The 132,970-nt window shown below is 42.6% G+C and overlaps 2 protein-coding genes across 2 annotated transcripts; both read left to right on the forward strand.

The window, feature by feature from the left end:
- Positions 1-11,149: 11,149 nt before the first annotated feature.
- On the forward strand, positions 11,150-62,204 carry LOC129851441 (V-type proton ATPase subunit B, brain isoform-like). Its single transcript, XM_055917985.1, has 14 exons — positions 11,150-11,439; positions 45,330-45,385; positions 45,954-46,052; positions 46,124-46,217; positions 46,787-46,864; positions 47,516-47,655; positions 50,078-50,179; positions 51,016-51,113; positions 51,284-51,407; positions 56,912-57,062; positions 57,722-57,804; positions 58,022-58,126; positions 59,594-59,723; positions 61,295-62,204. The coding sequence occupies exons 1-14, from the start codon at positions 11,334-11,336 to the stop codon at positions 61,435-61,437; spliced, it is 1,509 nt and encodes a 502-aa protein (XP_055773960.1). The 5' UTR covers positions 11,150-11,333; the 3' UTR covers positions 61,438-62,204.
- A 552-nt stretch (positions 62,205-62,756) lies between these two features.
- Positions 62,757-108,348, forward strand: LOC129855951 (shootin-1-like). Its single transcript, XM_055924097.1, has 3 exons — positions 62,757-62,766; positions 75,048-75,142; positions 108,158-108,348. Exons 1-3 carry the CDS (start codon positions 62,757-62,759, stop codon positions 108,308-108,310), a joined length of 258 nt encoding a protein of 85 aa, XP_055780072.1. The 3' UTR covers positions 108,311-108,348.
- The last annotated feature ends 24,622 nt before the right edge of the window (positions 108,349-132,970 follow it).

A 132,970-nucleotide genomic window follows, 5' to 3' on the forward strand; every position in this document is an offset into this window, starting at 1 on the left:
TCATTAAAAAAATGGATTTGTTGAAAACTGTTAAACTATTGTCTTTCTCTCTCTTTGAGTGAACTACTCACCACATTTATGCACAGCTTATGCTTTAAGTAAATTCATTCTCTGATTCTTTGATTGGGTGGACAACATGGACGTCCTCCAGAAATTGTCATAATTACTGTTTAAGTCTATGGAAGGGGGTGAGAACCAAGAGCCTCCTAGGTTTTGTATTGAAGTCAATGTACCAAGAGGAGGACAGAAGCTACCTGTCTTCTGGCTACATCATGGTGCTACCCTACAGAGTGCTTTGGAGGCTACTGTAGACCTTCATTGCAAAACAGTGTGTTTTAATCAATTATTTGGTGGCGTGAATATATTTAGTATAGTTTTATCTAAAAAGGATATATTTTTCCAATGTTTCACAATTGACATTTTTATGAAATTCACTGAGGAGGATGGTCCTCCCCTTCGTCCTCTGAGGTGCCTCCACCGCCTTGGGGATAGTGTATACCCCAAAAAGTAGACTTCTAAATATTGTGATGTTGGTGAAATCAAGCAAATAACAGACGTTATGGTTACATGACATTTACATTTTTGGGGAGACTGAACATATTAGAAAATGTCTGTGAGTTTGTAAGTCTTAGGTCAAAACATGGATAACCATTACGAAGGAAAGGCTCAGCAGAACAATTTGTTGACATCTGGAACATTTGTAAGTGTCAGCAGAAGCCATAATACCTTAGAACTAAATAAAGGTAGCTTGAACTGCATACTGCATAGGCTAAAGCCAGGCACCACATCTGAATAGAGCATATTCACTTTTTCCATATTTTGTTACATTACAGCCTTATTCTAAAACGGATTAAACTTCTCTAGGATATGTGGGACGCTACCGTCCCACTTGGCCAATAGCCAGGGAAAATGTAGAGCGCCAAATTCAAAAAGATGACAAAATCAAACTTTCATTAAATCACACATGTAAGATACCAAATTAAAGCTACACTCGTTGTGAATCCAGCCACCATGTCAGATTTCAAAAGGGCTTTTCGGCGAAAGCATAAGATGCTATTATCTGATATGCAACAAAGAGAGAGTAGCATATTTCAACCCTGCCGGCGCTACTCAAAACGCAGATATAAAATATAAAACATGCATTACCTTTGACGAGATTCTTTTGTTGGCACTCCAATATGTCCCATAAACATCACAAATGGTCCTTTTGTTCGATTAATGTTGTCCATATATATCCAAATTGTCCATTTATTTGGCGCGGTTGATCCAGAAAAAAACAGCTTCCAATTTGCGCAAAGTCACTACAAAATATCTAAAAAATTACCTCTAAACTTTGCCAAAACATTTCAAAGTACTTTTGTAATACAACTTAAGGTATTTGTAAACGTTAATAATCGATCAAATTGAAGACGGGTCTATCTGTTTTCAATACAGGAGATCAACAAACTAACGCTACTTTTTTTAGTCTTGCAACTCTCAAACAGTACACATGACGTTACACTGCTTCCTGATGGCCTTCTTCTTCATTGCACAAATGAATAACCTCAACCTATTTCCTAAGACTGGTGACATCCAGTGGGAGCAGTAGGAACTGAGAACAGAGTGATTAGAAATCTGGCTTCCCAATGAAAACTCATTGAACAGACAGTGACTTAAAAAAAAGAAAAAAATGTATGGTTAGTTCTCGGGGTTTTGCCTGCTACATAAGTTCTGTTATACTTACAGATATGATTCAAACAGTTTTAGAAACTTCAGAGTATTTTCTATCAAAATCTACTAATAATATGCATATCTTATATTCTGGGGATGAGTAGAAGGAAGTTGAAATTGGGCATTTATCCAATAGTGAATTTGCTGCCCCCTATCCTATTGAAGTTGTTAAATAGTATTTTCCCCTCATCAGTCTACAAACAATATCACATAATGACAAAGCAAAAACAGGTTTTAGACATTTTTGCAAATGTATTAAAATAATGAACTGAAATATTACATTTACATAATTACTCAGACCCTTTACGCGATACTTTGTTGAAGCACCTTTGGCAGCTATTACACAGCCTTGCTTCTTCTTGGGTATGACGCTACAAGCTTGGCACACCTGTATTTAGGGAGTTTCTCCCATTCTTCTCTGCAGATCCCTTCAAGCTCTGTCAGGTTGGATGGGGAGCGTTGCTGCACAGCTATTTTCAGGTGTCCCCAGAGATGTTCGATCAAGTTCAAGTCTGGGCTCTGGCTGGCCCACTCAAGAACATTTGGAGACTTGTCCCGAAGCCATTCCTCCATTGTCTTGGCTGTATGCTTAGGGTCATTGTTCTGTTGGAAGGTGAATCTTCTGAGGTTTTGAGCACTCTGGAGCAAGTTTTCATCAAGGATCTCTCTATACTTTGCTCTGTTCATATTTCCCTCAATCCTGACTAGTCTCCCTTTCCTTGCCGCTGAAAAACAACCCCACAGCATGATGCTGTCACCACCATACTTCACCGTAGGAGCAGGTTTCATCAGACTAGAGAATATTGTTTCTCATGGTCTGAGAGTCTTTAGGTGTCTTTTGGTGAACTCCAAGCGGGCTGTCATGTTTCTTTTACTGAGGAATGACTTCCATCTGGCCACTCTACCAGAAAGGCCTGATGGTTGTCTTTTGCTGGTTCCAAACTTCTTCCACTTAAGAATGATGGAGGCCACTGTGTTCTTGGGGACCTTCAATGCTGCAGACATTTCTTGGTACCCTTCTCAAGATCTGTTCCTCGACACAACCCTGTCCCGGAGTTCTACAACAATTCCTTCAACCTCATGGCTTGGTTTTTGTTCTGACATGCACTGTCAACTGTGGGACCTTATAGAGACAGTTGTGTGCATTTCCAAATCATTTATAATCAATTGAATTAACCACAGGTGGACACCAATCAAGTTGTAGAAACATTTCAAGGATTATCAATGGAAACAGGATGCACCTGAGCTCAATTTTGAGTCTCATAGCAAAGGGTCTGAATACTTATGTAAATAAGGTATTTCTGTTTTTATTTGTAATACATTTGCAAAAATGTCTAAAAACCTGTTTTCACCTTGTCATTGTGGGTTATTGTTCCTTGAGGATAATTAGGAAAGTGGTTTCATTTTGATGAATCCCCAAAAAATCTCAGATTGACATTCCGCTGGAATTGCCCTAATACCTACATAGTTTGTTTAAAATGTTCTCAAATGTGGGCAATTTGGACCAAAAGGTGACCACTGCATATATTCTTACATGGTGTCCCCCACACATCACACTTTGTAAGAAAGTTATAACCACTGGGGTTGGCTATAAACAACGTTCGCTCTAAGCTGCGCAAGGGGAGAACACAGAAGAAATATCAGCCCGCACAGAGAAAAACGATTACTGACCTTCACTCAACTTATACCTTCCCTATATATGTCATTCCCTGTGGTTCCTTCCCCAGGCGTCATAGTTTCTGTTTCAGTTTCATGTGTGTGCGTTGTTCATGTTTCGTTTATTGATTAAAATCACTCACTCACTAGGTCACCAGGCTACGGCTATGGCGCACACCTGTCACCATCATTATGCGCACCTGCACATCGTCAGACTCACCTGGACTCCATCACTTCCCTGATTACCTTCCCTATATATGTCACTCCCTTTGGTTCCTTCCTCAGGCATCATTGTTTCTGTTTCAGTTTCATGTCTGTGCATTAGTCGCACATCGTTACAGCTTTAAACATTTTCAAGGAATTCTGTGTATGTCAATTGGCCTTGAGGTACAAGATTATAGATATCTTTGTGTAGTCATGTCAATACATATTAGTCAAATGAACTAATACAAGTGTGGTCACTAACAGCCATTATGCCTTGTTTTATCCATTGCACATTTTTCATTCAGACTCATGGCAAAATGTGTAGAATATCAGGAAATAAGCTAAATTAAATAAAAAACATTTAGAGTTAGATTTAACATCAACTAACTCTAAAAGTTGTGATCTTATATATCAATTACCACAAAGTGTTGGTTTATCTAACACCAAATGTGCAGTGGTCTCGTCTTTAATGTAACACAATAAGCCAGACAAAATATAACAGCACTATAATTGCATCTACAGTATTAAGATTCCAGGTAGCTTAGGTAGGTAATAAAGGTGTTTGCGTGAAATCCTATCTGATAAATGAGGGCAGTGCTCCTGTGGGCGGGAGCCCTTCAGTAGTATAAATGTGCTATTTTTTGCATGCAGTCTAAAACTTTTGGATAGGCTCTCCAGGGATTACGGGAATGGGTTGTGTTGTCAGATTCCCCTCTGTAAAGCTTACCCACTTCAATTTGTAGTGCTTTTTCTGCCATCAGAGAGCTGGAGTGAGTGTGTGTGGGGGGAGGTGGGCAGTTAAGAGCGCTGGGCCTGTAACCGAAAGATTGCTGGTTTGAATCCCTGACTCGACTAGGTGAAAAATCTGTTGATGTGCCCTTGAGCAAGGCACTTAACCCTAATTGCTCCTGTAAATCGCTCTGGATAAGAGTGTCTGCTAAAATGTAAGTGTGTGTCGGTTGGGTAGGAAGCAGAGGTTCAAAACCAACTTCAAACATTCACTTTTTAACCAATTGTGCTGGATGTGCTGCTTTAAGTGAAACAGGATCAGTGATGTTTTTACCTGGCACTCAAAATAAGTGATAACGCACTCACCAGGACAACGTGTCAGTGTGAGACACATGTGGTTTCAGAAATCTGGAGCAAATACTCAAGCTAAGGTCACAATGCACTAGCAGGTCACCGATTTTGATAGATCACTAACTCGTGTACGGTAGCAATAGGTTATGTGGAATATACAGACAAAGCCTCTCACTTTTGCCATACATTATATCAAACTAAATTACAAGGTGAGAAGTCATGATTTTCATTCATGACTCATGAGATTCTAGTGGGCATTGCATTTTGCTGTTCTCTCATAATTTTCTAATATAGTACCTGAAAAAACAAAACATCATAGTGAAAAGCAAAAAAGTTAAAATAAAATAATTTTCACATGCCTAAGATATTAGATATTGAACGTTCAGTGAGGCTTTACTGCCACACTGGCGGTGAGAAGTCATCCAATTAGGGTATTTTGTAGCACTGTTTTAAAATGTAACCTTTTTTTTATTTATCCAAGCAAGTCAATTAAGAACAAATTTTTATTTACAATGATGGCCTGGCCAGTGACGACTTGGAAGTGCGGTTCAATAAAGGTGTTCAGGTATTCAAACTGAAATAGCCTACTTTCAAGGGCCTTTTAAACTATATGCACTCAATATACAAGTACCCTTGCCCGATCCTGGCCGTTCTACTGCTGTAGGCTAGGCAAAAAAAACGCTACTCTCCTATACCCTGCAAATCTACAATGGTCCCAGTAAGCAAAATGTCATTGAAAAGATGTCTAAAATATGTATTTTCCAGATGTTGAAGTTAGGTTCATTTTAGGGTCTGAATGAAAGGTGAATAGACGTATTTTACAGACGTTTAAGACACAGTAACAGTCAAACGTTTGAACACACCTACTCAGGGTTTTTCTTTATTTTTACTATTTTCTACATTGTAGAATTATAGTGAATACATAAAAACTATGAAATAACACATATGGAATCATGTAGTAACCAAAAAAGTGTTAAACAAATACATTTTATATTTGAGATTCTTCAAAGTAGCCACCCTTTACCTTGATGACAGCTTTGGACGCTCTTGGCATTCTCTTAAACAGCTTCATGAGGTGGTCACCTGGAATGCATTTCAATTTACAGGTGTACCTTGCTAGAAGTTAATTTGTTAAACGTAATTTAATGCATTTGTGCCAATCAGTTGTGTTGTGTCAAGGTAGGGGTGGTATACAGAAGATATGTCACGCTCATCATAAAGATTGGACCAAGGCGCAGCATGGTATGTTTCCATCCTTTTATTTGGAATGGAAAACTCAAAGGGAAAAAAAACTAACAAACGAAACATGAAGCTCAAAATAGTGCTCACAGGCAACTATACCTAGACAAGATCCCACAAAACAAAATGGGGAAATGGCTATCTAAATATGATCCCCAATCAGAGACAACGATAAACAGCTGCCTCTGATTGGGAATCACATCAGGCCAACATAGACATACAATTCCCCTAGATAACCCACCCTTAATCACACCCCGACCTAACCAACATAGAGAATAAACAGCTCTCTATGGTCAGAGCGTGACAAGACAGCCCTATTAGGTAAAAGACCAAGTCCATATCATGGCGTGAACAACTCAAGTAAGCAAAGAGAAACGACAGTCCATCATTACTTTAAGACATGCAGGTCAGTCAATCCGGAATATGTCAAACTTTTAAAGTTTCTTCAAGTGCAGTTGCAAAAACCATCAAGTGCTATGATGGAACTGGCTCTCATGAGGACCGCCACAGGAAAGGAAGACCTATTGCTGCAAAGAAACCACTACTAAATGACACCAATAATAAGAAGAGACTTGCTTGGGCCAAGAAACATGAGCAAAGGACATTAGACCGGTGGAAATGTGGAGAATTTGGTTCCAACTGCCGTGTCTTTGTGAGACGCAGAGTATTTGAACGGATGATCTCCACATATGTGGTTCTCACCGTCACGCACAGAAGAGGAGGTATGTTGGTGTGGGGGTGTTTTACTGGTGACACTGTCTGTGATTTATTTAGAATTCAAGGCACACCTAACCAGCATGGCCACCACAGGATTCTGCAGCGATACACCATCCTATCTGGTTTACGCTTAGTGGGAGAATCATTTATTTTTCGACAGGACAATGACCCAACACACCTCCATGCTCCATGTAAGGCAGGGGTGTCAAACTCATTCCACGGAGGGCCTAGTGTCTGCAGGTTTTTGGTTTTTCCTTTCAATAAAGCCCTAGACAACCAGGTGTGGGGAGTTCCTAACTAATTAGTGATGTTAATTCATCAATCAAGTACAAGGGAGGAGCGAAAACCCGCAGACACTCGGCCCCCCGTGGAATGAGTTTGACACCTGTGATGTAAGGGCTCCATAATCACCCGATCTCAACCCAATTGAGATGGTTTGGGATGAGTTTGACTGCAGAGTGAAGGAAAATCAGCCAACAAGTGCCCAGCATATGTGGGAACTCCTTCAAGACTATTAGAAAAGCTTTCCTCATGAAGCTGGTTGAGATAATGCCAAGAGTGTGCAAAGCTGCCATCAAGGCAAAGGTTGGCTACTTTAAAGAATCTCAAATATAAAATATATTTTGATTTATTTAACACTTTTTTGCTTACTACATGATTCCATACGTGTTATTTCATAGTTTTGACGTCTTCACTATTATTCTACAATGTAGAAAATAGTTTAAAAAAACTTGAATGAGTAGGTGTGTCCAAACGTTTGATTGGTACTGTATGTATTTTTCGGACACTGAAATCAGATACATTTTAGATTCTGAATGAAAGAAGAAAACAATTATTGAAAATATGTATTTTCCCGGCGTTGAAATCAGGTTCAATTTCAGTTCTGAATTAAAGTAAGAAATAGGTAATTTGCAGATATACATTTTTGGACAAACTTAAAGCTGGTCCAGACCGGACCAAATCTGAACCAAACATTGACGTCTATGTTTGTGCCAATTCAAGGCTGATCCAGACAGGACCAAATCTGAACCAAACATAGACTTCTAAAATTGGATCAAGGCCGGTACAGACCGCACCAAAAAAAAGACAGCCGTTCTGGTCCGTGCTTACTGGGGTGTCGTCTACACTGTTGGCCACAATGGAATTTTATGAATGTTTATCCATGTGGTAGGGCAATGTTTGTAAAACACCAAAAAAGTAATCCGGACAGGACCGAAAAAAGATGTCCAAAAGACGTTAGCGTCAGTCCGTGCTTACTGGGGCGCAGCATTGAGTGTCAGCCCACAATGGAATTGTATAAATGCCCATCCATTTGGGAGGCCTACTGTTTGTAAAACAGGCAGTTGCATTGACTTTATTAGTCATTATTTCTGTGACTAATCAATTTGTCTGTTTAAGCTTTGAATATCAGCTACCCAACTTAACAGGAATTATCCTGAGTCTATTTGCAATGTGTTTACGCAGTGGGAAATGCAGAAGTATTTTCTTTTTCGCTATGATCAGCCTGATACAAACTTTAAACCACGGATAATTCCTCTCACGGGGTAAAATTCCTGGACAGCCGTGAGTAGCCTGATTGTCCATTCCATATTGTCCATTTTACTCTGACCTGTTTTCATGAAATGGTGTTTGTTAACATGTCAGCACATTTTTTATGTGATCAGGCGCCATTTAGGTTACAGGCTGACTACACTGTTTGCGTCACGTGCGCGAGCATTGCAATTATTTTTGTTGAAATCTATATTATTCAATTATTGCGCCCACACTATTTGTGCGCTCCAACGAGCTTCTGCGTTGCCAAGGGTAAAAATAGATGTCAGTTCTATTTCTGACGCAGATTGCGCTGCAAGTCCTGCCTCTCCAATCTCCTCATTGGTTATACCCACGTGGGTGACTGAAAGACGGATGAGGTCAGTGGCGGTAATGCACCTAATTTATGAAAGTTGCCAATCGCAATATAAAGTCAAGAGAAGAAAAAGCCTAGAAGGAGGAGAGATGACTAGAAACAATTAGGGTTGACCGTTTTATGTGTGGATTAATATTGTGTGGATTAATAGGGACAGGTCGAAAAGCATGAAACATTTATGGCAATTTAGCTAGCTAGCTTGCACTTGCTAGCTAATTTGTCCCATTTAGCTAGCTTGCTGTTGCTAGCTAATTTGTCCTGGGATTTAAACATTGAGTTGTTATTTTGCCTGAAATGCACAAGGTCCTCTACTCCGACAATTAATCGACACATAAAACGGTCAACCGAATCGTTTCTAGTCATCTCTCCTCCTTCCAGGCTTATTCTTCTCTGGACTTTATATTGTGATTGGCAACTTTCATAAATTAGGTGCTACCGCCACCGACCTTGTTCGTCTTTCAGTCACCCACGTGGGTATAACCAATGAGGAGATGGCACATGGGTACCTTCTTCTATAAACCAATGAGGAGATGGGAGAGGCAGGACTTGCAACGCAATCTGCGTCAGAAATAGTACTGACTTCTATTTTAGCCCATGGCAACGCAGACTCTCATTGGCGCGCGAGAGCAGTGTGGGTGCAATAATTGAACAACATAGATTTCAAAATTTATTTTGCAATAAATTAGTCAGCCTGTTAGGCTATTTAATCAGAGAAACGTGCATGATGTAAAAATGTCTTTATTACATTGTCATACACTTTATCTACAGCCTGTAGAACACAGAAAGAACACAAATTATTTATACCTTAGGCTACAGTATATTTTGTACATGATTTATGTTAGATAATTTTTTGATGGAATGTTGCTGGCGCGTCTCTCCAACCTGGAGAGGCGCGCTGGGAATGGACAAGCGTTATTTTTCGCACCTGCTTAGAGGGCACTGCTTATCACAGGGCGGCTCAGCACTCACCTAAAAAGCCCAAATGCCACTGGTTGAAAGAAATGTTCATTATTTTTGAGCAGAATTATGTGATGTTTTATGTGTTGTTGGAGGTGAGTATTGGTCAGTTTAGCTTGGAAAATGCCCCCCTCATCATAGGCGGCAGCCAAATCTTGTCTAATGTGCAGGTTGGCCCTGCAAGTACCAGTGGACTCCTTTTGTGAAGAAAATGATAACAACAATATAATTAAAATAATAATAATTTCAGGGGTGTACTGCAGCACCCTGCGCATCCCTATTTCCCACGGCTATGGGCATGCTGGGTGTCACGCCCTGACCTTAGTTCCTTGTTTATGTCTCTATTTTGGTTTGGTCAGGGCGTGAGTTGGGGTGGGCATTCTATGTTTTGTTATATGTTTTGTATTTCTATGTGTTTGGCCTGGTATGGTTCCCAATCAGAGGCAGCTGTCAATCGTTGTCTCTGATTGAGAACCATACTTAGGTAGCCTGTTCCCACATGTGTTTGTGGGTAGTTGTTTTCTGTTTTGTCTGCACCAGACAGAATTGTTTTGTTCACTCTCTTTGTTGTTTTTTGTTGTTTCAGTGTTCAGTTTATTTATTAAATTAAAATGAACACTTACCACGCTGCGTTTTGGTCTCCTCCCTTAGACGATCGTTACACTGGGAGAATGTCAATGTCTTGATACCATACCAAAATGTAATCCCCATAGGTGCTGGGAAAAACAACCTACACTGAACAAAAATATAAACGCAACATGTAAAGTGTTGATCCCATGTTTCATGAGATAAAAAAATCCATATGCACAAAAATCATATTTTTCTCAAATTTTGTGCACAAATTTGTTTACATCCCTCTTAGTGATAATTTCTCCTTTGCCAAGATAATCCATCCAACTGACAGGTGTGGCATATCAAGAAGCTGATTAAACAGTATGATCATTACACAGGTGCACCTCGCACTGGGGACAATAAAAGGCTACTTTAAAATGTGCCGTTTTTCACACAACACAATGCATAGATGTCTCAAGTTCTGGGGGAGCTTGCAATTGGCATGCTGACTGCAGGAATGTCCACCAGAGCTGTTGCCAGAGAATGTAATGTTCAGTTCCTTGACAAAAGCTGCCTCCAACATCATTTTTGAGAATTTGGCAGTAGGTCCAACCGTCAAAACCACATGGGGGGGGGGGTATTTCTGTCTGTAATAAAGTGTTTTTGTGGGGAAAAAAGTGGCCACTGCTTATCACAGGGTGGCTCAGCACTCACCTAAAAAGCCCATAGTGTTTTTGTGGGGAAGAACTCATTCTGATTGGTTGGGCCTGGCCTATGCCAGCCAAGGCCCACACATGGCTGCACCCCTGCCCAGTCGTGTGAAATCCATAGGTTAGGGACTAATTAATTAATTTCAGTTGACTGATTTCCTTATATGAGCTGTAACTCAGTAACATCTTTGAAATTGTTTCATGTTGCGTTTATATTTTGGTTCAGTACAGATCATCACATTTTAATTTGGAATTATAAAATCTATCAAGTGTGTGTGTGTGTAAAAATGTTAACTTTCCTCCAATTCTTCGGTTGAGAGTCGTGTTAATATCATTATTTAGTATAGGATCGGTCTGTATCCCATATTCACTATGTAGCGTATATTCAAAAAAATGTGCCTGTGATACAGAGGCGCGCGCAGGCAACCGCAACGATCATGTGAACGCGCCCTCTGTCGTGGCTTCCAATGTCATATGACTAGCCGCCGCAGTGTCATTTAATACCATACAGAAATAGCTAGCTTGTTACCAGTATCTTTGAGTTAATACCCTTAGCTACTAGCACACCAGCTATACTGTAGCTCAGGTAGAGGATTTCGTTTATGGCAACCTTGGTGGGAAACAGAACAATGGACATCAACGGTCCTGCTGCGGCAAGGACACACACACAAGCTGTGACCAGAAACTACATCTCTCAACCAAGGCTGAGTACGTAGCTAGCTACCTAGCCAGATGCTTGATTCTCCATAGCTTGCTAACTACTGGATTGTTTGCGCGAAAACAAATCTTAGTGTATGTGAAATATTCGATATAAAATGCATTACCATTGAACCGACTGTCACTGCAGCGACATAAGTAAAACTGCTTAAAGGTGTGTAATGGCTAGCTTGCAAACTAATATTAGCAAGCTAGCTAACCTGTGTGCGGAGCTGTCTTGCAACAGTCCATTTATAATATTGCTTGTATGTTATGTAAAAGTATACTCTACCAGTTTAATATTAGAGTACACTTATAAATATAGCTATGCATGTAACTATTTACTATATTTGTTAATCATCAAGCGTTGTGCGAACATTAGCTAGCTAGTTTAAGGTAAAGACAAAGTAAGCTAACTAGCTAGCATAGCCAAATCAGCTGACTGCGCCTGACAGCAAAATTAAGCGTGTCACGCAATCAACGCCTTTACTCTAATGTACAGAAGATTGATGCATGTCATGGAAATTGAAACTATGTAGCTAACTAATCGTATTGGTTTGTGGTGTGGAAGTTATTGCTAGGAAGATATAGTTATAGACTGACAAATGGGTTGATTATCCCACTAAGACGTAATCACGTGAGGCTGAAGGCACAGAGAACAATGAGACCGATGTTTCACTGGATGTACAAATGTGACGCATCCGGTTGGCTTTAACTCACTACCAAATATGGTAGTGAGAGGAAGCCAACTGGCGTGCAGTGGGAGAAGATGGATTTTGGCCGATATTCAGCAAATCTACTCCTCAATTAAACATTTTAATCTCAATACAGCTTTCTGTTCCCCAAACTAGAATCTGTTATAAACAGAACGGACTAAGTTTTGTAGACTTCACCCGTTGCAAAATAAAAAGTGCGCTGTTTAGGAGTGTGAAGGTGAACTGAGTTATTGCGCACGGTCACCTCAGAGTAGGCGTTCCCTTACAGAATATGCAGATGTATACTAGAACGCGCCAATAGGATATAGTTATTGCTTGTTCTGCCCACTGACTCATTTGTTCCTATTGGAAATGACAAGCTGTGGTCTCTTGGTCTAGTTATCACTGTACATAGATTTTTTCCTATTGTGTTATTGACTGTACGTTTATGTTTAACTCTGTTTTTGTCGCACTGCTTTGCTTTAACTTGGGCAGTTGTAAATGAGAACTTGTTCTCAACTGGCCTACCTAGTTAAATAAAGGTGAAATAAAAAAAACATAATAAACAATCTTTGTAATAGGCCTGCTGCTGGTAGTCATTAGATATCACGTTTTTGGTTTTTGCCCTAGCAGTACACAACTGACTCCAATAACCAACTCATAATCAAGCTTTGATTATTTGAAATTACTTGTCATGCTAGGGCAAAAAACAAAAAGTGCACCCCAGGGTGGGTGGGGGCAAGACAGAGTTTGGGAAACCCTGATGTAGACCACCATGGCCAGTGAAATGCTACTTACGGCCTTTCCCAACAATGCATCGAATTTTAAATCACTTAATAAAAGATACAGTGAGTAATGATAACTTGGCTATATACAAGGAGTGCCAGTAACGAATCGATGTGCAGGGGTACGAGGTAATGGAGGTAGATAAAGTGCATTTGGAAATTCATACCCCTTGACTTCTACATTTTCCTACATTACAGCCTTATTCAAATTGATTAAATAGTTTCCCCTGATAAATCTACACACAATACCCCATAATGACAAAGCAGAAACAGGTTTTAGAAATTTGAAAATGTATTAAAAATCACATTTACATAAGTATTCAGACCATTTACTCAGTACTTTGTTGAAGCACCTTTGCAGCAATTACAATCAAGGCTTCTTGGGTATGATGCTATAAGCTTGGCACACCTGTATTTGGGGAGTTTATCCCATTCTCTGCAGATCTTCTCAAGCTCTTTCGGTTTGGATGTGGAGTGTCACTGCACTGCTGTTTTCAGGTCTCTCCAGAGATGTTAGATCGGGTTCAAGTCCGTGCTCTGGCTGGGCCACTCAAGGAGATTCAGAGACTTGTCCCGAAGCCACTCCTGCGTTGTCTTGGCTGTGTGCTCAGGCTCATTGTTCTGTTGGAAGGTGAACCTTCGCACCCCCAGTCTGAGATCCTGAGTGCTCTGGAGCAGGTTTTCATGAAGGATCTCTACTTTGCTCTGTTAATCTTTCCCTCAATCCTGACTAGTCTTCTAGTCCCTGCCGTTGAAAAACATCCCCACAGCATGATGCTGCTACCACCATGCTTCACCGTGGGGATGGTGCCAGGTTTCTTCCAGATGTGACACTTGGCATTCAGGCCAAAGAGTCCAATCTTGGTTTCATCAGACAATCTTGTTTCTCATGGTCTGAGAGTCCTTTAGATGCCTTTTGGCAAACTCCAAGCGGGCTGTCATGTGCCTTACTGAGGAGTGGCTTTCGTCTGGCCACTCTACCATAAAGGCATGATTGGTGGAGTGCTGCAGAGATGGTTGTCCTTCTGGAAGGTTCTCCCATCTCCATAGAGGAACTCTGGCGCTCAATCAGTGACCATTGCATTCTTGGTCACCTCCCTGACCAAGGTCCTTCTCCCCTGATTGCTCAGTTTGGCCGGGTGGCCAGCTCTAGAAAGAGTCTTGGTGTGTTCTTGGGGACCTTCAATGCTGCAAACATTTTTGGTACCCTTCACCAGATCTGTGCCTCGACGCAATCCGGTCTCGGAACTCTACTGACAATTCCTTCGACCTCATTACTTGGTTTTTGTTTTGACATGAACTGTGGGACCTTATATAGACAGGTGTGTGACTTTCCAAATCATGACCAATCAATTGAATTTACCACAGGTGGACTCCAATCAAGTTGTAGAAACATCTCAAGGATGATTAATGGAAACAGGATGCGCCTGAGCTCAATTTTGAGTCTCATAGCAAAGGGTCTGATTATTTATCTAAATTCATGTTTCTGTTTCTTGTTTAAAAAAGAAAACAAACATTTTGTTAAAAATAAAACAATGTTTTTTGCTTTGTCATTAAGGGGTAATGTGTGCAGGTTGAACATTTCTATGTATTTAATCAATTTTGGAATAAGGCTGTAACGTAACAAAATGTGGAAAAAGTCAGGGGCTCTGAACTTTCCCAATGCACTGTATGTACATATTTCTAGGAATAAAGTTAGATTGTTAACAGCAGCAGCAGCAGCATATGATGAGTTAAAGTTTATACAAAAAGGGTCAATGAAGTTAGCAGACTTATGGCATGGGGGTATAAACTGTCCAGGGTCCTGTTGGTTGCAGACTTGCATCGGTTCTGCTTGCCATGCTTAAGCAGCGAGAACAGTCTCTAACTTGGATGGCTGGAGTCTTTGACAATATTTAGGGCCTTCCTCTGACACTGCCTGGGCTGTCCACAGCGCTTTATAGTTGGATGCCAAGCAGTTGCAATACCAAGCGGTGATGCAGCAAGTCAAGATGCTCTCAATAGCACAACTGTATAACTTTTTTAGGATCTGAGGGCTCACTTCAAATAATTTCAGCCTCCTGAGGGGGAAGAGGCGTTGTCGTGCCCTCTTCACGACTGTTGGTGTCTTTGGACCATAATAGATCCTTAGTGATGTAGACACAGAGGAACTTGAAGCTCTCGACCCGCTCAACTACAGCCCATCGACGGAGGGCCGAGCACGCCCCCATTCACGTTTCCTGTTGTCCACGATCAGCTGCTTTGTCTTGCTGACGGTGAGGGAGATGTTGTAGTCCTGCCACACCACACTGCCAGGTCTCTGATCTCCTTATACGCAGTCTCATTGTCGTCGGTGATCAGGCCTACCACGTCGTGTTGTTGGCAAACTTAATGTTGGAGTCATGCGTGGCCACACAATCGTGGGTGAACAGGGAGTACAGAAGGGTATTAAGCTCGCACCCCTGAGAGGGGGCCCAGTGTTAGGGTCAGTGTGGTGGATGTGTTGCCTACATTCACCACCTGTGGGCATCCCGTCATGAAGTCCAGAATCCAGTTGCAGAGGGAGGTGTTCAGTCTCAGGGTCTTTAGGTTAATGATGAGCTTTGTGGGCACTATGGTGTTGAACAGCATTCTCATTTTGGTGTTCTTTTTGTCCAAGTGGGAAAGTGCAATAGAGATTGCATCATCTGTTGGGGTGGTATGCTTATTGGAGTGGGTCCAGGATGATGGTGTTGATGTGAGCCATGGCCAGCCTTTCAAAGCATTTCATGGCTAAAGATGTGAGTGCTACGGGGCAGATAGTCATTTAGACAGATTACCTTGGCGTTCTTGGGCACAGGGACTATGGTGGGACTATGGTGGTCTGCTTAACGTAGGTATTCAGGTGTCGCGTTTTCGTAAAAAAAAAAACAACTCGTAAGAAATATCTTGCTTCATTTTGCAAATGCAGATCTAAAATGCTTGTTATTGTAATTTCAGCTCGACATCACTCATGTTGTACTTCAGTTGCACTTCTCCACTCGGAGGATAATTCACCTATGGCAGCGCTCTGACAGATGTGTAGCTACTTTTCTCGGCATAGCCTACTTTTCTCTGGTGAATTGTAAGATTCACTTCAAACATAACATTAGGAAATGTAGCTGGCTTCATTCTTTCTATGATAAACATTTCGTTTTTTTTTTTTAAATTGCTCATTGTAAGCTCATTTACTTGTGGCTGCTAGCCAAATAGCATTACAATTCTGTCATCTGATGAAAAGGAAGCTATATTCAGCTGAATGTGTTACAGTAATATATTTTCTGTGAAGGAAAACTTTAGTTGCACGCCACTGATCACTATTGAAGCAAAAAAAAAACACTGACTTTTAATATAAAACACAGGTGAAATGGATTAAAACACATATGTTTGAAAATTCGTAACTCTAACGCGACCCCTGAGTATTAGACTGGGTCGGGGAGGTTGAAAAAGTCAGTGAGGACACTCGCCAGTTAGACAGCGCATGCTCTGAGTACGCGTCCTGGAAACCCGTCTGGCCCTTTACCTTTGTAATCCGTGATAGTTTGCAAGCACTACTACACCCAACAAGCATCAGAACCGGTGTAGTAGGATTCCATCTTAGTCTTGTGTTGACGCTTTGCATGTTTGATAGTTCGTCGGAGAGCAAAGCAGGATTTCTTATAAGTGTCCGGGTTAGTGTTCCGCTCCTTGAAAGGGGAAGCTCTAGCCTTTAAAAAAAAGAAAACTGTAATCCTTGGCTTCTGGTTGAGATATGTACGTACGGTCACTGTCGGGATTATGTCGTCGACGCACTATTTAATGAAGCTGGTGACTGATGTGTTAACCTCTTCAATGCCATCAGATGAATCACAGAACATATTCCAGTCTGCTAGCAAAACAGTCCTATATCTTAGAATCCACTTCATCAGACCGTGTCCGTATTGAGCACGTCACTGGTACTTCCGGTTAGATTTTTTGCTTGTAAGCAGGAATCAGGAAGACCGTTATGGTCAGATTTGCCAAATGGAGGGCAAGGGAGAGCTTTTTGTGCGCGTTTGTGTGTGGAGTAAATGTGATCTACAGTTTTTATTTTTTGTCTCTAGTTGCACAGGTAACATGCTGCTAGAAATAGGTAAGACGAATTGCCGTTTTCCTGTATTAAAATCACTGGCAGCATCGGTTTGTGGTGGTAAATATACGGCTACGAAAAATATATATCTAATTTCTTGGTAAATAGTATGGTCCACAGCTTATCATGATTCAAGCATTAAAAAGCAAATTCCTTCCCAAACCATACATTTCAACAAAACGTGATACTACATTCACTAAAACTGTCAAGTGCAATTTTAGGCATTCTCTGGTCATTAGTTCTATTCGTATTAACTGCCATGTAAAGCAAAACTACCCAAGCTCTGGTTGATAGTTCCAGAACTTTGCAGGTTCTTATGGCAAACAAAAATGGTTGCTGTAGAGTTTCCCCCCCCCCCCCCCCCCCTGCTAGCTAGCTAGCCAACTACACAGCCAACACAATCACTCCAGACTGAAGTTGGGAAGACGGCAAACTACCGTAATTTCCGGACTATAAGCCGCTACTTTTTCCCACGCTTTGAACCTCGCGGCTTATACAATGACGCGGATAATTTAAGGATTTTTCCCGCTTTCACAAGATTCATGCCGCCAAAAAACTGAGCACCGTCACATAATGTGACGTAAATCGAGCGCGCTCTAACTACCCATCATTCTGATTACGGTAGTCATTTTGTCACCATCATGGCAAAGACATGGAGAAATGCATATGATGCAGCTTTCAATTTGAAGGCGATCGATCTGGCTGTTGGAAAAGGAATTAGAGCTGCTGCACGGGAGCTTGGCCTTAATGAGTCGATGATAAGATGTTGGAAACAGCAGCGTGAGGAACTGACTCAGTGCAAAAAGACAACAAAAGCTTTCAGAGGGAAGAAAAGCAGATGGCCCGAACTAGAAAATGAGGCTTGGATGACAAGTGGGGAGAAATCCTTCACTAAAACGGGCCGCATGCGAAGAGCAACTTATGGTCAAGTCTGCCAGTGGGTCCTGACAGCGTGGAGCATTGTCAAAAAATCCACTATAATCAACGGGTTTCGAAAGGCTGGACTGCTGCGTGTTGAAGAGGGCAGCATGAGCTCAGCGGGGAATTTGCCTCCGGATGAAAGTGACGAGAGCGACAATGAAAACGATCCAACATCGGATGAAGCAATTCTGAGGCTATTCAACTCCGACACCGAAGGAGATGACTTCAGTGGTTTCAGTGCACAGGAAGATGGTGACCAATGACTTTCTTGGTAGGCTACTGTTTACTGCTATTTTTTTTATTTTTGTTACAAGCCGTGTTTTCGTTAAAAATAAATAGGCTTTTAGTTACAAGCCGTGTTTCGTTTAAAGGCTGTGTAAAGTTCATTTGTTTCAATGTACCGGTAGGCACCTGCGGCTTAGACATGTGCGGCTTATTTATGTACAAAATACATATATATTTTTTTTAATTCAGTGGGTGCGGCTTATATTCAGGTGCGCTTAATAGTCCAGAAATTACGGTATCTACGTTTCGTGTTACCTGTTTCTATTGGCATTGCTTTTTATATATCAATTCAACTTATGCTGATTCAGTCTCATCCTGACACTTTAATTATTATGGGACACATTGTAGATCAAATATCAATATTGCAACAGTGTTGCAAATGTCGGTGATGGTGTCTAGATGCTTTTTTTCAGTGGATATCAAGTTTATAAATTGCCTGGCTGGGTAGATGAGACAGTGGCTCTGTAGAAGTAACAGTTGCTAGGTAACATTGTCAACAATGGCGCTTTTTAGGAATGTACTGGCCATGTGTATATGTTGTCTAGTATATCATGTGCAGGATAGACTCTAACAATGGGAATTCCAAATCAGCCGTTGTTTAAATCAAGATGGTTTACCCAGAGGCGCAACCTCGCTAGACTTTCGGGAACACTTGTGAAACAGACCAAGCAGATCAGGCTTTGAGAAGTCAGAGGGAAGTGAACAATTCTTACTTAGATCATTTTCTCAATCTAAAGGCACAAGCTAGATTCGAGCCAATATCTTAAGTACTTCAACATGTTATTACTCCAGCCCTGTGAAAGTGACAAACTGACATGTTCTTCAAAAACAAATAATATCGAAGTAGTGCCTTTGATTTGACGGCCTGCGCAGTTAGGCTCAAGATGACAGTTAGACCCGATGACGTGTTCCTGCGCATAAGCTTAGCTAGCCATCGTTGCCATGACATCGCCCACAAGTGAGGTCTGGGATTTCTATTGGAGAAGCATTTTCTGTCCATCTTCATACGGTCTTTGGTTTACCATTGATTGAAAATAAAATTTGCCAGTTCCGGTCTACTGTACCAGGTTGGGTCTCCCATAAACATCAATGCAATAGCAGCTTGGTCTGGTCTACTTAGTTCATTTACTTGAATTGAACCAGAAAAAACTGCGGGTGGGGCATCTAGCTTCCTTTAAATCTCTGAATGTGTCATGCATTCATTTTTTCATTGATTCATTCCCTCTTGTATTGCCATCCTGTGTGTGTGTGTGTATATATATATATATATATATATATATATATATATATATATATATATATATATATATAAACATGTTTGACAATGACTTTGTCTATGACACTGCAAATATTAAAACTAATCATCTAGCTGATGCCCCGTTCTAAAATATCCATTCAATGGTTGAAAAAGGCCCAAGATATAGCCTAGCCGACTGCAATTTAGGTGAATTGACTCATGTTAGCAGTAGGGCAATTCCATGGTAATGAAATTACGCTGACTCAGATTTTTCACTTTACAATGTATACCAGACGAACAATTGATTTAAAAGTTGAACAAACCATAGAAATCTATGCACTATGACTACTTTTAACAATTTCCACAGAAAATTGTACATCACATTTACAGGAAGAACTGTGCAGATACAAAGTTTGGTTTCTGTTACCTAACCTTTCGTGCTCAGGGGTTCCGCTAGCGGAACACCCACAACATTCCGCTGAAAAGGCAGCGCGCGAAATTCAAAGATATTTTTTCTAAATATGTAACTTTCACACATTAACAAGTCCAATACAGCAAATGAAAGATAAACATCTTGTTAATCTACCCATCATGTCCGATTTTTAAAATGTTTTACAGCGAAAACACAACATATTTATGTTAGATGAAAAGCAGAAATAGAGAGAATTAATCACTAACCGTTGATGATCTTCATCAGATGACACTCATAGGACATCATGTTACACAATACATTTATGTTTTGTTCGATAATGTGCATATTTATATCCACAAATCTCGGTTTACATTGGCGCCATGTTCAGAAATGCCTCCAAAATATCCGGAGTAATTACAGAGAGCCACATCAAATAACAGAAATACTCATCATAAACTTTGATGAAAGATACATGTTTTACATATAATTAAAGATACACTGGTTCTTAATGCAACCGCTGTGTCAGATTTTTTTTTTAAACTTTATGAAAAAGCATACCATGCAATAATCTGAGACGGCGCTCAGAAATACACAACATTTCTCAGCCATGTTGGAGTCAACAGAAATACGAAATTACATCATAAATATTCCCTTACCTTTGATCTTTCATCAGAATGCAGTGCCAGGAATCCTAGTTCCACAATAAATAGTTTTTTTGTTCGATAATGTCCATTACTAGTGTCCAATTAGCTACTTTTGCTAGCACTTTTAGTTCACATGTCCAAACACTGGCGCTGGTCCAGGCGAACTCGGACAAATACTTCAAGTTATATTCCAGGTCGAATAAACTGGTCAAATTAAGTAGAGAATCAATCTTCAGGATGTTGTTATCATATATATATCCAATAACGTTCCAACCGGAGCATTTCTTCATGTCTGTATAAGTAATGGCACACATTGCCATTTCATGACTAGCGCGCGTGACCAGGAACTAGCATTCTGCCAGACCACTGACTCATTCCCCTCCCATCCGGTCCCACAACACAGCATAAGCTTCATTCCACATTCTACTGACTGTTGACATCAAGTGGAAGGCGTATGAAGTGCAAACAGATCCATATATTACAGAGAATTGAATAGGCGATGACTTTTACATCGACCCTTCTCAGAATTCTCACTTCCTGTTTGGAAGTTTGCCTGCCATATGAGTTCTGTTATACTCACAGACATAATTCAAACAGTTTTAGAAACTTCAGAGTGTTTTCTATCCAATAGTACTAATAATATGCATATATTATCATCTGGGACAGAGTAGGGGGCAGTTCAATTGGCACCAATTCATCCAAAAGTGAAAATGCTGGAATTGCCCATTATCAAATTATGACTAGCTTTATCAATTGAACTGGAGCTTGCAAATCTTTGTTCTTGTCTGTACAAAAATAGCTGTCTGCATTGTGTTGCTAAATAATAAATTTGTGCAGCTCAGCTTTTACTTACATTTTTATGAATCTTTTTGCCTAAAAATGGATAACATGTGGTATTTGATGTGTTCTTAAGTAGTGGCCAAAATTTAATACAGGATTATATGAAAGAGAACAGAGAGAAATCACATCCCCATGTTATTATTTCATGGTACAGTTAATGGGGTCACCATCCATCTGTGATATGCCTCCATCTCGCAGGCCTTTTAGCAGTGGTGTATTGGGAAAGGCTGCCTTTCAGAGATCTATTCTTCACCACAGTGTGAAAATAGGCCTGGCCATCATCCTGCTGTCTCTGATTCCGGCTAAAGGCAGTACACAAACAACCGTAGAACCATATTAGGAACACAAGCATTTCTCTACACCTGCGATAACATCTGCTAAATATGTGTATGTGACCAATAAAATAATTTTATTTGATATTGTAGTCTGAATTCAGCCTTCTGCTCTTGGTGACCATATGCGACCCGTTTCAAGAAACTTAATAAACTTGTATGCCATCTGTTAATACGAATGAAATGGGTAAATAACGAGCATAGTTGGTTTACCCACGGAAAAATACAGGAACCTTCCTGCCAGCCATGATTGGCTGGAGATAATGGATGGGCTGGAGATGTCGAGAGGTGAGTTCAGATTGGTCTGCCATGTAGCATGCTTCTGTCTATAACATTAGCTGCTAAGTATGTGTGGATAATTCGGTCTAACCCAGCTTATCATGAAGAACTGAACGGTTTGCTACTGCTCTCAACACTGCTGCCCTGAAGTTAATAGCGCTATCGACAAAGCTCAGTGGGAAAAACGTTGGAGTACTTTCTAGAGGATGATCGTGCCATGCTTACTCTCACTGACTCTGAAAATGAATCAGCCAATGAGGAAACCCCTGATTTAACATTTTTATTGAACCAGACATTATAGTGTCTTCTGATGACAATGGTGGGGAAGGCTGGCTCGCTAGCTAACGATAGCTGGCTGGCTCGCTAGCTAACGATAGCTGGCTGGCTCGCTAGCTAACGATAGCTGGCTGGCTCGCTAGCTAACGATAGCTGGCTGGCTCGCTAGCTAACGATAGCTGGCTGGCTCGCTAGCTAACGATAGCTGGCTGGCTCGCTAGCTAACGACAGCTGGCTGGCTCGCTAGCTAACGACAGCTGGCTGGCTCGCTAGCTAACGACAGCTGGCTGGCTCGCTAGCTAACGACAGCTGGCTGGCTCGCTAGCTAACGACAGCTGGCTGGCTCGCTAGCTAACGATAGCTGGCTGGCTCGCTAGCTAACGATAGCTGGCTGGCTCGCTAGCTAACGATAGCTGGCTGGCTCGCTAGCTAACGATAGCTGGCTGGCTCGCTAGCTAACGACAGCTGGCTGGCTCGCTAGCTAACGACAGCTGGCTGGCTCGCTAGCTAACGACTGCTGGCTGGCTCGCTAGCTAACGACTGCTGGCTGGCTCGCTAGCTAACGACTGCTGGCTGGCTCGCTAGCTAACGACTGCTGGCTGGCTCGCTAGCTAACGACTGCTGGCTGGCTCGCTAGCTAACGACTGCTGGCTGGCTCGCTAGCTAACGACTGCTGGCTGGCTCGCTAGCTAACGACTGCTGGCTGGCTCGCTAGCTAACGACTGCTGGCTGGCTCGCTAGCTAACGACTGCTGGCTGGCTCGCTAGCTAACGACTGCTGGCTGGCTCGCTAGCTAACGACTGCTGGCTGGCTCGCTAGCTAACGTTTACGATCTGTGTAGGACCCCCCCAGTTGGATGACTGTTCAAATTGTATTTTGTTTTTCATTTTTTCCCCCCAGTCATTTCTCTCTCTCTCTCTCTCGTTCGTTCGTTCGTTCGTTCCCAGTTATTTTCAGCGCGGTATTAGAGTTGGGATTATGGTTCATTGTTTAGCTAGCTAGCTAGCTACATGTCTTAATATGGCTACAAGCCCTAAATCGGGATCAATATGACAACAGCCAGTCCAAGTGCAGGGCGCCAAATTCAAAAACCATAAATCTCATAATTAAAATTCCTCAAACATACATGTGTCTTATATCATTTTAAAGGTAATCTTGTTGTTAATCCCACCAAACTGTCCGATTTCAAATAGGCTTCTCAGCGAAAGCACTACAAACGATTATGTTAGGTCACCACAAAACTAAAAATAATCATAGCATTTTTCCCAGCTAATGATAGCATCACAAAACCAGAATAGAGATAAAATGATTCACTAACCTTCGATTATTTTCATCAGATGACACTCATAGGACTTCATGTTACAATACATGCGTGTTTTGTTTGATTCAATTCATATTTATATCAAAAAATCTGAGTTTACATTGAGGCTACAAGAATCACTAAATGCAAAAACATCAAGTGACTTTGCATAGCCCGTTGTTTCAACATGAATACTCATCATAAATATAGATGATAATACAAGTTATACACATTGAGTTATAGATATACCTCTCCTTAATGCAACCGCAATATCAGATTTAAAAAAAACTTTAAGGAAAAATAACTGCACGCTATAATCTGAGACGGCGCTCAAATTAGCATATCACAGCTGCAAAGATAGCGTCACTATAAACAACAAAATATATTATAAATATTTCATTACCTTTGTTGGTTTCGATCAGAAGGCTTAGCAGAAACTCCAGGTCCACAATAAATGTTTGTTTTGTTCGGAAAAATCCGTTATTTATGTCCAATTGTTAGCGCGTTTGGTAAACATATCCAAACGCTAATTCTGGTCAGCTGCATATCGGACAAAAACTTCAAAATGTGATATTACCGGTCGAAGAAACATTTCAAACTAAGTACTGAATCAATCATTAGGATGTTTTTAACATATAGCTTCAATAAAGTTCCAACCGGAATATTCCTTCTGTCTGCGTGAGCCATGGAACGGCAGTGGCTTGCATGCGGAAGAGGGATGTTACACGAGTGGCCGCTTGATGGACACCTGACTGATTCTGCTCTCATTCTCTCCCAGAACACCATAGAAGTCTCACTGGAATTTCTATTTATTGCTGACATCTAGTGGAACCCCTAGGCAGTGCAGCCCCTGCCATACGTCATTTGGAATTCTTTTGGGACTCTGTCTGTATTCAACAATCTCAGATTTCTGACTTCAGATTTGATTTCAACTCAGGATTTTGCCTGCCAATATGAGTTCTGTTAATCTCAGAGAAATAATTCAAACAGTTTTAGAAACTTTGGAGTGTTTTCTATCCCATATTAATAACAATATGCAAATATTAGGAACTATGACTAAGGAGCAGGCCGTTTGAAATGGGCACCTTTCATCCAAGCTACTCAATACTGCCCCTGCAGCCATAAGAAAAGACTCCACTATGGAAGTAACAATTTCACTGTACTGTTTACACTTACTGTATCCTGTGCATGTGCGTTTAGGGATCCTGAGTGGCGCAGCAGTCTAAGGCACTTCATCACAGTGCTCTAGGCTTCACTACAGACCTGGGTTCGATCCCGGGCTGTATCACAACCGGCCGTGATCGGCAGTCCCATTGGGCGGCGCATAATTGGCCCAGCGTTGTCCGGGTAAGGGGAGGGTTTGGCCAGGATAGGCTGTCATTGTAAATAAGAATCTTTTCATAACTAACTTGCCTGTTTGAATAAATAAAAACTTGACAAACAGATTTGATTTTATATAGTATATGTTTACCAGAGACTGTAATGTGAAGAACAGCATTTTGTTGTTACATCCTGAATTTAAAATTGATTAAATATTTTTTTCCTCACTCCTCTACACACAATACCCCATAATGACAATGAAGACATGTTTTAGCACATTTTTTGAAAAATAAAATTAAGAAACCTAATTTGTACTGTACAAAAATATAAACGTAACATGCAACAATTTCAAAGAGTTTACTGAGTTACAGTTCATATAAGGAATCAGTTAATTGAAATGATTAAATTGAAGACCTAATCTATGGATTTCACATGACTGGGAAACCAGATATGCATCTGTTGGTAAGATACCTTAAAAAAAAGTAGGAGCGTGGACCACCACTTGCCTCATGCAGCGTGACACATCTCCATCGCATAGAGTTGATCAGGCTGTTGATTGTGGCCTGTGGAATGTTGTCTCACTCCTCTTCAATGACTGTGTGAAGTTGCTGGATATTGGTGGGAACTGGAACACTGGTGGAATATTCAATTCAAGTGAGAGAGACTTTGTCATGTCTTCAAACAATCATCTTTATTTAATATCGATACATTTTTGCAATGATGAAACAGGTCAACTCCACAGTCTTCACTGTTTGGATGAGCAGCCTAACTGAAAAGGAACAAACAGATATTATATAGGACCTAAAAATGCTTAGTCAGACTGGTTCCAACCTTCCCATAAGCCACCTTGGTCCATCTCCTGGTTATCTGCACGGGATGTTGTTTGACTTCAAACCCTGCTTAGTTTCCCAGATGCCAGGAAGATGAGACGATGAGGCATTGTTCTAAACTCTCCCAGGCTATCTCGGGTCACACACACCACAGGTTTATATCACCAAGTCATTGTCAGCTCAAGCTATCTCTAGCAAAACCTATTTGTCTTGACCATACGCCCAGCATAACTGCAGGAAGCTAGAGTGGAAACCACCTCTTTATAGAAACGCAGTTTTAAACAGAGCAGGATAGGCCTACTATTTAAGTATTGATTGCTTAAGAATAGTCTCAACATAGTACACAACTTCTTTACCCATGTCATCATTAGCATAACAACAATCGATCCATAATACATTCATTGTGTCACAATTCCAGTGGTGGAAACAAGAGTCAGGTGCAGAGAGCAGGAATCTCTTTCAAAAAGTGGAATTTTATTTCCTTAACGTAATCACCTAACAACCGGTGACGCCACACTAAACACTGGGCGCGTAAAGAGAAATGTCCAAAGTCAATTGAATAACAAAATCCACAAAATCCACACCACAAACACGAAACAGAAAAACAAGCCCGCACAAAAGGGAGCGGGCAAACTGGGTTTAAATAACCCCTAATCTAAACACACAACAGGTGAAACAAATTAGACAAACTAAAAGGAAAACAGAAAAGGGGATCGGTGGCAGCTAGTAGACCGGAGACGACGACCGCCGAGCGCCGCCCGAACGGGAAGAGGCACCATCCTCGGCGGGACTCGTAACACATTGCTCCACTCACAAAGTTATCATACAAAACGTACTCAAATGAGTCATTAAAAAAAAATCATTCTGTTTCCAATTCATAATTAAAACACCAATTTAATTATCCAACCCAAATTTAGAAGGACATTCCTCATTGGTTCTATCACTCAAAATGTAAAACCCTCAATGTAAAACCCTCAACTTAACACACATCAACACTGGCAGAATGGACATTTATATTAACATACAATACATTCACCTTATTAACCCAATAAACTTTCTCATCAGGGTTATAATTACAGATCAGTAGCAGTGTATAGACCTCAATCAACCTGATATTATAAATCAATTACGGGCACAGTTGACCAACCCCCTCCCTTTCCCAGCACTCAATCTTCTGGCATTTCTTCATTTTTCTTCTTCAGATACCTTAAAAGTGGATGGGCCATGACAATGCCCCAATTTCAATGTCTCACCTGAACCCCACCAAAATGATTATGTCTTGTCAACCAGTATACCAGCAATGTGAGAACTTTTGGAACGGATCTCTCTTCATGCTCACTCCACGTGGACTTCTTTTGCACTCCTGATAGAAAAGGCAGTTGATAGCTTCAACTGGATGCTGTACACCGGTTGCTGGCTTGGACTCAGATCTCTCGATAGAAGTGGTGTAGGACAAGGCTGTATTGAATGCCATTTCTTCAGCTGGTTAGAGGGGGTTTTGAGGTCCACACCCTGTTTGGTCAAATGATCCCTTCCATGCATCTACAGTGGTTCCTCCTTTTAAAAGTTGCAATCTTACACCGCAGGACTTAGAGGTAATTTGTGGTTTAGTACGGTACCCTGCGTCACCACTTCATTGCTCCAGACCGGCGCAAGGGGGAGTTAGAACACTGATTATCCTTTTGGGTCCTACTGTGTCTCTAACTGACAATGAATGGGTGACATAAACCTAAATAGAAACTGATAATTGTGCACAACTTCAGTATTACTTACTAAAGCTGTTAGACTAAGATTTGTATTTTATTTTGTTAGCATTATTTTGGTTTTACTGTAATACTGTAGGCCACTCCCGACCAGTCACGTTGTACATGGCACAACGGTCTAAGACGCTGCATAGCATACTGTGTTGCTGCAGATGCTGTTTCAATACCTGTGCCGGCCTCAACTGGGAGACCCATGAGATGACTAGGTTTTTGTTTTTTCTCCCTCTTAAAAACAGAAATAAATAATTCTAAATAACAAACTGGCTTTATTTACAAATTAGTAACAATGTCTCACCTATTCAACAATGGCCTTTTTTATTATTGATTTAGAATTATATAAAAGCCCGTTGGATATTCTCACAAATATACTATTAACCCTGTTAGTAGCAGGACAATATATTTTGGTCATGGCTCCCGAGTGGCGCACAATGGGACTGCCGTGCAATTCTCCAGCTGTACCCACTGAAAGCGTGCGACGTTCAAGGCACGAGGGCAGGGGGCACGGGATGGGCCGCAGAGCCGCGCACAGAAGACCGACCTAGCCCATGGGGAAGGGAGGGGGAGGACCTCCACACTGGCAACACTTTAATTAAAGGGCATTACACTAATAATGGCGCTGACTTGGGAAACGTTCCGTGTTAGGGCCAGTCTGCACGTTCAAACTAAAACCATGTAACTAATAATGGCATCTTTATGCTTTCGTTAATAAAATAATCATAAAAATACTTTCAAAATGTGGATGTTTATTTAGTTATGTATCCATAACAAATTACTATGGGAATATATATCACTGAATTACAGAAATATCTTTCTTCTATGTAATTATTGGCAGAGTCACATATTTTTCAATATACTGTAGGCCTACCGTAGACAACATGAGTCTCAATAGTGTTGTGTAATGTGCTGTTAAAAGTGGTGTGGGTCTTATTTATTTAAAGAGCATATTGAAGGTAGAAGCAATATGATTTAAGGCGATAGCCTACAACTATTTTAGCCCTGTTTCGCGCTGCTCTGAGACAAGCATGGAAACTGGTCTTGATAAATCAATGAGATTTTTATTTTACATTTACATTTACATTTAAGTCATTTAGCAGACGCTCTTATCCAGAGCGACTTACAAATTGGTGCATTCACCTAATGACATCCAGTGGAACAGCCACTTTACAATAGTGCATCTACATCTTTTAAGGGGGGGGGGGGGGGGCAGAAGGATTGCTTTATCCTATCCTAGGTATTCCTTGAAGAGGTGGGGTTTCAGGTGTCTCCGGAAGGTGGTGATTGACTCCGCTGTCCTGGCGTCGTGAGGGAGTTTGTTCCACCATTGGGGTGCCAGAGCAGCGAACAGTTTTGATTGGGCTGAGCGGGAACTGTACTTCCTCAGTGGTAGGGAGGCGAGCAGGCCAGAGGTGGATGAACGCAGTGCCCTTGTTTGGGTGTAGGGCCTGATCAGAGCCTGAAGGTACTGAGGTGCCGTTCCCCTCACAGCTCCGTAGGCAAGCACCATGGTCTTGTAGCGGATGCGAGCTTCAACTGGAAGCCAGTGGAGAGAGCGGAGGAGCGGGGTGACGTGAGAGAACTTGGGAAGGTTGAACACCAGACGGGCTGCGGCGTTCTGGATGAGTTGTAGGGGTTTGATGGCACAGGCAGGGAGCCCAGCCAACAGCGAGTTGCAGTAATCCAGACGGGAGATGACAAGTGCCTGGATTAGGACCTGCGCCGCTTCCTGTGTGAGGCAGGGTCGTACTCTGCGGATGTTGTAGAGCATGAACCTACAGGAACGGGCCACCGCCTTGATGTTAGTTGAGAACGACAGGGTGTTGTCCAGGATCACGCCAAGGTTCTTAGCGCTCTGGGAGGAGGACACAATGGAGTTGTCAACCGTGATGGCGAGATCATGGAACGGGCAGTCCTTCCCCGGGAGGAAGAGCAGCTCCGTCTTGCCGAGGTTCAGCTTGAGGTGGTGATCCGTCATCCACACTGATATGTCTGCCAGACATGCAGAGATGCGATTCGCCACCTGGTCATCAGAAGGGGGAAAGGAGAAGATTAGTTGTGTGTCGTCTGCATAGCAATGATAGGAGAGACCATGTGAGGTTATGACAGAGCCAAGTGACTTGGTGTATAGCGAGAATAGGAGAGGGCCTAGAACAGAGCCCTGGGGGACACCAGTGGTGAGAGCGCGTGGTGAGGAGACAGATTCTCGCCACGCCACCTGGTAGGAGCGACCTGTCAGGTAGGACGCAATCCAAGCGTGGGCCGCGCCGGAGATGCCCAACTCGGAGAGGGTGGAGAGGAGGATCTGATGGTTCACAGTATCGAAGGCAGCCGATAGGTCTAGAAGGATGAGAGCAGAGGAAAGAGAGTTAGCTTTAGCAGTGCGGAGCGCCTCCGTGATACAGAGAAGAGCAGTCTCAGTTGAGTGACTAGTCTTGAAACCTGACTGATTTGGATCAAGAAGGTCATTCTGAGAGAGATAGCAGGAGAGCTGGCCAAGGACGGCACGTTCAAGAGTTTTGGAGAGAAAAGAAAGAAGGGATACTGGTCTGTAGTTGTTGACATCGGAGGGATCGAGTGTAGGTTTTTTCAGAAGGGGTGCAACTCTCGCTCTCTTGAAGACGGAAGGGACGTAGCCAGCGGTCAGGGATGAGTTGATGAGCGAGGTGAGGTAAGGGAGAAGGTCTCCGGAAATGGTCTGGAGAAGAGAGGAGGGGATAGGGTCAAGCGGGCAGGTTGTTGGGCGGCCGGCCGTCACAAGACGCGAGATTTCATCTGGAGAGAGGGGAGAGAAAGAGGTCAAAGCACAGGGTAGGGCAGTGTGAGCAGAACCAGCGGTGTCGTTTGACTTAGCAAACGAGGATCGGATGTCGTCGACCTTCTTTTCAAAATGGTTGACGAAGTCGTCTGCAGAGAGGGAGGAGGGGGGGGGGAGGGGGAGGAGGATTCAGGAGGGAGGAGAAGGTGGCAAAGAGCTTCCTAGGGTTAGAGGCAGATGCTTGGAATTTAGAGTGGTAGAAAGTGGCTTTAGCAGCAGAGACAGAAGAGGAAAATGTAGAGAGGAGGGAGTGAAAGGATGCCAGGTCCGCAGGGAGGCGAGTTTTCCTCCATTTCCGCTCGGCTGCCCGGAGCCCTGTTCTGTGAGCTCGCAATGAGTCGTCGAGCCACGGAGCGGGAGGGGAGGACCGAGCCGGCCTGGAGGATAGGGGACATAGAGAGTCAAAGGATGCAGAAAGGGAGGAGAGGAGGGTTGAGGAGGCAGAATCAGGAGATAGGTTGGAGAAGGTTTGGGCAGAGGGAAGAGATGATAGGATGGAAGAGGAGAGAGTAGCGGGGGAGAGAGAGCGAAGGTTGGGACGGCGCGATACCATCCGAGTAGGGGCAGTGTGGGAAGTGTTGGACGAGAGCGAGAGGGAAAAGGATACAAGGTAGTGGTCGGAGACTTGGAGGGGAGTTGCAATGAGGTTAGTGGAAGAACAGCATCTAGTAAAGATGAGGTCAAGCGTATTGCCTGCCTTGTGAGTAGGGGGGGAAGGTGAGAGGGTGAGGTCAAAAGAGGAGAGGAGTGGAAAGAAGGAGGCAGAGAGGAATGAGTCAAAGGTAGACATGGGGAGGTTAAAGTCACCCAGAACTGTGAGAGGTGAGCCGTCCTCAGGAAAGGAGCTTATCAAGGCATCAAGCTCATTGATGAACTCTCCAAGGGAACCTGGAGGGCGATAAATGATAAGGATGTTAAGCTTGAAAGGGCTGGTAACTGTGACAGCATGGAATTCAAAGGAGGCGATAGACAGATGGGTAAGGGGAGAAAGAGAGAATGACCACTTGGGAGAGATGAGGATCCCGGTGCCACCACCCCGCTGACCAGAAGCTCTCGGGGTGTGCGAGAACACGTGGGCAGACGAAGAGAGAGCAGTAGGAGTAGCAGTGTTATCTGTGGTGAGCCATGTTTCCGTCAGTGCCAAGAAGTCGAGGGACTGGAGGGAGGCATAGGCTGAGATGAGCTCTGCCTTGTTGGCCGCGGATCGGCAGTTCCAGAGGCTACCGGAGACCTGGAACTCCACGTGGGTCGTGCGGGCTGGGACCACCAGGTTAGGGTGGGCGCGGCCACGCGGTGTGAGGCGTTTGTATGGTCTGTGCAGAGAGGAGAGAACAGGGATAGACAGACACATATTTGGCAGGCTACAGAAGAGGCTACGCTAAAGCAAAGGAGATTAGAATGACAAGTGGGCTACACGTCTCGAATGTTCAGAAAGTTAAGCTTACGTAGCAAAAAATCAATAAAATTACAAATCTTATTGACTAAAATGATATAGTACTGCTGGCTGGTGAAGTAGCCTGGCTAGCAGTAGCTGCGTTGTTGAAAGTGAAGCTGGCTAGGTGACCTCGACAGTTTCTCTAAATTTCTCTAAACTACACAATTATCATGGATACAAGGACAGCAAAGACAACTAGCTAACACTACGCTAATCAAGTCGTTCCGTTGTAATGTAAGTTTCTACAGTGCTGCTATTCGGTAGAAGTTGGCTAGCTAGCAGTGTTAGCTAGCAGTGTTGGCTAGGTAGGAGGACAGCAGCGCGGCAGGCGAAACTAGCTGGCTAGCTAACCGATAATTACTCAAAGTTACACAATTATCTTAGATACAAAGCTAGCAAAGAAAACTATGTAGCTAGCTAACACTACACAAAACAAGTCGTTCCGTTGTATTGTAATCGTTTCTACAATGCTCTTCGGTGGCAAGCTGGCTAGCTAGCAGTGATGGCTACGTTGCGTTAATTTCGAACGAAAATAGCTCGCTAGCGAACCTCAATAACGACGCAATTATGTTTGATAAAAGACGGCTATGTAGCTAGCTAAGATCAAACAAATCAAACCGTTGTACTGTAATGAAAATGAAAATCAGACCGTTGTACTATAATGAAATGTAATGAAAAGTTATACTACTATTCGGTAGACGGTGGACGTTTGCTAGCTGCTGGGCAGATAGCAGTGGACAACGAGACGACGAAATACGATAATTACGCAGTTATCTTTGATACACAGACGGCTATGTAGCTAGTTAAGAAGAAATTGCTAAGGTTGGACAAATTAAATCGTTGTACTATAATGAAATGTAATGAAAAGTTATAAAAGTTATACTACCTGCAGAGCGAATGCAAATGCAAATTTTCACTGAATCTCCGTTTGGTTATTGGTTAGACTAGAATTAGAAAATTAGGGTATAGAAATGTTATGCTCTTAGTGTAACCTTTATTTAACTAGGCAAGTAAATAAGAATTTTTTCTTAACTGACAAGGACAGCCTACTCCTTCCTCGCCGTCGGGGAATTGAACCCTGGTGTCCCGCTTGCTTGCAGGACATGGGGATTCTTTAGCTAAATAGCCCAGTACTGTACTCTCGACCGTCACGTTGTACAGAGCCATATTTTCAGTTCCGTCCTAACGGAAACCCAGAGGGTTTTTCTTGGAATCGAAACACTATAATATTAATTTAATTAAGAAATTAACAGTCAAAAGTTTGGACACCTACTCATTCCAGGGGTTTTCTATATTTTTACTATTTTCTACATTGTAGAATAATAGTGAAGACATCACAACTATGAAATAACTCATATGGAATCAGTTAAGAACAAATTCTTATTTACAAGGATAGCCTACTCCTTCCTCTCCTTCGGGGAATTGAACCCCGGTCTCCCACGTGCCCGCATTCTCTAGTACAGCCATTATTGAAGGCTATCAAATGCTTCTCAAAGATGTCCTCTGGTGGTAAAACTAGCACTAACTAGCATTACTGGTACCAGTGGTTCACACTTAAATAACGTGCCATCGAATTCTGCCGCACCATGCAAGCTGCGCCGCAGTACGCTGCAACTTTTAAAGGAGAAACCACTGTAGGCAGGTTACCAAGAGTGATGAAATGCTCCTCGCTCCAGCAAATGGCTCTAAACTGTTACTATGGTGTCATTGTTCTTTCGATTTATAGTAACTGCACCACTCTGCCACCTTTTGCAGAGGCTGTGGGTTTAACCAGCTGTCTCTTTGAATAGGTGTCTCCATCAGTATGCGCCCTGCCAGCAAAAATTATCCCACAGTTTAGTGTTGCCAGCCAATTCTACCCCGTTTTCAAGCCTGATTACACATGTCCCAATCAATGCAGTCAGGTGGGGAGTCCTCTTTACATATTGGGTCCATCTACTTGCAGGGTTAAAAGCCTGCCCATTTGATTGGGTTGTCATCACTATAAGGAGCATTGTTAGAAGAGCCCAGCGTTAGAAACTTGAAAGAGCAAGGTAATGGCAAATTCGGCAGCATCCACATTTTTGGTGAATGCCCTCAGACCTAGGCTATTCATTAATTAAACCTATTCATACTATTTGATTAATGTCTTAATCATTTGCACGCTTACATTTTTGTATGATGACTGTTGGAATATTTCAAGATACTTAAAATTAAACCTCCTTTTCCTTTTTCCTCTCCATCTGTAACAGTATAACTTTACGTTGTCCCCTCGCCCCGACACGGGCGCGAAGTAGGGACCCTCTGCGCACATCAACAACGGTCGCCCACGAAGCATCGTTACCCATCGCTCCACAAAGGCCGCGGCCCTTGCAGAGCAAGGGGCAACACTACTTAAGTCTCAGAGCAAGTGACGTAACTGATTGAAATGCTACTAGCGCGTACCCGCTAACTAGCTAGCCATTTCACATCCGTTACACTCACCCCCCTTTCAACCTCCTCCTTTTCCGCAGCAACCAGTGATCCGGGTCACGGCACCAATGTAACAGTATAACTTTAAACCGTCCCCTCGCCCCGACACGGGCGCAAACCAGGGACCCTCTGCACACATCAACGACGGTCGCCCACGAAGCATCGTTACCCATCGCTCCACAAAGGCCACGGCCCTTGCAGAGCAAGGGGCAACACTACTTAAGTCTCAGAGCAAGTGACGTAACTGATTGAAATGCTACTAGCGCGTACCCGCTAACTAGCTAGCCATTTCACATCCGTTACACATCCATCATACAAGGGTGGATGTTCTATTTGGCTTCTCAGAAACGTGATACTTTCTAGTTTGAGGTTTCAAGAAATTTCCATTTCAAGAAATTAGTCAACGTACCAATGCCTGTATGCAGGCTTTTATAGCCTTGAATGATTTTATGAAGCAGGCTGATTTAGGCTATTCAATGTCATATTCATTTAAATAATACTGTTATACTGTCCTTGTACCATATAATATATTTTTATTAATTGGTTTTTGTTTGTGATCTCTCTTACACTGATTTTAACAGCCATTGAGATTTTACTGACGGTTGCTTTAATTCAGTTTTGCAAGGTCTGTCTTGACTTTTGTCCAATGTTCCCTCTAAGCTGCCACTCATCTCCCCCAGGACTGCTGTTCAGAAATATAAGTCCACAAAGAGAAGCACGAGATTGAACTTCACTCAACTTTCTACAGCAGTGATCACCAACCTGGACTGGTTGATCTCCAAAGCAATTCCTAGTCGGCAAACATTTCTGTAAAAAACCCAACGATTGGCCTCCCGGGTGGGGCAGTGGTCTAAGACACTGCATCGCAGTGCTAGCTGTGCCACCAGAGTCTCTGGGTTCGAGCCCAGGCTCTGTCGCAGCCGGAAGCGACCGGGAGGTCCATGGGGCGACGCACAATTGGCCTAGCATCGTCCGGGTTAGGGAGGGTTTGGCCGGTAGGGATATCCTTGTCTCATCGTGCACTAGCGACTCCTGTGGCGGGCCGGGCGCAGTGCGCGCTGACCAAGTCGCTAGGTGTACGGTGTTTCCTCCGACACATTGGTGCGGCTGGCTTCCGGGTTGGATTCGCGCTGTGTTAAGAAGCAGTGCGGCTTGGTTGGGTTGTGTTTCGGAGGACGCATGGCTCTCGACCTTCGTCTCTCCCGAGCTCGTACGGGAGTTGTAGCGATGAGACAAGACAGTAACTACTAACAATTGGATACCATGAAATTTAATAATACATAATTTTTTTTAAATTAAAAACCCAACGATAAAGCCTTGTTCCTATTTTTTGGTGTTCTTCTCGGGCTGTTAGCGCACGATTCAGCTGACCAGCATGTCGGGTAGGCGGACTGTTTCCATTTTGAGACATTTCATGTCTCTGAAGGTACAAACTCCCTCTTCCCGGTGGGCCCAGAGAGCAAATCAAGTGCACCATACGCCTACCGCTGGCCAAACGGATGGCTCAGATGAACGCGTCTGCAGTAACGTAGCAGGCATAAAAGAAAGCGACAGCAAAGTTGATACTGTGAGATTTGAAAAAGTTATCTTTAAACCATTACTAGAGAGAGACTCAACGAGTTCGTTTAAGTTCTAACTCAGCACTGTCAACTTTTATAAGCCATAAAATGTACGTTCTTCCTATTTCCACTCAGCTACAACAAGCACTGCAGAATTAATGAATTAGTAGGAAAGTGTATCTATAGGCTTGTGTTGTTGTTGTTATTATTAGTAGAGGAAGAGAGGAAGGTTTCACTTTCTCTGTTCATAGGAGTAACAACATGAATTTGTGCATGAGGGAGAAAATGCGGTGCGACTCGAGTTTGGCATCTGGAAGATGTCCCTTTTTGGTCAGTGTCAGTGGAGCAAAGGGAGAGCGAGGGATGTTGAGAGGCAGACCCTCAGTCTGCTACTCTCTCTGTCAGCTGATACTGACCATCAGATGCAGGCACCATCAGTAAAATACCACCACCAGTAAAATAAAAAGCATTTTAATAATAACATAATCACTCAGCTGTGCTTCACAAGTAATGTAACAAGTCTATTACCGGTGTGATCATATCGCCTGTCTCAAATGTTTAAATATATATTTTTTAAAGGCCTGACAACAGTACATTAGCAGGGTAATTGAAGCAAAGCCCATATGTGGTCTTAATGTATTGGGCCTATAGCTTACTGCAAAAATTGGTTAATGTTGCATAGGCTTAATGTTTATAGAGTCATACCCCCCCCCCCCCAACAAAAAATACATGAAAAATATATAAAATATAACACTTAACCTGCACTTTACCCCCCTTCCAGCTCTGACTCTACTGATAGCTACTTTATTTAGGAAACATTTACTTTCTATGCCTGTTAAGATGAATGCACTAACTGCAAGTCACTCTGGATAAGAGCGACCAGCTAAATGACTAAAATGTGTTTTTGTTTTTAAATACAAATAATAATCTGAGCGGTAGATCTTGGCTTGCATTTTGACTCAATCTTGACTCAGAAAATGTTGGAGACCACCATTCTAGTGTTTTCCCTGTTAGGACTATCAACGTTCCCTTTACTGTGGAAATTGTGATCAAATCAAACAATATTAGCCACTTTCAATGCAACATACCGAAACAAAACAAACTATGCAAGAGATCTTTTTGTAGGCAGAGTGCATCAGCGTAGGATTCTATTGCATTGACACACACTAATCAGCCCGGACTCTACACAGACCAGTGCAGCATAAGCAATCAGAGCTTATCAAAGCGAAAGCTGTATGTAGCCACACGTGCACATTTTGTTTATATCCTTTGCTAGTTAGTGTTATTAGCCGAATTCATAGATCATTTGTAGTCAACGATAAGGGAGTGATTGTTAAGAGCACAAAACGTGTACATTTCTAGACATCTTTGACGTTACATCTTTTTTTTGTCTTCTTGACATTTAGTCCTAGTAAAAATTCCCTGTCTTAGGTCAGTTAGAATGACCACTTTATTTTAAGAATGTGAAATGTCAGAATAATAGTAGAGTGTATGATTTATTTCAGCTTTTATTTCAGAAGTTTACATAAATTAATTTAGTGTAACTTTGGTCAAACTTTTCAGGTAGCCTTCCACAAGCTTCCCACAATAAGTTGGGTGAGTTTTGGCCCATTCTTCCTGACAGAGCTGGTGTAACAGTCAGGTTTGTAGGCCTCCTTGCTCGCACACACTTTTTCAGTTCTGCCCACAAATTTTCTATGGGATTGAGGTCAGGGCTTTGTGATGGCCACTCCAATACCTTGACTTTACCGTGTCCGATGTCCAATACCGTGTCCGATTTCAAAAAGGCTTTATGACAAAAGCAAACCAAACGATTATGTTAGGTCAGAGCCAAGTCACAGAAAAACACAGCCATTTTTCCAGCCAAAGAGAGAATTCACTAAAAGCAGAAATATAAATAAAATGAATCACTAACCTTTGATCTTCATCAGATGACACTCATAGGACTTCATGTTGCACAATACATGTATGTTTTGTTCGGTAAAGTTCATATTTATATCCAAAAATCTCAGTTTACATTGCCGCGTTATGTACAGTAATGTTTTGATTCCAAAACTTCCGGTGATCTTGCAGATAGCCACAGATATCCCAGAAATACTCAAGTGTTTTTCACAGAATTAAAGATAAAATACTCCTTAACTTAACCGCTGTGTCGGATTTTTTTTTAAATGTACGGAAAAGGCATAATCTGAGTACGGCACTGAGCCCAATCAAATCCATCCAAAGAAATTTCCGCCATGTTGGAGTCAACAGAAGTTAGAAATAACATGATAAATATTCACTTACCTTTGATCTTCATCAGAATGCACTCCCAGGAATCCCAGTTCGACAATAAATGACTGATTTGTTCCATAAAGTCCATAATTTATGTCCAAATAGCCACTAGTTGTTAGCCTGTTCAGCCCAGTAATCCATCTTCGTGAGCACTAGGTCCAGACAAAAACTCAAAGTTCCTTTACAGGTCGTAGAAACATATCAAACGATGTATGGAATCAATCTTTAGGATGTTTTTAACATAAATCATCAATAATGTTCCAACCAGAGAATTCCATCGTCTGTAGCAAAGCACTGGAACGAGAGGTAACTCTGTCGGGAGCGCGCGTCACGAGCTTGAGACACTCTGCCAGACCACAGACTCAAACAGGTCTCACGAGACCCTCCTTTATAGCAGAAGCCTGAAACAAGTTTCTAAAGACGGTTGACATTTAGTGGAAGCCTTAGGAAGTGCAACTTAACCCCATAGACACTGTGTATTCGGTAGGCCAAGCTTTGAAAAACTACAAACCTCTTCCTGGGAAATCTGAATCACCTGCCATATGAGTTCTGTTATACTCACAGACATCATTCAAACAGTTTTAGACACTTCCAAGTGTTTTTATCCAATACTACTAATAATATGCATATATTAGCATCTGGGACAGAGTAGCAGGCAGTTTACTCTGGGCATGCATTTCATGCAAAAGTGAAAATGCTGCCCCCTATCCCAAACAGGTTAAGTGCCTTGTTCAGGGGCAGAACGACAGGTTTTTACCTTGTCAGCACGGGGATTAGATTTTGCAACCTTTCGGTGACTAGTCCAACGCTCTAACCACTAGGCTACCTGCCGCCCAGGCACATGGCCAGGAATCAGATTTGTATCAGACTTTTGTATTAGGACCACTGTTACCACACCTATGTAGGGGATTTGAATGTGGCTTGAAATATCAGATTACATGTGGTTTTTGGCTGTTCAGAATGCAGGAAAAATAACCAATTGGATTTTGATTCACTTCAAACTGCCAACGTGAACACTGCTTAAGAACCCTGTCTTGGTGAATTACTTTCAAGTTTCAAGTGCTTTTAGATTCTTTGCTTGTTGCTTCATGATTATTGCACAATTTAACAATTTGTTGCATGCTCCGTGATTTGTAGTTGCACAAACATGAAAGGCTCTGAGTTTGAACATTTCTGGGAGTGTGCTTCCTTGAATCCTTTTGTCCTGTAAATTATCATTGAAAGTCTAGGAATATACACTTTCATTTACCATCAAGGACATCAAAATTGAGTTGAAATTGCCTCCCTATTACAAATTGATTGATGCTCTTGGTCCATTTGTCTCCTTTGCCTTGGATTTTGCTCCATTGAAGATTCACCAAAGATCCAACACATCCATCTCAGAGTAGCATATCTGTCCAACTTGAGTTAGCCAGAGCGTTGTTTGGCAATGGGCAAGCCTTTAATTTGCCTAAAGATAGTAGGGATGCTTTCATTCCAACATCCAATAAGCCTATTCTGATACTATACAGGATTTGTACTGTTTGTTTTAAATGCTGCCATATTTATTCTGATGAGTGGCAACAATGAGCTTGTTAGGTTTAGGCTGATCTAAGCTCATTTTTTTGGTTGAGTGTGTTTGTTGGCTAAGAGTTGCATGTTTGAGTTAAGGAGGTTCCCTGGTTTCAGGCTTGGGCCAATTAGCATTCCCATCTCCTGGTGGCCTGTGAGAAGCCTCCTGCTTGTGGTCGGGTAGACCTTGATTGTGAGCCGCATGTCACTGTTACCACTGCTTTGTACCATGTATTCAGCGTTCGAATGATGCTGCGCCCCATCCCAGCACCCACAGAGCCCCCTCTTTTTAGCTGAGAAATTCAATTGTGTTGGAATGCTCTGTGCCTCTTTTCTCTGGTACTTGAATGGGCCCTTTAGTATTTCACACCAAGGTGTCCTTCAGGGTGTGAGGTCAGGCTACCAAAACAGTTTCTAGTGGTGGATTAGGACCAATTAACATCTTTGTACACAAAGGGCTCTGGCAGCTGAACAGGCCGGAGGGTGACCCACACTGCCGTTGCATGCCAAGCCAGGGGGCTGCTGCACTTGAGCTCAAGTAGCAAAAGAGGGGTGGGGAAAGTTTTTCAAACCTAATGAGAAATGTTGCTACTTCACATCATATGAATGTGTAGCGCATTGATTAATCATGATCTTGTGTAATGAGTGGGTACTATATTTCTTTTAGCTGTGTGCAACTGTCTCAGAGGACATCTCTGAGTTGTTTTTTTTTCATTATTAGGGAAGTTCTGGTGGGCCTAGTCTAAACCAGCATTTCAACAATGTGTCAGTGCAATGCACCACAACATTTTATTTGCTTTGTAGGAAGTACTTATTGTGTTCTGAAAGGGTACTATCCACCAGAGGCAACTATAGTCATTTTTTCACACAATGAATATGAAGATGGTCTCTGCAAATAGGGCTATCTTGAAATTGGGCTTATGTTCCCATTTTCTGTTTTCAAATATTTTCCATTAGAGCTTTGTGGACTTGTGGAAAGATCTTAAGAGGTTGATGTACAATTGTACAGCCACAATTTTCTTGCATCAAAATTATTATAACCCTTCAGTAAGTAGCCATATGTATCTCCTTTGAGCCATATATGGATAATTTGTAGGGTAAGTGTAGCTATTAAGTCCATAACAGGTCTAACACGACCAACCAACGTACATTCTGCAATTTGTCTGAGGAGAAAGGGGCAAACAAAAAAAACTGTACAACACATACATTAACCCGCTTTTTTAAAAGGGGGTATTTGGATGCAAGATTTGTCAGAGGCGAAAGTATAATCATGTCAATCATGAGGCTATTCTTTTATTTAATTGACTGTTGAGCTTGTGGGCCAATAGGAGATAAGGGTGTGCTGATGACTAGGAGTATATCACACATTTTTGATGGCCTGCCCTACTCGTTATTTGGGATATTGACGGTGCTTCTGCATATTTCTGCAGTTACGTTTTTGTATTTTTAGTTTTGGGAACAAATTCAAGTGGGAACTCGAGCTTTAGGCTATGGAGTAGAAGTCCATCTGAGATGAGGTCGAATTTTTCCAGATTTTAGATGCAAGGTTTGAATGCAACGTTTTCAGTCTGAGAAAAACTAGTCAATTGGCACCTAACCATAAATAAATAAAAATGATAAAGATTTGCCTATATTTTTATCAACTGGGTAGTTATAACCAAAACTCAAATGCTAGGCTGTATTATGGTGTGGCATAGTTAATAATTCAATATGTCAAGATATCATCTAGGCTAGCCTACATCATGATTATCACCACTGCATTCTTATATTTAATTCATATAGGCCTACTTGCAGATTTTTTTGTTGTGCCAAGTTATGAAATAGAGCTAATAGAGCAGTAAATAGAGCAGTATTCATAGCTCATTAGGAGATCATTTCAAATAAAACAGTTTTGAGGCGGGGATCGTGGTCTCGCACTGAGACTTAGCAATGTTCATTAATCCTAGACTACTCATTAGCCTACGTTCAAGGCCTGTGCCGGAGGGTAGAGCGAGGCCAAACGGAATTAATCAATGGCTTTACTTTCTTTTTCACTGGTAGGCCCTATGTTTCTATCAGGATGACATGCTGCATAATTGTATTGTCGATTTTGGAATCTTTAAGTCTCTTTACGCCTCTACAAATGTCTTTACTCCCAGTGCAGGGAGTTGATAGAGTAGTCCGAGCAGAGGCAGTTTATTTGGAGAAGGAAGGGAAACTAGTGCCCCTCTGTTGGGGTGGTCCTTTTATCACACTTGAGCACTCCCTTTGTCTCTTACACTCTGTCTCACTCTCTCTCACTCTTCCCCATCTCTCTCTTACAGCCTGTCTGGGTAATAGGGGTTGAAATGCAGGTGTGTGTGTGTGTGGGAAATGGCTATAGCGCTATAGTGCATTGACAGGTTATTTGTTGGCCACTGCCTAATTAGTGGCAAAGTGGATGCACCCCGCCAGGCTTTAGTGCTCTGTGTTAGAACCAGTCTGCTCTAATTTCCTTGCAGCTTTGATATTGGCCAAGAGATTGACGGTTCACACAAAAAAAGAAACACAAGGGCATGATGGAAGACCTGGTGAAAACAATGCCCCTGTACTCCCCTTCACTTCGCCTCCTCGGGCTATAGCTGTGCGAGGAGAAGCAGACGGAGGCCCCCGGTTTTTGCAGACACTACCAAATTGGCTCTAATGTCAGCAGAGCTAATGTTTTCCCAAAGAAAGTAAGAGGACAAAGTTTTGGACCACACCTATGCTCTTCTGTTTCTCCATACTTGGGCCTTTAAAGGGGGGCCTGAACTTCCTGATTTTGGCCTAGTTTTTCGTCTTGGTCATTAAGCAATGCAGCGGCCATGACTGAAGCCAAACAAAAGTTGGTGGTTTCAAATCAAATCAAAGCACTTTACAGATTAAATGCTTACTTACTTGCCCTTACCAACAATGCAGTAAAAAATAAATAAATATGAATAAGAAATAAAAGTAACATCATTAAAGAGCAGCAGTAAAATAACAATAGCGAGGCTATATACAGGGGGTACCGGTACAGAGTCAATGAGCAGGGGCACCGGTTAGTCGAGGTAATATGTACATGTAGGTAAAGTTATTAAAATAACTATGCATAGATAATAACAGACAGTAGCAGCAGTGTAAAAGGGGGAGTGGGTGGCAATGCAAATAGTCTGGGTAGCCAATTGATTAGATGTTCAGGAGTCTTATGCCTTGGGGTTAGAAGCTGTTTAGAAGCCTTTTTGGACCTAGACTTGGCGCTCCGGTGCCGCTTGCCATGCGGTAGCAGAGAGAACAGTCAATGGTGGTTGGAGGCTTTGACAATTTTTAGGGCCTTCCTCTGACACCGCCTGGTATAGAGGTCTTGGATGGCAGGAAGCTTGGCCCCGGTGATGTACTGGGCCGTACGCACTACCCTCTGTAGTGCCTTGTGGTCGACGACCAAACAGTTGCCATACCAAGTGGTGATGCAACCAGTCAGGATGCTCTCAATGGTGCAACTGTAGAACTTTTCGAAGATCTGAGGCCCCATGCTAAATCTTTTCAGTCTCCTGAGGGAGAATAGGTTTTGTCGTGCCCTCTTCACAACTTTCTTGGTGCGCTTGGGCCATGTTAGTTTGTTGATGTGGACACCAAGGAACGTGAAGCTCTCAACCTGCTCCACTACAGCCCCGTTGATGAGAATTGGGTCATGCTCGGTCCTCCTTTTCCTGTAGTCCACAATCATCTCCTTTGTCTTGATCACGTTGAGGGAGAGGTTGTTGTCCTGGCACCACACAGCCAGGTCTCTGACCACCTCCCTATAGGCTGTCTCATTGTTGTCAGTGATCAGGCCTACCACCGTTGTGTCATTTTAATGTGTGTGTCTCTTGTGTGTGTTCGCACGTAGCAAAAGTTTGTACATTCACTCTGCCAAAACAGTACACAGTTAGTCACTCACTCTTCTAGATAACTTGAAACAGTCTAACCAGGTCTTGTCTTGAAGTCTCCTAGGCTAGCTAGTGCTAGCCAATTTACAGTTAGTTATGGACCGTCAATAAATTACACAATGTAAATGGGACAATATTTTCATGTTTAGTTGTCTCATTAAATTATTTCAATAGTTGGATATTCATTTCTATAAACAATAGTTGGTTTGAGATTAAGTCATTGAAATTTGGAGCTATTTACATTTTACAATACCGTCCCATGTAATTAACCGACGGTCACTAACTAGCCCCTTAGGGAATTCAAATGTCAACGCAAATTGACCATGGGAATTACAATTGGGTCGCACCCAATTTATGATTACTTACTTACAGCTGCCAGCTGTGGGCAGGATCGAAATAAACCCAACCTAAGGAAAACTGTTAGAGGGCATGAGTGTTTCAGCATGATATAGATCACGTTTAATGGGGTAGGGGAGGGTTTTTTGGGTGGAGGGTGTGGTGGAAATTAGTAGGGATTTATTAGGTTTATATTTTATTTTTGTGGTAGTACAGAATTGGGCAGATCATGATTGATCGTACATTCCAGCACAGTAAGTGGTGGCATGCACTTAAACGGTTGTTTGCGGACCGCCATGATATCATAGAAGAAGTAGAAAACTGTTATGGTACCCTTCATTCCGTGACACAGTTTTTTTCTGGCATCTTGCAAACTTCTGTTTTAGACAAGATTAACTTTATGACAAATTATCCTATTTACACTTTGTAGTCAATTTTGACACTAGATGAAGTGTTTATGACTCATATTGATGCCACATAGGCTGTTTTCAAAATGAGAAGTTGCTTTTTAGGGGCAGTCGCTCTTTAATCATAGCCTCCTGGCCCGCCTCCATCTATTCCTCCACCTGCATATTTTCCCTTGACCGTGACGGCTTGGGCTCCCTAATACCCAGCGTGGTGAGTTTGGTTAGTTAAAAGTACTATTTCAGATGAAAAGATTTAGCAAACATTATTATTGGGTGTTCTGTAAAAAAATGCATGATCGTCTAGTTTGCCCTGCATTGGTTGGCAAAGAGATGGTTTTGATGGGGAGAGCCGGTGTTTGTGTTTTGGAAGCAGGAAATAAATAAAAGAGAACCAAAGCGGCCCACCCGTGCTGTAGTAGAAAGTCGGTTATCTACCATACCATGTGTGTTTGGGAGGGCTCTGATCACTGGCGTGGTGTTGGGCTCCTAGCCCGTCCTTAAGGGAGGGATGTGGCCCTTCAAGTGGTAAGTGTTCTAATATGCGTATTGACAAAGGGGTTAGGATCACGGAACCAATTGAACACGAGGGCTGAATTCTCCTTGATACATCTAAAACTGATGTTATGGAGTTGGATAAAATAAATTTTAAAGATTGAGTATTAGGCTAATCATTAATTGTTTTATTGCACAGACAAAAGAGATGGTGGGAGCCATAAAACCTTACATACTAGCCAAATCCGAGACACTAGGGTGTCATACAAAATTCCCAGTAATTAAGTAACATTCACCTCTACTTGTCTGGCGTATTGTTTAATAAATTGTCAACTTTGGCCTATGTAAATTCCATTTTATCCCGTTTTATCCCAAAGTGCATCATGTTTTCCTTGATATTTTCCTGGTCTTGAAATTTGGCCATGAAATGCATGAAAAGGATTTAAACCCCTTTACGAAAGTATAGTTTTAATTGTTTTTTAAATGTGTTTCATGTTTTTTGCCCTATTCTGATGGTCATTGTTTTGATCAACTACTTGTAAAAAAACAACAACAACAAAAACAGGATTTTAAATATATGATCGATTTTTATTACATTTTTTATATATTTTTATTTATTTATTATTATTTATTTTTACTGTTATTCTCTATTTCAGCATATTCTACTGTGTCTGGAGTGAATGGCCCCCTGGTAATTCTGGATAATGTGAAGGTGACTAAAAATTTAAAATTACTTTTCTATTAGGGCTCACACACCAATAGCATTTCCTGAACGAGTACTTAGCACCTCGATCAGCAGACCCACGCTAGATCCACATTCGGTGCGATGTGTACAAGCCTCTTGTCTCTTGTGGACAGACGCACGTAACATGAATGGTATTGTAGCTTCTGTCAACAGACTGGGATGCGACGACTAAGGAGGAACTTTTTTTCTGGTATGCAGATTTTTTGTCGCTGATCATTTAGAACAAATCACAATTTCTCAATGCTCGCATCATTTCAATTTTGAAAGGGAATGGAACATTTGGCCATAGACTTGCGTGAAACTTGCAGAGTTTTCTTTAAGGAGGGTGGAGACTGCAAATCACGTTTGTATCTTTCCCTTGTGATGCAATTATGCAAGATTTTTGTTCTGTGGGTCTGGCTTGCTTAGTGAAATTGATAGTCTTATTTTCTGCAGGGTAAGCCTAATTGCTGGTCATGTATGTTTTATGTTTTGAAAGACCCGAAATAAACATTTTTGTTAAATGGAGTTTTCCAACCTTTTTTTTATGTGGCAGTTTCCCAGGTATGCAGAGATTGTGCACCTGACTTTGCCTGATGGCACCAGGAGGAGTGGCCAGGTGCTGGAGGTGATTGGCACCAAGGCTGTCGTACAGGTGAGTCCCTTACAACACACACACACACATACCACAAACAACTGAAAGATACCGTTTAATGTCATTTTCAGGTGTTTGAGGGGACATCTGGTATTGACGCCAAGAAGACGGCCTGTGAGTTCACCGGTGACATCCTGCGCACACCTGTGTCTGAGGACATGCTGGGTAAGATGAGCCTTTCACGACGAGCGGAGTGGCATCCGGTGGGCGCTAGGCAGGAGGAAGCATGAAATCCACCACTGATTTAAGACTAATGTTTTCATCACTCTGTATAACTGTTTCCGCCCACCCTCCTTCTCACACAGAAGAAAATACCCTGCAGGCTTTACTCTCTTGGTGTGCTAAATACAATTGTTCTGTTCCATTTTTACCTCGCCTCTGTTAATGCCTCAATTTGAGTCCTGCATTGAGTCTTCTCCGTGAGCAAATTAGGGGAACAAAACATTGAAGAGAATCTTTGAGGCTTGTATGACTTTTTATAAATCTCCCAGTCATACCAACTCAGTGGGACTCAAGGTTAGGTGTATTTGAATAGTTGAGTGAACCATCTGTTGCTAGTATCATTTAATAATGGACCTAAATTAATTGGAAATATAAAATGCAGCATCTCTACTATTGTCTGAAACCTGAAGTAATTGCTCATATTCTTTAACGAATCAGAGGTAGAGATAATTATGTGGATAGCAATCCTTGCAATATGAAATTAAACTAAAAGAGAATGTCTTTCATTTCAGGACGTGTTTTCAATGGCTCAGGCAAGCCCATTGACCGTGGCCCCACTGTGCTGGCTGAAGACTACTTGGACATCATGGGTAGGACGGAGCTATGATTCAGTTCATTCAGGAAGCAAAAGATATTCTTAGATAACATAGTCTGTTTTGAAATGCAATTGACCCTGATGTGCAAAAATAGAAACATGGTACCTGGGCTATATTCTTAGTATACTGAGCTTACACCGATCAACCCCATCTTTACTCTGCTAGTGGACTTAGATGTGAAGCTATACATTAGCTTGTATAGTGTGAGTTCAGTCTTTAGTTGTATCTCACTGCTACAAGGCCAAACACTGTCTTTTTATATTGACTGTTGATCCCATCCCTGAATCCCTTTCACGTGTAGCATACCATTGTGTAGGCATGGCATCCCAATGAATAGATGACTTGAAGAGGGTCATGAGTCTTCCATCTTAAGGTCTGATCCTGACCTCCGGTCTGCCCATTTGTTCCATCTCGGGACCATGTACACCTACAAGTGTACTTACTTCATTTCCTTTTCTAAACCATAGTTTACGTATGTGTGAAACTGCACATACAGTGTAATTGGCTGAATTGAGACTATTATAAGGCCAACTCTACCGTTTATATCCCTAATATGACTACTACCTGGGCAATACCTGGGTTGAAAGTGGCTAACCCTCTGGTATGTGTTTCTGAACCTCTGATGTGACCGCTGCCCTGTCCCAGGCCAGCCCATCAACCCTCAGTGCCGTATCTACCCTGAAGAGATGATCCAGACCGGTATCTCTGCCATCGATGGGATGAACAGCATCGCCCGAGGTCAGAAGATTCCCATCTTCTCTGCAGCCGGCCTGCCCCACAACGAGGTACGATGGAGACGCTTGCTCTTGCGAAGGCTAGGACACCCAAACGCATAAGCTATATGTGCCTTAGGCTGCATTTTGCCATATTATAGCCTCGGTCAATAGCATTGGAGATGGGTTTTCTAACATTACCAGTGGACTAATCTGATCTGAAACCTGAGGCAGTCCATTCTGTTAGACACCTCAGCCATTGGTAATATCGCAGCCAGGTTGTTTCTAATTTAGTGTTGTCTGTTTTGGTATGTTGTAATCTATTCTTCTGTGCTTAATTTATTTGTCAAACACCCCTTTGTGTGTGTGTGACCAGCAAATTGAAAGTATTTGTGCTAATAGATGGAAAATATTTCATTGTTTTGTCCCTGCGGTGCAGGAGCTGGCAGAAATGGCAAAGTGGGTCTGGAGGACATCTCAGAAATCCACTGACATTTTACTGATTGTGGAGGGTGTTTTCTTATTTCACAGAGAGCTTCGCCCTGTCTATCGTCACACACAGCATTCCAGAAATTCACACATCTACTAATTTTACTTACTCCATATGCCTTGTAGTGTTTGTTCAATCACGCACCTGTCACATTTGATAGTCTGTATCAGACACACTGTTAACTAGATGCTTATTCTCCATTTCATTTTAGGCTCATATATTAACAGCCTATTTAGTTACAATGGTGTGAACACTGCATTAAACCTAATAAAGGGAAACCTGAAGGTAGCTTGTAACATTATTCTACGGCACTGCTATTAGTTGCCAACCTGCCTCTAAACATGAGTCAGATCCATGTCTCTATGTGTCAGTGTGTTAGTTATGGGCACATGGCAGCCGTCTGGACTTCACTTCCTGTCTCACCGCCTAAAAAATAGGATGGACCAACCAAACCACTGGTGTCAAAGTATTTAATTTGGATTTAGAGATCAGAGTTGAAAATATTTGCTTATCGCAGACAGTCATTTAAAATTGGATTCATTGGAGAAGTTTACTTTTTGTGGAAAAGTGCCACAGTTAACTTACTTGGCGCGAACTCAAGTGAAGAGGACATTCGTTAACTCTGAGGACAGTCGAAGTTGGTAAAAGTGCTTATTTATTGTTGAAAGTAAAACCAACATGTTTCTGTCAGGGTTTTACCTTTGACTGAACTTGGAATGGGGTGAAAAATAATCTCTTGTCATTGCCAGCTTGACTGTTGTTCATCTGACTCAATCTTGGGAGTTATGGCACATCATAGGTGCAAGGTGCTTGGCACTGTTAAGGAAGTCTCAATTCCAACATGTTCTTATTACAAGCCTCATTTTGTGTTAGTTTTATCAGTCTCCATGAGCACTTGAAATCTCAATGAAAAGATAAGAAATATCAATGCTAAAGGACTAACCAAACTAGTGCGCAACGACCTTGAAAACAAGGTTATGAGTTTCAATAGTTCATGTATATAGTCTTCAACAAGTTTAAGAGCATACTGCATCGTTTCATAAATTCATATTGTCATATCAGACCGTGTTTATGGTTTCCCATGACTGAAGAGAGGCTATTTTCTGATGCCTTGGGGAGAGAGTGTGATGGCTCCCGAGGCCTCCTGGTTGAACTGGTAAACGAATTAAACTAATAAGACAATGGTGGCGAGAGGAGATTAGGCGATCGTGTGAATAGCACTGATTTAATGTAGGATTGGTAGTCCAGCCATGAGGTCGTTAACGCTTGAGGTGGCTGTCCTCTCACCAGTCGTCACTGTTTGTAAACAGCCTCGTTATGATCTTATGACCGTCAAGGCAAACTGCCAAACTAAAGCATGCACGATCAAATTCCACCGGAGGGGGAGCCTCAATCAAATGCATAGAATCCCACTGAAGCAACAGAATAACAGTGATTTTTGGGCAGTGTAAATAAATAAATAAGATAATCTGGTCGCTTGATTAGCAACTTTGTTTTGGATGTGAATAAAATAATCAAAAGGGGGTGGTTGAATGGAGCGCCCACTGTAGAATCCTACTGTACTAAAAACAGTGAACAGGGTACGCCTTGTCTGACTAATGATGCTGGTCGACTTCTCGTGTCACTGGAATGGTATAAAACGCTTCTCGTTTCATTAAACAGATGTCATGGGGTCATTTGTGCCAAGGATCTCAATGGGCCAGGTGTCTCAGCTCAGGGTGCACTGAGAGGTCAACACTGATTTAACAGACAGCAACCATTTTAAGTGATAAGCGTGAAATTCCTCCCCTCTACATTCCTAATCACTGAGTTTTTATCCAACTATGCACCTCCGACACAAGCATAGTTGGTCACACACGCATGCCGACACACACAGAAGACTCCAGTAACTAGCTGGCTGGACGGGGCGCTCGCTGATGTCCAAACATTTGAATAGACTGGCTGTTTTATCAACGTATATGCTTCAAGACCTCGTCATTTTTAATCCTGTGTTTTGGTTCTCAGATTGCTGCCCAGATTTGTCGTCAGGCTGGCCTGGTGAAGAAATCCAAGGATGTGATGGACTACAGCGACGATAACTTTGCCATCGTCTTTGCCGCCATGGGGGTGAGCTGAGCAGCACCAGATAGACAAACATAAAAAATCTAAAAAATCTTCTCTGTTTTTCCTCTAGTGTGTGACTAATTCTTCCTCTTAACCCCAACTTGACACTGCCCCGGCTCCTTTTCTCACTCTCATTCACCAGGTGACTTAGCGTTTGTCCCCTGTTACGTCTGCTCCTTTGAGCAGGTTCTGGCCACGTCGACAGGTTATTATTCAGCAGTCTTGAACACATTCAGCCGGCCAGTATCAAGTTCTTTCTAGTTCAGCTGCTCTGCTCATGACTATTTAACACCGGGTGGGGAATCCTCTGTGACCTGTGGCAGAGATGTTAGTGACCCCCACCTCTGCTCCTCTGGGCCCCTTTATCCTCTCCCTGCTGATGGCTAATTCACACACCATTGAGGGCCTTGTAACATAAGCACAAACTCTGTAACAGGGTAGCGGAAATGCAATGCATAGGGGCAGACTGGTATGAAAAGGGATTAGGACATTTTGAAGCATATGTAAAAGAGATTCCAATTTAGGAAAAGGACACTGTGTAAAGGACAGTGTATTAACACTTAACCCTGTTTTCACATATCAGAACATATTAAGTTACTTTGAGTTAAACTGTTGAACCAGTAAGCTGCAGAATAATTTGCACTACATTGCCCTCTGTATAGTATTTGGGAAGAATTTACCCTAATTTGTTGTGATATTTGAAAACAGGAGCTCCTTTCTCTGGTATTCATGTTTTTTTTTCTTACCCATTGGTGACTAATATATTCCTGCTTTTGTTGAAGAATGTTCAAGGCCTTCTACTATAAACTTGGTGTGTAATCTCAAACCTATCTTTTCAGGTGAACATGGAAACTGCTCGCTTCTTCAAGTCCGACTTTGAGGAGAATGGATCCATGGACAATGTTTGCCTGTTCTTGAACCTAGCCAACGACCCCACGTGAGTTCATTTGCATAAGCTCTGTGCCAAATCAGTAATGCACTAGCTCCCTCCTATAATAAATAATCTATAGAATCATGGATTCACGGCAATAAAGTGTCTGTATAATATTGCTACCTTTTTTTATTATGTTAATTAAAATTGAATTCCTTCCTTCTTTCCTTTCTCAGTATTGAGCGCATTATCACCCCTCGCCTGGCTCTGACCTCAGCTGAGTACCTGGCCTACCAGTGTGAGAAGCATGTCCTGGTCATCCTGACTGACATGAGCTCATACGCCGAAGCTCTGAGAGAGGTGGGCAACCAAACTAACTCAATGAAGTCTGCTGTTTACTCCTGGGGAAAAAAGAACTCATACTTTTATTTTTGTGACGTGTCAGACTTGCACATTAATTCTGTCAAAGTTTGAGAGCCTTAACTTTTCTTTTGAATATGGGTAGAACATTCAATATGCTGGGTAAAGTTTGGTCAGTACAGGCTACATGGTTGTGATATTGAAAACCTCCACAAATCAAATCAAATGTTATTGGTCGTATACACATATTTAGCAGATGTTATTGCAAGTGTAGCGAAATGCTTGTGTTCCTAGCTCCAACAGTGCAGTAATATCCAACAATACACGCATCTGAAAGTAAAAGAATGGAATAAAGAAATACAGAGATGTTAGGATGAGCAATGTCGGAGTCCGGTGTGTATACAGTGCATTTGGAAAGTATTCAGAGCTCTTGACTTTTTCCACAATTTGTTAACTTAGTCTCATTTTAAGATGAATCAACAAAAAAAAAATCCCTCAATAAATTTACACACAATACCCCATAATGACAAAGCGAAAACAGGTTTTTAGAAATGTTTGCTAATTTAATAAAAATACAAACTGAAATAACTTATTTACAATCGTTAAGAATCCAACCACCCAAGCCATAGACTGTTCTTACTGCTTCTGCACGGCAGGTGGTTCCGGTGCATCAACTCTGGCACCAACAGGCTCTTGAACAGCTTCTATCCCCAAGCAATAAGACTGATAAATAGCTACACAGACTATCGGAGGTAACCTTGTATCCTCATTGACTTATTTATTTTTGTCTCTATTCACACTCACAGGGCCCTACACACTCACACATTCACCCCATCATCATCTGCTCACTCACATAACATCTGTCGTGGAAATTCTCACACAGGGACACTCGAAGTCAATCTTAAATGAATCATCCTTTATTTGTCAGCGAGCTGGAGAGTTTCCAACCAACTAAATGCACCATAGTACACGTTAATCAGGAGCTCTGCCTGTGGGCAGTCCCAGCAGTTGTCTTATATACGGCTATGCACAGACAAGTTAGATTTGCATGATTTAGCATAATTAATTAATCATTACCGTTTTGTTTCATTCATGTGACCGACCAATACCTCACGAGACTTCTCTCTAAGCTGAGACCTTGAAACTGAGATCTTTCGTTCGTAGTTATAAGAAAAGCACAAACATAAACATTTCCATTACACATCCACATACATTGCCCTTGGAAAGTATTCAGACCCCTTGACTTTTTCCACATTTTGTTACATTACAGCACAGGTGTCAAACTCATTCCACGGGGGGCCGAGTGTCTGCAGGTTTTCGCTCCTCCCTTGTACTTGATTGATGAATTAACATCACTAATTAGTTAGGAACTCCCCACACCTGGTTGTCCAGGGCTTTATTGAAAGGAAAAACCAAAAACCTGCAGACACTAGGCCCTCCGTGGAATGAGTTTGACACCCCTGCATTACAGCCTTCTTCTTAAATGGATTAAATGAATTTAAAAAACAGAGCAAATGACACAATACCCCATAATGACAAAGCGAAAACACAAATACCTTATTTACATAAGTATTCAGACCCTTTGCTATGAGACTCATAATTGTGTCCAGGTGCATCCTGTTTCCATTGATCATCCTTGAGATGTTTGTTCGGCCCCAGTGAGCTCGGCCCCAGTGATGTACTAGGCTGTCCGAACCCACTCTTTGTAGCGCCATGCGATCAAGGGCGGCGCTATTGCTATACCAGACAGTGAGGCAGCCAGTCAAATTGCTCTCAAAGGAATAGCTGTAGAACTTTTTGAGGATTTGAGGGCCCATTACAAATCCTTTCAACCTCCTGAGGGAGACGAGACGCTGTCGCGCCTTCTTCACGATTGTGTGAGTTTGGACCATTATAAGTATTTAATAATTTGGACACCGAGGAACTTGAAGCTATCGACCTGCTCCACTGCGGCCCCGTCGATGTGGATGGGAGCGTGCTCGCCCGCTCCGTTTCCTGTAGTCCACTATCAGCTCCTTGGTTTTACTGACATTGAGAGAGCGGTTGTTGTTCTGGCACCACACTGCCAGGTCACTGACCTCCTCCATGTAGGCTGACTCGTCGCCGGTGATAAGGCCTACCACCGTCGTGTTGTCAGTAACTTGATGATGGTGTTGGAGTTGAGCATGACCACACAGTCATGGGTGAACAGGGAGTACAGGAGGGGACTAAGCACACACCCCAGAGCGGCTCCCGTGTTGAGGATCAGTGTGGCAGATGTGAAACTGACAGCGTTCACTACTTTTGCAGATATGAAACAAACTATCAAAAAAATATCAGTCAACAGTATCAAATTCCTAGTTTATGCTACAAAACCAACTTTATAAGATGTTTTAAAAATGGGTTCTATTTGACTCAACATTATATGATGTCCACTAAGGCATTGTTGGCAGAATAGATGGATGCAGTTCAATGCATGATTAATATAATTCACCAGTACTTCCTTGGTAGTCCCAAAAATATTGCTATTAGGTTGTAAATCACTGGCCTGGTACATTGTTTGCTGCCTCCATTCAGGATGCACTGTTTGTTTCAATGACTCAATATTTTGGACAAAAACAGACGAATATAACTAAGGCTGGGAATGTCATTACAATCCAACTAGCAAGGGCAATGTCAGTCATAATGTGGCTAATATGCTAGCATATCTATATGTAGCAAACTAAAAACACAGAGCCTAACAATAGCTAGGAGGACGTCATGTCATTGGAGGAGTTGGTGAGTGACTGACTTTTTTCCCCCTCGTATCATTTTTCGGTGGCTACACAGCTAGAGATGCACATGTCATTTGGTTAGCTAGTAAGAAATGACTGTTATCCATTTAGCATATCTCTTGCGTTTGCAAATTCACTCTGGCTAGCCATCTAGGCAAAACGTAGGCAAAATAAGTAAGTTAGTCACGAACACTCTATAAAACATGTCAACAGCCTAACCAGCTCTGCTAGAGTGAGTGAAATGGTCAGTGAGGTGTTCTCATGTGTGTCTGGAAGTAGCTAGCTACAAAGCTAGCCAACTTTAGCCAGTTAGCTTGGTTGGGACAACCCGTGCATTGGCAGGCAAGTTGCAGAAGGACGAGCAGGCTATTCCCCATTGTTTATCAGTGCAATTTTGATGATAATGTAGCTTTAAAGGTTTGAGAAGGTTTATCTAATATTCCTTCGTTAGATTTTTGCTCATCTTGCTCTGACTGGCATTAGTTGTTGATCTTGTTGTTGAAGTGCATATAGGGAGAGATGGTCTACTTTTATGGTTGTTTAATCGGTAGCACTGTAAAATTCCCAAATGTAAGAGGACTCTTGTGGTATTTAGCTACGTATTTGCAGAAATCCATTCAAGTGTGTTTTGTGGCTTTTGACGAATGCATTCTAATGATCTAAGGTCGCACTGTTGCAATTGCATGTAAACACAGTCCAATTCAAAGTGAATGATGGCAGGCCCTTGTGGAAAACTGCTTATTTGCATATAGGACTACTGTACCGCTGATTGGCAATGGCGCACTAGTCTGCATACTCCGGTCCTGGATGACTCCGGTACTGGATGAGACGGATGTTTTTATTAGGTTTGATTAACTGAAGTGTCTTAATTGTCCAAACGCATGACGCTTTCCCACTCTATATTGCTATAGAATTTTCACAAATGCCTTAGAATGTTTAGGAATTACGTATACTAAAAAATTGTGAAAATGACAATGTCTAAGCGCTTGCTTGTCAGAAAATGTTATTTTTTTAAGTGTAATTCTTCCTGGGAGTGTACAGTTGAAGTTGAAAGTTTAAATACACCGTAGCCAAATACATTTCAACTCAGTTTTTCACAATTCCTGACATTTAATCCTAGTAAAAGTTCCCTGTCTTAGGTCAGTTAGGATCACCACTTTATTTTAAGAATGTGTAATGTCAGAATAATAGTAGAGAGAGTGATTTATTTCAGCTTTTATTTCTTTCATCACATTCCCAGTGGGTCAGAAGTTTACATACACTCAATTAGTATTTGGTAGCATTGCCATTTCAGGTAGTCTTCCACAAGCTTCCCACAATAAGTTGGGTGAATTTTGGCCCATTCCTCCTGACAGAGCTGGTGTAACAGTCAGGTTTGTAGGCCTCCTTGCTTGCACACACTTTTTCAGTTCTGCCCACAAATTTTCTATAGGATTGAGGTCAGCGCTTTGTGATGGCCACTCCAATACCTTGACTTTGTTGTCCTTAAGCCATTTTGCCAGAACTTTTGGAAGTATGCTTGGGGTCATTCCGGACTGATGTCTTGATGTTGCTTCAAAATATCCACATAATTTTCCTGCCTCGTGATGCCATCTATTTTGTGAAGTGCACCAGCCCCTCCTGCAGCAAAGCACCACCACAACATGATGCTGCCACCCCCGTGCTTCAGTTGAGATGGTGTTCTTCGGCTTGCAAGCATCCCCCTTTTCCCTCCAAACACAACGATGGTCATTATGGCCAAACAGTTCTATTTTTGTTCCATCAGACCAGAGGACATTTCTCCAAAAAGTACGATCTTTTGCCTCATGTGCAGTTGCAAACCGTAGTCTGGCTTTTTTATGGCGGTTTTGGAGCAGTGGCTTCTTCCTTGCTGAGCGGCCTTTCAGGTTATGTCGATATAGGACTCATTTTACTGTGGATATAGATATTTTTGTACCTGTTTCCTCCAACATTTTCACAAGGTCCTTTGCTGTTGTTCTGGGATTGATTTGCACTTTTTGCACCAAAGTACGTTCATCTCTAGGAGACAGAACGCATCTCCTTCCTGAGCGGTATGACGGCTGATTGGTCCCATGGTGTTTATACTTGCGTACTGTTGTTTGTACAGATGAACGTGGTACCTTCAGGCGTTTGAAAATTGCTCCCAAGGATGAACCAGACTTGTGGAGGTCTCCAATTTTTTTTCTGAGGTCTTAGCTGATTTCTTTTGATTTTCCCATGATGTCAAGCAAAGAGGTACTGAATTTGAAAGTAGGCCTTGAAATACATCCACAGGTGCACCTCCAATTGACTCAAATTATGTCAATTAGCCTATCTGAAGATTCTAAAGCGATGACATAATTTTCTGGAATTTTTGCAGGCTGTTTAAAGGCAAACTTCTGACCCACTGGAATTGTGATACAGTGAATTATAAGTGAAATAATCTGTCTGTAAACAATTGTTGGGAAAAATACTTGTCATGCACAACGTAGATGTCCTGACCGACTTGCCAAAACTATAGTTTGTTAACAAGACATTTGTGGAGTGGTTGAAAAACGAGTTTTAATGACTCCAATCTAAGTGTATGTGAACTTACGACTTGAACAGATTTGAATAAGATTTCATGTTGCTAAACTGCTGTCCATTCCACTTTAAATCTTTGACTCAATCACATGCTCTAACAATGAAATGTTCAGTAGTTTGTGTTCAGGGTCCCATTTCCTATTACCTGGTTCCACCTATGGCTCACTTCTTTGTCCCATGTCTCTTCAGGTGTCTGCTGCCAGAGAGGAGGTCCCTGGTCGTCGTGGTTTCCCTGGTTACATGTACACTGATCTGGCCACCATCTACGAGCGTGCTGGGAGAGTGGAGGGCAGGAACGGCTCCATCACTCAGATCCCCATCCTCACCATGCCCAACGATGGTGAGACATGCTGGCTTTTCTCAGAGAAAAACAACCTAGATTTATTTAGAAAAGAATGTATTTATATAATGTATTATTTTATTTATTTACTTGTCACATTAGCAATATTGGCCGGTGTAGGCCGTCAATGTAACTGACTTGCTTAGTTAAATAAAGGTTAAATCAAAAAATAATTGTTTATTCTCCGGTTTCGTCTCTAAAGAGCTGCGTTTTTTTTGTTGTTGACAGGGAACAAATTGTTGCTTGCCGTTACTATAGTAACCTCTTGATGGGCCTCCAATCTGTATTTGAATGGGAGTCCCCCCCCCCCCTTTTAACGTCAAAGAGAATTTGAGCGAGCATATTTTAGATCACTATTCTCCCAAGATGTGGATCAAAACACTCATTGTCCTTAAACTGGGAAATGCTGTAAACTTTACATTGGATCTGCATTCCAGTATCTATATGCATTATACTCTTAAGTTGTAGACATTTTAAAGTGTATGCCTGGTTCAATGACATTTATTTGGGGAAAAGTGATTTACGAGCGTGTTCAGTGCATGCTTTATCAAACATACGCACGCATATACTGTACATTCAAAGGCCACTTGATTTATCGTGACTTGAACCCTGGATATTATCTCTCGACGTTGACCTCCAATGTTAACTGTGTTTTCCAGATATCACCCATCCCATTCCTGATCTCACAGGGTACATCACTGAGGGACAGGTCTATGTGGACAGACAGCTGCACAACAGACAGGTAGAGACATACTCACTGATGATAGACGTGTATTCACATTCTCACTAATATGTCTCAAACCCACCCTTTGTACCTGACTATTGAGGAGTATCTTGAGTACTATAGTTCTCTCTCCTGACAATTGTCCAATTGTTGCCCAATGATCATTTGTTTACTACTTCTTTGTTGAACATTGAATTGACTATTATTGTTCTATTATTTCATGCTTTCCTTTCAGATTTACCCACCCATCAATGTGCTGCCCTCTCTGTCTCGATTGATGAAGTCTGCCATCGGTGAAGGAATGACCCGTAAAGACCATGCTGATGTCTCCAATCAGTTGGTAGTTGTCAATATCTTCTATAATGAAGCCTAATTTCTAATGAACTACAATACACATTAATCGTTTGTTGGATTCAGCCCCTTTAATTCAATGACCTCCTTCCACGCTTCTCTCTCAATGGCTCACATCAACACCATCATCCCAGAAACCCTAGACCCACTCCAATTGGCATACAGATCCACAGATGACGCAATCTCTATTCCACTCAACACTGCCCTTTCCCACCTGGACAAAAGGAACACCTACGTGAGAATGCTGTTCATTGACTACAGCTTAGCATTCACCTCCCTCTGCAACTGGATCCTGAACTTCCTGATGGGCCACCCCCAGGTGGTAAGGGTAAGCAGCAACACATCTGCCATGCTGATCCTCAACACGGGGGGCCCTCAGGGGTGTGTGCTTAGTCCCCTCCTGTACTCCCTGTTCACCCGTGACTGTGTGACCAAGCACAACTCCAACACCACCATTAAGTTTGCCGACGACACAACAGTGGTAGGTCTGATCACCGACAATGTTGAGACCGCCTATAGGGAGGAGGTCAGAGACCTGGCAACAACCTCTCCCTCAACGTGACCAAGACAAAGGAGATGATCGTGGACTACAGGAAAAGGAGGGCCAAGCACGCCCCCATTCTCATCGACAGGGCTGTAGTGGAGCAGGTTGAGAGCTTCAAGTTCCTTGGTGTCCACATCACCAAGAAACTATCATGGTCCAAACACACCAAGACAGTCGTGATGAGGGCACGACAACACCTATTCCCCTCAGGAGACTGAAAAGATTTGGCATGGGTCCTCAGATCCTCAAAGTTCTACAGCTGCACCATCGAGAGCATCCTGACTGGTTGTATCACCGCCTGGTATGGCAACTGCTTGGCCTCCGACCACAAGGCACTACAGAGGGTAGTGCGTACGGCCCAGCACAGCACTGGGGCCAAGCTTCCTGCCATCCAGGACCTCTATACCAGGCGGTGTCAGAGGAAGGCCCTAAAAATTGTCAGACTAAACTACCCTAGCCGTCATAGACTGTTCTCTCTGCTACAGCACGGCAAGCGCTACCAGAGCGCCAAGTCTAGGTCCAAGAGGCGTCTTAACAGCTTTTCCCCCAAGCCGTAAGACTCTTGAACATCTAATCAAATTGCTACTCAGACTATTTGCATTGACTCTGTTTTGATCTATGCATAGTCACTTTACCCCTACCTACATGTACATATTACCTCGACTAACCTGTACCCCCGCACGTTGACTCTGTACCGGTACCCCCTGTATATAGCCTCGTTATTGTTATTTTGTTTTTGTGTATTTCAGTTTATTTAGTAAATATATTTTTTGACTGCATTGTTGGTTAAGGGCTTGTTAGTAAGCATTTCACGTACTACACCTGTTGTATTCGGCTTATGTGACAAATAGAATTTGATTTGAATCTCCATGTCTTGATCTACCTCTTTTCCCATGCCTTTGTCCCCCTCAGTATGCCTGCTATGCCATTGGTAAGGACGTGCAGGCCATGAAGGCCGTGGTGGGAGAGGAGGCCCTCACCTCCGATGATCTGCTGTACCTGGAGTTCCTGCAGAAGTTTGAGAAGAACTTCATCGCTCAGGGTGAGACAGATGAGACTCAATTTATGACCGTAGCACCAACAACCAGAGAGCATGCCTAGTAAAAATCTAGTGTGTATGGCATGATTAAATCAAAAGATGAAAACGGTGGCATGGCATTCTCCCGGGGTCCAGTATTTGGTAACAGAATGAATGGGTGTTTTGGCAGGCTTTTCACACCGTTAAGTGAGAGACATTATGCTTGGCCAGGTCATTGACACTCCTGCTCAGCGATCTTGTCTGGAGATTTTATTTACATGTTGCATTTAATATGAGATATTATACATTTGCCACCATGGCTTCTCCTGTATCTTATGTTTGTCTTACCTTTATTCCACAAATTCCTTTAAATCATTGACTGGTCATGTGTTGCCTGAGGTTTTTGACCTTATTACCCCAAAATCTGCCTGAATAGCGGTATCATTCAAGTGTGATATTAAAATGGGAGATTGATTTTGCCCAATGACTGAGAAATATTGTAGTATTATTGGATTAATAATATTTTCTTTGCATGTTGAATCACATTTCAGCTATTTAAGGTTTGTTAGATGTTTCTTAATAAACCATTTTGTTTTGCATGTCAGTAATTGCCGATATTATCATAAAATGTTGCATCGCTGAGTTTTGAAGTATATTTGACTGAGATCTGCCAGCTCTTGGCTCTAGCAAAGGACCTATGAATGCTGCATGCTGTTCATTCTTCTTTCCTTCAGGTCTTAGTTAGTAAAAGTTAATTTTCAATGCCTTCAGGCATTATCATTTTTATCAGCAGAGGGAAATAAAAACCGATGGCAAACTTCATGTCAGATACATTTTTTCCCCTCAACACCTTGGTGACATTCAGCGATAATGTGTGCATGTCGTCAAAGCATTATGCCAAACCTATTCTCACACTTGTCCTTGGATTGATGAGATTGCTAAAGGAAGGATTTGTGAGCAAATCTATCCAGCTGAGTGTGTAGTGAGCCTGAATTCCTTTTTTAACATGAGTCCAAGCCTAATGCGATCCATTAAAATGAGAATCTCATTAGTATCGAGTCTACTGACGTGAATTGAAACCTCAAATCGAAAACCTCGCTCCGTAGAAGTAATATGAAATGCAAGTATCATGTCAGACTTTTGCGTCTTCTCTCTCAGCTGAAACAGACAAATGGGACCGTCTTTTGGGCGAAAAACAAGTGCCTGCCGTTCAGTCTTGTCCTTCAGATAATGAGATTACAACGCAGGGATTGCACTATTGTAGGCGATGTTTCACAGGGACCTAATGCTTGAAATCTTGTTGTGACATGATATGATTATTGACTTAATATCTAGCCTATAAATGATCTCTTTCCGACAGAGTAAGCTGTGATGTATTGGGGGGGGGGGGGGGCATTTCAGACATGTTAGCTCCATGACCTGACATTGAACATGGCGCCCACAAGTGTTCTGAAATATCACTGGGGAATATTGTTGTATTCATACTCTTAATAAAACCTCTGAATAAAATATTAAATTGGCAATTAGTCATCACATGGAATATTGTCAAATGTCATAGCATTCAATATCTAAAACAATGTAACTTCACCCCTCAGGCCCTTATGACAACAGGACTGTGTATGAGACCCTGGACATTGGCTGGCAGCTGCTCCGAATCTTTCCCAAAGAAATGCTGAAGCGGATTCCCCAGAGCACCCTGGCTGAGTTCTACCCCAGGGAGTCTGCAGCTCGTCACTGAGCGCCCCTCAACTCCGAGATCAGAGCAATAATCTCAGCTCCCTCTGTAATGTATTGTACTGTATCTGTGTCCAGAATCCCGTATGGATTGTGTCTGATTTATCTCATTTTATTTAGAGATTTAAGCTTACCCTTAAATCAAAGAATGATCCTGTTATTTATTGGGGTATGTTACTGTTGGATTTTGTTCCTTGAATGTTGTCCCCACCTAAAGTAAATGAAACTTTCCAAAAAGGTGAAACATCCTATACATTTAGATCTCAAAGGAAGCTGTGTGTTCTCTTTCACATTTCAATGGTTTAAATTTGTCCAGTATGTTTGTTACGGTCACCCTGAAGATAGCACTTCAATCACTTATTTCAGATGGTGTGGCAATTACTGTCAAATTGTAGGACTTCATCAGGTCCTACAATTTGAAAGTGACATGACATAGTTTAATTAATTACGCTGAACCTCATTGGTACTTAAATGTTTATTTGTGTAGGCTTCAGGTAAGGTTTTCGATATTGGACAAATTTTTGGGCTACTTGAAATTGATTTATATTGTAGATGTCGAACTTTGTAGACTGTAATTGCTTATTTATTGGCCTCTAATTACTATTGAAAGAATTGTTTACATGGTTTGTTATTGCTAAATGTATGCGCTGTAAAAAGAATACTAAACATTCCCCTGTTTCGTTGTTAATTCTCTTGTTCGTTTGCCGAAATCATCTCTGTTATGGTTCTTCTGTTTTCCTGTCCATAAATAAATTGTATTAGAACTATGAAGGATATGACATGTTTGTAATCCCACCTGACATTGCATACAAAATCAATGTTATTTAAAGGGGTAATCTGCAGTTCAAACAGCCGCTACGCTGCCACTGATTTGGTAAATAGCTTAGGCATTGGGCTTTAGAAATGTGACCGCTGTCAAATTCATAGATGGGGCTATGGTTGCAAGGGCGGGCTGTCCATCCATGATAATACAATTATAGTCTAACCCATGTTTTGAGGCTATACGGTGTTTGTTTAAAAATAGGATGGGTTAAGACCAATTAACGAAGCTCATGAGGCATTTATAAGTTATACCTTTCAAGAATCAATGGTTATATATGAATTTAAGAATCCCAAAATGGATATAGCGACAGCAGATTGACCCTTTTATTAAGGTTGATGGGTCTCGCACACTTGTAGTAGGGCTTAGCAAAAAAAGCCCAATCGAAATCCAAACTCGAATAAAACATTTTTATATTAAGTGTCTGAGTCATAGACCGTAATATAGGCCCAAGTTAACAAAAACATGCATTGTATCCTAGATAAGACCTGAGGTTGTAAAATATGGCCAAAGGTGAGTCTTGTACATAGGCAGAAAGGAAGAGGCCTAGCGAGAGGGTCCACTCCCATTAAAATCTGTCCACATGGAAATACAGCTATAAGCAGAACACCTGCCTTACTGTGTTTGGGACAATGACTCCCATTGCGGAGACGAGACCATCTTGCCGTTATATACAGTATCTCTGGCACAGGTGTGTCAAGGTATCAATTTCCTGTTGCACGTGCCAGTAATGTGTAACCTACTCACTGTACTGTAATTTTAGAATTTCTCGCAATGGTGACCCCAGAGGAACTAAATCAAATAAAACTTTACTGAACAAAAATATAAACGCAATATGTAAAGTGTTAGTCTGTTTCATAGAACTGAAATAAAAGATCCCCCAAATCTTTGCGCAAAAAAAGCTTATCTCAAATTTTGCGCACAAATTTGTTAATCATTGATAATCATTCCATCTGACAGGTGTGGCATATCAAGTAGCTGATTAAACAGCATGATCATTACACAAGTGCCCCTTGTGCTGGGGACAATAATAGGCCACTCTAAAATGTCCCGTTTTGTCCCACAACACAATGCCACAGATGTCTCAAGTTTTGAGGGAGTGTGCAATTGGCATGCTGACTACATGTCCACCAGATCTGTTGCCAGAGAATTTAATGTTAATTTCTTTACCAAAAACCACATCCTACCGGCCTCACAACAGCAGACAACCTGTAACCACGCCAGCCCAGGACCTCCAGCTTCTTCACCTGCTGGATCGTCTGAGACCAGCCACCCGGACAGCTGATGAAACTGGGTTTGCACAACCGAAGAATTTCTCCACAAACTGTCAGAAATCATCTCAGGGATTCTCACCTGCCTGCTTGTGATCTTCACCAGGGTCTTGACCTGACTACAGTTCGATGTCGTAAACGACTTCAGTGGGCAAATGTTCACCTTCGATGGATACTGGCACGCTGGTGAAGTGTGCTCTTCACAGATTAATCCCTATTTCAACTGTATGGCGTCCAGTGGGTGAGCGGTTTGCTGATGTCAACATTGTGAACAGAGTGCTTTGTGGTGGTGCAGTTATGGTATGTGTAGGCATAATCTACGGACAACGAACACAATTGCATTTTATTGATGGCAATTTCAATGCACAGAGAAACCGTGATGAGATCCTGAGGCATTGTCGTGCCGTTCATCCACCGCCATCACCTCATGTTTCAGCATGATAATGCATGGCCCTATTTCGTAAGGATCTGTACACAATTCCTGGAAGCTAAAAATGTCCCAGTTTTTCCATGGCCTGCATACTCACCAGACCCATTGAGCATGTTTGGGATGCTCTGGATTGACGTGTACAACAGCGTGTTTTCCAGTTCCCACCAATATCCGGCAACTTCGCACAGCCACCGAAGAGGAGTGGGACAACATTCCTGTCACGTTCCTGACCTGTTTTCCTTTGTTTTGTATTCATTTTAGTTGGTCAGGGCGTGAGTTGGGTGGGTTTGTCTATGTTTGTATTTCTATGTGGGGTTTTGTGTTCGGCCTGGTATGATTCTCAATTAGAGACAGGTGTGTATTGTTTGTCTCTAATTGAGAGTCATACAAAGGCAGCCAGGGTTTCACTGGTGTTTTGTGGGTGTTTGTTCCTGTGTCCTCACAGGACAGTTGAAGGTTAGTCACGTTTGTTGTTTTGTAGTTTGTAGTGTCTTGTTTGCTGTTTTTCATTAAAAGATGGCTTATTTCCCTCAATCCGCATCTTGGTCCTATCCATGCTCCTCCTCGTCTAAGGGGGAGAACAACAATGACTGCCTTTACAGAAACACCCACCACAACAGGACCAAGCGGATTGAGGAGAGAGAACAAGAACTAAAGCAATGGAGAGAAGAGGAATGGAGTTGGGAGCAAATTTTCAATGGAGAAGGACCCTGGGCTAAGGTGGGAGAGAATCGCCGCTCTCGGGAGGAGAAGAAGGCAGCACGTATGAGAGGCTGGAAGCCCGAGAGGCTCACCCAAGAATTTCTTGGGGGGGGGCTAAAGGGGAGTGTGGCGAAGCCGGGTTGGATACCTGAGCCAACTCCCCGGGCTTGCCGTGGAGTAAGAGGGCGTCGTACTGGTCAGACACCGTGTTATGCGGTGAAGCGCACGGTGTCCCCAGTACGCGTGCTTAGCCCAGTGCGGGCTATTCCACCTTGCCGCACTGGGAGGGCTAGGTTGGGCATCGAGCCGGATGCCATGAAGCCGGCCCAACGTATCTGGCCTCCAGTACGTCTCCTCGGGCCGGCGTACATGGCACCAGCCTTACAGGTGGTGTCCCCGGTTCGCCTGCATAGCCCAGTGCGGGCTATTCCACCTCGCCGCACTGGCAGGGCTACGGGGTCCATTCAACCTGGTAAGGTTGGGGAGGCTCGGTGCTCAAGAGCACGTGTCCTCCTTCACGGTCCGGTATATCCGGCGCCACCTTCCCACCCCAGCTCAGTACCACCAGTGCCTACACCACGCACCAGGCTTCCAGTGCATCTCCAGAGCCCTGTTCCTCTTCCACGTACTCTCCCTATGGTGCGTGTCTCCAGCCCGGTGCCTCCAGTTCCGGCACCACGCACCAAGCCTCCTGTGCGTCTCCAGAGCCCTGGACGCACTGTTCCTTCTCCCCGCACTCGCCCTGAGGTGCGTGCCCTCAGCCCGGTACCTCCAGTTCCGGTACCACGCACCAGGCCTAGAGTGCGCCACGAGAGTCCAGTGTGCCCTGTTCCTGTTCCCCGCACTCGCCCTGAGGTGCGTGCCCTCAGCCCGGTACCTCCAGTTCCGGTACCACGCACCAGGCCTATAGTGCGTCTCAGCCGGCCAGAGTCTGCCGTCTGCCCAGCGGTGCCTGAACGGCCCGTCTGCCCAGCTCCGTCTGAGCCATCTGTCTGCCCAGCGCCGTCTGAGCCATCTGTCTGCCCAGCGCCGTCTGAGCCATCTGTCTGCCCAGCGCCGTCTGAGCCATCTGTCTGCCCAGCGCCGTCTGAGCCATCTGTCTGCCCAGCGCCGTCTGAGCCATCTGTCTGCCCAGCGCCGTCTGAGCCATCTGTCTGCCCAGCGCCGTCTGAGCCATCTGTCTGCCCAGCGCCGTCTGAGCCATCTGTCTGCCCAGCGCCGTCTGAGCCATCTGTCTGCCCAGCGCCATCTGAGTCATCCGTCTGCCACGAGCCATTAGAGCCGCCCGTCTGTCCCGAGCCAGTAGAGCCGTCCGTCAGTCAGGAGCCGCTAGAGCCGTCCGTCAGTCAGGAGCCGCCAGAGACGCCCGCCAGTCAGGAGCTGCCAGAGACGCCCGCCAGTCAGGAGCTGCCAGAGACGCCCGCCAGTCAGGAGCTGCCAGAGACGCCCGCCAGTCAGGAGCTGCCAGAGACGCCCGCCAGTCAGGAGCTGCCAGAGACGCCCGCCAGTCAGGAGCTGCCAGAGACGCCCGCCAGTCAGGAGCTGCCAGAGACGCCCGCCAGTCAGGAGCTGCCAGAGACGTCCGACAGTCCGGAGCTGCCCTACAGTCCGGAGCTGCCCTACAGTCCGGAGCTGCCCTACAGTCCGGAGCTGCCGTACAGTCCGGAGCTGCCGTACAGTCCGGAGCTGCCCTACAGTCCGGAGCTGCCCTACAGTCCGGAGCTGCCACTCAGCCCGGACCTGCCGGAGTCCCTCAGCCAGGACCTGCCGGAGTCCCTCAGCCAGGACCTGCCGGAGTCCCTCAGCCAGGACCTGCCGCCCCTTATCCCGGTGCTGGTCCTTATCCCGGTGCTGCCCCTTATCCCGGTGCTGCCCCCTGTCCCGGTGCTGCCCCTTGTCCCGGTGCTGCCCCTTGTCCCGGTGCTGCCCCTTGTCCCGGTGCTGCCCCTTGTCCCGGTGCTGCCCCTTGTCCCGGTGCTGCCCCTTGTCCCGGTGCTGCCCCTTGTCCCGGTGCTGCCCCTTGTCCCGGTGCTGCCCCTTGTCCCGGTGCTGCCCCTTGTCCCGGTGCTGCCCCTTGTCCCGGTGCTGCCCCTTGTCCCGGTGTTGCCCCTTGTCCCGGTGCTGCCCCTTGTCCCGGTGCTGCCCCTTGTCCCGGTGCTGCCCCTTATCCCGGTGCTGCCCCTTATCCCGGTGCTGCCCCTTATCCCGGTGCTGCCCCTTCATTTAGGTGGGGTTAGTGGGAGGGTGGTCATTGGGAGGGGGATAAAGAAGCGGGGATTGATTATGGTGGGGTGGGGACCTCGTCCACCGCCAGAGCCGCCACCGTGGACAGACGCCCACCCAGACCCTCCCCTAGACTTTGTGCTGGTGCGCCCGGAGTTCGCACCTTAAGGGGGGGGTTCTGTCACGTTCCTGACCTGTTTTCCTTTGTTTTGTATTCATTTTAGTTGGTCAGGGCGTGAGTTGGGTGGGTTTGTCTATGTTTGTATTTCTATGTGGGGTTTTGTGTTCGGCCTGGTATGATTCTCAATTAGAGACAGGTGTGTATTGTTTGTCTCTAATTGAGAGTCATACAAAGGCAGCCAGGGTTTCACTGGTGTTTTGTGGGTGTTTGTTCCTGTGTCCTCACAGGACAGTTGAAGGTTAGTCACGTTTGTTGTTTTGTAGTTTGTAGTGTCTTGTTTGCTGTTTTTCATTAAAAGATGGCTTATTTCCCTCAATCCGCATCTTGGTCCTATCCATGCTCCTCCTCGTCTAAGGGGGAGAACAACAATGACTGCCTTTACAATTCCACATCTTTCAGAACTAACCTGCCCCGGGGTAGGCTAACTCCACTTACCCTGAATGAAATTACTGAGCCGTGAGGACCAATGAAATCAGATTCCCTCCATCTTGCAAAGATTGCGTCATCATCCCCTTAATTTGAGGAAGGCGACTGGTTAAATATTGTATTAATTATATTGTATATATACACATACATACATACTAGCTACTACTTTGAAATATTTTTACCCTAACTGAACGTATGATGTCAATGTAGTCTGCCTGAGGTGTCCTCTGAATCACCTATTTGGAACACCGTGAATGCACATTATTCACTCCATTATTCACCCACTCAACCCCAAATTCCAGCTCCTTCTCTCTGGCTGCAGCTACAAACTACCTAAGGTTAAAAAAAAATAGGGCCAAGTATTATTTTATTCCGAATGCAATTCTGCACTTTAGCGCTTGTACTTTAACTATGAAATTGCACTTACACAGCCTACTGCTTGTTTTATTATGATTTTTTAAATATGTTTTATGACTGCTGCAAAATGAATTGCCTCTGAGGACCTTAAAGTTTTCTGAATCTGAATTAAGTGTGACATCCCAGCAAAAATTAATCACTGCATTCAGAGATAGAATGCGTTTGGGGGTAGGGTGCTAGCCAGCATGATGTTTTAGAGCAGCAGTGTTGAGTAAGCACATGTGACCTGAATGTTGTACCCTAAAGGAAATAGTACTTGACCTGGTTTGTAGATTGAAATATGACTTCACAGTGCCTCACAGTAGAGTACCTACTAAGCAACCCATGCTGATTATGTTACATGTAAGTCAGAGTTATCCTCAACTGCAATTAGTACTAAAGGTACAGTAGTAGACTTTTATCATACCACTGTGTAGAAATATCACACTGGGCGCTCGTGCTAGTGAGTGAGAGAAAGGTGCTTTATTGTGGCGGGGTTTAGAATTGTGGCAGACATGGCTTGGGAGACCAAGGGGCAAATTCAACCAGTGTCATTTCCCTACAATTCTCCAGATTGTGGTTAATTTAGCGTGGCAGACAAAACAAGCAAACATGAACTGCCCTGGACATATGATACTTGTCAGGACTCACTGAACTTACTCGATTATCCACTGCCAGGCTGGTCACATATCTCTTACTTTTAAGAGGGAAAATAGAACATTCATTGTATTATCAAATTAAACTACTGTTGTGATGAAATCTCAATCTCAAGCAGTACACGCTTAGAAAAAAATACTTCCACAAGGGTTATTCGGCTGTTCCCATAGGAGAACCCTTTTTGCTTCCAGGTAGAACCCTTTTTGCTTCCAGTTAGAACCATTTTGGATTCCATGTAGAACCCTCTATAGAAAGGGTTCTACCTGGAACCAAAAGGGTTCTTTCTACCTGCAGCCAAAAAGGGTTATTCAAATGGTTCTCCTATGGGGACATCTGACGAACCCTTTAAGTTTCTAGAAAGCACATTTTTTTCTAAGAACGTATGCATTGTGCCTTAGGACCATCAATGTAGTCTGACTTTGGATGTTTTTGCTTTTCTCATTTCACTTTAAAGCTATATGGCAGTGGTTTATATAGCACTTGTTAAGGTTCACATATTGGGAAGCTTTATTACATTGCCCATCATCCTCATGACCTCAGCTTCTCTCCCTCTGAATATCTAACTCAGATTGAGTTTAAGTGGAGTCTGATCTTGCATTGACTGGCTCAGTGAAAGTAGGCCACTAATGAAAATGAAAAAGAGACATTGTCAAAGTGTTTTGTTCTCTTCTGTGCTTTTGGTCATATCAGTGTCAACGTTTACCTTTGGTAAAAAGCACACCCTAGCACAGATTTATTTACTCTTGCTGCCCCTTCTGTCAATGCAAAATGTATTCATCTTTTGTTTAATAGAGAAACATACAGTAATTGGATTTTCTTTTGTGAATGCTAGTGTTCAGAATGCAAAATGACACCTAAAGCATCTCTGCCACTTCTCCTCTTTTACTTTTTCACATACACATACAAATGTGCTTGAAATACAATGTATTTATGTGTTATTTTGCAGGGACAGTTTTTCTTAAAACCAAAAAATGCATCACTCGAGCCAGTGATTTTGATCTCTGGAATTTTAGAAAAATATCAAAGATATTTGAAACAGTTCTTTGTAATCGTTGCAGTCGAGGGATTTTTATCTGAATAAATGTGGCCTTTGCTCATACATCCAGTGTTTCTCCAGTCAAAAAACACACATTGTGTTTGACTTCCACTTTAAGAGGCTTCCTTGCTATGCCAAGCAGCTGCATATTAGGACCTATTACGTGATTTCATAGCTCTTAGAAAATTGCTCCTATTCACGACGAAACACCGGGGCTACAGAGGGAGAGAAAAAAAGCCCCCCAACACACAATCATGTCTTTTCAATTGACGATGGCAAGGTTGATGACAACATGACCATTGTGCTATAATGATAACACCACAAAGGCATCTGCCCCCTCATCAAGGCTTCCGTACGGCTGCAGATACAATTTAATTCACTTCTCTGTCTGCGCTGATACCGTAATGTAGCACGTCGGCACAGGGGTAATCACTGTCTTCCCCGATAGGAGGGAAAAGAGGGGAGAAAAAAAGATGGACTGATGATGGTGAGGCCAAAACTTACAATTAAGACGGCCAAATCTGACGTGTCAGAACCCCTGTCACCCCGCACTTGTACACTTCCAGGCCTGTTTATTTACCATGTCGACCAGCAATTATAATTAACGTGTAATTTAGTTCAAGACGTCCTTTTCTGGTGTTGAGTGAGTTGGGCATTATGGAATCTGTGAAAGAGAAGAGCAAGAGAGAGGCTGGGATGAAACTGGCAGCTAAGTGCTGTTGAATGAATGACGTGGAGAGGGTGCAGGGGGAACTTTGATATCGCAGGCACAGACGTTCATCAAGTTTTAATTAGGTGTCATTGGGAAGGGAACGGCCTGTGTTAACGGCATTAATTCCTATTTTTCCCCTTCGACCACAATGTTTAATTAGTTAAGTGGCAGTAAGACTCTTTCACTGGGGTTTGTGATTACGCCTGCACATTATGTCAATGTTTATAGTATTAAGTGTGTCTCTGAATGTTTCTGCTTTTATAACAACTCTAACTGGCTAAAGTGAGATTTTATACTTCAATGTTTAAAAAGTCTAACATCAGGGGCTAAAAAATAACTTTAATAATTCATCATAGCTTCAATCTCATGTCCTTTGTTTCCATCAACAATTTATAACCACTCTGGTGATAAGATCTATTATGTTTCTATTATAATTTGCCTTTCTGACCTTGATCACACAATGACATTAATTACATTGTAATAAACCCATTGTTGCAGGGTGATTATTTTCTTTGACCTTTGTATAGTGGTCTCAAGTAGCCTCAAATGTGTTTCAGTGGTTCCACTGATGTTGTGGTTTTCCCAGAAAGCAGAATAGTTAACACCTCAGTCGCAGTGGTAATATTAGTTCACCTTTTAAATTGAAAAGAGAACAAATGTGGTTCATGGCAAAGCTTTGACATAACAGAAAACGCAAACATACATACTTATATTGTCAAGATGTCAAGTAGATTTCTTAGTAAAGTTTCAGATTTCACAGTCTACAGAAATGCTCATGTTTCTGCTTGTTTTGTAAAGAGCTCATAAGAAGTGCACAAAGCGTCAAAGTCCTAGTCGTCTCATCCTTCAGCGTTACCTCTGTCCTTGAGATGTAAAGCTAATTGTGAAAGCAACTGAACATGACCAACCAAAGACAGGTATAAAAAAATGAATCTGTATGATATTCAAGATTGAAACATAAAGAGATGAGTTCCAATAAGGTGAACCTTAGGATCAGACACCATGGCAACATTTGTGTTGTCTACAGTATGCCAACAAAGCTATTGTAGGCCTACCTCTGTAGTGTAACTCTGCTATTGATCAAAATAAAAAATAGATGTAGTACTTGGGCTCCAATTCAATCAAATTGTTCTCGTCACATGCTTCCTAAACAACAGGTATGTTCATGAACAGTAAAATGCTTACTTACGGGCACTTCCCAACAATGCAAAGAGATAGAAAATAGAGAAATAATAGATAAGTAAAACTCGTAATAATAAATACATAATGAGTAATGAGAACTTGGCTATATACAGTACCAGTCAAAAGTTTGGACACACCTTCAAGGGTTTTCTTTATTTTGACTATTTTCTACATTGTAGAATAATAGTGAAGACATCAAAATGAGGAAATAACACATATGGAATCATGTAGTAACCAAAAAAGTGTTAAACAAATACAAGTATAATTTATATTTGAGATTCTTCAAAGTAGCCACCCTTTGCCTTGATGACAGCTTTGCACGCTCTTGGCATTCTCTCAACCAGCTTCATGAGGTGAACTGGAATAGATGTCAATTAACAGGTGTGCCTTGTTAAAAATACATTTGTGGAATTTCTTTCCTTCTTAATGCGTTTGAGCCAATCAGTTGTGTTGTGACAAGGTAGGGGTGGTATACTGACGATAGCACTATTTGGTAAAAGACCAACTCCATATTATGGCAAGAACATCTCAAATAAGCAAACAGAAATGACAGTCCATCATTACTTTAAGACATGAAGGTCAGTCAATCCGGGCGGCAGGTAGCCTAGTGGTTAGAGCGTTGGACTAGTAACCGAAAGGTTGCAAGATCGAATCCCCGAGCCGACAAGGTAAAAATCTGTTGTTCTGCCCCTGAACAAGGCAGTTAACCCACTGTTTCTAGGCCGTCATTGAAAATAAGAATGTGTTCTTAACTGACTTGCCTAGTTAAATAAAGGTAAAATAAAACAATTAACAAATCTGGAACATTTCAAGACCTTTGAAAGATTCTTCAAGTGCGCTAACAAAAACCATCAAGCCAAAAACCATCAAGCTATAATGAAACTGGCTCTCATGAGGAGGAAAGGAAGATCCAGAGTTACTTCTGCTGCAGAGGATAAGTTCATTTGAGTTAACTGCACCTCAGATTGCAGCCCAAATAAATGGTTCACAGAGTTCAAGTAACAGACACATCTCAACATCAACTGTTCAGAGGAGACTGCATGAATCAGGCCTTCATATTGGAATTGCTGCAAAGAAACCACTACTAAAGGACACCAATAAGAAGAAGAGACTTGTTTGGCCAAGAAACATGATCAATGGACATTAAACCGATGGAAATCATATTTGAGATTTTTGATCCATCCGCCGTGTCTTTGTGAGACGCAAAGCAGGTGAACGGATGATCTCTGCATTTGTGGTTCCCACCGTGAAGCTTGGAGGAGGAGGTGTGATGGTGTGAGGGTGCTTTGCTGGTGACACTGCCAGTGATTTATTTAGAATTCAAGGCACACTTAACCAGTATGGCTACCACAGCATTCTGCAGCGATACGCGATCCCATCTGGTTTGCACTTAGTCCCACTGTCATTTGTTTTTCAACAGGACAATGACCCAAAACACACCTGCAGGCTGTGTAACAGCTATTTGACCAAGGAGAGTGATGGAGTGCTGCATCAGATGACTTGGCCTCCACAATCCCCCGACCTCAACCCAATTGAGATGGTTTGGGATGAGTTGGTCCGCAGAGTGAAGGAAAAGCAGTCACCAAGGGCTCAGCATATGTGGGAACTCCTTCAAGACTGTTGGAAAATAATTCCTCACGAAGGTGGTTGAGAAATGCCAAGTGTGCAAAGCTGTCATCAAGGCAAACGGTGGCTACTTTGAAGAATATCAAATATATTTTAATTTGTTTAACATTTTTTGGGTTATTACATGATTCCATATGTGTTACTTCATAGTTTTGATGTCTTCACTATTATTCTACAATGTAGAAAATAGTAAAAAAAAAAAAAAGAAAAACCCTTGAATGAATAGGTGTGTCCAGACTTTTGACTGGTATTGTACATGCGATACCATTTCTGAGGTGATGTATGGGGGTACGGGGTAACTGATGTAGATATATACATATAACTTGGAATAAAGTGACAGATAATAAACAGTAGCAGCAGCGTATGTGGTGAGTCAAAAAAGTTTGTGCAAAAAGTCTGAAAGAGGATAGTCTGGGTAACTATTTAGCAGTCTCATGGCTTGGGGTTAGAATCTGTTCACTTGGCATTGCGTATGGTGATCTTAGGCTTGAGTGCTGCTGTTCGGCCATAGAAACCCATTTCATGAAGCTCCATACGAACAGTTATTGTGCTGACATTGCTTACAGAGGCAATTTGGAACTCGGTAGTATGTGTTGCAACCGAGGACAGACTATTTTTACGCGCTGCGCGCTTCAGCACTCAGGTGTTGTGTGAGCTTGTGTGGCCTATCACGTCGCAGCTGAGCCGTTGTTGCTCCTATGCATTTCCACATCACAATAACAGCACTTACAGTTGACCGGGTCAGCTCTAGCAGGGCAAAAATTTGACAAACTGACTTGTTGGATAGATGGCATCCTATGACGGTGGAACATTGAAAGTGTGCTCTATTTTATACAACTGTCAGCAACGGGTGTGGCTGAAATAGCCAAATCCACTCATTTGAAGGGGTGTCCACATACCTTTGTATATATAGTGTACTGTACGTATAGTCACTGTGGGGATGACGTCATTGATGCACTTATTAATGAAGCCGGGGACTGATGTGGGAAACTCAATGCCATCGGAGGAATCCCAGAACATATTCCAGTCTGTGCTATGGAAACAGTCCCATAGCTTAGCATCTGTTTCATCGGACCACTTCCGTATTGAGCACATCACTGCTACTTTTTGTTTGAGTTTTTGCTTGTAAGCAGGAATCAGGAGGATAGAGTTATGGTCAGATTTGCCAAATGGAGGGCGAGGGAGAGCTTTGTATGTGTTTCTGTGTGTTGAGTAAAAAATAATCTGGAGTTTTTTCGCCTCTAGTTGCATGCTGGTAGAAATGAGGTACAACGGATTTCCGTTTCCCTGTATTATAATCACCGGCCACTAGGAGCATCGTCTCTGGATGAACATTTTCTTGTTTGCATATGGCCCTATACAGCTCGTTGAGTGCGGTCTTAGTGCCAACATCGGTTTGTGGGGGTAAACAGCTATGAAAAATATAGATGAAAACTCTCTTGAGTTTAGGATAGTCTCGAACGGCGCTCGTACTGTTTGTTCTGCAGTGATTGTACGTCCGCCAATAGACTGGAGGGTTGCGGCGGTTTATGTTCTAGTGGACATTCTGTAGTTTCATCAGGGTTCCTGCACGTCGGCTTAGTTTAAGCCGTCTTTTCCTTTTCCCGGTCTTGGGCATTACGGCCTGGTCCGGGGTGAGCGTGTGCTATGATTCCGACTCGTTGAAGTAGAAATCCTCATTCAAATCGAGGTTAGTGATTGCTGTTCTGATGTCCATTAGATATTTTCGGCCATAGGAAACGATGGTGGAAACATTATGTACTAAAACATTTAAGATCAGCTAAATAAACACACAAAATAGCAGAATTGGTCAGGAACCCGTGAAACGGGTGCTAGCCATTGCAGCGCCATTCTCTGTGTCAATTAATCGCAGATAAAGGAAAACTGCGATGTGCAATGTTTATGCTGGTTTGGAGATGATTAACAGTGTTGTTTCTGTCGCTCTCCTACAGTGTCCCACATGGTCATGGAAGAGGTGAACAGCATTCAAGAGAACCTGGACATAGAGAGGACATGCAGACATAGTGTGGAAACCCTGGCCTCCAAGGTAGATCAGCCTAATGAGCAATGCCCTTTGTTTTCTTTCAATTCTAACTTTTGTATGCTCTCAATTCTTCTAATTTACTAACACTTTCTGTGGTAAAATTGGTCCTTTAATCCAGTGCACAGATATTGTTGTGAAAAGCTTGCCAAATTTCTAGGTCTAATCATTACCCACACAATATTTTGGACAGAAGCCCTCTGTGTCCACCTGGCAGTTCTGTACAATACCTCCTCCTTCTCCTCCTCCTCCTTCTCCTCCTCCTAACAGTCCTGTCCAATTTTAGCTTTACCAAAGAAATATCAATCTATATAAGTTGCAAACATTTAACCTTGTAGCAGCATGTTATACAATGTGTGAGTTCTTTGTAGATTTACACGTGTGTCTGTGTCTGTGTGTGTGTGTGTGTGTGTGTGTGTGTGTGTGTGTGTGTGTGTGTGTGTGTGTGTGTGTGTGTGTGTGTGTGTGTGTGTGTGTGTGCGCGCGTGTGTGTGTGTGCCCGTGTGTGTGTGTGCGCGTGTGTGTGTGCCCGTGTCTGTACTTGCGCATGTGTGTATGAGCGCTCGTGTGTTTTTGTGGGATTAATTAATTGGCTTACCATTTGAATCTGGCTGTTGTGGTCTTAAAGGTTTGGATAGCCACATAGGAAGACAGAAAGAGGGAGAGAAGGATAAGAGAAGGTCTAGCAGATGAATCAAAGCCCTTCTTCAATTTAAAAAAAAAAGGGGGAGAAAAAAAGATGTTGCTTACAACAACCATGGAGAGAACAACATTATAGAAACGCTCCAATGTGGGTCAGACCAGCCTTGTAAAGGGGTCTTTGTTCTCTTCTCTCTCTGCTGAAAACAATGCAAGAGAAAAATGAAGACATCTCTTTTCTTACTGCGATAAATGGGCTTTACTGGAACATCATAAAATGAATCATCCAGAATGCACTAAAATATCAGAGAACCTTGAATGCTGTGTCACTGTATATTCCTCTATTGTTCGCGCAGGCCGACATACGAGTCTAAAGAACGGACGAAACCCAGAGTAAAGACTGTAGAACGCATGATTACAAATGCGTCGTTGTCAGTTACAACCACCTGGAAATATTGTAATGTTGTCCCGTGAAATGTATTTTCATGTCAAATGATGAGCTTCCCTTATATTTAGGCACTACCTTTGTGAAGGAACTAGAGCAGTGCTTCTCAAACCTCTCCTCGGGTATCCCCAGATGTTTCACCCCAGATGTTTCACCACTTTGTTGTAGCCTTGAACGAGCGCACCTGATTCACTAATCAAGAGCTTGATGATTAAAGCAGGCATAGATCTCCGTAGCCTACCTTCTATGGGTTTGTCATAGTGCTCTGCACACCACTTTAGTCTGACAAACAGTTTTTCCCAATACAAGGAGTATGTGTGAGGTGGTAGACATCTTAATGGGATACTATGAGATCCAACTAATTCATTATTTTTGCAATATGGAAGGTGTTAGGATATAGTGTGAAAATAAATAATAGAAAATGAATTAAATGTGTTTGAATCCCAAAAAAAGTGGCATTTTGAAGATGACAGCATTGTTAGCTCCTTTACATTTAAATTGAACACAAAATATTTTGGTAGGTCTCATGTAAAAAGACAGCCAAACTGACTTCTGTGAGTCATTTGTTTAATTTTCTTGAGCCCAACGCTGGTAATTCTGACAGACAACAGCACCCGAGAAAAAAAAAGTCATATCAAAATCTTAAACTCGCCAACATTTTAAAATACAAATCAATAATAGCGGGTACTTGCTATTTACCACCAGTCAAATCACAACAGCGTTTTGTGTTGATGTTTGATCAAAGAAGATGAGGGGGTCGTGATTTTGAAATGGTGACCTCTGAAGCGCCTCGGATAGCCTGCCTGCAAGCCAGCCTGATTTCTCTGAGTATGTAATTTCATAAATTCGTTCTCATCAATAGTAGATTATTATCAAAGACTGGGATTCTGTGTTATGTATTGTTGATTGCATTTTTAAAAGATGCATTTCGAAGAGCACCATCGGAAAATGGAATTTCTGCAATCTGCCCTGACTGGGATGTCATTAATAAATGCCTCTATTATAGCTCTGCCATTTTTCTCTCACCACACTCTCCGTCTGAAATGACATCAATAAATGTGCATAATCTGTACCCCTTTTCTTTCCTTAGGCTTCATTAGTCTTTACTTAGTAGTAGTATCCATAATTGACACATATGGCCATCGTGATGATAGAACTTCAGAATTTGAACGTCTCATACTGGTAGTTCAATACGGGTGACTTAGGTTGAATTGACGAAATTGTATGGAATTTGAAAAGAAAAATGACACAAAGTCCAAAGTGCCATAGGAATGGGTGATGTAAATACATTTGCTTCATAAAGTAATGTGAGAAAGGCCTTTTCCCCTGGCTCTTTCTAATGACATGGCTGTTATTTCACACCTGATTATTGCTTGTTACATCCTTCCGCGATGCCACTTACAGGTACAGTGTGATTAAATGGATGATGAATGAGGAAATCGGACCAACATTTTATCTGGCATCTTGTACCATATTGCCTATCATCTGCTTTCCTTCCCATCTGTTTCCTGTGAAATGTTCTTGAGATTCTATCTAAAAAAGACATGTATATATAAAAAAATACTTACATTTGTGTTATATAAATTACTCCGTTTTGCCTTATCTAAGTGAATTGCTTGCTTATGGAATATGCCATGAGCTGCAAGCCACTACCAAGTGAGGTTCAATCAGTGTTTAAACCTACTTCATGTGGATCTGAGCCAGACCCGGCAGCAGGATAAAGTGACAAATTATATTGAGTTCTGCTTATATCATTTTATTTTACCAGGTAAGTTGACTGAGAACACATTCTCATTTACAACAAATCATTGAGTGCACTGTATCAGCACAATTGACAGCAAGGGCATTTTAGTAATGAATATAGGCTACAAGAGAGACAGGGCAGTTCACCTATTACAAACAGCCGATGTGAATTCAGCTGTCTTACCAAAATAATGCAAACTGAATGCTGAAAGTAGTAGCATAGTTATTCATGCATGCAAACAAAAATACTGAATAGCAGTTTAGCTTAGAATACCGACACAACTGCGAAAGCGAACGAATGAATGTGAACAAAATCGATAAAGGCAAGACGCAATCTATATTTAGGCTAGTTATATTAACAGGAAACAAACGCAGAATGGAGATCAAAATAACCAAAACCTAGCCTCCAGCCTACTACAGTGAGATGCAGCCATGCAGAGCTGTCTTGTCAAATAAATAGGCCTATACAGCTCGCTTCAAACATGGAAAATCATGCTGCTCGGTCATGAGATCAGCAACATTTTGTGATATGGCACAATACAATTCTGTGAATTGAATTCGACCCACGTAATCAATTAAGCAATGCCAGCCTACCATAAACATGTTTCCAATACGTACAGTTCCATTTACAGCAACGATAACCAATAGGCCACCAAGAAAACCATAATAGAATGTATCTATTTCTATGATGAAACATACTGATATGTAGTTATACCCAGGGGTGTCAGTTGGGTTATTGCATTGGAATATATAGAATTGTGCTTATATCACACTATACCACTATAAACATAAAAGTTCTAATGTTTTTGACCAAGAAGTGACCGGTTCAATGGCACAAAATCTCACCTGTGCTTTATCAGCACCATGGACAGCGCCCTACACACTAAAGCAAGATTTTGATTAAAAAAAGAACCAGCTAGATTGTGTCAATCTTACCTTTTCAACGCAGCCTCCTTGATGCTCTGTGGACCTTCCTGAGTAATCGATCATTCCTTTCTCCCCAAAATCTTCTTGTAAGTTCCCCCTCAAATGTCAGTCGGATTCGGTGAGCTTTCCTTGGGTGTAGCATGCTTCTTCTGTGCCCACTGAACACGTTTCTGAAAATGGAAAATGTGTTATTCCATGTAGATGTGAACGCCCCAAAAGGGTCCATTTGTCCTCAAGTTGGGTCCATTTGTCCCAGAGCGGGTGATTTCAGTCTGCAAAAACTGGCGAGCAACTCTAAACTCAGCTTCCACCAAATCTGTTTTGCTTAGATCCAGCAGTGATTTCACCTTGTTCACATCTAGAAAGTCATGTATCTCTGGGTCAAGGGCACACAGGGCCTCCAACCAGTTGGTTCTTGAGTTCGCAGAATCGTTCTGACATTTCACCAATGACAGCATGCAACGTGCCGAAGAACACTCAGTCTCTTCTCCTATGTCCTGTCCACCACGTATTGCTGGAGATGTGTTACTTACATAACGTTGTCGTTTGCTTGGAGCTGCTGGTGGTGCATCAAATATTTTGGTACTATCAATAGCATTCTTCCAGTTAGAATACCCATCTTGGGTCAAGGCCTTGTCTGTGTTAGCATTGGACCCAACACACAATTTTCAACATGGGAAACATGCCGCATCTGCAGTAACTGAGTTTTCCCGCCACTCTCTTTCTATGAACCAGTTGCTATTAAATGAAAGTTTTTGGAGAGAAAACAGAACAACTGGAAAACCTGCGGCTATGGTAGGATTCTAGGTTAACTTGGGTTCGCTCCCCTGTTCCAAGATCATCAGGAACAGTCGGAGGTTGAGGCGGCTGTGGAGCCATTATACTGACAGCACTTGTGGGGTGGGTAGGCTCTGCACACGGAACTAGCTGAGCTCGGCAGCATCATCACTGCTGTGCTAGGCGGTGGCCTCGGTGGTTTGATGCTGCTTCTGCTGATCATCGCTGTCCTTCTTCTCCTTTTTTGGGGTACTTTGGCGAAGCCGGTTTCTGATATCTATAGCTGGTTCGAGCTAGCTAAATAGGCTACGGCTAATAACACTAACGCTTTTTATAGTTTGCTAAGAAGCTAACTACACTCGGTAGTGGTGGGGCGCGAGACAGAATTGAGTGAAGCAGCTTCAAAGGTAAACTTGACCACGCCCTTATAAATGAAAACCAAACCAGGCGTATCATGTTGTTCACTTAGTCTACCACAGACATAAGAGCTGAAAGCGTATTCTCCCGCTTTTTTTGGAAACCCAAAGGAATCATACTTGACTGCCAAGTTGCTTTCCATAGCCCCCTTACACACACCACACAGTGCCCTGTCCATTGTGCTGACACAGCGCATTGGAGATGCAGATTTTTTTTGAGCCAACCTGTCGCTCAATCATTTAAACTATTTGCTATTTCGATATAGGGACAAAAAAAAATTACTGAGGGGGCTCAAGTTTGAACTGAGGGGGCTAAGCCCCCTTTAGCCCCCTTGTGGAGCCGGGCCAGTGCAATATGAGCTTTAGTAACCAGAACATCATGACCGTTTACTATAATATAACTATAATAGTTTGACCATAATTGAATACTATTGACATACCATCAGAAAGATGAGAAAGGCCAAAGACAGTAAATCCAAAGCACCAGGTTCTTTCTATGTGAAAGAGTTCAGTCAGCCTCCTCTGCATCTATTTCTCTCTCTCTCTCTCTCTCTCTCTGTTAAAAAGGCCCTTACAGACCACAATTTAGTCCTCCAATTACCTTGCTGGTGCCTGCCTACTGGGTATGGCTGATCTGATAAAGAGGAGGAAATGGACACATGGAAGCAGAGCTAGCTACAAAGAAGTGTTTGCTATGGTACTGTGTGTTGATGCAACATGTAAGTAGCCACGTTTCTTTTTTTCTTTTTTGGAAGATTTTATTTGATATTTTATACACAATACAAAACATACACATACAAACAACATCATACATACATCAACTTGATTACACCGGCCCAGAAGCACTAGTACACACCTCCATCTCCAGTGCCCGCATCACTTTCCACCACATGGCCTCAAACTGCAGCATTTTGTTTCCCTCCGTAGCCTGCGCACTTAACATTTTTAGATAAGCATTTGAACTTTCCATTCAAAATAAAGTAAAATACAATTGTCACATGCACAATGTCACATGCACTTTTTTTTTCATTTTTGGAAGAATTTATTTGATATTTTATACACAATACAAAACATACACATACAAACAACATCATACAAACATCAACTTGATTACGCCTGCCCAGACGCACTAGTACACTGTCACTCCCTGACCATAGTAAGCTGTTTTTTCTCTGTGTTGGTTGGGGCGTGATAGTGACTTGGGTGGTCATCTTGGTGTTTTTTTGTATTTCTATGGTGGCCTGATATGGGTCCCAATCAGAGGCAGCTGTTTATCGTTGTCTCTGACTGGGGATCATATTTAGGTAGCCATTTCCCCATTGGTATTTGTGGGATCTTGTCTATGTTTAGTTGCATGTCAGCGCTAGTTGTATTGCTTTACGTTTCGTTTGATTGGTTGTTTGTTGTTTTGTTCAGTGAGTTTCAGTTTATTAAAATTATGTGGAACTCTAAGCACGCTGCACCTTGGTCTACTCTTTTCAACGATCGTGACAGAAGATCCCACCAACAACGGACCAAGCAGCGTGCCCGGGAGATAATGGCATCCTGGTCGATAGAGGAGATTAGGGAGAGAACATCTTGGACTTGGGATGACATTATAGCAGGAGAGAAGAGACTGCCATGGAGGCAGGTGGAAGCAGCGAAGGAGGGACAGCGATGAAGTCGGGGAGGTAGGTCACAGAAACCCCAAGGATAGTTTTTTTTGGGGGGGGGGGGGGCACGTGGAGCAGTCGGCAGAGCCGAGGAGTGAACCAGAGCCAGTCTGGGAGAAGAAGGAGAAGAAGGAGGAGAGAGAAATGGGGGAGTTGTTGAGTTGGTGGAGGACGCACGGATTTGGAATAAAGGAACGTGTTGTCAGTTTGGTGCCACCTGAGTCAGCTCCCCGTACTCGTCCTGAAACGTGTGTTAAAGTACCGGAACCATTGATGCCGGCTATACACACCAGGTCTCCAGTATACCTTCACAACCCAGTGCGTCCTGTGTCAACTCCTCGCACTCTCCCTCAAGTGCGCTTTCCCAGTCAGGTGTGTCCTGTTCCTGCTCCTCGCACTCTCCCTCAAGTGCGTGTCCTCAGTCAGGTCCGTCCTGTGCCTCTTCCCCGCACTCGCCCTGAGGTGCGTGTCATCAACCCGGTGCCACCTGTACCGGTCCCACGCATCAAGACTCCAGTGCGCCTCCACAGTTCAGAGCTTCCTGCGACAGTTCCCAGTACGGAGCTTCCGGCGACGGTTCCTAGTCCGGAGCTTCCGACGATGGTTCCCAGTCCGGAGCTTCCGACGACAGTTCGCAGTCCGGAGTTTCCGGCGACAGTTCCCAGTCCGGAGCTTCCGGCGACAGTGCCCAGTCCGGAGCCTCCTGAGACGGTCCCCGGTCCGGAGCCTCCTGAGACGGTCCCCGTACCGGAGCCTCCTGAGACGGTCCCCGGTCCGGAGCCTCCAGCTACGGTCCCCGGTCCGGAGCCTCCAGCTACGGTCCCCGGTCCGGAGCCTCCAGCGACGGTCCTCGGTCCGGAGCCTCCAGCGACGGTCCGCGGTCCGGAGCCACCAGCGACGGTCCGCGGTCCGGAGCCTCCAGCGACGATCCTTGTATAGCTTCACGTTTCGTTTGGTTGGTTGTTTGTTGTTTTGTTCAGTGAGTTTCAGTTTATTAAAATGATGTGGAAATCTAAGCACGCTGCGCCTTGGTCTACTCTTTACAACGATCGTGACATACACACCTCCATCTCCAGTGCCCGCATCACTTTCCGCCACATGGCCTCAAACTGCAGCATTTTGTTTCCCTCCGTAGCCTGCGCACTTAACATTTTTAGATAAGCATTTAAACTTTCCATTCAAATATTTTAATATTTTATTTGTCACATGCGCCGAATACAACAGGTGTAGACCTTACCGTGAAATTATTACTTACAAGTCCTTAATCAACAATGCAGCTTGAGAAATAGAGTTAAAAAATGATTTACTAAATAAACTAAATCAATCAAAAAGTAACACAAGAAATGTACATAACAATAACGAGGCTATATACAGGGGGTACTAGTACTGAGTCAATGTGCGGTTATTCGAGGTCATTTGTAAAGTGACTATGCATAGATAATATACAGCGAGTAGCAGCAGTGTAAAAAAAGGGGGGGTTCAATGTAAATATTCCGGGTGGCCATTTTATTTAGTTTAGTTGTTCAGCAGTCTTATAGCTTGGGGGTAGATGCTGTTAGACTTGGTCCTGCTTGTCGTGCGGTAGCAGAGAGAACAGTCTATGACTTGGGTGACTGGAGTCTTTGACAATTTTGCGGGCCTTCCTCTGACACCGCCTAGTATATAGGTCCTAGATGTCAGGAAGCTTGGTCCCAGGGATGTACTGGGTCGTACGCACTACCCTCTGTAGCGCCTTATGGTCAGATGCAGAACAGTTGCCATACCAGGCGGTAATGCAACCGGTCAGGATGCTCTCAATGGTGCAGAACTTTTCGAGGATCTGGAGACCCATGCCAAATCTTGGGTCTCCTGAGGGAGAGGGAGAAAAGGGTCTCCTGAGAAATGGGTCTCCTGAGGGAGAAAAGGTGTTGTCGTGCCCTCTTCACAACTGTCTTGGTGTGTTTGGACAATGATAGTTCGTTGGTGATGTGGACACCAAGGGACTTGAAACTCTTGACCCGCTCCACTTCAGTCCCGTTGATGTTAAAATCCTGGGTTTTCTGCACGTTAACACTATAAGCTTATTACCTCAAATTGATCACTTGAAAGTGTGGGTTCATGCCAAATCTTTTCAGTCTCCTGAGATGGGAAAAGTGTTATTGTCGTGCCCTCTTCACAACTGTCTTGGTGTGTTTGAACCATGATAGTGGATCAATTGAAAGTGTGGGTTCACAGCTCCAATCCCGGTGTGTTGGTCATTACTGAGAAGTGTTAAGGAAGAGTGTTTTGAATACTGATGTTAACCTTTCTGGTTATAACCTTTTTCGGCAAGACAGATCTTCCAAAGGTGGGGGAGTGGCAATCTTTACCAAGGTTCACATTCAGTGCTCTGTTGTCTCCACCAAGTCTGTCTCCAAACAATTTGATTTGCTGGTTTTAAGCATTAAACTTTCAAATAGCCTTTTGTTGACTGTTGCTGGGTGCTATCGTCCTCCATCAGCACCGGCCTGTACCCTACAGTACCTGCCCTACGCTCTCTCCTGGCCCCTTAAACTGAGTCTAAATGTGTCCTGCTACGTGAACTAAACTGGGACATGCTTAAACCACCTGACCAAGTCCTAAAGCAATGGGACTCCCTAAATCTTCCTCAGATTATTACCAATCCCACAAGGTATGACTCCAAACCAGAAAAGGCTACTCTCCTCGATGTTATCCTCACAAATAATCCTGATAGGTATCAGTCTGGTGTTTTCTGTAATGACCTTAGTGATCACTGTTTTACAGCTTGTGTTCGTAATGGCTGCTTAGTGAAACGACCTGTACTGATTTGTCATAGACGCTTGCTAAAACACTTTAATGAGCAAGCATTCCTTCATCAACTTGCTTCTGTAAAATGGCATAGAATCAGCTCGATCCCCTCTGTAGAAGACGCTTGGACCTTCTTTTTTGATATTGAGAATTAATAACAGGTTCAGCCGCTGGTTCGACCGGGATCTTGCAGAGTTACTCCACCTCAAGAATTGCATTTGGCGAAAGGCTCGGCACACGCATACTCAGGCTGACTGGCTATCGTTCAGGCAAATGAGAAATAAGTGCACTCAGGTTATCTGGAAGGCCATAGTTCATTACTTTAAGGAGCAGTTCTCTCTCTGTGGGTCTAACCCAAAGACGTTCTGGAAAATGGTTAAAGACCTGGAGAATAAACCCTCCTCCTCACAGCTGCCCATGTCCCTTAATGTTGACGATATGGTTGTTACTGACAAGAAGCACATGGCTGAGCTCTTTAATCACCACTTCATTAAGTCAGGATTCCTATTTGACTCAGCCATGCCTCCTTGCCGTCCAACATTTTCTCATCTCCCACCCCTTCTAATGTGACTATCCCCAATGCTTCTCCCTCTTTTTCCCCTGCCCCGCTACAAAGTTTCTCCCTGCAGGCAGTCACTGAGTCTGAGGTGCTAAATGAGCTCCTTAAACTTGACCCCCAAAAAACATCTGTGTCAGATAGTTTAGACACTTTCCTCTCAGTTTGCTGCCCCTATCATCGCCAAGCCTAGCTCCAACCTTTTTAACCTGTCTCTCCTTTCTGGGGAGGTTCCCATTGCTTGGAAGGCAGCCACGGTTCATCCTTTGTTTAAAGGGGGAGATCAATCTGATCCTAACTGTTATAGGCCTATTTCTATTTAGCACTGTTTATCAAAAGAAAAACTTGTCAATAATCAACTGACTGGTTATCTTGATGTATTCTCTCGGGTATGCAATGTGGTTTCCACTCAGGTTATGGAAGTGTCACTGCAACCTTAACCTTTACTTAACACCCATCCCGGATCCGGGAGCATCCTCATCAGTAAAAGCTGACTAGCATAGCCTAGCATAGCGCCACAAGTAAATAATAGCATATAAATATCATGAAATCACAAGTCCAATACAGCAAATGAAAGATAAACATCTTGTGAATCCAGCCATCATTTCCGATTTTTAAAATGTTTTACAGCGAAAACACAATATGTATTTCTATTAGCTAACCACAATAGCCAAAGACTCAACCGCATATTTTCACCATGTTTCTACCGCATAGGTAGCTATCACAAAACCGCCCAAATATAGATATAATTAGTCACTAACCAAGAAACAACTTCATCAGATGACAGTCTTATAACATGTTATACAATAAATTTATGTTTTGTTTGAAAATTTGCATATTTGAGGTATAAATCATAGCTTTACATTGCAGCTACCATCAAAAATATCACCAAAGCAGACAGAATTATTACAGAGAGCAACGTGAAATACCTAAATACTCATCATAAAACATTTATGAAAAATACATGGTGTACAGCAAATGAAAGATAAACATCTTGTGAATCCAGCCAATATTTCCGATTTTTGAAGTGTTTTACAGCGAAAACACAATATAACATTATATTAGCTTACCACAATAGCCAAACACACAACCACATTTATTCACCGCATAGATAGCATTTGCAAAAACCAGCAAAAGATATAAAATTAATCACTAACCTTGACCAACTTCATCAGATGACAGTCTTATAACATCAGGTTATACAATACACTTATGTTTTGTTCGAAAATGTGCATATTTAGTGCTGCAACCCGTGGTTATACATTTTGAATATGTAGCATCGATTCACCAGAATGACCGCAGCTATTTTGGACACTCCTAATCTGACCAAAGAACTCATCATAAACTTTACATAAAAATACTTGTTGTATGGCAAATGAAAGATACACTGGTTCTTAATGCAACGCCGTGTTAGATTTTTAAAAATAACTTAACCATAACAAACAGCTTGCGTTGTTGCGAGACAGCGCCCGCCAAAACGGCAGAGAATAGGAATCAACATTTTCCACAGAAATACGAAATAACATCATAAATTGTTCTTACTTTTGTTGAGCTTCCATCAGAATCTTGTACAAGGAGTCCTAGGTCGAGAATAAATCATTGTTTGGTTTTAGAATGTCCTTTTCTCCTGTCGAATTCGTGCCACAATGCTAGCCAATGTTGATGACGTTCCCAGTTTCTCTCGACGCAAAGAACGGAAAACTCCAAAAGTCCCAATAAACGTTGAATAATCTGATAAAACTTGGTTGAAAAAAACATACTTTACGAAGTTATTATCACATGTATCAAATAAAATCAGAGCCGGAGATATCCGCCGTGTATACCGAACGCTTTTCAGAAGCCAATGTCGACGTACTTCGCTCGCCAGAGAAGACAAAGAAATTTCCAGACCTGTCACTCCAAAAGCTCTTGTTCGGCCTCAGGTAAAGCTAGACACCCCATTCCACCTTCCACTGCCTGTTGACATCTAGTGGAAGGCGTATGAAGTGCATGCATATCGATAAATATTAGGCAATTGAATAGGCAGGGCCTGGAACAGAGCATCGTTTTCAGATTTTTCACTTCCTGTATGGAAGTTTGCTGCAAAATGAGTTCTGTCTTACTCACAGATATAATTCAAACAGTTTTAGAAACTTGAGAGTGTTTTCTATCCAATAGTAATAATAATATGCATATTGTACGATCTAGAATAGAGTTCGAGGCAGTTTAATTTGGGCACGATTTTTTCCAAAGTGAAAACAGCGCCCCCTTATTGACAAGATTAAAGGTCCTTCATGATGTCACCATTGCCCTTGATTCTAAGCAATATTGTGCTGCTATTTTTATTGACTTGGCCAAAGCTTTTGATACGGTAGACCATTCCATTCTTGTGGGCTGGCTAATGAGTATTGGTGTCTCTGAGGGGTCTTTGGGCTGGTTTGCTAACTACCTCTCTCAAAGAGTGCAGTGTATAAAGTCAGGCTCGATCCTAGGCCCCACGCTCTTCTCAATTTACATCAACAACATAGCTCAGGCAGTAGGAAGCTCTCTCACCCATTTATATGTCGATGATACAGTCGTATACTCAGCTGGCCCCTCCCTGGATATTGTGTTAAATGCTCTACAACAAAGCTTACTTCGTGTCCAACAAGCTTTCTCCAACGTTAACCTTGTTCTGAACACCTCCAAAACAAAGGTCATGTGGTTTGGTAAGAAGAATGCCACTCCTCTCAGGTGTTAGTACTACCTCCTGAGGGTTTAGAGCTTGAGGGAGTCACAAGTACTTGGGAGTATGGCTAGATGGTGCACTGTCCTTCTCTCAGCACATATCAAAGCTGCAGGCCAAATTTAAATCTAGACTTGGTTTCCTCTATCATGATCGCTCCTCCTTCACCCCAACTGACAAACTAACCCTGATTCAGATGACCATCCTACCCATGCTAGATTACAGACACATAATTTATAATTCGGCAGGTAAGGGTGCTCTCGAGCGGCTAGATGTTCTTTACCAGTCGGCCATCAGATTTGCCACCAATACCCCTTATTGGACACATGACTGCACTCTATACTTCTCTGTAAACTGGTCATCTCTGTATACCTGTTGCAAAACCCACTGGTTGATGCTTATTTATAAAAACTCTTAGGCCTCACTCCCCCCTATCTGAGATATCTACTGCAGCCCTTATCCTCCACACCTTATCCTCCACACACACAACACCTGTTCTGCCAGTCACATTCTGTTAAAGGTCTACAAAGCATAAACATCCCTGGGTCCTCTTTTCAGTCCGCTGCAGCTAGCGACTGGAACAAGCTGCAACAAACACTCAAACTGGACAGTTTTATCTCAAGCTCTTCATTCAAAGACTCAATCAAGGACACTCTTACTGACAGTTATGGCTGTTTTGCGTGATGTATTGTTGTCTCTACCTTCTTGCCCTTTGTGCTGTTGTCTGTGCCAAATAATGTTTGTGCCATGTTTTGTGCTGCTACCATGTTGTGTTGCTATCATGTTGTTGTTATGTTGTGTTGCTACCATGCTGTGTTGTCATGTGTTGCTGCCTTGCTATGTCGCTGTCTTAGGTCTCTCTTTATGTAGTGTTGTGTTGTGGAACGAGGTTTGTCGTTTGAAGAGGAAGAATCGGACCAAAGCGTAGCGTGGTAAGTGTTCATGACCTTTATTGAACTGAACACTGGAACAAAATAACAAAGAGAATAAACGAAACCGAAACAGTCCTGTCAGGTGCAGAAAACACGAAACAGAAAATAACTACCCACAAAACACAGGTGGGACAATGCTACCTAAGTATGGTTCCCAATCAGAGACAACGATAGACAGCTGTCCCTGATTGAGAACCATACCCGGCCAAAACAAAGAAATACAACACATAGAAAAATGAACATAGAATGCCCACCCAAATCACACCCTGACCAAACCAAAATAGAGACATAAAAAGCTCTCTAATCTCAGGGCGTGACATGTTGTCTCTCTTGTTGTGATGTGTGTTTTGTCCTATATTTACTGTTGAAGTCGGAAGTTTACATACACTTAAGTTGGAGTCAACAAAACTTGTTTTTCAACAACTCCACACATTTCTTGTTAACAAACTATAGTTTTGGCAAGTCTGTTAGGACATCTACTTTGTGCATGACACAAGTCATTCTTCCAACAATTGTTTACAGACAGATTACTTCACTTATAATTCACTGTATCACAATTCCAGTGGGTCAGAAGTTTGCATACACTATACACACATACACTTTACTGTGCCTTTAAACATCTTGGAAAATTCCAGAAAATTATGTAATGGCTTTAGAAGCTTCTGATAGCTTCTGATAGCTTCTGACAGGCTAATTGACATCATTTGAGTCAATCGGAGGTGTACCTGTGGATGTATTTCCAGGCCTACTTTCAAACTCAGTGCCTCTTTGCTTGACATGGGAAAAGCAAAAGAAATCAGGCCAGACCTCAGAAAATAATTGTAGACTTCCACAAGTCTGGTTCATCCTTGGGAGCAATTTCCAAATGCCTGAAGGTACCACGTTCATCTGTACAAACAATAGTACACAAGTAAAACCACCATGGGACCACGCAGCCATCATACCGCTCAGGAAGGAGACGCATTCTGTCTCCTAGAAATGAACATACTTTGGTGCAAAAAGTGCAAATAAATCCCAGAACAACAAGAAGAAGAAGCCACTGCTCCAAAACCGCCATAAAAAAACCAGACTACGGTTTGCAACTGCACATGGGGCCAAAGATCGTACTTTTTGGAGAAATGTCTTCTGGTCTGATGAAACAAAAATAGAACTGTTTGGCCATAATGGCCATCGTTATGTTTGGAGGAAAAAGGGGGAAGTTTGCAAGCCGAAGAACACCATCCCAACCGTGAAGAATGGGTTGGCAGCATCATATTGTGGGGGTGCTTTGCTGCAGGAGGGGCTGGTGCACTTCACAAAATAGATGGCATCATGAGGCAGGAAAATTATGTGGATATATGGAAGCAACATCTCAAGACATCAGTCAGGAAGTTAAAGCTTGGTCGGAAATGGGTCTTCCAAATGGACAATGACCCCCAGCATACTTCCAAAGTTGTGGCAAAATGACTTAAGGACAACAAAGTCAAGGTATTGAAGTGGCCATCACAAAGCCCTGACCTCAATCCCATAGAAAATATGTGGGCAGAACTGAAAAAGCGTATGTGTGAGCAAGGAGACCTACAAACCTGACTCAGTTACACCAGCTCTGTCAGGAGGAATGGGCCAAAATTCACCCAACTTATTGTGGGCAGCTTGTGGAAGGCTACCTGAAAAGTTTGACCCAAGTTAAACAATTTAAAGGCAATGCTACCAAATACTAATTGAGTGTATGTAAACTTCTGACCCACTGGGAATGTGATGAAAGAAATAAAAGCTGAAATAAATCATTTTCAATACTATTATTCTGACATTTCACATTCTGAAAATAAGTGGTGATCCTAACTGACCTAAAACAGGGAATTTTTACTTGGATTAAATGTCAGGAATTGTTAAAAACTGAGTTGAAATGTATTTGGCTAAGATGTATATAAACCTCTAACTTCAACTGTATATTGTATTTATTTTTTATTTTTAATCCCAGGCCCCCGTCCCCACTGGAGGCCTTTTGCCTTTTGGTAGGCCGTCATTGTAAATAAGAATTTGTTCTTAACTGACTTTACTAGTTAAATAAAGGTTAAATAAAATAAGATTAAACAAAAAAAAAATGGGGGCCTGTTTGGCCCTCATTTTCCTATAATCCACGATCAGCTCCTTTGTCTTGCTCACATTGAGAGAGAGGTTGTTGTCCTGGCACCACACTGCCAGATCTCTGACCTCCTCCCTATAGGCTGTCTCATTGTTGTCGGTGATCAAGCCTACCACTGTTGTGTCGTCAGCAATCTTAATGATGGCTTTGGAGTTGTGCTTAGCCACACAGTCGTGGGTGAACAGGGTGTACAGGAGGTGACTAAGCACGCATCCCTGAGATTTCCCAGTATTGAGGATAAGCGTGGCAGATGTGTTGTTGCCTACCTTTACAACCTGGGGGTGGCCTTCCAGGAAGTCCAGGATCCTGTTGCAGAGGGAGGTGTTTAGTCCCGGGGTCCTTAGCTTACTGATGAGCTTTGTGGGCACTATGGTGTTGAACACTGAGGTGTAGTCAATGAACAGCATTCTCACATAGATGTTCCTTTTGTCCAGGTGGGAAAGGGCAGTATGGAGGGCGATGGAGATTGCGTAATATGTGGATCTGTTGGGGCGGTATGCGAATTGGAGTGGGTATAGGGTGTCCGGGAGGATGCTGTTGATGTGAGCCATGACCAGCCTTTCAAAGCACTTCATGGCTACCGACGTGAGTGCCACAGGACGGTAATCATTTAGGCAGGTTACCTTCGCTTTCTTGACTATGGTGGTCTGTTTGAAACATGTAGGTGTTTCAGACTCGGCCAGGGAGACGTTGAAAATGTCAGTGAAGACACTTGCCAGTTGGTCCGTGCATGCTTTGAGTACACGTCCTGGTAATCCTTCTGACCCCGCGGCTTTGTTAATGTTGACCTGTTTAATAGTCTTGCTCACATCGGCTATGGACAGAGTGATAACACAGCCACCCAGAACATCTGGTGCTCTCATGCATGCTTAAGTGTTGCTTGCCTCAAAGCGATCATAAAAGGCATTTAGGTCGTCTGGTAGGCTCGCGTCACTGGACAGCTCGCGGCTGGGTTTCCCTTTATATTCCTTAATAGTTTTCAAGCCCTGCCACATCTGACTAGAGTCAGAGCTGGTGTAATAGCATTAGTCCTGTATTGATGCTTAGCGTGTTTGATGGTTCGTCTGAGGGCATAGCGGGACTTCTTGTAAGCGTCCGGGTTAGTGTCCCACTCCTTGAAAGCGGGAGCTCTAACCTTTAGCTCGGTGCAGATGTTGCCTGTAATCCATGGCTTCTGGTTGGGAAATGTACATACGGTCACTGTGGGGACGACATCGTCAACGCACTTATTGATGAAGTCGGTGCCTGAGGTGGTATACTCCTCAATGCCATTGGATGAATCCTGAAACATCCTGTGGTTGCACATTTGACATGCGGTAGAAGGTCAAATGGGTTTAAGTTTGCCTGCATTAAAGTCCCCGGCCACTAGGAGCATTTTCTTGTTTGCTTATGGCCTTATACAGCTTGTTGAGTGCTGTCTTAGTGCCAGCATCGGTTTGTGGTGGTGAATAGATGGCTACGAGTAGTATAGATGTGAACACATGGTAGATAGTGTGGTCTGCAGCTTATAATGAGGTATTCTACCTCAGGCAAGCAATACCTTGACACTTCTTTAATGTTAGACATCAAGCACCATCAGTTTTTGACAAATAGACACACACACCCCGCCCCTCGTCTTACCAGACGTAGCTGCTCTCTCCTGCCGAAAAACTGAGAAGTCAGCCAGCTCTATATTATTTGTGTCGTTCAGCCAAGTCTCGGTGAAACATAAGATATTACAATTTTTAATGTCCCGTTGGTAGGATAGTCTTAATCGTAAATTGTTCCGTTTGTTTTCAATGATTGCATGTTGGCCAATAATACCGGGGGTAGTGGTAGTTTACTCACTCGCCAACTAATTCTCACAAGGCACCCAGACCTCTGCCTCCTGCATTTCCGTCTTTTCTTCACGCGAATGACAGGGATTTGGGCCTGGTCTCTGGGAAGCAGTATATATTTCGCATCAGACTCATTTAAGAAAAAATCTTCATCCAGTTCGAGGTGAGAAATTGCTGTTCTGATGTCTAGAAGCACTTTCTTTTCAGTCATAAGAGACGGTAGCAGCAACACTATATACAAAATGAGTTAATAAAAAATTGAAAAAACAAACAAAATAGCACAGTTGGTTAGGAGCCCGTAAAATGGCAGTCATCCTCTCCGGCACCATTAACGACGGAGGATTGGTTGATTTCCAGTTTTTAATCATTTTGAAGATGATTGATGAGAAATGCATTGTACATCACATCGGGTATCTAACTGCACCCTCATATGCCATGTCATGAAATATGCAGACAGATGGATTAAACGTACATTTACATTGTAATACTTCTGACAGCCAACTTTCTAATTTAACCCATAACTTTTGGACTTTATAACATTCCCATAAGGCATGGATTATTGAGTCATTATTAGTTTTACACTTCAGACATGACTCTGCCGTTGTGATGTAGAATTTGGGAATTTTGTGTCCTGTATAAAAATTCTCTACATTAATTTATACTGGATTAAGCATATATTTTTGTTAAATGTAATCTCATTAAGTTCCAACATTTCCTACATATTGTGCCAATATCAGTTCTTTTTAAGTCTTGGTTCCAATAGTTTATCTTTTTTTCTATGAAATTGTCAGTTGAATAGGCTCTCTGCCGGGTTTTGTACAGCTTACCTATCATATGAACATGCTTTTCTGACTCAAATACGTTTCCCTCAAGATTGTTCTGATGTCCAAAATATTTCAAATTGACATTTTGTGACATAAAACTTTTAAACTGCATGTATTTGAAAATATCTACTTTGTTTTTTTTAAACTGTCATGGAAATATATGTATTTCCTATTGTAACGGTCGTCTTGTGGTGAATGAGCGGACCAAGGCGCAGCGGGTTGTGAATACATAATGAATGTATTATATCAAGACGAAACACGATGAACACTTGAATAAACTATAAAACAACAAAACGACGTAGACAGACCTGAACATGGAACTTACATAATAACACGAAGAACGCACGAACAGGAACAGACTACATACACGAACGACAACGAAAAAGTCCCGTGTGGTGCGACATACGCAGACACGGAAGACAATCACCCACAAACAAACAGTGAAACCAGCCTACCTTAATATGGTTCTCAATCAGAGGAAAAATCAAACACCTGCCTCTAATTGAGAACCATATCAGGCAACACATTAAACCCAACATAGAAACACAACACATAGAATGCCCACCCGAACTCACGCCCTGACAAACTAAACACATACAAAACAACAGAAAACAGGTCAGGAACGTGACACCTATTAACAAGTAATTTATGTAATATGCCTTTAGTTTTCCATGTGGACCAATTTATTGGTGAATTCTGAAAAGCTATCCAAGGATTGTTCCATAAGGTTGTGTTTTTAGAGAGTGATATTGTTTCATTTTCTTCCATATTGCTAAAGTGTACTTAACTATGAAGTTATTCATGTTGTAAGCTTTATGCTTTGAAAATAGACACGTAAAAATATTATGGGGATGCATGCGCATCTTCAATATGTACCCAATGTTCCTTTTTAGTGCATTTAACTATATGTCACAAGTAAAAGATTCTCTGGTCTGGTCTGATGAAACCAAGATTGAACTATTTGGCCTGATAGCCAAGCGTCACGCTCATCACCTGGCCAATACCATCACTATGGTGAAGCATGGTGGTGGCAGCATCATGCTGTGGGGATGTTATTCAGCGGCTGGGACTGGGAGACTAGTCAGGATCGTGGGAAAGGATGAACGGAGCAAAGTACAGAGAGATCATTGATGAAAACTTGCTCCAGAGCGCTAAAGACCTTAGACTGGGGTGAAGGTTCACCTTCCAACAGGACAACGACCCTAAGCACACAGCCAAGACAATGTAGGAGTGGCTTTGGGACACGTCTCTGAATGTCCTTGAGTGGCCCAGCCAGCATTCGGACTTGAACCCGATTAAACATCTCTGGACAGACCTGAAAATATCTGTGCAGCAACACTCCCCATCCAACCTGATAGAACTTGAGAGGATCTGCAGAGAAGAATGGGAGAAACTCCCCAAATACAGGTGTGCCAAGCTTGTAGCGTCATACCCGAGGAGACTCAAGGCTGTAAATGCTGCCAAAGGTGCTTCAACAAAGTACTCAGTAAAGGGTTTGAATACTTAAGTAAATGTGATATTTCAGTTTTATTATTTGCTAAAATGTCGAAAAAACTATTTTTGCTTTGTCATTATGGGGTATTGTGTGCAGATTTATGAGGGAAAACAAACAGTTTAAAGCTGTAACGTAACAAAATGTGGAAAAAAGTCAAGGGGTCTGAATACTTTCCGAATGCAGTACTGTATATCAGGAGATCATTTGCAAATAAGTTGAGTTTATATTCATGTTTACTAATAATGATACCTATTACATTTGGGTCCTGTCTAATTCTTTCTGAAAGTGGTTCAATTGCCATTTCAAACAGGAGGGAGGGGAGGGGACATCCCTGTCTTGTGCCCCTTTCTAAAGCAATTTTATTAGATAATGTATTATTTTTGTATATTTTAGCTTTTGGACATTTCTATAATATTTGCATTAAATGTATTATTTCAGCTGGAAAGTTGAAAGCTTCCAAAGTTTTGAATAGTAAAGGCTATTCAAAAGGGTTGAAAGCCTTTTGGGCATCAACAGCCATTATTGATACATCTATATTTTGTTTCTTTGTGTATTGTAATAAACATACATTTATTCCTGTATTTGTTTGTGTCTATTTTTCATAAAACCCTGTTTGATTGATATGTATCAAGTCTAGTAAGGCTTTTGCATTCTGTTGATTATAAGCTTTGTAATTATTTTATTGTTACAATTTATTACTATATTCAGCAGGGGACTGATTATAGTAATAACCATCATGGGTGCCTTCTGCTGGGTCACCCAAGTTGATGTCTGGAGGGTCCCCTGAGGTATCAGGGTCCTGAAGGCTGGAGCTAGCAGGGTGCTAGCAGGGGCTGCCAGCAGGGACCCCAAGCCTGGGAGCTGAAGGTCCCACCAGGCAGGGGCTGACATGGCCCGGCCAGCAGGAGCCGGCTGAGTCCATATGGCTACAGACTGAACTTCAAAAATAGGAGCGGGCAGGTCCCACCAGGAAATGGCTGATGGGGACCCAACGTCAGAGTTGTAGGCTGTGATTCCATGCTAGGAGCAGGAGAATAATCCACCGCTGGCTTGGGCTCTGGCCCAGGAGTGGGAGAGTGTGGAGATCCAGTGTAGCAGACAGTCAAACCCCCAGAAACCCCCAGAAACCCGAGCGTCTGGCTCGACCAGAAGGGGGTCCCCACTGGGAAGAGAGGAGAACGCCACAATGGCAGCCAGAAGAGGCCCCATGGCAGCGGCTGGCTGTGGCTCCACAACTGGAGCAGTAGCCTCCTTAACTATGGCTAGTCTAGGGTCTGGCTCAGAGGGGTGCAGACCTTAGTGTGATGAACTGTGCGCTCTGGGTTGTGTTGAGTGGGGGAGCTAGGCCGGTCTGGGGAGCAGGGCGGGGGGGTCCAAAAGGGATGTCGGTCAGGAGAGCAGCTGGACCACCTAACAGAGCGCTGCCCGACGCTCTGTTAAATGCGACATATGCTCGGCCACCTCGGGACTTAGTGGGGGTCCCGACGGTCCCGGGAAGGTGACGAATGCTCAGGCCTAGAGCAGAGACGGTCAGGAGAGTAGCAGCAGTGACTCGGGCCAGGAGGCTGTAGAGTACGCCTTCCTGATCTCTTCCTGCTCATGACGCAGGTCCTCGTATTCCCTCAGCAACTCTCAACTGGAGAGGGTGTTGTCACGCCATGACCACTGAGGTGGCCTGGAGCAGGGCTGGCAGTCTGACAGATGACAGGTGTGGCTTGCCTTGCAGCTCATCATATGGGTTGCAGTGGGAGATGTGTGTCGATGTGGCTGGTGACAAATGATGATGTCCTGACATCCGGTAACTGTGGGCAATCGCTAAACCCGGCAAGACGAAGGACCATGTAAAAAACTGAAAGGGTCTGGATGACCTCTACTAACACCATGTACTGATTCAGGGATGTGTGAAGGACCACTGGGATGTCCGACAAGAACAGAGCCAAATGATGTCAGGGCAAATGGTTATTATTTTCACCACACAATACACTCCGGTTTACTTTGGGTACTTATAGAACAGGGTGTGTGGTTTCTCGGAGGAAAGAGATAAAATGGAAGTAGAATTAACCAAAGAAATACATACAAAAGGCAATAAGGTCTATGCATAATTGCACACTACTGCATCACACAATTTAAGCTAAATACAATAAAGAATGTTTTCAATTGCACACTATAAAGATAAACATGCACAAAGCTAAACATGCATAATATTAAAGTGCCTGATTCACATATCAATGACCATTGATGGTTAAATAGTAAGCCAGCCCAAGTAGGACCTGAAGCTAGCATTAGCCATGTCAAGTATGCTATAAAGGTAGGATAAAGCACTAGTCCTGGAAATGGCCACCATGTGGGAAAGGCACTGCCACTGTAGCATACAATTATACCAGTCAAGGATGCACTATCTGCACAATAAGGACTGAAATGTGAGACAATGGCATCAGACTGAACAGGCCCTATGTTGCCTCAGCATTGGTATTGGCGGTGGGCTACATACATTTTGCTTGCCTAGCAAGCAAAGGCACATAAATTAGTACAAACATAAATTCTTGCACACAGACTTTACAACAACTTATGGAAAGTGGAGACCTAGGCGCATGCACGTACCGATAGGACGCATGGGGTGTGAATAGCTTTGGAGAAACTAGACAACATAGTTTAAATGAAGCCTCTAAAATCAATAGCTCAATATGTCCCCAAGCAACCGGGAGAGAGTGAGCAGTCAGTTATATAAAACCGTGAACCAAGCTGTGTGCAAAGCGACGCTGCGACTCGAACCCAACAAGCCATGTCTTCCCTTATAGCAGTGGTCACCAACCGATCGATCGCAATCTCTAAGTCATTCCTAATCGATCGCCAAACATTTCTGTAAAAACCCCAACGATAAGCCTTGCGCTGCTATTTTTTTTATTTGTCTTGTGCAGTTGACGGTAGCTGCACCCGATCCAGCGGCAGGCGTAAAAGAAAGCTACTGCTACAAGTTGATACAGTGAGATTTTTACACAATTAAAACCATGACAACAGAGATACTGTCAATAAATACAGCATAGAGCTGCTGTTTTTATGAGTGAGTTTATGTTTAAGTCTTTACTCAGCACTGTTAACACTTTCTATTCAACACTTTTATAAGCCATAAAATATGCGCTGTCCCTACTTCCATTCACACTCGTGCTACAACCAGCACTGCAGCTGCAATGAATGAGTAGAAAAGTGTATTGATAGGCTTGGGTCTTTTTTAATATTGATGAATATTTCACTTTCTCTGGTCATAGGGGTAACACAATTTGTGTCTGAGGTAAAAAATAATGTGGTGCGACTCGCGTTTTGCCATCAGTTCCCTTTATGGTCAGTTTCAGCAGAGGAAAGGGAGAGCTGAGGGACATTCAGAGGCAGACCCTGAGTCTGCTACGCTCTCCCTCCGCTGAGACTGACCATCAGATGCAGGCTCCATCAGCCTAGTAAAATAAAACAAAAAGCAAATTATTTAAATGTATGCTCACTCAGCTGTGCCTCACAACTAATACAACAACCTATCTATTACGAGTGTGATCATACAGCCTACCTCAAATGTGGAAATATAATTTTTAAATAAGTAAAAAAGTGTCTGAGAAAAACAATGCATTGGCAGGGCAATTCAAGCAAAGCCAATATGCGGTGATAATGTTTTGGGCCTATAGCCTACTGCACAAACCTCATTACTACAGTACTGTTTTTAACATGTTCACATTGCATAGGCTTATGTTATTAAAGTCATGTAAAAAAAACATGATGACGATAGATCTTGGCTTGCATTTTGATCAGAAAGGGATCTCGACTTAAAAAAGGTTGGTGACCACTGCATTAGATGAAAAGACAATTAACAACTTAGAGATGCAACTGAGAGCAACGAACAGCTAAAGGATATTCAGGAAACATAGCTAAAATGCTCTCAATGCTCACCAAAACAAACAAACGTTTATAAAATGGGATTTGCTTGAAAGAAAAGCAGTCTATCATGTCAGATATGCATATACAGGGCGGGCACGTGGACGAACAGGAGAACAAAATGGGCCTTCTGGAACCAAAGGTACAAACTTTAGAAGATTAACTGGGCCAGCAAAAAAACAGAATGAGACAAAATAATATGAGAATGTTGTACCTTCCGGGAGACAAGGAAAAATTAGACCTTTACAGCTACATGATCAAGCTGATATCAGAGTAGGTTGGCGTGAATGAATCACCCGAGGATCTGGGGCGATGCCATCGGATCGGCGTGAAACGGAAGAACACTAAATACCCTTGCATGGTAATCCTTAAAATGTGGAACTATCAGACCAAAGTCAACATTTGGAAGGCACAGGGGAGAAAGGATATTAAAATCCATGGCCAGTCCATTCGATTCGTCCAGGACCTGTCTGCTAAACTGAAGAAAGAATGTAAGCAATTCATTCCAATCAGACTGTCACTGGAGGAAAAAGGAATCAAGTCTCAACTCCAAATCCCGGCATTGATGGGGGTATGGAAGGGAACGCAGAGGATGGAGTTCACAAGCCCCTATGAAACCCTGAAGAGGCTGCAAGAAACCTTTCCAGTTGAAAGTGATAAGCACACTAGGCTACATACAGTGATACCCAAGACCAGCTTATCGTAAGATGAGACAATATTCTTTCCCCCTCCCCCAATACAATCTAGACTTCATTGTCTCCAAGTAACCATTCTTCTCTAGGAAGTAGAGATGGAATTAGCAGATGCCAATGAGATAGAGTACCAGTCGAAAGTTTGGACACATACTAAGGATTTTTCTATATTTTTACTATTTTCTACATTGTAGAATAATAGTGAAGACATCAAAACTATGAAATAACACATATGGAATCATGTAGTAACCAAAACAGTGTTAAACAAATAAATATATTTTATATTTGAGATTCTTCAACGTAGCCACCCTTGCCTTAATGACAGCTTTGCACACTCTTGACATTCTCTCAACCAGCATCATGAGGAACGCTTTTCCAACTTGAAGGAGTTCCCACATATGTTGAGCACTTGTTGGCTGCTTTTCCTTCACTCTGCGGTCCAACTCATCCCAAACCATCTCAATTGGGTTGAGGTCAGGTGATTGTGTTGGCCAGGTCATCTGATTCAACACCCCATCACTCTTTCTCTTGGTCAAATATCCCTTACACAGCCTGGAGGTGTGTTGGGTCATTGTCCTGTTGAAAAACAAATGATAGTCCCACTAAGCGCAAACCAGATGGGATGGCGTATTGCTGAAGAATGCTGTGGTAGCCATGATGGTTAAGTGTGTCTTGAATTCTAAATAAATTACAGACCGTGTCCCCAGCAAAGCACCATCACACCTCCTCCTCCATGCTTCACGGTGGGAACCACACATGCGGAGTTCATCCTTTCACCTTCAAGTTGTTTGTCTGTGACGCATAGATTTTAACCCACTAATAACCTATTAATTTATGGTTGAGTAAATCCACTATTTACTTGTTGTGTAGTGCAAACAATTTTGTTTTGCTGGTGTAAAGATTGCGGGTCTCCCTCAACTTGGATAAAAAAAGAAATCTCTCTATTTGCACTTCTTTACTTGAAGTTTACCAAAGTAACCCTATCTCTGGCTGGCCTGAGTTCTTTCCTCAGCTTTCCCTCCGCGGAGTGTCTCGTCCAAGCTGCTACTCTTCGCTCTCCTCCTGGCTCTCAGAGGCAGCTCAACAATCCCCAACCCGTTTTATCAATCGACCCCCACACCCAATCTACTCACACATGCACACACTCACTCACATACACACTGTCCCTCTCTCCCCTTATCTTTCCTTGGCCTCTATTTCTTACATCTCTCAGAGAAAATGACAATTTTCGTGGTATTGCTTTGTGCCCTGACTTTACTGAACTCTGGAGAAAACTAACGTTGTCGCTCGGTGAGTACATCTGACAATGTGCTCTCCCGTCCATCAGACATTTTGTCTGCGGGAACTCGCTCTTTTTCACTCCGCCTACTCGTCCAAGTGCCGATGCATTTGTGGCATGATGTGAACAGTATGAACTTGTGTCACTACCAAAGTCTAATGGTTTTAAATGACTGTTTTGTATTGTCTGGAAACTCACTTGTAGAATTCGCTTGCTGTAGGTCTCTTAAAAAAGAGAAGCCGTTCAAGGTTATTTAACAGAGGTGCCTAGTTATTCTTCTTTTGTTGATATCAGGTAACGTGCAACCTTGGCCCTGATATGCAATGTCTCCAAACCACCTCTGATTTTAAATCTAGATCTGGTTTTGGTATTTTTTATTGAAAAAATAAAAAAAATTGTTGTCAACAATTGATGGGGTTTGGATTTTGGCTGAATCAACTGATGCTGATGTAATTGTGTTTTCTGAAACCTGGCTCAGCAAGTCTGTTCTTGATAAGGATATTTGTATAAATGGTTACAATGTGTATTGCACCGATCGAGTTAAGACAGGTGGGGGTGTGGCTATATATGTAAAGACTAAATTCCTTGTAAGTGTGGCAAAGTCTGAAACTATTTGTAAACAGTTGGAATGTCTTGCTTTGAATATTGAGGTTTCAAAGGGTCTCTCTATAACTGTGATGGGCTGTTATAAACCCCCCTCTGCTCTCGAATATGCATTTTCTTCTCTGATGCACCTTATGTCTAAAACTTCTTTACAGTGAAATGATCTTGATTGGTGATCTCAACTGGTGTTGGTTAAAGCCGGTGTCTGACGATTTAAAAATGTTTTGTAATTCTATGAATCTTACCCCGTTGATTAACTCACCCACATCTCAAATGTCCAGAGAATTCTACCCTGATTAATTTGATATTGACAAATGTTCCACATAAATATTCTGCGGTTGATGTTATTTTGTAATGATTTAAATGACCATTGTGCTGTTGTTGCTGTTAGAAATACTAAGGTTCCTAAGACAAACCCACGCATTATTCGTAAGAGAAATTTGAAGAGTTTTAATGAGCAGGCTTTCTTTCATGATTTGTTTTATTTTGACTGGAGAAAGATTGAGCTTATTCCTGATGTGGAAACTGCCTGGAAATTGTTTCATGATGTTTTTTTTCCAAATAGTAAACAAACATGCACCATTCCGCAGGTTCAGGGTTAAAGGGTTAAAACTTCTTGTCAATATGGGGGCGCTGTGTCCACTTTGTAAAAAATCACGCACAAATTAAACTGCCTCGTACTCTATTCTAGATCGTACAATATGCATATTAGTATTACTATTGGATAGAAAACACTCTCAAGTTTCTAAAACCGTTTGAATTATATCTGTGAGTAAAACAGAACTAATTTTGCAGCAAACTTCCTGATAGGAAGTGAAAAATCTGAAATCGAGGCTCTGTTCCAGGGCCTTCCTATTCAATTGCTTGAAATCTATGGATATACATGCACTTCATACGCCTTCCACTAGATGTCAACAGGCAGTGGAAGGTGGAATGGGGTGTCTAGCTTGATCTGAGGTCGAACAAGAGCTCTTGGAATGACATGTCCACAATATTCTTTCTCTACCTAGGCGCGGGAAGGACCTCAGCATTGGCTTCTGAAAAGCGTTCGGTATAGACGGCTAATATCTCCGGCTTTGTTTTTATTTGATACATATTAGAAAAACAACATAAAGTAGGTTTTTTCAACCGAGTTGTATCAGTTTATTGAACGTTTATTGCGAGTTTTGGAATTTTCTTTTCTTTGCGTCAGGAGAATTTGGGCATGTGTGCGCCACACGGCTAGCTAAGGTTGCTATTTCGACAGGAGAAGAGGACATTCTTAAACCAAAAAACGATTTATTCTGGACAAAGGACTCCTTGTACAAGATTCTGATGGAAGCTCAGCAAAAGTAAGAACCATTTATGATGTTATTTCGTATTTCTGTGGAAAATGTTTAGTCCTATTTTTCCCCCTTTAGCGGGCGCTGTCTCGCTATAACGTAAGCTGTTTGTTATGGTAAAGTTATTTTTAAAAATCTAACATGGCGATTGCATTAAGAACTATCTTTCATTTGCTATCCAACATGTCTTTTTTAGTAAAGTTTATGATGAGTTCTTTGGTCAGATTAGGTAAGTGTCAGAAATATATCCGGACATTCTGGGAAAAGTTGCTACATTTTCACAATGTATAACCACGGTTTTCAGCTCTAAATATGCACATTTTTGAACAAAACATGAGTGTATTGTATAACCTGATGTTATAGGACTGTCATCTGATGATGTTGGTCAAGGTTAGTGATTAATTTTATATATTTTGCTGTTTTTTTGCGATCGCTACCTTTTGCTGCTGATTAATGCATTTGTGTTTGGCTATTGTGGTGAGCTAATATAATGCTATATTGTGTTTTAGCTGTAAAACACTTAATAAATCTGAAATATTGGCTGGATTCACAAGATGTTTATCTTTCATTTGCTGTACACCATGTATTTTTCATAAATGTTTTATGATGAGTATTTAGGTATTTCACGTTGCTCTCTGTAATTATTCTGGCTGCTTCAGTGCTATTTGTGATGGTAGCTGCAATGTAAAACTATGATTTATACCTCAAATATGCACATTTTCGAACAAAACATAGATTTATTGTATAACATGTTATAAGACTGTCATCTGATGAAGTTGTTTCTTGGTTAGTGACTAATTACACTGCTCAAAAAAATAAAGGGAACACTTAAACAACACAATGTAACTCCAAGTCAATCACACTTCTGTGAAATCAAACTGTCCACTTAGGAAGCAACACTGATTGACAATACATTTCACATGCTGTTGTGCAAATGGAATAGACAAAAGGTGGAAATTATAGGCAATTAGCAAGACACCCTCCAAAACAGGAGTGATTCTGCAGGTGGTGACCACAGACCACTTCTCAGTTCCTATGCTTCCTGGCTGATGTTTTGGTCACTTTTGAATGCTGGTGGTGCTCTCACTGTAGTGGTAGCATGAGACGGAGTCTACAACCCACACAAGTGGCTCAGGTAGTGCAGTTCATCCAGGATGGCACATCAATGCGAACTGTGGCAAAAAGGTTTGCTGTGTCTGTCAGCGTAGTGTCCAGAGCATGCAGGCGCTACCAGGAGACAGGCCAGTACATCAGGAGACGTGGAGGAGGTCGTAGGAGGGCAACAACCCAGCAGCAGGACCGCTACCTCCGCCTTAGTGCAAGGAGGTGCACTGCCAGAGCCCTGCAAAATGACCTCCAGCAGGCCACAAATGTGCATGTGTCTGCTCAAACGGTCAGAAACAGACTCCATGAGGGTGGTATGAGGGCCCGACGTCCACAGGTGGGGGTTGTGCTTACAGCCCAACACCGTGCAGGACGATTGGCATTTGCCAGAGAACACCAAGATTGGCAAATTCGCCACTGGCGCCCAGTGCTCTTCACAGATGAAAGCAGGTTCACACTGAGCACATGAGCACATGTGACAGACGTGACAGAGTCTGGAGACGCCGTGGAGAACGTTCTGCTGCCTGCAACATCCTCCAGCATGACCGGTTTGGCGATGGGTCAGTCATGGTGTGGGGTGGCATTTCTTTGTGGGGCCGCACAGCCCTCCATGTGCTCGCCAGAGGTAGCCTGACTGCCATTAAGTACCGAGATGAGATCCACAGACCCCTTGTGAGACCATATGCTGACACATGCACATTTGTGGCCTGCTGGAGGTCATTTTGCAGGGCTCTGGCAGTGCACCTCCTTGCACTAAGGCGGAGGTAGCGGTCCTGCTGCTGGGTTGTTGCCCTCCTACGGCCTCCTCCACGTCTCCTGATGTACTGGCCTGTCTCCTGGTAGCGCCTGCATGCTCTGGACACTACGCTGACAGACACAGCAAACCTTTTTGCCACAGTTCGCATTGATGTGCCATCCTGGATGAACTGCATTACCTGAGCCACTTGTGTGGGTTGTAGACTCCGTCTCATGCTACCACTAGAGTGAGAGCACCGCCAGCATTCAAAAGTGACCAAAACATCAGCCAGGAAGCATAGGAACTGAGAAGTGGTCTGTGGTCACCACCTGCAGAATCACTTCTGTTTTGGGGGGTGTCTTGCTAATTGCCTATAATTTCCACCTTTTGTCTATTCCATTTGCACAACAGCATGTGAAATGTATTGTCAATCAGTGTTGCTTCCTAAGTGGACAGTTTGATTTCACAGAAGTGTGATTGACTTGGAGTTACATTGTGTTGTTTAAGTGTTCCCTTTATTTTTTTGAGCAGTGTATATCTCTATTTGGTCGGTTTTGTGATAGCTACCTATACGGTAGAAAAATTGTGAAAATATGCAGTTGAGTCTTTTGCTATTGTGGTTAGCTAATAGAAATACATATTGTGTTTTCGCTGTAAAACATTTAAAAAATCGGAAATGGTGGCTGGATTCACAAGATGTTTATCTTTCATTTGCTGTATTGGACTTGTGATTTCATGAAAATTATATTATATGATATCCCTGTCGCGTTAGGCTAGGCTATGCTAGCCAGCTTTTTTGATGAGGATGCTCCCGGATCCGGGATGGGTAGCAATGAAAGGGCGGGATAATCCATGGTTTTCTTCTGAGCTGTTTTGTATTATTCACAAATGTAATCTAGCCTGGGCTAAAGCAAGGAAATCATGTTCTGGTGCTGATTGGCTTATTTTTAGGCAGTTACAAAACAAGTGTTCTTTTCTTCTTAGGAAGGCCAAGTCTGAATATTTTATATCTGTTACCACTGATAACCTGAATGACCCTAGAAAGTTTTGTGAGGCTATTAAGTCTAAGTCTGGAAACAGTAATGTTAATGAATTACCGTCATATGTATCGAAGGACTTTGTTGCTGTGTATGACAAAACTGAAATGCTGAATTGTATCAATGAGCACTTTGTATCATCTGGAAGGCTGTTTGATTCAGTGTCCTCTGTCTCTGTACAACCCTGTGTGGATGAACCAGTGAGAGCTGGTCAAACTTTTAGCTTTTTGTCATTCTCAGTGCAGGGGGTACTGTACATAAAGCCCTGAAATTCTTACATCAGAGAAAGCCTACAGGTCCTGATTTTCTTGATCCCTGCTTTTTAAATCTGGCAGCTGATTTCATAGCTGAACCACTTACATATATATTCAATCTAAATCTAACCTGGAATGTAATGAAATTCCAAAAATCGGGAAATCAGCATTTGTCCTACCACTTTTAAAAAGGGGAGATCCAACTCTTTTAAATAATTATAGGCCACTCTCAAAGCTGTCATCTCTGGTGAAAATACTTGAAACCCTTGTGAGGGAACAGCTAAAATATTTTGTATATGCTAACTCTATTTTATCAATGTACCAATCGAGCTTCAGGAAGAAGCATAGCACAATTACAGCAGCCATGAAAATTTTAAATGATATCACTGAAGCCCTTGACAAAAAACAGCACTGTGTCTCACTTTTTATTGATCTCTTTAAGGCTTTTGATACAGTTGACCATGCTATATTGAGGACAGAGATCGTTGAGTGTAGGTCTTTCGGAGCATGCAATTGCATGGTTTGCTAACTATCTGTCTGATAGAACTCAGTGCCCTCAATTTGATGGGCTCATGTCTGTTAAATTGTCTGTCTGTAATGGTGTGCCCCAGGGCTCTGTACTTGGTCTCCTCTTATTCACTATTTATATAAATAATTTATTAGCAAAATGCACGACTTCACTTTTATGCTGATGATACTGTTATTTATTGCTGTTCCTCGTCTCTCACAAAAGCTTTCCAGAACTTGCAAACTGCTTTTTATACTGTTCAACATACCACAATTTTGAACATAAAAAGTTATTAATAAACAAATTAGGCATATTTGGGCAGTCTTGCTACAAATGCAATGGTTCATTGGATCAGTCTAAAACGTTGCACATACACTGCTCCCATCTAGTGGCCAAAATGTATATTGCACCTGGGCTAGAATAATACATGATGGCATTTCTCTTGCATTTCAAAAAATACAAAAGAACGGTTGTTTTTTTCTTTGTATTATCTTTTACCAGATCTATTGTGCTATATTCTCCTACATTCCTTTCACATTTTCACAAACTTCAAAGTGTTTCATTTCAAATGGTACCTTTAATATGCATATCCTTGGTTCAGGGCCTGAGCTACAGGCAGTTAGATTTGAGTATGTAATTTCAGGCGAAAATTTGAAAAAAGGGGCGGATCCTTAATTAAGAATGAAAGAAATTCCACAAATTAACTTTTAACAAGGCACACCTGTTAATTGAAATGCATTCCAGGTGACTACCTCATGAAGCTGGTTGAGAATGCCAAGAGTGCGCAAAGCTGTCAGCAAGGCAAAGGGTGGCAACTTTGAAGAATCTCAAATATAAAATAGATTTTAATTTGTTGAACACTTTTTGGGGAACTACATGATTCCATATGTGTTATTTCATAGTTTTGATGTCTTCACTATTATTCTACAATGTAGAAAATAGTTTTAAAAAAATAAAGAAAATCCCTGTGTGTGTGTGTGTGTGTGTGTGTGTGTGTGTGTGTGTGTGTGTGTGTGTGTGTGTGTGTGTGTGTGTGTGTGTGTGTGTGTGTGTGTGTGTGTGTGTGTGTGCGTGCGTGCGTGCAAGATGGAGTGAGTGGGTGTATGTGGGTGTACTGTATATGTGTCTGTGCATATGAATGGTTGAGTGAAGGAGGATAAATATATGAATGTGTGTAGGAGGGTGGGAGAGAATGGGTGTGCGGAGGCATAGGGTATATGTTGTGTGTGAATGAAGGAGAATGGATGAGGAAGTAGATGTATAGAGGGGTGTAAATGTGTCTGAGAAGAAGGGGGGGCGAGACGGGAGGTTGGGATAAACTTGGCCTCGGTGGGTAAGAGAGGTCAAGGATGGGAGGTGGTGTTAAGCTCGGTTTGGGGGGCCATGGGTGGGTAAGGAAGGGAGGGTGCGATAAGCTTGTGACTTGGAAACCCATTGTACAATTAATAGGAGTTCTGGACAGATTAGGAAAGGATGTTAAATCATTATTATTCCTTGTTTGTCATAATAAATTAGATTCAATGGTGATTATTGGTGAGAATGAAGAGGGGCTTTAGCTGTTGGATTGGGATGGGGTGACTGGGAGGGCATCAGACACTTTTATGAGATGTGCCCTGACATTCTTTGGCTCTGTTCTTGCTGGACATCCGTATGGTCATTCAAACATCCCTGAATCAGGTCATCCAGACCGTTTCAGTTTTTTTTACACTCTCCCTCTTCTTCCCTCCAGTTGTACCGGCAGAACCGCTCCTTAACGAGGAAGAGAATGTTGTACCTGGCCCACCTAGGGCCAGGGACCATCGCTGAGATCAGCCTGGAGGATGAAGACAGGGAGAAGGAGAAGAGTGGGGAGCGACGGGTAGAAAAAGCAAGCCACCATTGATCTTGAGGTTATAAGAGCGGAACTAAGGGACATCAGAGAAGTACGTCTAAATATACATTTGGGGGTGGTTTAAAAAATACTTTTTTGTTGCTACAAGTTTCAAAATCCATCTCTGAAAAAAATGCGTGTTGATCCTCTGGGTGAAACAGCATAATGATGTCTAGATGTCCCTATTATGTTGTCATAGAGTAGGCCCTATGCGCATTCGTACAATCAGGAAAATAAATAAATGGAGACCTAGAATGATTTCCATCTACAGTATTCTAAAAATAGTATCGCAATTAAATGATTTGTGAAATCAATTAACAGCACAATCAAATTAACTCTTTCATTTTTCTCTTCACTGTAGTTGCTGCTCGTCGCTGTAGTTAAGACGGTTTTGATTGCAGACAGTCCTACTAAAGAAGCTCTTGGCGAAATACAGAGGTCAGAGAGTCTTCTGCAAAGCAATTAAGACGCCCTTCTCTCTGTAGCTTTTCTTTGCGAAGCAACCTTGAGTAGGGTTACGTTTGACTGAAAGAAGAAGAGTCAAGTGAAGCCTGAACCCCCTCACTGTGCTGTGAGTGCTGGGTGATCCTTAATGACTGTAGGCATATTTCATACAGAAAATGATCAGAAAGCAAAATCACTATTCATTTGGTTATTTGGCAGGCTTGAGTTTCAAGACTTTCCATAACCTTTTATACTGCATGCAAATTGCAGAATTGATATTTTAGGTTACCAGTTTGTGGTTAAGCTTTGTTTGAAGATGTGGGCTAAGGTTAAGGTTTAAGACTAAGGTTAAGGTTGTGATTAAGGTCAGATTTAAGGTTAGGGTCAGAGTTAAGATTAGGGCCAACTGACCATAGAAAAGGGATATAGGGAAATATGCACGAAAACATTAAATAACCCCCAAAACCAGACTTTAAATGTGTAAAAAAAAGATGTAAGTGAAATGGGTGCGCTTTCAACAGAAACACGTGCAGATTTGATAAGTTCTGATTAGATATTTTCTGCATTCAGTGTCGAGAAGTACGAGGCCCTGCAGGAGAACCTGGATCTAGAGAGACACCTGAGGGCAAAGGCAGAGAACTTTGTACGAGTGGTGAGCTCTCTCTAGGCACCCATAATTGGCTTAGCAGCTGTGGATGGGTATTTCTGTCAGCTCGATGTCTCCTCAACTGTGATTATTAATATGATGGCTCCCAATCACATTTTGCAGGCACCTGATCCTGAAACTTTTTTCCTACTGACTCGTCGCTTAGACACTAATATGTGACTACTTTCAGGAAACTAGGCATGTCGCAAGTGACGACTTCACAGGAGAGGCATTTGAACGTTTATTTAAATATTTTATCAAAATGTGTTTTTTTGTCAGAAATGCCTTCTTGAAATGTTTAATATTATACGTTTCTAATTTTGTCAGAAAGTTGTTTTCATTGCAAGTTAAAGCTTACTGTTAGCTAGCTAGCTGACCTTAGGTGGCTGGCTATCTAACATTACATGTATGATCTGTGTAGTAATATAATCTCAGAAAGCCATTTGCGTTGCTAGTTATAGCCTAATGTTAGGTAGCTAACATTGAACCTATTTGGTTAACTTTAGCTTGCTATGAAAATCAATTTGCATTGTTAGTACTCTATGGATTGGGATTACGGTTCATCGTTTAGCTAGCTAGCTAGCTACATGTCTAAACAATAGACCCCAAGTTAAAGCTTGGGGTCTATAGCTTGGGGTCTTAGCTAGCTAGCTGATGTTAGGTGGCTGGCTCGCTAGCTAACGTTACGACGATGATCTGTGTAGTAATATTATCTCAGAGAGCCATTTGCATTGCTAGTTATGGCCTAATGTTAGCCAGCTAACTAGCTAACATTGAACCTATTTGGCTAACTTTAGCGAGCTATGAGAATCGATTTGTATTGCTAGTACTCTATGGATTGGGAAAATGGTTAATTGTTTAGCTTGCTAGCTAGCTACATGTCTAAACAAAATACTCTACTTCGCTAGATGATTACATGACCCATCAAGTTAGCCGGGTGTGTCTGACAGTTATAACGACTATCTAATGTATAATAATGCAAAATCTGTAATTTGTCTTTCAACATCAGTAGAACACGCCTGACTCTCCTCCACAAGTCATACAAGGATAATGGTCTAATGCCTCCCATCAAAAAGAGAGCTGGAAAATAAAGCACGTGTTCAGAGTGAGCGGTCTGTCTACTAGAAGATGGTTGCTAACTGCAATACCACCTGTCAAGACCTGCAGTTGTCTCTGGGGGCCCTACTGAACCATCAAGCAAAGACATCAAGATGCATAACAGCTTTGATTTTGCTCATCAAGTAAGCAACATTTCCTCCTTTATTCTGATTAAGGACATAGATAGATAGATATACACAATTAATTTAAATATATGTCGGTGTTCTTTTGTTGTATGCAGGTGCACTATCCTTCGTACCCTATGCAGCCAGGTCCCACCTACTTTTTAGCTCCTTGCAAGTGTGGCTTGTTTGGTGTCTGCTGTGAAGGAATACCACAACAAGTCAACTACTTGATTGATGAAGGCATGTCATCTAGCAAAAGCAGCAGCGCAGTCATCAAGTCATCAGCTGCATGCACCATTTCTTTACCAACTACAGAGTTGAGAAAACACGTGTTGACCTGAATTGTGAAAACTGCAGTGGCCAAAACACGAACAAGTTTATGCTCTGATATTGTGCCTGGCGGACCATACACAAGCACTGCCACAGTCTGGACCTTCACTTCCTGTTCACAGGCCACACCAAGTTTGCCCCCGACTGGTGCTTTGGCCTTATTAAACAGCGCTTCAGATAGACCAGAGTGAAGACTTTGTCTGAGATTGCTGGTGTTGTGAAGGACAGCACTGTGACAGGGGTCAACATCCCACAGCTGGTTGGACTGGAGGAGTGCTGGTGGAAAGCTATGGCTGGCAACAACACCTGACTCCGTACTTCTGTCTGCTGCCACAGATCAAGCAGTACCAGTACTTCAGGTGAATATCATGTTCATTGCATTGTATGAGGTTATTCCATCTTATCTAAACTTGGGAGGTGAATTGATGTTATGCAAGGTTGTAATGTCTTCACATTTTTGTTGTTGTTATTTCCTGTTTTACAGCTTCAATGATCTGGAGCCTGGTGTTGTTGTCGCCAAGGAGCGTTTGGACTCAGTCGGGACCAAGTTTCAGCTGCTGCGTAACCCTGACATCCTTCCTCACATAGATGGTCTGCCTGTACAAGCACCACCTGGACTGGACACACACAGCTGGAAAAACATATCGTTTTGAGAAGATCAGGCAGTTTTGCGACGAAGAAGCTATGGACATCACATGCCCAGCACTATGGTCAAGGGCAGGACAGTAACAGGCTCCGAATATGGATTCCCTTGTTCGGACGGAATAGTTCATCACTGGGGGCGAGTTCCCAGTCATCAGCACTATCTGCAGTACCTCTATTCACATGACTCTCTCCTAACACACACACCATATGTTGCTGCTACTATTCATTTTTGTATCCTGCTGCTCAGCCACTTTACCCCTGATTGTATGCATGTAACTACCTCATCTATCACCAATATCACTGATGTCGTTATTAATATTGTTCTTGTACTGTATATTATTTTATTATTTCTCTACTGGCATTGACACTTGTTCTTTTTTTCTTTATATTGATAGTGTCTATTTTTGATATTGCTACTATGCAAGGAACCATTTCGCTGTACAGTTTACACATTCTGTAGAGACCCATCCACTTAGCAAGATGTTGCTGGGGGTTATAACATTTATTTAACATCACCCATCAATTTAGACAAGTGTGTCTTGGTAAGCGTCTTCTAATATTCATAAAATATTTTCTATTTCTGGACACTCTGTTTACCTGGAATTTTCCTTATTGTAGGCTACTACTTTTACCACTTTTAGTCTTAATCTTTACTACACTACTCACTGTTTAGCACATGACCTCATATGTGAATCCTTAAAGAGATGGGTGGGGCTGGCTTAAGAGGGTGCGAACAATGCTGAATGGGTGTAGACAAAGAAGAGCTCTCCAGTAGGTTTACAAAAACATTCAAGGGCCATTTTCTCAAAAGTGGGGCTACAAGTTTATCAACTTTCAAAGCAGAATTACTTAAAATTTTGCTACATAAGACCAAATCAAGGCGGTCGGTCACATATGATGACGCACCATGGCTGTTTCCCAACAAGTAAACAATGGAATCAGGCCATTTCCCTAATATCAGTCGAGGTGGCTGTGATTATCTGTAAATGAATGATGCATTTGAGCTGTAACATTGGACACCAGTATCCAATAGTACAAGGTTGTTTAATGTTGAGAATATGTGATGCTGCTGTGTTCAAAGGTTGAATCAGTCATACACACAGGTGCACCTTGTGCTGGGGTCAATAAAAGGGCCCTCTAAAATGTGGAGTTTTGTCACACAACACAATGCCACAGATGTCTCAAGTTTTTTAAGGAGCGTGCAATTGGCATGCTGACTGCAGGAATGTCCACCAGAGCTGTTGCCAGAGATTTCTCCACCATAACCCACCTCCAACGTTGTTTTAGAGAATTTGGCAGTACGTCCAACCGGCCTTACAAATGCAGACCACATGTGTGGTGTCGTGTGAGCGAGCAGTTTGCTGATGTCAACATTGTGAACAGAGTGCCCCATGGTGGCGGTGGGGTTAAGGTTTGGGCAGACATAAGATACGGACAATGAACACAATTTAATTTTATGGATGGCAATTTGAACGCACAGAGATACTGTGACGAGACCCTCCGGCCCATTGTCGTGCCTTTCATCCGCGGCCGTCGCCTCATGTTTCAGCATGATAATACACGGCCCCATGTCGCAAGAATCTGTACACAATTCCTGGAAGCTGAAAATGTCCCAGTTCTTCCATGGCCTGCATACTCACCAGACATGTCACCCAGACATGCATTTGAGCTGTAACATTGTACACCAGTATCCAATAGTACACGGTTGTTTAATGTTGAGAATATGTGTTCAAAGGTTGAATCAGTCATACGCACAGGTGCATCTTGTGCTGGGGATAGAACTATTGTGAACGGGAATGTACAAAAGCACAAGAAAGAGAGAGAGCTCAACATTACATTTAAACTACTTAATCAGTGTGAGGAGTGAAGTCTCTGATGGGCATTGACTAGAGCAGTGAAGTCAGGTATAGTTTCTGTCGCTATGCTTAGGAGTGCTGAGAGGTGAGAGCCAGTAAGAGATGATCTGTGCCTTGATTTGGTATATTTTGTCACTGAAAATGTCTGTTCACATACATAGGTTGACCCAAACAGTACAAACATCTTCTGAGCATGACTCCTAATCTTTGGAAAGTTTTGTTCATCGAGAGATGTATAGAACCTGGTCAGTGACATTGTTTTGAATAGTTCACCAATCACTGCATCAGACTGAAGATCAATAAGCTCAAGTTACAGGTCAGTGGGAGCGTTAACCACATGGAAGGTGAAAGGAGAGGAAACCAACAGCATGTCATTTTCTAACACTTTGAATTCCTCAAACCGACGAGAAAACTCACCGTTCAAAGCACGTAGCAGCGATGTATACTTCTCCCGCTGGTCATCTGATCGGGAACAAGCGAGTAATGTCGGAAGGTGAGTGAGATTGTTGGCTTCTACTTGCCAGGTCAGGGGGAGTCATTTTCCCTTGAAGGCTTTGACAAGGATGTACAAAAAGGATGTGTACAAATGATGATGTGCAAAAAGGCCCTTTCCTTTGTAGTTCGGAATTCAGTTCATTCATTAGGGCCGTGATGTCCACGGTGAAGGCAAAATCAGCCAACCATTCTTTATCTTATAGTTGAGGGAAATCCACATATTTTCCTTTCATTTGAAAAAACTCAGCAATCTCCGACTTCAGGTCCCACACCCTTTAAGAACCTTCCCCAAACTCAGCCATCTCACGTTTGTGTGGTAAGGGGAGATCTGCATGACCCGACTTTCTCTTCCAACAGTGAGACAAACTGTCTGTGGTTTAAAGGTTTTGCTCTTATGAAGTTTACCACTTTAGAGACTGTATCCCCAACATGGCTCGTTTTCAGAACACAATTACAAAGCACCTCCTGATGAATAATGCAACACAGGGGAAAAAATTCTGATCTGGGTTCAGCTCAGCTCAGCTATTAGGTCCCACGCTCTTCTCAATTTACATCAACAACATTGCTCAGGCAGTAGGAAGCTCTCTCATCCATTTATATGCAGATGATACAGTCTAATACTCAGCTGGCCCCTCCCCAGATTTTGTGTTAAATGCTCTACAACAAAGCTTTCTTCATGTCCAACAAGCTTTCTCCACCATTAACATTTCTTTGAACACCTCCAAAACAAAGGTCATGTGGTTTGGTAAGAAGAATGCCCCTCTCCCCACAGGTGTGATTACTGCCTCTGAGGGTTTAGAGCTTGAGGTAGTCACCTCATACAAGTACTTGGGAGTTTGGCTAAACGTCACACTGTCCTTCTCTCAGCACATATCAAAGCTGCAGGCCAAAGTTAAATCTAGACTTGGTTTCCTCTATCGTAATCGCTCCTCTTTCACCCCAACTGACAAGCTAACCCTGATTCAGATGACCATCCTACCCATGCTAGATTACAGAGACATAATTTATAGATCGGCAGGTAAAGGTGCTCTCGAGCGGCTAGATGTTCTTTACCATTCGGCCATCAGATTTGCCACCAATGCTCCTAATAGAACACATCACTGCATTCTATACTCCTCTGTAAACTGGTCATCTCTGTATACCTGTTGCAAAACCCACTGGTTGATACTTATTTATAAAACCCTCAGCCTCACTCCCCCCTATCTGAGATATCTACTGCAGCCCTCATCCTCCACATACAACACCCGTTCTGCCAGTCACATTCTGTTAAAAGTTGCCAAAGCACCCACATCCCTGGGTGGCTCCTCTTTTCAGTCCGCTGCAGCTAGTGACTGGAACGAACTGCAACAAACACTCAAACTGGACAGTTTTATCTCAATCTCTTCATTCAAAGACTCAATCATGGACACTCTTACTGACAGATGTGGCTGCTTTGCGTGATGTATTGTTGTCTCTACCTTCTTGCCCTTTGTGCTGTTGTCTGTGACCAGTAATGTTTGTACCATGTTGTGCTGCTACCATGTTGTTGTCATGTTGTGTTGCTACCATGGTGTGTTGTCATGTGTTGCTGCCTTGCTATGTTGTTGTCTTAGATCTCTCTTTATGTAGTGTTGTGTTGTCTCTCTTGTCGTGATGTGTGTTTTGTCCTATATTTATATATTTTTTAAAGTATTTTTAATCCCAGCCCCAGCCCCAGTACCCGCAGAAGGCCTTTTGCCTTTTGGTAGGCTGTCATTGTAAATAAGAATTTGTTCTTACCTGACTTGCTTAGTTTGATAAAGGTTAAATAAAAATTAAATAAAAAATACTTGATCTTGAATACTTTTCAAAAGGCCAACATTTTTTCCTGTCAAGTTTGGGCACCCGTCTGTGGTCACACTAGATAACTTTCCAAAACTCAGTCCCAGCTTTGTCACACACTTATTAACCTCCTCCAATAAATATTTTCCTGTGGTTGTGCTTTTAATTGACTGCACTGAAGCAAGCTCCTCTCTAATTTCAAAGTCTGGTGTTATGCCTTGTAGGAATATCAACAACTGCGCTGTGTCACGTACATTACTGCTCTCATCCAGGGCCAAGGATTAGCAATTATGTGGAACAGTACACAGCTAGCTCTCGCAATTCTGTTGTTTGCTGAATGCAGTTTTGTGAAAAGTCCTTGCTGCTTTTGCAACTGAGAAAGCAACTCTTTCGATGCACTTGTTCTCTGCTCAGAAGACATATTCCTATATTTCTCTGCATGCTTTGTCTGGAAGTGTCGGGACAAGTTGTAGTCTTTCAAGACATCGATGCTCTCTTTGCTCGCTAAGCACACAGCTTTTCCTGATACCTCAATAAATAAATATTTTGATCTCCACTCTTGCTGGAACACCCTACATTCATTGGCTACTTTCCTTTTCTTTGAAATCGTTGAAAAACTCATTTTTGAGCAATTTCTAGCTAGCTATTATTTGTAACTGACGTGTGTGTTAGCCTGTCAGTCAATGTCTGTCCTCGTGCAGTTGTTATTTATACGTGCCTTCAAAATAAATGTCCCACAAGCGGTGAGAGTTAAATCATTATACATAGGCAAGTATTAACCATTGTATAATGTGTCAATTCAGACCGTTTCGCTCTCGGAGCATTCATAGCACATACTGGACGCTATGGACGAGGAGTAGGGTTGATCTGAGCGCTCTGACCTCATAACTGCAATCAAGCACCCAAGCTAATTGGCTAAAATTGACTAGCTTACTAGCTACTTCCAGACACAAATGAGAGACCTCACTCTGACCATATTACTCGCCATAGCAGAGCTGGTTAGGCTGTTTTCATGTTATCTAGAGTTATCTTAATGACTGCAACTGTGCTGCTGGCAACAATTTTAATTACTTTTTACCGACACCGGTCATATTCAGTGGGTGTTGCGCGTTCTGAGTGCGCTCTGGCACACTCAGACGAAAGTGCTCTGAAATCAGAGTAGATAGCCAGAGTGAATTTAGGAACTCACCCTTAACTTCCGGAAGACCTATCATCCTTCCACTCCCTCCTCTCTACCTTCTCTTCCTCTGTATCCGCTGCTAACGCCACTTTATATCACTCTAAATTTAAAATTAAGCCTTGTAAGCTCTTTCCACCATCTCCTCCTTCCTTAATCCTCCACCATCACCCTCCTCTCTCTCTCTCGACGTTGTCAACCACTTTGAAAAGGACGACATCCGCTCCTCATTTACTCAGCCTATTCAGTCCACTGGTCCCATTCACACAGAACTACCCTACACCTTGACCTCTTTCTCCCCTCTCTCTCCAGATGAAATCCTGTGACTAGTGAGGTCCGGCCGGCCGACAACCTCCCTTCTCCAGACCATCTCTGGAGACCGTCTCTCATTCCTCACTTCCCTTATAAACTCATCCCTGACCATTGGTTGTGTCGCGATATCGTGGAGGATGTGAATCGTGGAGGATGTGAATATATGTAAGCTTTTTCCTCCCTGTTCAGCTCCCTTGCCCATGCTTGCATCGCTCAGAGGTCCGTTGCTCAACAATCCACTTTAGAATGTTTCTGCCTGTCTCTGGCTGTCTCACCGTTGTGAAGCAGGAAAGAATAACGAAATACTTCTGGGTCACAGGTTTTTTGCAATCCTTCAGAATAAGAGTCTCATCCTGTATATTTTGTAAATTAATAATTAGTGAGAAGATTTGGGAAAATGTGTACAATTATCAGTATATTTTAAACTAGTTATCATTCTACTCAGCCCTTCAGTTTCAAAATCCAGTTTACACCCCCAGCATTGTCTCTGCTCATTTTGTGGCCCTTAAAGAGTGGCATGCTGCATAATGAGACCTTTACATATGGCCTCTTTGCAAACACACATTTTTATAGCCTCACTGGATTCTATACAAGCTAAGGTGCTTTAATTTGCATACTACCAACACACTATCACAGATTATTTCCCTCGTCAAATATCACCTTTTATAGATTACAAAAATACTATCTGAAAAAAGAATTATTCAGTTTTGTGCGGGGAACCAATATGAATGTGTATCTGAACAAGACTGAATGTCAATAAAGCATGTCAATTAAACTGTGAAATTCCCTTTTGAATGATAATGGCCAAAGGGAACACTATGGGCAGCGACTTGCTGTATCCATCATAATAACAATAAGGAGCTTCAGCATCACCATTTGCTTGCAGCAGTATGGATGAATGCAATTCTAAAAGAGTGGGATCACTGATCTCTCCTAGTCTAGGCTGAAGGTGAGCCATACCCTCCATTCAAAGAACAATTAACACATGATTTGAGGAGCAGAGAAAAAAAATGTTGACTGGCACCAACCCAAAGCTACTGATCAGCAATTATCACCACAGGAGCTGTTTGTTGTGCAGGCTCTGAGCAGCTTGCGTTGTGTTCCATTGTTTTGTGTGCACTGCTTTAAAGCAGTACCACTCTTCACTATTTTTACCACAAAAAAATCTGTCAGTAGTGAAGAACCATTGCATGCCATTTAGAACCACCATAGCACTCTTTATTTCCTTATTCACATCAAATTTAGTAAGAATGACACAGGTAAACAGAATTTCTTGTAGGATTGTCACCATTCACACTAATGCTCTTAAGAGCCACCGTAGCTCAAACAGTGGCTATCTCAATGATGTGTTCTTATATTCTGTGAGTGAATGTGAAAATGTTTTGCGGTAACAGATGAAGGTGATTGACACCAGCTCAGAGGTTTAGAGCTACAGAAGGTGGTGGCATTACACTGCAAGCTAGAGCTCCTGGAGGAGAGGAGGGAGCATGAGGAGAGGTGTACCAAGGCTTAGGGGGAGGCCAAGGATCTCAAGTTTACTATTGAGTGGCAAAGCAGAATTGGAGGACTGACATACTAATGGTACACAGAGTTGCTATACATGATCCCAGCAGTGAATGAGTGGGCTTAGTCAAAAGATTCATATTATTCTCATGGTTTGACAATGGGATTCCAACATGTATAGACCTATCCAAGATATTCAACCTTTGGCTTTAACTGTAGCGAAATGCACAGTACATCCTTCATTTGTTAGCAGAAGCAATGGACTCCACAGAAAATAGTTTCTTAGTGCACTTTATGGCATTTGTGGGTTCATCTTTTCATGTCAAAGTTCTCCCAAAAAGCCTCCCGAGTGGTGCGGTGGTCTAAGGCCCTGCATCGCAATTCTGGTTTTGAGTCCAGTCACTGTCGCAGCTGGCCGCAACCGGGAGACCCATGGGGGAGGGTTTGGCCAGCAGGGATATCCTTGTCCCTCGCGTACTAGTGAATCCTTTGGCGGGCCGGGCGCAGTGCACGCTGACACGGTCGCCAGGTATACAGGGTTTCCTCCAACACATTGGTGCGGCTGGCTTCCCGGTTAAGTGGGCATTGTGTCAAGAAGCAGTGCGGCTTGGTTGGGTTGTGTTTCGGAGGACGCACTGCTCTCGACCTTCGCCTCTCCCGAGTCCGTACGGGAGTTGCAGCGATGAGACAAGACTGTAACTACCAATTGGATACCAAATTTGGGAATATAAGGATATCCCTGCCGGCCAAACCCTCCCCTAACCTGGAGGACACTGGGCGGCTGCGACAGAGCCTGGTCTCGAATATAGAATCTCTAGTGGCACAGCTAGCACTGTGATGCAGTGCTTTAGACCACTGCGCCACTCGGGAGGCCCTGTTATAATGCATCTTACACCTCTCTTAATAAATGGATGCTGATGTTACTCCTGCATTTGTTCCATTGACCAGTTGAGGAGCTGCAGAAGAAGCTCCAGGCGCTATCTCACCCTCCTCCTGCCCACTCACCAACCCACTGAGGTGAGATACAAACAAATGGGAATAATTTATGTACATTTTAAATTAAATGTATGTGCATGATGTCTTCATACTGGGGACCAGGCTTACTTCCTGGTCAGGTCACATGGTTCAGAAAAACTCCCTATAGGGCCCAATATGTAACACATCCATAAATCTGGTCCATGGTCAGCGAACTCTCTTCGACCCCACATTGTGCATATCTGTTTCTTTACATCTCACAGCTATCTATGATTTGTGAAAGGAAAGATATCAGAAGTGATATTCATTTAGTGATTCAAGACTCCGCAAAGGAGCCATGTACAGTAAACAGAAAAATATATCAAATCTACATTTTAAGAGCTTAGACAAAGTGTTCCTGTAACCTCTTTGTCTTTGGTTGTAGCGTTTAATTGCAGGCACTCTATGACTCTATACTATTTATTTTATTGCACTGGCACTGAACATTTGGATAGTAGTTCAAGGGTGTCATTGTACAGCCACCCCCTTTCCAGTACACTATGCAGCTGAGAAGCACTGTCTGGAAGACTTGAATCCGTGACCCAATTGTTTCAGAGCCTCTCACAGAAGCTCTGATCTTTGGATTACACTTTATTTGGATAGTGCCTATTAAGTTATTAACTAACATGGGTCTTATTGATACATTACCTACATGTCCACAATGACTTTGGACAACCTGTCATATCCACATCTGTTTCTCAGTCCATCCACAAAGTTCCACTGTTAGTAGTTTTCTCTCTCTCTTGTTTCAAGTTTCACTCAGATTGAATCACTTTACCAAGTTCTAATCTTGAATTTTGTTGATATACCATGTTCTTTGTCCTTGGGTTTCTTGCAGTATCCATAATTGAATTCTAATTTAAAACTGCTTACAATACATTTTTCTTTCTTTTATTTTCCCCACCTCGATACGATTTCAAAAACTTCCTTGGTGGGAGTGAATGGCAGCTCGACTTAATTGAGGACCATTATTTAACCTATAATTCAAGTTGTTCTAAAAGTAATTCATATTTTCCAGAATCAATTTGGGTCAGTTGTGTCACTTTTGTATGAGGAACCTTGACATTAATAATTGAATAGTCGAAGGACGCATGTGGCTGTGTTTTATGAGAATGTATTGGTGTTGCATTGGGCATTCACGGGCCATGTGAGTTAAAGTTACATTCTACCATTTACACAAACAAAAAACAAACCTTGAATAGTTAGTCGGTGGTACATTTCTATTTTATGAACATAAAAAAATACACTTATTTTGTTACCAGTCCTTTATTTTCTGTGTTTTTCTGTTATTGGGCGCTCAATGCTGTATTTGGTTGCCTCTAGAGGTAGAGAAGATCGGCTTGAATACCGTCATCAATTATCTTTTTCAGTTGAATAAGAACATTTAATAAGAAAATGTATTTCTTTAATACCTTGGATATTTCTGTCAATACTTTGAAGGACAACATTTTCATAGCTGAGTTATGTGCTAGGAAAAGTTATGTGCTAGCTGAAGAATGCATTTCTAAAAGTCTTGAAGGAGTTCCCACATATGCTGAGCACTTGTTGGCTGCACTCTCTCACTCTCCTTCTTGGTCAAATAGCCCTTACACAGCCTGGAGGTGTGTTTTGGGTCATTATCCTGTTGAAAAACAAATGATAGTCCCACTAAGCGCAAACCAGATGGGATGGCGTATTGCTGCAGAATGCTGTGGTAGCCATGCTGGTTAAGTGTGCCTTGAATTCTAAATAAATCACTGACAATGTCACCAGCAAAGCACCCCCACACCATCACACCTCCTCCTCCATGCATCATTGTCGGAACCACACATGCGGAGATCATCTGTTCACCTACTCTGCGTCTTTCAAATGGATATTGCGGTTGGAACCAAATATCTCAAGTTTAAACTCATCAGACTAAAGGACAGATTTCCACCAGTCTAATGTCCATTTCTCATGTTTCTTGGCACAAGCAAGTCTCTTCTTCTTATTGGTGTCCATTAGTAGTGGTTTCTTTGCAGCAATTAAACCATGAAGGCCTGATTCACATAGTCTCCTGTGAACAGTTAATGTTGAGATGTGTCTGCTACTTGAACTCTGTGAAGCATTTATTTGGGCTGCAATTTCTGAGGTTGGTAACTCTAATGAACTGTTCCTCTGCAGCAGAGGTTACTCTGGGTCTTACTTTCCTTTGGCGGTCCTCATAAGAGACAGTTTCATCATAGCGCTTGATGGTTTTTGCAACTGCACTTGAAAAAACTTTCAAAGTTCTTGAAATGTCTTAAAGTAATGATGGACTGTAATTTCTCTTTGCTTATTTGAGCTGTTCTTGCCATAACATGGACTTGGTCTTTTACCAAATAGCGCTATCTTCTGTATACCACCCCTACCTTGTCACAACACAACTGATTGGCTCAAACGCATTAAGAAGGAAAACATTTCACAAATTAACTTCTCTGTGCCATGGATCCCTTTTACGGGATCACTTTCCTAAACAACCGCTAGAATTGCAGGGCGCCAAATGCATAAATATTACTACAAATATTTATAATCATGCAATCACAAGTGAAATATACCAAAACACAGCTTAGCTTGTTGTTAATCCACCTATCGTGTCAGAATTTGAAAATATACTTTACAGCGAAAGAAATCCAAGCTTTTGTGAGAGTAGCTTTCAATGCTACAACAGCTAGCCCCAAATTAGCATGGTCACGAAAGTCAGAAAAGCAATGAAATTAATCGCTTACCTTTGACAATCTTCGGATGTTTCCACTCACGAGACTCCCAGTTACACAACAAATGTTCTTTTTGTTCGATAAATATTACTCTTATCACAAAAAAACACCATTTGGGTTGCGCATTATGTTCAGAAAATCAAAGCCGTGTTCTGTTCGACAAATTCCAAAAAGTATCCATAATTGTCGTAGAAACATGTCAAATGTTTTTTATAATCAATCCTCAGGTTGTTTTTAACAAACATAATAGATAATATTTCAACCGGACCATAACCTATTCATTAAGAGACAAACGGAAAATGGGGAGCTCCTCTCGCGCGAGCAGGAAACATACTTTTGAAAAATCTCATTCATTATTCAAAATAAAAGCCTGAAACTATGTCTAAAGCCTGGTCACAGCCCGAGGAAGCCATTGGAAAATAAATCTGGTTGATACCCCTTTAAATGGAGGATAGGCGGGCCAGGAAATACAGATTTTATTTTATTTTATCACTTCCGGGTTACATTTTCTCAGGTTTTTGCCTGCAGAATAAGTATTGTTATGCTCACAGACAATGTTTTGACAGTTTTGGAAACTTTAGAGTGTTTTCTATCCTAATCTGTAAATTATATGCATATTCTATGATCTGGGGCAGAGAAAATGTCCGTTTACATTGGGCACGTTATTTAAAAAATATATACATAATAATTCAGACCCCTAGGGCTAAGAGGTTAACATTTAACAAGCCACACCTGTTAATTGAAATACATTCCGGGTGACTACCTCATGAAGCTGGTTGAGAGAATGCCAAGAGCGTGCAAAGCTGTCATCAAGGCAAAGGGTGGCTACTTTGAAGAATCTAAAATATTTTCTCGTCCTCCCTGTTTTGACCCTTGCCTGTCCTGACTCTGAGCCCGCCTGCCGCCCTGTGCAGTTTTGGACTCTGCCATGGCTATGAACTCTTGCCTGTCCTCGACCTGCCTTTTGTCTATCCCTTGGACTATAATAAATATCAGAGCTCAAACCATCTGCCTCCTGTGTCTGCATCTGGGTCTCGCCTTGTGTCCTTATAGTGCAACACTGTAATCAAGGCAAGGGGTGGCTACTTTGAAGAATCTCAAATTTAACATATATTTTGTTTTGTTTAACACTTTTTCGGTTACTACATGACTCCATACGTGTTATTTCATAGTTTTGATGTCTTCACTATTATTCTACAATGTAGAAAAAAGTACAAATAAAGAAAAACCCTGGAATGGATTGGTATGTCCACACTTTTGACTGGTACTGTATAGTGTGCAAAATAATTATAATTCTACAAGCTGTAAAATCAAATAACTCCAACCTTTGTAAGCTGCACATAACTTTTCTTTTCTTGCTGAATTTTCTCAACTTCTGAATGAACATAATGGCTGTTGATTTTGAAGGAGCAGCCTACCGAAGCCATTTGTAAAAAACACTGTATGAACTGTTGCCTACAATGTTAACCTTAATACTCACCTTTATGGAACGTAAAAACTGCAATAAGGGAGGATAGAGGTAATGCTTCTTATAAAATGTCCTCCTGAAGTGGTAACATATAGTCATTATTGATCAAAATCCAGACAGTAGCTTTTGACTGATATGAAGCAACAGGCTGTGGCTGAGATGATACAGAGAGTCAAGAGGGATTCACCTCTGACCCGTGGCCCAGGCCCTCAACAGAACCAAAGCCATAGATACCTCACAAATGGTCACCAACATTGTACCACTTCATCTCAGAGAAAAGCTGTGTTTAAACATAAATGCACTCTTTCATCTTTGCTGGTGAAATGGCTTTATGACTTGTGCAATCATGTTCATGGACGAGTCTCCCTGTTCCTGTACTCCCTGTTCACCCATGACCGCGTGGCCACGCACAACTCCAAAACCAAGTTTGCTGATGACACAACGGTGGTAGGCCTGATCACTGGCGACTATGAGTCAGCCTACAGAGAGGAGGTCAGTGACCTGGCAGTGTGGTGCCGGGACAACAATCTTTGCCTCAACGTCAGTAAGACCAAGTAGCTGATCGTGGACTACAGGATATGGTGGAGGCGAGCGCTCGACGATCCACATCGACGGGGCTGCAGTGGAGCGAGTCGAGAGCATCAAGTTCCTCTGGGTTCAAATCCCTAAGGACTTAAAATGGTCCACACACACGCGCACAGTCGTGAAGAAGCTTGAAAGCTCCTCTTTCCCCTTCAGGAGGTTGAAAATGTTTGGCATGAGCCCTCAAGTTCTACAGCTGCACCATTGAGAGCATACTGATTGGCTGCATCACTGCTCGGTATGGCAACCGCACCACCCTTGATCACATGGCTCTACAGAGGGTGGTGCGGACTCCCAGTAGGGGGCCGAGCACCCTGCCATCCAGGACCTCTATATCAGGCGGGGTGACAGGAAGGCCCGAGAAATCGTTAAAGTCTCCAGCCACCCAAGCCATAGACTGTTCTGTCTGCTTCCGCATGGCAAGCGGTACCGGAGCATAAAGACTGACACCAACAGGGCCCTGAACAGCTTCTATCCCCAAGTCATAAGACTGCTAAATAGCTAAAAAAATGTCTGAGTTGACCCATGTATTTATTTTTCTTTTTTCACTGTCTCTATGCACACTCACAGGACTCATGCTCATGCACACTGACACTCCAACACACACAACATGCACATACATTTGTACTGACTCTACACACACACACACACACATGCACACACACTCACATACAATCTTAATTTACACTGCTGCTACTCTGTTTATCATACATCCTGATGCCTAGTCACCTTTCCCCTATACATGTCTACCTCTGTCACTTCAGTATCCCTGCACATTGTAAATGTGGTATTGAAATTGACCCTGTATATAGTTTCTTACTTTCCCATGTTTTTTAGTTCTAATTTTATTTGTTGTCTGTTTTTGATCTACCTTGTTATTTTAGTACTACATTGATATTGATTACTGCATTGTTGGGTTTAGAGCTTGCAAGTAAAGCATTTCACTGTACTTGTGCACGTGCCATTCAAACTTGAACTTGAGACTGGAAGCAAACTTAAAATAGAAAAACCTAATCCGGCATTATTTATTCACAACTGTTAAATGTTAGTCAACTGATGATCAAGGTTTATTATTTACAATGAAGGACAGAGACCTGGGCCAACACTTTCACATCCATCCTTCTACAGTCAGTAGGTCATCATCACATGGTTCAACTTCCTGTACACATATATAAATGATTAGTAGTAGGATTTTGCACCTTATCCCTCGATGCTGAAGCAGACAACTGATTGCACAACTATGTCATCACACTAACCGCGCGGGTCTGCATCTTACACTTCCTTAGCCCATTTCTTGGCAAGAGCTCTACAGTCGTGGCCATACGTTTTAAGAATGACACAAATATAAATTTCACAAAGTCTGCTGCTTCAGTTTGTATGATGGCAATTTGCATATACTCCAAAATGATATGAAGAGTGATCAGAAGAATTGCAATTAATTGCAAAGTCCCTCTTTGCCATGCAAATGAACTGAATCGCCAAAAAACATTTCCACTGCATTTCAGCCCTGCCACAAAAGAACCAGCTGACATCATGTCATGGATTCTCTTGTTAACTTCTTATGGCTGGGGGAAGTATTGAGTAGCTTGGATGAATAAGGTGCCCAGAGTAAACTGCCTGCTACTCAGGCCCAGAAGCTAGTATATGCATATAATAATTGGATTTGGATAGAAAACACTCTGAAGTTTCTAAAACTGTTTGAATGATGTCTGTGAGTATAACAGAACCCATATGGCAGGCAAAAACCTGAGAAAAAAATCCAACCAGGAAGTGGGAAATCTGAGGTTTGTAGTTTTTCAAGTCATTGCCTATCGAATATACAGTGTCTATGGGGTCATATTGCACTTCCTAAGGCTTCCACTAGACGTCAACAGTCTTTAGAACCTTGTTTGATGCTTCTACTGTGACGGAGGGGGGAATGAGAGCTGTTTGAGTCAGGGGTCTGGCAGAGTGCCACGAGCTCAGTCTTGCGCGCTCCCGTGAGAGTTAGTTGGGTTCCATTGCATTTCTACAGACAAAGGAATTCTCCGGTTGAAACATTATTGAAGATTTATGATAAAAACATCATAAAGATTGATTATATACTCTTTTGATATGTTTCTACGAACTGTAATATGAGTTTACGTCTGAACTTTCGCCTGGACTTGAAATTAGGTATTTGAACATAAATGATGGACGTTATCGAACAAAACAAACATTTATTGTGGAACTGGGATTCCTGAGAGTGCATTCAGATGAAGATCATCAAAGGTAGGTGAATATTTATAATGCTATTTCTGACTTCTGTTGACTCTACAACATGGCGGGTACCTGTATGGCTTGTTTTTGTGTCTGAGCGCCGTACTCAGATTATTGCATGGTGTGCTTTTTCCGTAAAGTTTTTTTGAAATCTGACACAGTGGTTGCATTAAGGAGAAGTTTATCTAAAGTTCCATGTATGACACTTGTATATTTTATCAATGTTTATTATGAGTAATTCTGTAAATTGATGTGGCTCTCTGCAAAATCACCGGATGTTTTGGAGGCAAAACATTACTGAACATAACGCGCCAATGTAAACTAAGATTTTGGGATATAAATATGAACTTTATCGAACAAAACATACGTGTCTTGTGTAACATGAAGTCCTATGAGTGTCATCTGATGAAGATCATCAAAGGTTAGTGATTCATTTTATCTCTATTTCTGCTTTTTGTGACTCCCCTCTTTGGCTGGAAAAATGGCTGTGTTTTTCTGTGACTAGGTACTGACCTAACATAATCAGATGGTGTGCTTTCATCGTAAAGCCTTTTTGAAATCGGACACTGTGGTGGGATTAACAACAAGTTTATCTTTAAAATGGTGTAAAATACTTGTATGTTTGAGGAATTTTAATTATGACATTTCTGTTGTTTGAATTTGGCGCCCTGCACTTTCACTGGCTGTAGTCAAGCCGATCTCAGCCGTAAGAAGTTAACACAGGTGTGAGTGTTGACGAGGACAAGGCTGGAGATCACTCTGTCATATAGATTGAGTTCGAATAACAGACTGGAAGCTTCAAAAGGAGGGTGGTGCTTGGAATCATTGTTCTTCCTCTTTCAACCATGGTTACCTGCAAGGAAACACGTGCCGTCATCATTGCTTTGCACAAAAAGGGCTTCACAGGCAAGGATATTGCTGCCAGTAAGATTGCACTTAAATCAACCATTTATGGGATCATTAAGAACTTCAAGGAAAGCGGTTCAATTGTTGTGAAGAAGGCTTCAGGGCGCCCAAGAAAGTCCAGCAAGCGCCAGGACCGTCTCCTAAAGTTGATTCAGCTGCGGGATCGGGGCACCACCAGTACAGAGCTTGCTCAGGAATGGCAGCAGGCAGGTGTGAGTGCATCTGCACGCACAGTGAGGCGAAGACTTTTGGAGGACGGCCTGGTGTCAAGAAGGGCCGCAAAGAAGCCACTTCTCTCCAGGAAAAACATCAGGGACAGACTGATATTCTGCAAAAGGTACAGGGATTGGACTGCTGAGGACTGGGGTAAAGTCATTTTCTCTGATGAATCCCCTTTCCGATTGTTTGGGGCATCCGGAAAAAGGCTTGTCCGGGGAAGACAAAGTGGCTTCTCAGCCAAGGGAGTGGGCTCACTCACAATTTTGCCTAAGAACACACCATGAATAAAGAACGATACCAACACATCCTCCGAGAGCAACTTCTCCCAACCATCCAGGAACAGTTTGGTGATGAACAATGCCTTTTCCAGCATGATGGAGCATCTTGCCATAAGGCAAAAATGATAACTAAGTGGCTCGGGGAACAAAACATCGATATTTTGGGTCCATGGCCGGGAAACTCCCCAGACCTTAATCCCATGAGACCTTGTGGTCAATACTCAAAAGACGGGTGGAAAAACAAAAACCCACAAATTCTGACAAATCCAAGCATTGATTATGCAAGAATGGGCTGCCATCAGTCAGGATGTGGCCCAGAAGTTAATTGACAGCATGCCAGGGCGGATTGCAGAGGTCTTGAAAATGAAGTGTCAACACTGCAAATATTGACTCTTTGCATCAACTTCATGTAATTGTCAATAAAAGCCTTTGACACTTATGAAATGCTTGTAATTATACTTCAGTATTCCATAGTAACATCTGACAAAAATATCTAAAGACACTGAGGCAGCAGATTTTGTGAAAATGTATTTTTGTGTCATTCTCAAAACCTTTGGCCATGACTGTACACTTGGGTGCGAAACTCACATGCCATCTCAGCAACACTATGGGGGCCTTGACGGAGGGACAGGAGTCGCTTAGCAGCATCTTTTCCGCAGACCGGGTGGTCGAAGACTTTCTTCATCTCCTCCGTGAATCTGGAGTAGGAGAAGCAGATGGGGGACTGTCTCCCACACCACCGTGGCCCAGGAAAGCGCTGCTCCATGGAAGCAGCCAATCAGGAAGAAATTCTTGTTCCGTTCGCTAGCATAAGAGCAGGGCTGTTGCTAAAATACTAGTGAACATTGTACTAAAAAGGCTCTGCAATCTCTGAGGTTGCCATCGTAGTGCTCAGGAGTTGGAACAAACGGCTCTCAGGGCGGAAAATAAGTACTTAGGACTGGTTGTAAGTTCTGGGCGAAGGTTCGCTCTGTGAAAACTCCTTGATGTGCTCCAGAAGGCCTTTCAGGGCTTGGTCATGTTGCTCGAGCAGGGCGCCTTTGCCAGCGTGGGTTTGGTGGAGAGGATCTGAATCCGCTGGGTTCATCTCGTTGGCCAGATCGTACTGTTACGCGGAGTGGAACAGGGAAACCCAAGAGCAGACTCAGACGAGGAGACTGGGATGAAGTAACCAAGGTATTTATTGAAACACAGGGGGAAGATGGAGTGCAGGCCAGGGGAAGCTCGGGCGTATTGTAGGAAACCAGGTGCGGAGGCTGAGGTTGGAGCGAGAGGGGATGGGACAGGGTAAGCAGGTCCGGAGGGGAATCCAAGGGAGCAGTAGAGTGGGAATTCCAGGGCAGAGTAGCAGGATGAGGAGACGTTGGACTGGAGACAGGAACAAGAGTCAGAGCTGGCAGAACTGTAGCGGAAAGGAAAACCGTGTCAAGCAAGGAAAACAGGCACAACAGGATAACAGGAGCTAAATAGTAACAAATGGCTAGAAATGTAGACTGACTGAGCAGAGATTACGATCTGGCAGTGTGGAAGCGGCAGGACTGAATATTTGTAGAGGTCTTGATTATGAAACAGGTTGCAGCTGGGGATCTGCTCTGACTCCAGCACACCTGTCTCTGCCCACATAATCACACACACACACACACACAGAGAGAGAGAGAGAGGGAGAGGGAGAGAGCACTGGGGGAGTGGCGGCAGGTCAAGGAGACACAGGATGAGCAGTAGATGGCGTGGCAGGAGCAGATATAACATGTTCGTTCCTGACGCCGTCCACTCCGCGGTCCTGGAGTGGGCCCACTCCTTCAGGCTTGCCTGCCACCTGGGCTCCCGTGGGACCCTGGCTTTTGTGCACAGTGCTTTTGGTGGCCTACCATGGTCCCTGACATGTCCAGATTTGTCGCTGCTTGCACGGTGTGTGCACAGAACAAGAGTCCTTGGCAAGCTCCGGCTGGTCTCCTCCAACCTCTGCCTGTCCCTCACCATCCCTGGTCTCACATCTCCCTGGACTTCGTCACGGGTCTTCCCCCATTTGATGGCAACACCATCCTGACCATAGTGGATCGGTTTTACAAAGCCACCCACTTCATTCCTCTCCCCAAACTACACTCTGCCAAAAAGACAGCCCAGCTCATGGTGCAGCACGTCTTCTGGATCCATGGTCTAAAAGTAGACATGGTCTCCGACCAAGGTCCTCAGTTCTTGTCCCAGTTTTGAAAGCGTCCTGCACCCTCATTGGGTCATCGACCAGCCTGTCCTAATGGTTCCACCCTCAGTCCAATGGCCAGTCAAAGCGAGCCAACCAGGACCAAGAGACTACTCTGCGCTGCCTGGTCTCTGATAAACCCCACCACCTGGAGCCAGCAGCTTGTGTGGGTTGAATATGCATGCAACACCCTTCCCTGCTCCGCCACGGGCCTAGGTAGCCAGGTGGCGCTTCTAGGGAGGAGGGGGGGGGGGGTACTGTCACACCCTGATCTGTTTCACCTGTCCTTGTGCTTATCTCCACCCCCCTCCAGGTGTTGCCCATCTTCCCCATTACCCCTGGGTATTTATACCTGTGTTGTTTGTTGCCAGTTCGTTTTGTTTTGTCAAGCCTACCAGCATTTTTTCCTCTGCTCCTGTCTCTCAATTGTTCATGTTTCCAAGTTTTCCCGGCGTTGACCATTCTGCCTGTCCTGATCCTGAGCCTGCCTGTCGTCCTGTACCTTTGCCCCACCTTTCTGGATTACGGACCTTTGCCTGCCCTGACCCTGCCTGCTGTCCTGTACCTTTGCCCCACCTTTCTGGATAACTGACCTTTGCCTGCCCTGACCCTGAGCCTACCTGCCGTCCTGTACATTTGCCCCACCTATCTGGATTACTGACCTCTGCCTGCCCTTGACCTGCCTTTTGCCTGCCCCTATTCGATGAATAAACTGTTGTTACTTCGACGTTGTCCTGAAATGTGATAGCGGGGGCACTGTGTGTAATGTTGAGTCATGAGAGTACATAGACACACAGGCCACTTGCCTAGTCAAATGAAAAATAAAGAAAGAAAAAGAAGCAGGGGTTGGAACCATTACAGGGAACAGAACCGAAAATCAAAAAATAACTAACGAAAATGATCTCTAGTGTTCTGGAACAGAACTGTTATTTTAAAATCTAGAGAACCTGTTCATAGTGTTATTTTTTGTTCCAAAAATATTCCTAATGTCTAGTATATAATTCTGTAATGTGGTGAAGTTATAATGCTAGCAATAGCCTAAACACTTTCCAGTTCACGTCATGTCATGATGTTCAGTGCTTCAAACAAAGCCCCTTCCATGTCCCCCAGGGGAAACTTCAGTCGCATCTCACACTTGCACTTATCCTCTCTATCTGTGCTAATTAAAAACTATTTTGACTTCAAAAGTTCAAAAAAGAACGAAAATTAACTATGGACCGTTACTTTTTTTTGGTTCAAACCGGTTCAGATGTAGGGATTCTGTTTGGAATGGTATGATTGGGGAAATAATTTAGATTAGAAGTTATTCTCAAGACCATACCAGAATCTGATTCCCTTTTTGTTCCAACTGTACAGGACACTTTCAAAGGCCCTCCCCCCACATTAAAGTTGGATCTCCGTTAACAAACCCTGAGTCTGTGCTGGAGAGAGTTCTAAAGACACTGAGTCTGAGCTTTCGAGACCTCATTCGAGACCTCACATGAAAGTTGTGACTTTTGTATCCTTTAAACTAAATCAAATTAAAGAATGACGAGCCCGTACTTACTCTGAGGGTGGACTCTGGAGGACGTTTCAGTAGTGGTAAACATGACGAACAATATTTTATAACTTTTTGTCAATTTAGACAGACCGCTAATAGTTTCAATAAGAATAGCTTATTTTATTGTGAATGTTAAATTAAACAAGTGACATGACATTACATTTTAGGAAACTGTATGAGGCATTTAGATTTTCAAATGTATTTCTAGTAATTCACGCAAGAATAATGGCCTTACTCCCTTCACCTGTTGTGAAATTCATATAAATATTAATGATTTCCAGACACATTCTAATTATAGAATAATAATTTTGTGAAACAAAATATTGTAACAAAAAAATACATTATGACATCCCATCTTCCACACAGCCCACCCAAGTTTTGTAGTAACGCTATTGAGGAGGTGGTTCCTGTCTGCTGGTTGTTGATTTTGTTAAATGTTCAAAACCTTTTTTATGTGTGATTATTTTATGCTCCTCTGCAATAAATGTAACATATAAGAAGCTAAGTTGTGCCCTGTTGCAAACATACCTACAAATAGTTTCAGTTCTCTGTCACTGCAAATCTTTCCATCACAAATGGCATAGTCACGCAAAGTAGGAGTGCTGCAGCTCATCAAATATTTATAACTGTCTGTGTGAAGGTTCGCCGTCCTCAACATATCCCTTCCCCAGCAGTGTGCTGGATGTCACCAGGGTGAGAGGGGAACAGCCCCAGACCAAGCAGAACTCCCAGGACTGTACAGTTCTAGGCCCACTCAGCTGGCCTGAGTCCTGTTCACTAGCACCCCAGGGCCCAGGGTAAGTATGCCTCACAGCATTTCTCAACACCTCAAATATACCATCACTGCATGACTTACACTGATGTTCAAGTCCCAAGACCCAACTGGTTGAACATTTGAAACCTACTTCTTTCTGCAGGAAAAAGCTCATATAGTGTAAGAACCAGTCTTGCTGTAGTTGTTTCTGATGATCACATGAATTATTACAGCAGCTCTGAGGCCCAGTGGCTTCATATTGTATTAAGCTGTGATGTCCTGATACTGCTGCTTGTTTTGTTTTGGGGAGGGAGTGCCCTACAGTATG

Source organism: Salvelinus fontinalis, chromosome 1 (assembly GCF_029448725.1).
Source record: "Salvelinus fontinalis isolate EN_2023a chromosome 1, ASM2944872v1, whole genome shotgun sequence".
Classification (NCBI taxonomy): Eukaryota; Metazoa; Chordata; class Actinopteri; order Salmoniformes; family Salmonidae; genus Salvelinus; species Salvelinus fontinalis.

Coding starts and splice junctions, on each gene's coding strand:
- LOC129851441 (XM_055917985.1), top strand. CDS start 11,334: ATGGCAACCTTGGTGGGAAACAGAACAATGGACATCAACGGTCCTGCT. Junction 11,440..45,329: donor CATCTCTCAACCAAGGCTGA/GTACGTAGCTAG, acceptor TCTCTATTTCAG/CATATTCTACTGTGTCTGGA. Junction 59,724..61,294: donor GAAGAACTTCATCGCTCAGG/GTGAGACAGATG, acceptor TTCACCCCTCAG/GCCCTTATGACAACAGGACT.
- LOC129855951 (XM_055924097.1), top strand. Junction 75,143..108,157: donor TGGAAACCCTGGCCTCCAAG/GTAGATCAGCCT, acceptor TCTTCCCTCCAG/TTGTACCGGCAGAACCGCTC.